The following is a 144,179-nucleotide window of genomic DNA, read 5'->3' on the forward strand; positions in this document are numbered from 1 at the left end:
AATCAAAGGAGCCCTAGTGAAGAGAGTCTGGTCCATATATTATCTTTTATTTCTGTCATCAAAATATTTTCTTAGTATATCTCATTACCCTTTTATCAAAAGTTATGTATTGCTCATCATTCTTTCTATGAATGTTAAGAATCATGTTAATAACTGTGTCAATACTTTGTCCTGTAGTAGGAATATAAAATTATTTACACATACACTTATATGAACTGTCACTATGCAAGTGTGCACATATAACACATTTATTCCCAAAGAGTACTTCCCATAGTAAGTTTTCAAAAACAGAAAGTAAACATAAGTATTCTGTGGAACTATATTCAAGGATTGACAGGCTTGGGGGAGAAACACTTTATATACTACATAATATACATATATTCAGGACAAAAGCAAACATTATAAAAAGTATAAAAATAGACAAAAAGATACAAACACAATATATTTTGGTCAGAATTTCAGATATGTTTTTTTTTCTTCTCTCTCCCCTTTACTTCAAAAGTTATAAATACTTTGGAAGCAGCATGTATTGTTGCACTTTTGATTTTTTGTTGTACAGTTAACGAACCTGAGAGTCTGGATGACTGGTGATCATCTATTTGGCCTTCCCATTCTTTCATTTCTTCTTCTTTGATTAATAAAGGTTTTCCTAGAGTTTGGCCAACAAGATTACAGACTTCTTGAGCTTTGCGCCATGCATTTTCTACAGCAACGACACAGGCTTGCCGTCTTAGGAATTAAATGCAGAGATTATTAATACGACAGTCAACAAACCGCAGCACTGAATAGTTTTGTTTAATTGGCTGATAATTAATTTAAAGATGTGCTTAACTTACCGAAGATTCTCAATAGAACCTGGAGTATGATAGAACTGGGGTTGGCTGATGACAACAGAGCTATCTAGCTTTTCAACAAGAAAGTTACAAATATTTTGCATTTTTCCGAATTCAGTAAATGTAATGCAGACCTATAAATGAAATGACAATTGAAATTATTTTCATGTCTGATGCTTTATTTCAAATCTTTCTCTGAATGTGAGTTAAAAAAAGTAAAGCCAGGTTACAATGAGGTCATTTTATAGTATGTAACAGATATGAAAGACCTACTTGGTACTTATAACTAAATTTTGTTATTAAATTTATTTTTGCTTATTAATTTTGTAATTTATCTAATGTTGACTTGAACATTTAAAACTTCATTTTAAATCAGTCAGAGACTTTTTATGAGAACTGGAGGGTTTCCCCTTCAACTTTATTATTCAGATAAATTCTAACCCTGATAAATGTTTCATGACTCTTTAGTCATCGATGCCATTAGTTAGCTTCCTGATTAGCGGTAATTACTTCATACTTCACTGCTGTCATTTGAGGTATGTTTCTTCTTCCAAAAGTTATTTTCAGATCTATATGCAGAAGTTCATCTATTTCACTATGTCCTCTGCCTTTAAATATGTGGAAGCAGCAAAGAGAAAAAGAGGGATGAGGTAACCTCCTGAGTCACCTTATACACTGAAGAACAGCTGCCTTTAATCATAAATGTTATCCAGGGAAGACTGATGTTCTATCTGGTTTCAATACTAAGTGAATAATGTCTTTTATAATCAGTTTGTCAATTTCTTTCTTTTTTTTTTTTTTAAAGCTGACTGGGATTTTGAGTGGGATTGCAATGACTCTAAATATAGATTAAGGAAGACCTGATACCTTAATGATACTGAGTCTTCCAAATCAGGAACAAGGTATGTTTCTTCATTTATTTAGGTCTTCTTTAATTTCTCTTAGCAATATTTTGTAGTTTTCAGCATACACGGTTAAAAGATCAGATTTATCCCTAGGTATTTTATATTTCTGATGTTTATTACCATTAGATTTTCTACATTGATGGTCATGCTGTCCATGAATAAAGACAGTTTACTTCTTACTTTCCAGTATGGATGCCTTTTATTTCTTTTTCATGCCTCAGTGCACTGGCTAGAACTTCAAGTACAATGTGGGATAGAAGTTGTGAGAGTAGATACGTTTGTCTTGTTCCTGATCTTAGGCACAAAGCAATCCGTGTTTCATCAATAAATATGATGGTAACTGTAGATTTTTCATAGGTTCCCTTCATCATTTTGAGGAAGTTTCCTACTATTTCTAGTTTGCTGAGAATTTTTATTAGGAATGGATGTTGGACTTTGTTAAATGTTTTTCTTCATCTACTGAGATCATCATATGTTTCTTTCTTGTTAATATGATAAACTAGATTGACCAGTTTTTGAATGTTGAACCAACCTTTTATTCCAGGGATGAACCATACTTGGTCATTATATATTATCCTTTTTATATATCACTGGATTTGATTTGCTAAAGTTTTGTTTATAATTTCTGCACATAAGTTTATGATGGACACTGGTCTGTAGTTTTCTTTGCTTGTAATGTCTCCCTGCCCTTCCCCCCTCCCCCACCGGTTTTGTTATCTTCTGGTTCCAAATAATGAGTTGGAAAGTATTCCAGCTTCTTCATTTTCTGGAAAAGTTTGTACAGAATTGGCATAAATTCTCCCTTAAATGTATGCACTTTTTAATTTCTCTTTTAACTTCTCCTTTGACCCATGGGTTATTGAGAAGTATGTTATTTAAATTTCAAATATTTCAGTTCTATCATTTTTGCCTTAAGTATTTTGAAGCTTTAATATTAAATGTATAAGTGTTTAAGACTGTTATATTCTTGATTGACCCATTTATCATTATAAAATCATCTTTATCTGGGTAATACTCTTTGCTTTGAAATCTACTCTGTCTGATATTATCATAGCCACTACAACTTTCTTTTGGTTATTGTTAGCATGGTATATCTTTATGCACCCCTTCGATTTTTTTTTTTTTTTTGCGGTACGCGGGCCTCTCACTGTTGTGGCCTCTCCCGTTGCGGAGCACAGGCTCTGGATGCGCAGGCCCAGCGGCCATGGCTCACGGGCCCAGCCGCTCCGCGGCATGTGGGATCTTCCCGGACCAGGGCACGACCCCGTGTCCCCTGCATTGGCAGGCAGACTCTCAACCACTGCGCCACCAGGGAAGCCCTGGTTTTTTTTAAAGGCAGGTTTATTAAGGCATAACTTATAGAGAGCAAAATACACTCCTTTCAGTATACGTTCTATGAATTTTGACAGATGCATTTACTCATGTAGCTACCATTATGATCAGTCCCATCAACTTCCTCAAATTCCCCTGTGCTCCCCACATCCCAGCCCCTGAAAGCCACTGATCTGTTTTTTTTAAATAGTTGCACTTAATTTTTTTAATTTAATTTTTTATTTTTTGGACAATTTAAAAGGTTACTTTCCATTTACAGTTACTACAAAATATTGGCTCTATTCCTTGTGTTGTAACTCTATGTCCTTGAGCCTATCTTATACCCAATAGTCTGTACCTTCCACTCTCCCACTCCTATATTGCCTCTGCCCCCCAACACTGCTAACCATTAGTTTGTTCTCTATATCTGTGAGTCTGCTTCTTTTTTGTTTTATTCACTAGCTTTTAATATTTTTTAGACTTCACATGTAAGTGATATACAGTATTTGTCTTTCTTTGTCTGACTTATTTCACTTAGCATAATGCCCTCCAAGTCCATCCATGTTGCTGCAAATGGCAAAATTTCATTCTTTTTTATGGCTCAGTAGTATTCCATTGTACACACACACACACACACACACACACACACACACACACACACACACAAACATATACACCATAGCTTCTTTATTCACTCATCTGTTGATGGACACTTAGGTTGCTTCCATATCTTGGCAGTTACAAATAATGCTGGATGAACACTGGGATGCATGTATCTTTTTGAATTAGTGTTTTTGTTTTTTCCAGATATATACCCAGGAGTGGAACTGCTAGGTCATATGGTAGTTTTATCATTTGCAAATATTTTCTCCCATTCAGTAGGTTGTCTTTTCATTTTGTCAATGGTTACCTTTGCTGTGCAAAAGCTTTTAAGTTTAATTTGGTCTCATTTGTTTATTTTTACCTTTATTTCCTTTACTTTAGGAGACGGATCAAAAAATATTGCTGTGATTTATGTCAAAGAGTTTTCTGCCTATGTTTTCCTCTAGGAGTTTTATGCTATCCAGTCCTACATTTAGGTCTTTAATCAATTTTGAGTTTATTTTTATACATGGTGTTAGAGAATGTTCTAATTTCATTCTTTTATAGGTAGCTGCCAGTTTTCCCAGCACCACTTATTGAAGAGACTGTCTTTTTTCCACTGTATATTTTTGCCTCCTTTGTTGTAGGTTAATTGACTATAAGTGCAGGATTTATTTCTGGGCTGTCTATCCTGTTTCATGGATGTGTCTGTTTTTGTGCCAGAGCCATACTATTTTGATTACTGTAGCTTTGTAGTATAGTCTGAAGTCAGGGAGCATGATTCCTCCAGCTCTGTTCCTCATTCTCAAGATTGTTTTGGCTATTAGGGATCTTCTGTGTTTCCATACAAATTTTAAAATTATTTGTTCTAGTTCTGTGAAAAACGCCACTGGTATCTTGATAGGGATTGCATTGAATCTGTAGATTGCCTTGGGTAGTACAGTCATTTTCACAATATTGATTCTTCCAATTCAAGAACATGGTATATCTTTCCATCTGTTTGTGTTGTCTTCAATTTGTTTCATCACTGTCGTATGGTTTTCAGAGTATAGGTGTTTTTCCTCCTTAGGTAGATTTATTCCTAGGTATTTTATTCTTTTTGATGAGATGGTAAATAGGACTGTTTCCTTAATTCCCCTTTCTGATATGTCATTGTTAGTGTATAGAAATGCAACAGATTTCTGTGTATTAATTTTGTATCCTGTAACTTTACTAAATTAATTGATGAACTCTAGTAGTTTTCTGATGGCATCTTTAGGATTTTCTATGTATAGTATCATGTCATCTGCAAACAGTGACAGTTTTACTTCCTCCTTTCCAACATGGATTCCTTTTATTTCTTTATCTTCTCTGATTGCTGTGGCTAGGGCTTCCAAAACTATGTTGAATAAAAGTGACAAGAGTGGACGTCCTTGTCTTACTCCTGATCTTAGAGGAAATGTTTTCAGCTTCTCACTGTTGAGAATGATGTTAGTGGTGGGTTTGTCATATATGGCCTTTATCATGTTGAGGTATGTTTCCTCTATGCCTGCTTTCTGGAGGGTTTTTAATATAAATGGATGTTGAATTTTATCAATAGCTTTTCCTGCACCTATTGAGATGATTATGTGGGTTTTATTCTCCAATTTGTTAATGTGGTGTGTCACATGGATTGATTTGCAGATATTGAAAAATCCTTGCATCCCTGGGATAAATTCCACTTGATCATGGTATATGATCTTTTTGATGTACTGTTGGATTCGGTTTGCTAATATTTTGTTGGGGATTTTTGAATTTATGTTAATTAGTGATATTGGCCTGTAATTTTCTTTTTTTGTGTGTGATATCTTTGTCTGGTTTTGGTATCAGAGTGATGCTAGCCTCACAGAATGAGTTCCGAAGTGTTCACTCCTCTGCAATTTTTTGGAATAGTTTCAGAGGACAGGTGTTAACTCTTCTCTAAATGTTTGGTAGAATTCACCTGTGAAGCCACCTGGTCCTGGACTTTTGTTTGTTGTGAGTTTTAAAATTACTGATTCAAGCCCGTTACTGTAATTGGTCTGTTTATATTTTCTATTTCTTCCTGGTTCAGTCTTAGGAGATTGTGCCTTTCTAAGAATTTGTCCATTTCTTCTAGGTTGTCCATTTTATTGGCATATAGTTGTTCACAGTAGTCTCTTATGATCCTTTGTATTTCTGTGGTATCAGTTGTAACTTCTTTTTCATTTCTGATTTTGATTTGGGCCCTCTCCTTTCTTTTCTTGATGAGTGTGGCTAAAGGTTTATCCATTTTGTTTATTTTTTCAAAGAATCAGCTTTTAGTTTCATTGATCTTTTCTATTGTTTTCTTCATTTCTATTTCATTTATTCCTGCTCTGATCTTTATGATTTCTTTCCTTCTACTAACTTTGGGTTTTGTTAGTTCTTTTACTTTAGATGTAAGGTTAGGTTGTTTACTTGAGAGTTTTCTTGTTTACTGAGGTAAGCTTGTATTGCTGTAAACTTCCCTCTTAGAACTGCTTTTGCTGTGTCCCATAAGTTTTGGATTGTCATGTTTTCATTTTCATTTGTCTCTAGGTATATTTTGACTTCCTCTTTGATTTCTTCGGTGATCCACTGCTTGTTTAGTAGCATACTGTTTAGCCTCCACGTTTGTGTTTTTTTGCAGTTTTTCTAAATAGTTGATTTCTAGTCATATACCATTGTGGTCAGAAAAGATGCCTGATACAATTTCAATTTTCTTAAATTTACTGAGACTTGTTTTGTGGCCTAGCATGTGATTTATCCTGGAGAATGTGCACATGGAACCATGTGCACTTGAAAAGAATGTGTATTTTGTTGCTTTCTACTGGAATGCTCGGTATATATCAATTACGTCCATTTAGACTAATGTGTTGGAGAAGATATAACAATTGTAAATATATATGCACTCAACATAGGAGTACCTATATATATAAGGCAAATACTAACAGACATAAAAGGAGAAATCAATGGTAACACAATAATTGTAGGGGACTTTAAAATCCCACTAACATCAATGGACAGATAATCTAGGCTGAAAATGAATAAGGAAACACAGGCCTTAAATAACACATTGATCTGTTTTTCTAAAACTTTATTTTTTTAGAGAAGTTTCAGGCACACAGCAAAATTGACAGGAAGGAACAGAGGTTTTCCATATATACCCTTCTACCCCCCACACACATAGTCCCCCCTCACCACAATCAACATTCCCCACCAGACTGGTACATTTGTTACAATATGTGTACCTACTGGGTTGACCAAAAAGTTCTTTCAGGTTTTTCCATAACACCTTTGGCCAACCCAATACACTGACACAGCATAATGACCAGAAGTCCATAGTTTACATAAGAGTTCATTCTTGGTGTTTTATATTCACTGGGTTTGTACAAATGTATGCTGCCATGCATCTATCATTATAGTTTCATACAGAATACTCTCACTGCCCTAAAATTCCTCTGTGCACCCCCTATTCATCCCACCCTCCCCCTAACTGCTGGCAACCATTGATCCTTTTACTGTCTCCATAGTTTTTCTTCTCCCAGAATGTCATATAGTTGGAGTCATACAGTTTGTAGCCTTTTCTGATTGTCTTAGTAATAGGCATTTAAGGTTCATACCTATTTTCATGGCTTGAGAGCTTATTTCTTTTTAGTGATGAATAATATTCCATTTTCTGGATGTACCAGTTTATGTATCCATTCGCCTAATGAAGGACATCTTTGTTGCTTCCAAATTTTGCGATTATGAATAAAGCTGCTATAAATATCCACGTGCACGTTTCTATGTGAGCATACATTTTCACCTCCTTTGGGTACATACTAAGGAGCATGATTGCTGCATCATGTGGTAGGAATATGTTTAGTTTTATAGGAAACTTTGTCTCCCAAAATGACTGCACCATTTTGCATTCCCACCAGGAATGAGTGAGAGCTCCTCTTGTTCCACAACCTCGTCAGCATTTGGTGTTGTCAGCATTCCAGATTTTGGCCATTCTAATAACTGTGCAGCGACACTTCATTTTTGTTTTAATTTGCATCTGCCTAATAACATATGATGTGTATCAGCTTTTCATATGCTTATTTACCATCTATATATCTTTTTTAGTGAGGCATCTGTTAAGGTCTTTGGTTTATTTTTAATTTTTTTTTTTCTTACTGTTGAGGTTAAGAGTTCTTTGTGTATTTTGGATAGCAGTCCTTTAAAATAAGTGTGTTTTGCAAATATTTTCTCTGGGTCTGTGACTTTTCTTATTATTCTCCTGACATTGTCTTTCACAGAGCAGAAGTTTTTAACTGTAATGAAGTCCAGCTTACCAATTATTTCTTTCATGGATCAATGCCTTTGGTGTTGTATCTACAAAGTCAGTGTGATACTCAAGGCCATCTAGGTTTTCTCATACGTTTATAGTTTTGTGTTTTACCTTTAGGTCTATGATACATTCTGAGTTAATTTTTTGAAGGGTGCAAGGTCTGTATCTAAATACTTTTTTTTTGTATGTGGATGTCTTGTTGTTCCAGCACCAATTGTTGAAAAGTTGATTGTGCCCCACTGTACTGCCTTTGCTTCTTTCTCAAAAATCAGTTGATTATACAGGAGTCTATTTCTTGGCTCTCTATTCTGTTCCATTGATCTGTTTGTCTGTTCTTCAAACACTACTACACTATCTTGATTTTTGAAGCCTTTTAGTAAGCCTTGAAGTCAGGGAATGTCATTTCTCCAACTTTGTTCTTCTCCTTCAATACTGTATTGGCTATTCTGGTTCTTTTGCATCTCCATATAAACTTGAATCATTTTTTTTTTCTATATCCCCAAAATAACTTACTGGGAGTTTGGTTGAGACTGCATCAAATCTATAGATCTAGTTCAGAAGAACTGACATCCTGACCATATTGAGTCTTTCTATCCATGAACATGGAATATCTCTCCATTTATTTGGCTCTTCTTTGATCTAATTCATCAGAGTGTCAAAGTTTTCCTCATATAAATCTTGTACATATATGTTGTTAGATATACACCCAAGTATTTCATGTTTTGGGGTGCTATGGAAAATTGTTTTTAATTTCAAATTCTACTTGTTTGTTGCTGGTATGTAGGAAATATTTTGTTGAATATTTTTGCCTCTATATTCATGAGAGATTGGTCTGTAGTTTTCTTATCTTGTAATGCATTTCCATAGGATTTGTGGTGATGTCTCCTTTTTCAGTTCTGATATTAGTAATGTGTTCCTTCTCTTTTTTTTCCCCCTTTAGTTTGGCCAGAAGCTTATCAATCTTATTGATATTTTCAGAGAACTAGCTTTTGGTTTCACTAATTTTCTCTATTGATTTCCTGTTTTCAATTTCACTGATTTCTGCTCTAATTCTTATTATTTTTCTTCTGCTTACTTTGGACTTAATTTGCTCTTCTTTTTCTAGTTTCCTAAGGTGGAAACATTATTTATTTTAGATTTTTCTTCTTTTTACTATATGCATTCAATGCTAAAATTTCTCTCTAAGCTGCTTTCACTGTATCTCACACATTTTGATAAACTGTATTTTCATTTTCATTTAGTTCTAAATATTTTAAAATTTCTCTTGAGATTTCTTCATTGACCCATGTTATTTAGAAGTGTGTTGTTTAATCTCCACGTATTTTGGGATTTTTCCAATTATGTTTCTGTTATTGATTTCTAGGTTAATGCCACTGTGGTCAGAGAGCAGACATTATATGATCTATCCTTTTAAATTTGTTAAGGTATAAGTTTTGGCCTAAAATGTATTTTTTGGCGGTGGTGGGGGGAAGTAAAGGTTTACTGCAGGGCCAAGCAATGAGAATGGGTGGATTGTGCTCAAAAGACCCAAACTCCAAATGTGTTCTATCTTGGTGAATGCTCCATGAGAGCTTGAGAAGAAGAATACTGTTTCTGGAGGAAGTAATTTATAGATGTCCATTCTATCCAGTGAATTCATGGTACTGTTAAGTTCAACTAGGCCCTTACTGATTTATGCCTGCTGAATCTGTCCCTTCTTGATAAAGGGAGTTGGAGACTCCAACTATGATAGTGGACTCATCTATTTCTCCTAGCAGTTCTATTAGTTTTTGCCTCATGTAGTTGGGGAATGCACGTTAAGGAGTTTTTTTTTTTTTTTTGGCTGTGCCACCACGCAGCATGTGGGATCTTAGTTCCCCAACCAGGGATCGAACCCATGCTCCCTGCACTGGAAGTGCAGAGTCTTAACCACAGGACTGCCAGAGAAGTCCCCAGGGATTGTTATGGCTCTGGGAAAATTGCCCCTGTATCATTACCTAATGCCCTTCTGTATCCCTGATAACTCCTTGTTATGAAGTCTGTTGTGTCTGAAATTACAATAGTGATTCTTGCTTTCTTTTGATTAGTGTTAGCATGATTAATTTTTCTCCATGGATTTACTTTTAATCTATATATGTCTTTATATTTAAAATGGCTTTCTCATAGATAACATATAGTTGGGTAGTGTTTTTTGATGCACTTTGACAATCTCTGTCTTTTAATTGCTGCGTTTAGACCACTGATGTTCAAAGCATTACTGATATAGTTGGATTAATATCCACCCTATTCTTTACTGTTTATTGGTTGCCCTTGTTCCTTTTTCTAAGTTCTGTCTTCTGCCTTTTGTGATTTAAAAAAATTTTTCATTTATTTATTTATTTTGGCTGTGTTGGGTCTTCGTTGCTGTGTGTGGGCTTTCTCTAGTTGCTGCAAGCGGGGACTACTCTTTGTTGCAGTGCACGGGCTTCTCGTTGCGGTGGCTTCTCTTGTTGCAGAGCACAGGCTCTAGGTGCACGGGTTTCAGTAATTATGGCACACGGGCTCAGTAGACGTGGCTCGTGGGCTCTAGAGCGCAGGCTCAGTAGCTGTGGCACACAGGCTTAGTTGCTCTGCGGCATGTGGGATCTTCCTGGATCAGGGCTCGAACCCATTTCCCCTGCACTGGCAAGTGGATTCTTAACCACTGTGCCACCAGGGAAGCCCTTGTGATTTTAACTGAGCATTTCATGGTTCCCTTTTTTCTCCTTTCTTAGCATATCAGTTATATATTTTTAAGCTTTTTTAGTGGTTTCTCTAAAGTATGCAATACATATTTACAGCTAATCCAAGTCCACTTTTAAATAACACTATACCACTTTATGGGTTGTGTGAGCACCTTACAATAACAAAATAATCCTAATTCCTCCATCCCATCTCTTGTATCATTACAGTCATTCATTTCACTTATATATCAGCATACACAAGTATATATATAAGAAACATGCATAAGCATACAAAATTGAATATATTGTTGCTATTACTTTAAACAAACTGGTATTCACTAGATTGATTAAGAATAAGAAAAATATCTATAACACAGGGAACTCTGCTCCATATTATGTAACAACCTAAATGGGAAAAGAATTTGAAAAAGAAGAGATACATGTATATGTATAACTGAATCACTTTGCTGTACACCTGAAACTAATGCAACATTGTTAATCAACTATAATATAAGTTAAGAAAAAGAATAAGAAAAATAAAAGTATTTTACCTTCACTTACTCCTTTTTTGATGTTCTTCTTTTCTTTACATAGATCCAGGTTTCTGATCTATATTATTTTCCTTCTTTCCAAAGAACTTCTTCTAACAGTTGTTGCAAGGCAGCCCTAATGGTAACAAATTCCCTCAATTTTTGGATTTCCCTGCTGGCCTAGTGGTTAGGAGTCCGGGCTTTCACTGCAGTGGCCTTGGTTCAATCCCTGGTTGGGAAAGATCCTGCAAATTGCATGGTGTGGCCAGAAAACAAAAACCAAAAACACCCCCACCCCCCGAAAAAACAGTCTTAGTCAAATTCCCTCAATTTTTGTCTGAGAAAGTCTTTATTTCTCCTTCAATTTTGAAGGATACTGTGTAGAGAACTCTAGGTTGGGTTTTTTTTTTCTCTCAACACTTTAAGTGTTTAAACTCCACTCTCTCTTTTCTTGTATGGTTTCAGAGGAAAAGTCAGATATAATTCTTGTTTTTCTTCCTCTATAGGTAAAGTGTTTTTACCTCTGGCTTCTTTCACGTTTTCTTCTTTATCTCTGATTTTTTGTAGTTTGAAAATAATATGCTCACCAGTAGGGGTCTTTCTGGGCATTTACTGGGGAAATTCTCTGTCATTATTGCTTCAAATATTTCTTCTGTTCCTTTCTCTCTTCTCTTTCTGGTACTCTCATTATGTGTATGTTATACCTTCTGTAGTTGTCCCATAGTCCTTGGATATTCTGGGGGTTTTTTTCCCCCCAGTTTTTGTTCTCTTTGCTTTTCAGTTTTTGAGCTTTCTATTGAGATACCTTCAAGCCTAGAGATTCTTTCCTCTACTGCATCCAGTCTACTAAAAAGCCCATCAGAAGCATTCTTCGTTTCTGTTACAGTGTTTTTGATCTCTAGTATTACTTTCTGGGTCTTAGGATTTCAATCTCTCTGCTTATGTTGCCCATCTGTTCTTGCATGGTGTCTACTTATCCATTAGAGCTCTTAGCACATTAATCATATTTGTTTTAAATTCTCAGTCTGATAGTTCCAACATCCCTACCGTCTCTAGTTCTCATGCTTGCACTGTCTCATCAAACTGCATTTTTTGCCTTTTGGTGTGCCTTGTAATTTTTTCCTTGATAACTGGACATGATATATTGAGTAAAAAGAACTGCTGTAAATAAGTCTTTAGTAACGTGGTGGTAAGATATAGGGAGAGGGAAAGTGTTCTACTGTTTTATGATTCTCAGTTTTTTAGTGAGCCAGTGCCTCCAGACTGAACTTCACAAGTATTTCTGAGTTGTTGTTGTTTTCTCCTCCTCTTTAGGTAGAAGAAGATGGCTAGAGTGGATTGGATTTCAGTATTTCCCTTCCCTCTGGTTAGTTAGGCTCTGATAATATACCAGCAGGTTAGGGTCTGCTTAACTAGTTTCTCCTGAGGACAGACTTTCTTAAGAACAGAGTACTCTGGCATATTTCAAAATGGTTCCTTTTCCTCTCCCTCTGCCAGACACACTAGGGAAGTTTTTTCCCATCTTCACAGTGAGAACCTAGTCGAGCACGTGGAGGTAAATCTCACAAAACTGTGGGTCCCCCTCTATGACTGGATCCTCTAGAGTTTTAATTCTCAGAGTTGTCCACACTGAGCCTCCAGGAATTTGTCAATTATAGTTCAGAGTTTCCTACCCGGGCACCGTTTCTGAAGGTGGTTTCTGTTGTCTCTGCTCTAGTAAGCTGTGACTCACTGTGTGTGCCTGTCTGTCTCTCCGGTTTGGGGGGTAGCAGTGTGCCCTGTATGCTCACCTCTCTTATGGATCCTAGAAGAGTTGTTGATTTTTCAGTTTTCTTTCAGCTTTTTACTTGTTAGGATGCAGTGGTGACTTCTAAGCTCCTAACACGTAGACTAAGAAACTGAAAGTCTGCCATTACTTTTAACCAGTTGGTGCCCTCATATTTAAAGTACATTTGTCCTATGTAGCCGCTTCCCACTAGCCATCCATTTTACATTTGGTAGTGCATATGTGTTAATGCTACTCTCTCACTTCATTGCTGCATAGCACAGGGAGATCAGCTCGGTGCTTTGTGACCACCTAGAGGGGTGGGATAGGGAGGGTGGGAGGGAGGGAGATGCAAGAGGGAAGAGATACGGGGATACATGTATATGTATAGCTGATTCACTGTGTTATACAGCAGAAACTAACACACCACTGTAAAGCAATTATACTCCAATAAAGATATAAAAAAATAAATTCTATTAATAAAAGAAAAAAAAAATAAAGTATGTTTGTTGCAAGCAGCTTACAGGTGAGGTGTTTTTATACAATCTGAAATATAAGACTTCTAATGGAGGTATTTAGAGTATTTATATTTAATGTGATTATTGATATGGTTATATTTAAACCTCTGATCTTGCTATACTATTTGTCTCATATTTTCTATTTTCCCCCTCCCCATTTTCTGCCTTTTTTTGGGGGGATTGAGTATATTTTTATTATTCTATTTGATATCCTTCATTGGCTTCTTTGCTATAACTCTTGTTGTTGTTGTTAATTTAGTGTCTGCTTTAGAGTTTATAGTATATACATGTTTATCACAATCTACCTTCAGGAGATATACCATTTCATATATAAGAAACCTACAATATTCTACTTCTATTTCTCCCTTCTTGACCTTCATGCTATTGCTGTTGTACGTTTTACTTTGACGTATGTTAGAATTCCTAAAGTTTGTCATTGTCATTTTTGTTCAAACAATTATCTTTTATATAGATGTAGAGATATAGAGATGATATAAGAAAAATATCATATCTACCTGTGTAGTTACCATTTTCAGTGCCCTTCATTCCTTTGTGTAGATTCCTATTCCTTTTTAGTACCATTTCATTCCACCTACCCCATTTCATTTAGCATTTCTTGTATTGCAAGTCTACAGGTAATGAATTCTTTCAGCTTTCTGAAAAAGTCTATAGTTGGCCTTCAATTTTGAGCAGAGTTTTTGCTGAACACAGGGTGATAATAACAAACTATAAGATAGGAGAAATATGATTTAAAAGCCCCAAGTGAGAAAGACACTGTTTTAGTTGTAATCATTGTTTATGACTGTAAGCTCAACAGAAGGGAACAATGGGGTGCAAGTGCCAAGGTGTTCAGGCGTATATGTGTTATTAGAAATGAACATTCCAGAATAGGGAAGATAATCATCTTTCTCTAATATGGAATCACAATTAGGACACGATAGTTGTAGATGCTTTAGGAGGAAATTGGTTAACAAAAGAGAGAGCTTGTCATCTAAGAAATGACCAAAGAAACTGGGGATCCTTACACTTGGAGGAGAAAAAAGTAGCATTAATATGATACTGAACCTCAAGTATATACTTCTAGGAAGAAATATTTGTTTTGTCCTTGGAGAGGTACGTAATTAAAATGGATAAGTACTAGTAAGTCAATTCTTGGTTTAATGTTAGAAAATTGTACATTGATTAGATGTCTGAAAATGGAATTGGCCTTTTATATTCATACCTATCTATGTATAAAATATTTCACAACAAAGATGAAGAGTTAAAAGAAAATTAGATGAGATAACGTATGGAAAACACCTGACACATGGAAACATGCAAGGAAAAGGAGGGGGGAAACTGGTTATACTATTTTTTCTATTTAATAGACTTTTATTGAATGCCTACTATATCCCAGGTTTTTAAAATCCCTCCAACACTGAAATTGTAACAGGAAAACAACATGAGAAGTGGAAAGAGTAGAGATATAAGAATTGCAAAGCCAAGGTTTTACTCCAACCCCAAATATACAAACACCCACCCACCCTTAAAGAACTCACTTAGATAATTTCTAACTTTCAATATCTTATATTCAAAATAAGCTGAAGCAGCAGGGTAGGCGGGAGGTTAGAAAAAGAATCTCTGAAGTGCCTTTCAGGATGAAAATTTCAGATATTATGTGAAAAGTAATGTTCTACCATCTAATCTTAGTCTGTATATTTAACTATCTGCGAGAATATTGGTATACATCAGATATTAGGTTTTGGTGTTCACTATAGCCATAGCCATAAAGCCACACATTGTTCTTTATGCACAGGTTGGCATACTTTATACCTCATGACCCTACCATCCTGGTCTCTGCTGATGCTGACTTAAGGGCAATCATGTATTAGACTACACTATATAAGAGTTCTGGCTACTGGGGAGCCCTATACAAAATATAATCAGATTCTCTCTTAAGAAATTCAAATACAAGACATTAAAAAGGTAAGTACAGCAAACGGACGAGGAGTAGAGTTTAGCCAAGTCCTCACTTAGCCATGTCTTACAACAAAATAAGCAGCTCTAAAGCACACTCTGTACGTGGCGGGTCAGTCCCTAGAATAAATCAGTCTGAAAAACTGGCCAGTTTTCCATGAAGCCTGGCTGAATGTTTGCTGGGACTGTTCCTTTTCCTCCTCGTGTACTTACTAGTGTACCCTCACAACAAACCCCATTAACTAAGATAACCAGAGTCCATCTATGTTCACTACAACCTGAAGTCCAAACAGGTAATAACTACTGGAGGATGCTAGAACAACTCCCAGTCTTTGACTTCCATAATATGGAATCTTACCAGACCACTCTTCATCCTGTTTTGAAAGGTATGTTTTGGTCCCCACTACTACAGAATAACATTTGCCAAATGGATCCCTAAAATATCATAAGATGGTTAAATTTTAAGTGAAGAAATTATAAATTTATTTAAGTATAGGGACAACAGCGTGTTATGGAAATTACTGTCTCAAGAGGTAAGAAGCCAGGATCCTAATTTCCATTCTAATTCTTATAATATGATCTTTGAAAAATCTGAGCCTAAGCTATCTAAGCCTAAGGTCACACCCTTAAAATTAGAAAAAATAATTTATTATCTGCCTGAAGGTTGGACTAGTTGATTTCTTGAGGTATTTTACACCTCTAATGGCAAAGATTCTCTGATTAGATAAACAATATTCCATTCTAATCTCATTCCTGTTTGTTTCCTGGGGCAAAGGAGGCAGCCTGACTGCCCCAAAGTACCCCAAGATGTTTGGAGCCAGGAAGAGAGAGCAGTCTTGTAACCTAGCCACAAGTACATATAACATACTCTGGTGTCATAAAATACTGATCATACAATCTTTAAAGATAAGTAAAAAGCTCGACAGTTTTAGGAACTAAATGTTTTCATTAATTGAGTGTACAAAAATATTTTGTTCTTTTTAATTTGTGCAAAGGTTGAGTAGTTTTTATTTTTAAATAAACCTGAACACAAAACAATAAAATTACATTGTGAAACAAAAGAATGTTGAAAAGTCTTTCAATCCTTTATTCTATGACTATTAATTTGCTATTTATTGGAGGAGAAGAAATTTTTCTTTTGTAGTGCTTCCTGCTCACTAGATGATAACATTACTAAAAATTTATTCATGTGGCAATTAAATGCTACCTTCCTCTGCTATTTTTATTCCACTTCAAAACAATTTCTCTTAAATCTCATTAAATTTATTTTAAAAGCTCACCCAGATATGTAACACCAAAAATGATTGAGAAAAATGATCTTTTATCAATACCATGAGAAGCATTTCTCATATACACTGAGTTTCAAGAATAAAATTAAATGCAAACTGTCTCCACAAGTTGTGCTGTTTCCAATTATTTAAGATAAGTACATACCTCTGCTTCCATGTGATAAGCATTTTCTACCCTTTGAAAATCCTTTGTCACAGTTACATTTTCTGACTGAAACAGAAAGTACAAGAGTATGATTACTAAATGTTTGGTTACTAAATGCAATTACTCTAAAACATAAAGCATAAACCTGAACTTATTAAAATCAGAATGACAAAATATGCAGAAAGAACTGGTTTGCCTGGTGTTTTAAAACTTTCCTAAAAGTAACATAAAATAAATTCAGAAACGTATACATATTTGCTGAAATTTCATCATAATTGTCACTACACTTGTAGTAATTTTTACATTAGCTAGTACAAAAAGTATGAACTTAGGGTGGTGTATACATATATATATGAAGAATTATTTGTACATAAAGCATTCTGAATGTTGTAGGAATGTTAGAGTTTTAAAAATGTTTAATTTACAAATAATACAAATTTACTGAACATATCGTACACAACTTTAGGCAAGTTACTCAACATTTTTGAGATTTAGTCTCCACATTTATAAAATTAGGTTACACTACATGTGAGGTAGGAGGTAGACTGGCCCCAGGCTGAGCAGCTGGAGTGTGTCAGACTGAGCAATTGGAGCTTGTCTCCCTACCACACTCTGGCCCCTGACGACATTTCAAGGAAAAAGGTAACAGCAGGAGCAGAGAGGAACTAAACTCTGCAGCAGTAAAAAGATAAGATGACCACGTCTTCATTCTTCAGGTCAAGGAGACCTCCTCAACTTCACATGTACAGAAAAGTTCCTAGGGGATCAAAAAGGGAGGGAGCGCTAACCCATAATATGTTCTGCCAGTCTCCTAGAGACCCTCACACTGGAATCCATCTTGGCCAAAAGATGCGCATGCGCATTAGTCAGGACCCTGAGTCAGATCGGATATGGGGAACAAGCAAGATGATTGGCCAGAGGAAAACAAAGACCTGGAAGATGGCCCCTACATAAGCAATTTAAACCACGCCTTTAGCGCTCTTTATTAGCGAAGATGCCCACACTCTTCTCTGAGTGTGCAGCTCTGCTTTGCTTCTGTCCTAAATAAACTGCTTTTCTTTGTGCTCTACCACACGTACTGTGCTTCTAATAAACTCTGTGTCTGCTTTACAACCTTGGTCTCTGTAAAATTCGTTTTTCAAAGAGGTCAAGAGCGAGGGCTCTGCTTCTAGCCACTAGCCCCTGGTGGTCTAGTGGTTAGGATTCCTCGTTTTCACCCAGGCAGCCCAGGTTCGATTCCCAGGCAAGGAACTAAGATCTTGCTTCAAGCTGCCATTCACTGCTGTTACCCCAAGATCACATGGGACTGTTTTGAGGATTTAATGAAAAGTTGTAAATAAAATGCTTGACACAGAAGGCACTCAGCAAACACACATGCTATACCATTATGATATAAATATTTCCTGAAATACTGGACCCAAGCCAGTCTGTTCTTAGAAAAGTAATATTAATGCTTTTTGATTCTCTGGGTAAGTATAGGTTATATAATTCTGGTTAAAAAGTTAAATTTCTTATTTACATTTCAAAAGGGTTTTAAAATTTAGTGAAATGAATTCTTGACCTACTCCCATCCTTGGGGATAGACAGAACTTATATTTTATAAATTTTTGCATCTTTTTTTTCCCACAATTGCATTGCTTTATTTGCTGACCCCTAATAAATTGAACAGGTTATGATATTTGCCACAATCATACAATGTTGGAACTTCAGGGATGGAGCTATGGCCAACTCTTGGGCCCCACTGGTCTTTAAATGCAGTTTGTTTCTTAGATCATGGGTCCTTTGTGGCATTGGAAAGGTCACTGCCAAGAGTGACACATAGGAATTATTCAGTGCATGTTGGCCAACCAATTTCCCCTTAGGTGGATTATTTTTTTGGCTTAATCATGTCAAATACATAAAATACATATCAAAAGTTACACAGAAAATACATTAAAAATAGATACACCCCTCAATATTATTGCCAATGGTTGTCATGAAGCTTTCCCTTATGTTTTCTTTTAGTAGTTTTATAGTTTCAGGTCTTACATTTAAGTCTCTAATCCATTTTGAGTTGATTTTTGTATATGGTATGAGATAAGGGTCCAGTTTCATTCTTCTACATGCGACTATTCACCATTGTGAACATTCGATAAAGAATCCACTGTTGAAGAGCCTATCCTTTTTTTTTTTTTAACATCTTTATTGGGGTATAATTGCTTTACAATGGTGTGCTAGTTTCTGCTTCATAACAAAGTTAATCAGTCATACATATACATACGTTCCCATATCTCTTCCCTCCTGCGTCTCCCTCCCTCCCACCCCTCCAGGCGGCCACAAAGCACGGAGCCAATATCCCTGTGCCATGCGGCTGCTTCCCACTAGCTATCTACCTTACATTTGTTAGTGTATATATGTCCATGACTCTCTCTCACCCTGTCACAGCTCACCCTTTCCCCAAATTTTTGTATCTTTAAAAATATATGCTAAATAAAGAATATTATGCCCAATAATGATTTAATTATAAGTTATTTGGTAAGGGATTTAGCTGCACCTGAATTTTAAGGTATACACTAATTTCAAGCCATTATATGACTTAGAAAATTCTAAAAAGCTTTAACCTGAAAATCTGAACTTAAGTTCTAATTACAGCTCTGATGTCTGTTACCATGAAAATATTCATTTTTTATGATGAACGTAATATTTACTCATTGTAGAAAAATTACAATATGGATATAGATAAAATAAACCAGTACTGTATACATTGTTTGAAGTTGAAAACATGAAACTTGAAACATAAAGCATTTCTGTCATTTAATATTCTCTTATGACATGTAAACATATCTTCTATTTTCTTGGATGTCTTTTTTTCATTTTTTTCCCCCACTTCACTTAATAAATACATATAAAACTTCTGATTAAAAAATTATTAGAGAAATAATTTTAGGAAAGGTAGCTGAAAAGAAAGTAGCTTTTACTGTTGCACTTAACAACGTTATTGCTTTTATAAAAATAATACATGCTAATTAATGAATATCTAATACTAGCGAAAAGAACAAAGTAATAAGTCTCTAAACCCAGTAGTATTAAAATTTCAGGGCTTCCCTGGTGGCGCAGTGGTTGAGAGTCTGCCTGCTGATGCAGGGGACACGGGCCCGTGGGCCATGGCCGCTGAGCCTGCGCGTCCGGAGCCTGTGCTCCGCAACGGGAGAGGCCACAACAGTGAGAGGCCCGCGTACCGAAAAAAAAAAAAAAAATTTCAGTAAACATTTTAAGTCATCTATCAATGCATATAAACATATCTATGTATAGTCTATCTATGTATAGACTTTTCCATAAATGAAATTATACTCTACATGCTGTTCTGTAACCTTTATTTTAGAAAAAATTAAAATCTACAGAAAAGTTGCTAAGATAGTATACAGTTCCATATAGCTCAGTTTCAGATTTCTCTGATGTTACCATCTTTTATTACCATGGTGCATCTGTCAGACTAAAAAACCATCATTGGTATATAACCATTAACTAAACTCCAAACTTTACTTGCATTTCACCAATTTTTCTATTAATGTTCTTTTACTATTTCAGAATCCAATCCGTGATACCACATTGCATTAATTCATCATGTCTCCTTAGTCTCCTGTAATCTAAGAGAATTTCTCAGTCTTCTCTTGTTTTCATAAACTTGAAGGTTTTGATCAGGTATTTTGCAGGATGTCCCTCAATTTGGGTTTGTTTGGTAGCTCTTCCTCATGGTCAGACCACGGTTATAGGCTTTAGGAACGAATATCACAGAGGTGAAGCGCCCTTCTCATTGCAACATATCAGGGGGGTACAGGATATCCATGTGACATTACTCACGATGTTAACCTTGATCACTTGGTTAAGGTAATGTCTGACAGGGTCCTTTACTGTAAAGTTACTATTTTTCCCTTTCCATGTTTTATTCATAGAAGGCAAGTCACTAAGTCCAGCCCATATTCACTCAATAAATACTACATTATTTATTTTGTTGCTCAAATTGTTCTAGCTTTGGCTATTGAGACTTCTTTCAGGTTGGACCTTATATCCCTTTGACATCCATCCATCCTTTTATTTTTTGAGCACTTCCTTACTTTCCGGTGCAAGATGCTATAGGCTCATGTTGTGGTTTCCCTGCCCAGCCCTAGAATCAGCCACTTCACTAAGAAGCTTACCATCTTTTCTTTGAGATTGCTATTTAGAACCAAGACCTGGGTGTTGAGACTGCTCATCACTACTCAAGTGTCATTCTCTGTAGGCCCTCTCAGTGGACAGAGTTTGATAATACATTTATGTGTACAAACTCACACATACACATATATCTACAATTGTTTCTGTATCTATCCATCTGCACATATTCCAAGCTAAACATGAGTTCACCTTGATGTTTCCAACTCTCATTAAGAACCACAGAGTTCATTCTAAACTTCCTTTCTTATCTGTAACTTCCCTCTACAATAGTGAGAAACCTGGCTCCCATCACCCACCAACCACTTACAATTTTTCAAGCCTACTATACATATAAAGCAGTTTCAGAACTGTTAACCAGCATCCCCTTGGAAAACAAATTTACTAACTGGAGGATAGTATTTACGTATCTTTCATATTTATCCTTAGTTTCTAGTAAAACACAATTTTCCAGACTGACTTAGGATACTCCTCTCACCTCCCACCCCCATGTTCAGTGCAGTTATTTCACTCATTTGTAATAGAGTTAGGTTCATCTGTCACAGTCTGGATTTTGTCCTGGAACTGATCTTTTTTCGATGTCTTTTTTTTTTTCAATTTGCATACATTCATGTTCACTCTTTGTGATTTACAGTTTTATGGGTTTTGACAAATGTATTCACCACCCTAGAACCACAAAGAATAGTTCTTTCCCTTGAAAAGTTCCTCTGTGCATCTCCTTTATAGTCAACAACTTTGCCATTCAACAACCCCTGCCCACTGATTTATGTCCCTATAGTTTTCCCTTTTCCAGAATGTCACATGAATGGATCATAAAATATAAACCTTTTGGATCTGGCTCCTTTCACTTATAATATCTAAGATTTGCCCATGTTCTTCTGTCAATCAATAGCCTGTACCTCTTTATTGCTGAAAAATTTTCCAATGCACGGATGTAACAGTTATCCATTCCCCTGTTGAAGACATCTTGGTCGCTTCCAAGTTCTAAAGTTTTAGTTTTAGCAATTGATGAATAAAGCCGCTATAAACTGCTTGCACAAATTTATATGTGAACATAAGTCTTTGATTCTCTTGTGGGTTAATGGTTCCCATGGTAGTCTAACTTTATAAGGAACTGTAAGACTCTTTCGAAGTGGCTGTACCATTTTGCAATCTCACCAGAAATGAATGAAAATTTCTGTTGTTCTACATCTTTGCCTGCATTTGCTATCATCAATGATATTGGATTTCAGTCATTCTAATAGGTGCATAGTGCCATCTCATTTTGGTTTTAATTTGCATTTCTTTAATGACAATGTGGAGGATCTTTTCATGTGTTTACTTGCCATCTGTATATATTCTATGGTGAAGTATATGTTCAGATATTTTGTGCTTTTTAATTGAGCTACTTGTTTTTTTATTATTGAATTGAGTTCTTTATATATTCTTGATGCAAGTCCTTTATCAGATATGTAATTTGCAAATTATTTTCTCCCAGGCTGTAGAATGTCTTTTTTAAGACTTTATTTTTTTGGCGCAGTTTTAGGTTCACAGCAAAATTAAGTGGAAAGTACAGAGATTTCGCATACGCCCCCTGCCCCCCACATGCACAGCCTCCCCCATTATCAGCATCCCCACTAGAGTGGCGCGTTGGTCACAACTGATGAACCTACACTGACACATCATGATCACCCAAAGTCCATAATTTACATTAGGGTTCACTCTTGGTGTTGTATATTCTGTGGGTTTGGACAAATGTATCATAATATGTATCCACCACTATTGTAGCAAACAGTATTTTCACCACCCTAAAAATTCTCTGTGCTCTGACTCTTTATTCCTCCCTCTCTCCCAAACCCTGATCTTTTTAATGTCTCTATAGTTTGCCTTTTGTAGACATGTCATATAGTTGAAACATTACCATATGTAGCCTTTTCAGATTGGCTTCTTTCACTCAGTAACATCCATTTACATTTCTCCCATGTCTTTTGATGGCTTGATACCTCATTGCACTTTGGCACTGAAAAATACTCCATTGTCAGTTTATTTATCCAGTCAGCTTCTGAAGGACATCTTTGTTGCTCCCAAGTTTTGGCAACTGGATTGTCTTTTCATTTTCTTAACAATTTCTTTCACAAAGCAAAAGTTTTTAATTTTGATAAAGTTCAATTTACATTTTTGTTTGTTTTTTCATGGATTGTGCTTTTGGTAATGTAACTAAAAAGTCATTTTCAAACCCAAGGTCACATAGATTTTCTCCTTTACTTTCTTCTTCTTTATGTTTTACATTTAGGCCTATGATCCATTTTGAACACATTTTTGTGTAAGATGTGAAGTACTTGTTGAGGTTCACTTTTTGCATATGGACATTCAACTGTTATGACACCATTTGTTGAAAAGACTCTCCTAACTCTACTGAATTGCATTTATACCCCTAGTGTTTTCCTTTCTGAGGAGGAAAAAATTCTTAGAAGCAATTTCGTTTAGTTTATCCCAGTGACTCTTAGAGCAAATGTGTGTAGTTTAAAAGCAATACATGTAAGATAGTTACCTTGCTTATAAATGTAGTAACATATTTAATAAACATTGAAATTCCAAATATTATAGGGAATGAGGAAATAAAAATTGCCTCTTGGCAATCAGACTGAGAAGTTCTAAGCAGAATATAAACAGTTTTCAACACGACACAGACAGAACCAAAGTTTCTAACAGAAACTAACTGAACTGCAACAGCAAAAGTGATTAACATTCTTTCTCTGCTTGATTGCTGCCTTTACAGAAGCCAACTCTATCCTAACTTTAATCCTCTGGGTTTCCTGTGAAAAAAATGAATAAAATAGCCAATCACCAAACTGCCCCTTCTTCACTGATCCTTCCTTAGAACCACTCACAGCACAAGTCCAAAAGCTATAAGAGGTCTCTCCTTACTCCCCCTTTCTGAAACACTCTTAAGGTCCTTTGAGATGCATTCTTGTTTGCTACATCATGCTAAATAAACCTAAATTTGTTTCGCTACAGATATATTCCTGATGTGTTTAGCTGGTGGGATCCCACACAAAGCATGAGATTTTTTTGTTTATCTACAGGGCAGTGGAACTCAACCGGAGGGTGCTTTTGCTCCCCACAGGACACTTGCTATGTCTGGAGATATGCTTGATTGTCACAATGGGTTGGGAGAGTACATGGCTGTGATGCAGTGATTAGACAAAGTGAACAAGTATCCTTGTTTACCAGGAACTGAGGAGATTCCTGAGACATGGGGCTTTCAGTTGTAAAACTGGGACAGTCCCAGGTAAACTGGGATAAGTTGGTCACCTTATAGGTAGTGGCCAGGAATGCAGCTAAAATATTCTACAGTGCACAGGACAGCCCCTCCCAACAAAGAATTATCTAGTCCAAGATGTTAATAATAGTGCCGACATTGGGAAATCCTGCCATACTGGTGATAAACTAAAAAATATTAAAATATACAAACCTAGTCCATTAAGTTTTCCCAAGTAAGCTACTGATATTTTATATTTAAATACAAAAGACAGAGTTTTAAAATACAAAATGGTCAATATAAGAATAACTATTTAAATCTATGAAAGAAGCAAGGTAACATTCTAAATAGCCATAAAAAACCGCATGTTATTGTAGGAATAAACTTAAAAAGGGTAAACAAAAGAAAACCATAAAAGTTTACAGAAAAAAGCTCAAATGGACTAGGAAAACTACTGTAAATTCAGCAATTCTCCTGAAATTAATATATAAACAATACAAAATATGAACAGATATTTTATTTATAGAATAAAATGTAGAATTTTCCATTGTCTGGATTTCCTGATAACATCCCCATGGTGTCGTTTAACATGTCCCTTGCAGGAAACCTTTTCAGTAGAAGAGTAATGAGGGGAGAACTTGCCCTACAAATGTTTTACAAAGATGTAATAATTTAATGTGGTACTAACACAACAAGGTGACCAAAAGAACTACAAAAATCTGAAATAAAGAATGTCTGAATACCACAAATATAATACCAGTAACATTTCAAAACAATAGGCACAACAAACAATATGGAATCCTCACGTCTACATTCTGCCCCTACTCTCTCTGAGCAGCAACTATGTGGTTCAAGGTAAGCCCTGACAGGTCTAAACCATTCAGGATTACACATCTAACTTGCCATAGAATTACGTTAAAAAATGGGCAGAAATCAAATCTAATCTAATTAGTGTATAGCATTTCTCTGGCCACAAAGACAAGTTGAGGTTGTCCACTTAGAGTGAACTACAGGAATTTTTATTTTTACGTGGTTGCAGGAAATAAGAACCATTGTCTTTCTCTTTATGGTACCGTATGTCATGAAAGGCTTGGGAGTGGGGCAGTCATTTTGGTATCATACAGAAAGCTGCAGGTAAAGCCAAGACAACTATATCAAAATAGAGCCTTGACCATTGCGTAAGTGAAAACCATAATACAACTTGACCGTAAGGTCAAAAAAGCAATAATTTTTATTTATTTATTTTTTTTAATAATTTTTATTTTTAAGGGCAGTTGAGTTACATTCTTGCACATGCAGTAAGGGAAAGACAGACTTCAATAAATGATTTCGGTAAGTACAGCAACTTACCCGTTTAGGAGAAAACAAAACCCTTTTCCTTATAACAAAATAAATTCCAAATGTAGTAAATATTTAATGTACTACAAAGGTCTCTAAAATTTCCAGGAAATATTAGTTAATGGTTTTATGGCCTCAGGCTTGGGAAGGACCCAATAAGCATTACACCAAAGTCAGAAAACATATTGAAAACATTAATGACTTTGACTAAATAAATCTTTAAAATTTTGAACGTTTAATACTGTAAACAAAGTTACATGGCAAATATGAAATTGGGAAAATGTTTGCACTATATGAGAGCTATTGATAATCTTAATTTTTAAAGTTCTCATAAATTAGTAAAGAAAAGATAAGAGAAAATCGGCAAAATATTATGAACTGGCAATTACATGAAAAAATTTTAACTTCAAATGTAAAAAAAACAAAGCATAAGAAATAACAACACTTTTTGGACTACTGAACTGGCAAAATTAAGAAGAAAATAATGCCTACTGTGCCAAGGATATATTTCTAGTGAAGAATGTATTTCTTCCTTGAGTGTAACTTTTCATAAGCCTTAAAAATATGCATAAGCCAGGAACTAATGTCAAAAGAACATAATGAATAACATGTACAAATACCTAACAAGGATATTCATTTTGTCACCATTTTTAATAATGAAAAACTGAAGCCAACTCATATGATATGTTCAGTCTCTTCCTACCACTCCCTATCTTTATTTGGGTGCACCCAGAAAGACTCTGAGACAAGGATTTGAGTACAAGCAGTTAATTTTTAAGATGATTCCAAGAAACACCACAGCGGAGCAGGAAGTGAAACAGAGAAGGAAAGAAAGCCGTTGAAGGGTGTGTTGTCAAGCAGTCACTACTGTGGGCAACTGAAACTTACTCCTGCAGAGAAACTCTGGGAGCTGGGGTAGAACACATGCCTTAGAGCTATCCTCCCCAAGGGTGAAGGAATCTGGAGTCTCTTTCCACTCACTACCCTCAGCTGTTAGTTGAAGGCTGCTGGAGCAGGGGGAGGGGCTGCTAATTTTCTGGTAGTGTTTTCGGGCCCACCTGTAGGTAGAGTGGCTTCCTGCAGCCAGGGAAAGCTGTCAGAGAATGCACAAGTGTTGGCAGATATAAGGCGGGCCTGCATGTGCACCAATGTGAAGAGCCAAGGGAAACAAATGTGGGGTATCGACAGCATCTGCTGCACCCTCTACCTGAAACTCAACCACCTGCTGCCAAGACAATAGAGCAGCAACATGCTATAGCGGTTAAAGAGCGTGGGCTCTGAGGTCAAAGTTCTTGACAGGAGTCTAAACTCTACCACTTCCTACCTGTGTGATCTTGGTCAAGCTACCTGCTAATAATCACTCTGGTCCCGAGAGTTCTCATCTGTAAAACAGCCACTGAGATACCAGTCTCATATAGCAGGAGTGAATATCAAATGAGGTAACATTTGTAGAAAGTCTAGCAACAGTAAGCAGTTTTTTATTATCAATAATATCCAGCCCCTCAGTATGGCACACAAGGCCTTCCTCCGTGCTCTGCCTACAGCTTTCTTCCTCAGTCTGATCTCGTAATTCCCCTGCATTTTCTCCAGGCACTCTTGTGTTCTAGCCATGCTGAACTGCATATAGTGCTTTGAACACATACACTTGCTGCATTCTAGGGTGGAACTGAAATGCTTTCCCTTCAGCCATTGTTTAAGACTTGATACGAGTGCCACTTCCACTATGAAATCTTTCTGGAATTCCTCAAGTAAAATGAACATTATTCCCTTTCTTACTCTGCTGTACTGTATCATGTACATACTTTCATCACAACACTACATATTAGTCTAGTCCTGTAATGGGACTCCTTCAGCACAGTGCCTAAGTTTTACTCATTCTCTATTTCTGGTGTCTAGCAACATGCCTGAGGCATCCATTACACATTTATCAAAAAATACAATTATGAATAGGCAAACATTGGAGCTTACAGCCTATGGGGGGAACATACAAACCAGAAAACAAAATAATTACATGTCGTGTTAAATGCTATTTAAAAATGAAGGGAATGTTTCTTCATTCATAGGGAATGTTTAATAAATGTTTTATGGTTGAATGGTAAATACTGCTTAGAACTTTAAAACAGTTTTCCATGAAAACAACACTAAAAATGAGGGTTATACCTTCACATGTGAAACTATATATCACCATAAAACTATATGATCTACACGATTGTTGAACTAATAGTTTATTCATTTAGTGCTTCATTCATTTTTTTCTTTTATTCATTTAAAAACCATTTTCTAAGTACACATTATGTGATGTGTATGAAACATAATCCATCAATACAGAGCAAACGAGACAAAATGGTCTGTGCTCTGGAGAGCTTCAGAATTTGGAGGGACAAGGAGAGCAACAATTATAATATAGAGTGATACGTTTTATTAAAGGTGGGGAATGGAGTGTGGTATGGCAGGGACTAGTGCTACGTTAGGAAAAAAGTGCTGAGGAGGTGAACTTGGGCTGGATTTTAAAGGAAAAAAATGGGAGTCAGTTAACGAGGGGAGAGAGATGACAGGAAATGACAGAAAGTTAGGCTCCATCTATTAAGCAAAAGAATTTGGAATATGAGGGGCCCTTTAAGCAGGGGAGTGATGTTTATAAACCCAGATTTTAAAGTTTAAAATGAATAAAGACTTTGTGAAGACACATTATAATTCATCCTGGAAAGTAATATAAATTAATTTTTGCATATCTACTGAACAAATTATTTACATGACTGCTTTCCTCCATCAGCAGAGATAACTGGGAGATTAATGACCTTTGTATGTCTTGTCTTGAGCACTAAGTCTAAATGTAATTATAAATTGGATGTAGTGATTTACTTGGTTTTACATATTAGAAGTTACAGCCATGTGAGCTCAGTGTACATTTTAAGTAAATAACTTAAGATTTAGTTACATTATTCAAACAGGCCTGTAGCACTGGCAGCAGCTTTTGTGAGAAAATAGTTTTCTATATATTAATTCACTTTATTCACATAATTTATAATTAGCATTAGAATTCTTCTAAACTGTAAAATCATTTAGAGACATCTTTTCAAAATGTCTTTTTAAATAACTCTGTGTTTATAGATGCAGTACAAGTGTATTTTCTCCTTAAAATAAAGACTTGCTTTTTCAGGGTGTGTCATTTCTAACAAAAGCACTTTTATGAACTCAATGTTCGGAGGGCATAAACCACAGCTCTGGCCTTTAGAGTCCTACTCCCTAAAATGAGTGAACTGAGACAATGACCCATGCTGTGCTTTCTCATTCTCTTTCATTCTAATTATCCAGAGCCTAGGCTAGTTGGAAGAAACATAGATTTTGGTTTCAGGAACACAGAAGTTCAAATACAGCCCTGGCTGAAGTTCAGAGCATTACTTAACTTCCTTAAATCTGCAAAGTGGGGATATTAAAACCTGCCTAACAGGGCTGTTGTGCTGATTAAATAAGGCTGGTTCATTTTTTTCTTCTTTTCTTAGAAGTAGGCTTAAAACAAGATTTATTTAGCTATGTGTCTCATGGACATCTCTGGTAAGTAGAAGTATTTCATATATGTGGCATCTACAATATACTGGCTTAATTTGCTTTTTAAGCTACAAAAGAAAAAATTTGGAGAGATTTTTTGAGTCTTTATGAAAAGAAAATGGGTGCAATTCTACACCCCCTCGCGGGCCCCACATTATTGTTTGCATAAAAATACTGAAGTATCACTTCATGCAAAGCTTTACCAGGGGGAAGACCTTCAAGATGACGGAAGAATAAGACGTGAAGATCACCTTCCTCCCCACAAATACATCAGAAATACACCTACATGTGGAACAACTCCTAAAGAACACCTACTGAATGATGGCAGAAGACCTCAGACTTCCCAAAAGGGTCTTGGTGCTCCGGTGGGGAGTCAGCCTATGTCTCTGAGGTGGAGAGCCGAGTTCAGGACACTGGTGCACCAGAGACCTCCCGGCTCCATGTAATATCAAAGGACAAAAACCCTCCTAGACATCTCCATCTCAATGCTAGGACCCAGCTCCACTCAACAACCAGCAAGCTACAGTGCTGGACACCCTATGCCAAACAACTAGCAAGACAGGAACACGACCCCACCCATTAACAGAGAAGCTGCCTAAAATCATAATAAGGTCACAGACACCCCAAAACACACCACTGGATGAAGTCCTGCCAACCAGAAAGACAAGATCCAGCCTCATCTACCAGAACACAGGCACCAGTGCCCTCCACGAGGAAGCCTACACAACGTACTGAACCAACCTTAGCCACTGGGAGCAGACACCAAAAACAATGGGAACTACGAACTTGAAGCCTGAGAAAAGGAGACTCCAAACACAGTAAGTTAAGTAAAATAAGAAGACAGAGAAACACACAGCAGATGAAGGAGCAAGATAAAAACCCACCACACCTAATAAATGAAGAGGAAATAGGCAGTCTACATGAAAAAGAATTCAGAGTAATGATAGTAAAGATGATCCAAAATCTTGTAAACAAAATGGAGAATACAAGAAGCATTTAACAAGGACCTAGAAGAACTAAAGAGCAAACAAACAATGATGAAAAACACAACGAAAGAAATTAAAAATTCTCTAGAAGGAATCAATAGCAGAATAATTGAGGCAGAAGAATGGATAAGTGACCTGGAAGATAAAAGAGTGGAAATAACTACTGCAGAGCAGAATAAAGAGAAAACAATGAAAAGAACTGAGGACAGTCTTAGAGACCTATGGGACAACATTAAACGCACCAATATTGGAATTACAGGGGTCCCAGAAAAAGAACAGAAAAAGGAAGGGACTAAAAATATTTGAAGAGATCATAGTTGAAAACTTCCCTAATATGGGAAAGGAAATAGTTAATCAAGTCCAGGAAGCACAGAGAGTCCCATACAGGATAAATCCAAGGAGAAACACACCAAGACACATATTAATCAAACTATCAAAAATTAAATACAAAGAAAAAATATTAAAAGCAGCACAGAAAAACAACAAATAACACACAAGGGAATCCCCATAAGGTTAACAGCTGATCTTTCAGCAGAAACTCTGCAAGCTAGATGGGAGTGGCAGGACATATTTAAAGTGATGAAAGGGAAAAACCTACAAGCAAAATTACTCTATCCAGCAAGGATCTCATTCAGATTCAATGGAGAAATTAAAACCTTTACAGACAAGCAAAAGCTAAGAGAATTCAACACTACCAAACCAGCTTTACAACAAATGCTAAAGGAACTTATCTAGACAGGAAACACAAGAGAGGGAAAAGACCTACAAAATCAAACCCAAAAACAATTAGGAAAATGGTAATAGGAACATACATATCGATAACTACCTTAAATGTAAAGGGATTAAATGCTCCAACCAAAATACATAGACTGACTGAATGGATACAAAAACAAGACCCGTATATACGCTGTCTACAAGAGACCCACTTCAGACCTAGGGACACATACAGAAAGTGAGAGGATGGAAAAAGATATTCCATGCAAATGGAAATCAAAAGAAAGCTAGAGTAGCAATTCTCATCTCAGACAAAATAGACTTTAAAATAAAGACTATTACCAGAGACAAAGAAGGACACTACATAATGATCAAGGGGATCAATCCAAGAAGATATAACAATTGTAAATATTTATGCACCCAACATAGGAGGACCTCAATACATAAGGCAAATGCTAACAGCCACAAAAGGGGAAATCGGCAGTAACACAGTCATAGTAGAGGACTTTAATACCCCACTTTCACCAATGGACAGATCATCCAAAATGAAAATAAATAAGGAAACACAAACTTTACATGATACATTAAACAAGATGGAATTAATTGATATTTATAGGACATTCCATTCAAAAACAACAGAATAAAACTTTTTCTCAAGTGCTCATGGAACATTCTCCAGGATAGATCATATCTTGGGTCACAAATCAAGCCTTGGTAAATTTAAGAAAATTGAAATCATATCAACTATCTTTTCCAACCACGATGCTATGAGACTAGATATCAATTACAGGAAAAAATCTGTAAAGAATACAAACACATGGAGGCTAAACAATACACTACTAAATAACCAAGAGATCACTGAAGAAATCAGAGAGGAAATCAAAAAATACCTAGAAACAAATGACAATGAAAACACGATGACCAAAAACCTATGGGATACAACAACAGCAGTTCTAAGAGGGAAGTTTATAGCAATACAATCCTACCTCAAGAAACAAGAAACATTTCAAATAAACAACATAACCTTACATCTACAGCAATTAGAGAGAGAAGAACAAAAAAAAACCCAGAGTTAGCAGAAGGAAAGAAATCATAAAGGTCATATCAGAAATAAATGAAAAAGAAATGATAGCAAAGATCAATAAAACTAAAAGCTGGTTCTTTGACAAGATAAAATTTATAAACCATTAGCCAGACTCATCAAGAAAAAAAGGGAGAAGACTCAAATCAACAGATTTAGAAATGAAAAAGAACTAACAACTGACATTGCAGAAATACAAAGGATCATGAGAGATTACTACAAGCAACTACATAACAATAAAATGGATAACTTGGAAGAAATGGACAAATTCTTAGAAAAGCACAACCTTCCAAGACTGAACCAGGAAGAAATACAAAATATAAACAGACCAATCACAAGCACTGAAATTGAAACTGTGATTAAAAATCTTCCAACAAACAAAAGCCCAGGACCAGATGGCTTCACAGGCAAATTCTTTCAAACATTTAGAGAAGAGCTAACACCTATCCTCAAACTCTTCCAAAATATAGCAGAGGGAGGAACACTCTCAAACTCACCCTATGAGACCACCATCATGCTGACACCAAAACCAGACAAAGATGTTACGAAGAAAGAAAACTACAGGCCAATATCACTAATGAACCCATATGCAAACATCCTCAACAAAATACTAGCAAACAGGATCCAACACCACACTAAAAGGATCATACACCATGATCACATTGGGTTTATCCTAGGAATGCAAGGATTCTTCAATATACACAAATCAATCATTCTCATAAACCATATTAACAAACTGAAGGAGAAAAACCATATGATCATCTCAATAGATGCAGAAAAAGCTTTCAACAAAATTCAACACCGATTTATTATAAGAACCCTCCAGAAAGTAAGCATAGAGGGAACTTACCTCAATATAATAAAGGCCATATATGACAAACCCACAGCCAACATCGTTCTCAATGGTGAAAAACAGAAACCATTTCCTCTAAGATCAGGAACAAGACAAGGTTGCCCACTCTCACCACTATTATTCAACATAGTTTTGGAAGTTTTAGCCACAGCAATCAGAGAAGAAAAAGAAATAAAAGGAATCCAAATCAGAAAAGAAAAAGTAAACTTGTCACTGTTTGCAGATGACATAGAGAATCCTAAAGATGCTACCAGGAAACTACTAGAGCTAATCAATGAATTTGGTAAAGTGGCAGGATACAAAATTAATGCACAGAAATCTCTTGCATTCCTATACACTAATGATGAAAAATCTGAAAGAGAAATTAAGGAAACACTCCCATTTACCACTGCAACAAAAAGAATAAAATACCTAGGAATAAACCTACCTAAGGAGACAAAAGACCTGTATGCAGAAAACTATGAGACACTGATGAAAGAAATTAAAGATGATACAAATAGATGGAGAGATATACCATGTTCTTGGATGGGAAGAATCAACATTGTGAAAATGACTATACTACCCACAGCAATCTACAGATTCAATGCAATCCCTATCAAACTACTAATGGCATTGTTCACAGAACTAGAACAAAAAATTTCACAATTTGTATGGAAACACAAAAGACCCTGAACAGCCAAAGCAATTTTGAGAAAGAAAAATGGAGCTGGAGGAATCAGGCTCCCTGACTTCAGACTCTACTACAAAGCTACAATAATCAAGAGAGTATGGTACTGGAACAAAAACAGAAATATAGATCAATGGAACAGGATAGAAAGCCCAGAGATAAACCCAGGCACATATGGTCACCTTATTTTTGACAAAGGAGGCAAGAATATACAATGGAGAAAAGAGAGCCTCTTCAATAAGTGGTGTTGGGAAAACTGGACAGCTACACATAAAAGAATGAAATTAGAACACGCCCTAACACCATACACAAAAATAAACTCAAAATGGATTAAAGACCTAAATGTAAGGCCAGACACCATCAAACTCTTAGAGGAAAACATAGGCAGAACACTCTATGACATAAATGACAGCAAGATCCTTTCCGACCCACCTCCTAGAAAAATTGAAATAAAAACAAAAATAAACAAATGGGACCTAATGAAACTCAAAAGCTTTTGAACAGCAAAGGAAACCATAAACAAGATGAAAATACAACCCTCAGAATGGGAGAAAATATTTGCAAATGAAGCAACTGACAAAGGATTAATCTCCAAAACATACAAGCAACTCATGCAGCTCAATATCAAAAAAAGAAACAACCCAATCCAAAAATGGGCAGAAGACCTAAATAGACATTTGTCCAAAGAAGATACACAGATTGCCAACAAACACATGAAAGAATGCTCAACATCATTAATCATGAGAGAAATGGAAATCAAAACTACAATGAGATATCATCTCACACCAGTCAGAATGGCCATCATCAAAAAATCTACAAACAATAAATGCTGCAGAGGGTGTGGAGAAAAGGGAACCCTCTTACACTGTTGGTGGGAATGTAAATTGATACAGCCACTATGGAGAACAGTATGGAGGTTCCTTAAAAAACTAAAAATAGAACTACCATATGACCCAGCAATCCCACTACTGGGCATATACCCTGAGAAAACCATAATTCAAAGAGTCATGTACCACAATGTTCATTGCAGCTCTATTTATTTACGATAGCCAGGACATGGAAGCAACCTAAGTGTCCATCGACAGATGAATAGATAAAGAAGATGTGGCACATATATACAATGGAATATTACTCAGCCATAAAATGAAACGAAATTGAGTTATTTGTACTGAGGTGGATGGACCTAAAGTCTGTCATACAGAGTGAAGTAAGTCAGAAAGAGAAAAACAAATACCGTATGCTAATACATATATATGGAATCTAAAAAAAAAAAAGGTTCTGAAGAACCTAGGGGCAGGACAGGAATAAAGACGCAGACGTAGAGAATGGACTTGAGGACACGGGGAGGGGGAAGGGTAAGCTGGGACGAAGTGACCGAGTGGCATGGACATATATACACTACTACCAAATGTAAAATAGATAGCTAGTGGGAAGCAGCTGCACAGCACAGGGAGATCAGCTAGGTGCTTTGTGACCCCCTAGAGGTGTGGGATAGGGAGGGTGGGAGGGTGCCGCAAGAGGGAGGAGATATGGGTATATATTTATATGTATAGCTGATTCACTTTGTTATAAAGCAGAAACTAACACACCATTGTAAAGCAATTATACTCCAATAAAGATGGTTAAAAAAAAAAAAAAAAGCTTTACCAGGTTGGGAGGAAGCCCTGTTTTTCACTTGCTAATTCCGTGGTGCAGAATAAAACAAATGATTTGGTGTCTAGCACACTACTTAGGCAAGCATTTACATTTAATATTTCATGTTTAACACTTCGTCATTTCAACGTTAAAAACAAAATTATTACAGCAAATATCGCCAAATAAAACCCCATTCAATTTGAATTCTTTTATTTTACAAGTCTCTGCAGCTGATAATTACTTTCATCAAGAAGGATGGGCCACACCTCCTAGAGAAATGGAAATAAAAACAAAAATAAACAAATGGGACCTAATGAAACTTCAAAGCTTTTGTACAGCAAAGGAAACCATAAACAAGACCAAAAGACAACCCTCAGAATGGGAGAAAATATTTGCAAATGAAGCAACTGACAAAGGATTAATCTCCAAATTTATAAGCAGCTCAGGCAGCTTAATAACAAAAAAACAAACAACCCAATCCAAAAATGGGCAGAAGACCTAAATAGACATTTCTCCAAAGAAGATATACAGACTGCCAACAAACACATGAAAGAATGCTTAACATCACTAATCATTAGAGAAATGCAAATCAAAACTACAATGAGATATCATCTCACACCAGTCAGAATGGCCATCATCAAAAAATCTACAAACAATAAATGCTGCAGAGGGTGTGGAGAAAAGGGAACCCTCTTACACTGTTGGTGGGAATGTAAATTGATACAGCCACTATGGAGAACAGTATGGAGGTTCCTTAAAAAACTAAAAATAGAACTACCATATGACCCAGCAATCCCACTACTGGGCATACACCCTGAGAAAACCATAATTCAAAAAGAGTCATGTACCAAAATGTTCATTGCAGCTCTATTTACAATAGCCCGGAGATGGAAACAACCTAAGTGTCCATCATCGGATGAATGGATAAAGAAGATGTGGCACATATATACAATGGAATATTACTCAGCCATAAAAAGAAACGAAATTGAGGTATGTGTAATGAGGTGGATAGGCCTAGCGTCTGTCATACAGAGTGAAGTAAGTCAGAAAGAGAGAGACAAATACCGTATGCTAACACATATATATTGAATTTACGAAAAAAAATGTCATGATGAACCTAGGGGTGAAACAGGAATAAAGACACAGACTTACTAGAGAATGGACTTGAGGATATGGGGAGGGGGAAGGGTAAACTGTGACATATATGCACTACCAAACGAAAGGTAGATAGCTAGTGGGAAGCAGCCGTATAGCACAGGGAGATCAGCTTGGTGCTTTGTGACCGCCTGGAGGGTGGGAGGGAGGGAGACGCAAACGGGTGGGAGGGAGGGAGACGTAAGAGGGAAGAGATATGGGAACATATGTATATATATAACAGATTAATTTTGTTGTGAAGCTGAAACTAACATACCATTGTAAAGCAATTATACTCCAATTAAAAAAAAAAAAAAAAGATGGGCCAAAGATTCACTCTGCCAGGTCCTCGTGCCTTCTAATGCCACCGATGACACAAAAGTGTCCCAGACGCTCCCCACCCCCCAACCCCCGCCGCCGGGTTTTCTTGGGCAGGCCAGAAGCTCCTCGCCCGCGGAGCTCTCACCTGCACGCCCTGCTGCTGGAGGGTCTGCGTGATGTAGTCCAGGCGGCGGCAAACGCTCTTCTTCGCCTCGGCTGCCGCCTCCTTGGTGCTGCTCATCTGCACGACCACCTGCGCCCGGTCGGGGGTCGCAGACACCTCCGCAGTGCCGCTTACATGCACCTCGCGGGTGGCAGTCTGGGTCTGCGCTGAGGAGATAGGGCGGCGGAGGCCGGGCTGCGTCTCTCCGCCCGAGAGCAGATAGTTCTCCCGGCCCCGGTCAGCCCAGGGAACCAGTTCCACGAATACCCGGGACTGAGGGGCCTGTTGCACCGACATAGTGAGGGCAGCTGGGTTTCCATAGCAACTCAGAGCCTACGGCGGCCGCAGCGGTCCAAGCGCGTCAGGGATTGCTCCTGCGCGGCGCAAAGAATGCCGGGATGAGGTTGGAGGTCCAGGAGCTCGTGGCGCGAGGTACTTGAATCCTTGCGGAGCGTCTTAAAGCGTCTCCTTTACAAGTTGTTGGCTGAGCGGGTCACTCTGGTTTTTAACTTGTTTACCTTACGCCTTTTATAAACCGTAGCGAGGTTTCTCTGCGGCCTTCCTCTCAGTGAGCTCCCATTTCCATGCGCTCCGTCGGCCTCGGCCGGCCACGTACCTTGCCTGCCTCGGAAGTTTCCTGATAGGCCCCGCGGCGCTTTTATCTTTCTCTGATGCCAGGGTGCGATTGTCACAGCTTTGTCTTTCCTTTTGTCTGACTTTACCATTTTACTTGGGCACACCTTTTTGGACCGCGCAGCACCTTGGATCGCCAGAGATTTGTGTTGGAATGAACAGCTCTTTACTAGTTTGATCTTGGAAGTTTATGATTCCTCGAATCTCAGTTTCATCGTCTATAAAGCCGTGTTGATAATACATTCACATTTGCAGTGTGGTTATAAAGTGTTTGCCATATGGAAAGCAGAAAATAATGGATAGTAGTAATAGCTAAAGCTTTGGCATGCTTTTCAAGTCGCTTGAATTTTCTCTAAAATTCCTGGAATGGTTCTGGCCTTGAATAAGGAGAGGCGAAACTTGTTAGACCCAAGCGGTCTACGAGGGATTCCAACTCGCCCAAGAACCGCCAAGAGTCGAGAGCCGTTGCAACACGCAAGAGGTTTATTAGGAGCCGATGCACCGGGGTTCCCTGAACCTCACGCAGGAGGCCGATGGGGAACCCCTAAAAGCGGAATCACATACTTTTTATAGGTTTATTTACTCATAGGGCGGGTATATTCTCACAATGATTGGGTAAATGTGGTGACTTTTGAATTCATTGGCTTAGGAACTTTTGTCCCACCTTCTGGCCGTTATAGTTGTTTGTTCATTGTGGCGGTTAGGGCGTATACCTGTTACGGGCAACTGGAAAATTACCCGCTGTCTGGCAAGTCCCCGTCAACTGAAAAACTCCAAGAATTGGTTTCGATAGGGAGAAGGAGTGGCGCACGTTAGGGAGAAGAATTGGTTTCGATAGGGAGAAGGAGTGGCGCACGATAGGGAGAAGAATTGGTTTACGGGAACAAGTGAGGGGGTGGAAAGTCCCTAAAGGCCCCACATTCCCCCCCTTTTTTTTTTTTTTGTAACTAATTTCAATCATGGAATTTCAGTTTCGTTTTGCGAGTTTTGGTATTGTTGCCTTAGCATTAAAACTTGTACCGTACTAATGCGTTCTCTAATAAAGGCTATCAGGCGATTCAGAATGCATGGTCCAAAAGTTAAAAGCAACAATAAAATAATGAGGGGCCCTAACAAGGTGGAAACTAAAGTAGTAAGCCAGGGAGATTTATCAAACCATGATTGAAACCATCCTTTTTGATTTTCCCTTTCCTGTTGTCTTTTGTCCAGGCGCTCCCTAAGTTTGTCCATAGTTTTAGTAATAGCCCCAGAATGATCAATATAAAAACAGCATTCTTCTTTTAGTGCAGCACATAGTCCGCCCTCCTTAAGGAACAGCAGATCTAATCCCCTCCTGTTTTGCATTACCACCTCTGAAAGCGAGGTGAGGGTTTCTTTTAACTGAGTTATGGAACTTTCTGATGCCCGGAGGTCAACATCTACAGCTTGCCTTAAGGCATCATAATAGTGGGGTTGTTGGATGAGGGCTGTTGTACCCGTTCCTACCCCGGCTGCCATTCCTAGTCCTAGGAGTACAGCCAGGGTGAGTGTTATGGGTTCCCTCTTAAACCTTCCTCTGCCCTCATATTCATCTAGAAAGGATGAATCTGAATGATAAATGAGTCTGAGGACCAGCTGAACTAACACACAAAAATCGGTTGAAGCTTTAAGGACCTCTAAAGAAATGCAGGGGGTCAATCCTGTGTTACATGCCCACCATCCATCCGGAGGAGGGAGGAGATACCCTGAGCCCTGTGGGAGGCTTAAATTGGCACAAAGATGTCGGTGGGACGAGGGGGGCGTTCCTACACATGTACCGTTTCCTAATACTGAGGCCAGGGTCAATTTACTATTTCCTTCTTGTTTCCATCGACATTGATCTGGAGTGTTAACATTATTATAATTAGAATTATATCCTATAGCATCATAATAAGGGGGAGGAGCAGCATAGCAAAGCCAACATGATTTGGTAGCCTCCGGGTTTGTGGCATTTAAAACCTCAAAAGCCGCCTGGACCAATGAGAGCATTCGGTCCCGGGGGGTCTTGGGCTTGATTGTTATTCCTTTTGGCTCAGAAGTTTGGTTTCTTATCTCTGGTAACGCTGTGGGAGGGGCCAAAGGTAGCGAAGAGTGCCCTATCTCAGGGTTGGGGCCTATAGGAACTGGAGTAGGGGTTTCAATTTTTAGTTTGATGGTCATTAGTAATCCATCATCATATCCTTCTTTATAAAACCTGATTCCCCATGAATGGCCATTTATCCAGTTTTTTATCTTTTTTTCCTGGTTCACTAAAAGAAATCTTAAGGGGATGGCACCATTTAGTACATTCAGGCCTATAAGTTAAGGGGTTGGTTGGGTGTGTATAATTGGCTGTCACCTTAATAAAGTCCCAGCCAGAGGTGGGCTTCCAATAGGTGTCTCCTGTGGTTTCACACCCCCAGCTTTTACAATAAAAATGTTCCTTTCCCCCACATTGATAATTTAGGGACCTATGGCGATGAAATCCCGGGCATACATAAAAGGTAGGGTTGCTAAGTTTCTGTCGCGTACCCGAGTTTTGGCAGCCGTATTGGCCGGTCCGACCGGGTATGGATGGGGCATTTTGACGATCATGGGAGTGTGCTGTGTCCCAATTGGGAGCTCCTATGGCTAATTTACAAACATCGGGGAAAAGGTCTGGCCACCAGGTCCAAGGAGCAGCAGTATGGCTAACAGACCATATTACATCTCCAGTTTGGGAAATTACCTGCCAGGTTAAATGCTGGGGCAGGTGAGGACTAAAATTACTCACAGTCAGTAGGGGTAACAAAGTTAAAGTTATAAATCTGATGATCGCAGAAGCTTGAGCTTGAGCGGGTTGCTGGTCTTTTGGGCTCGCCATTCCGATGTTGCAGATGCTGGTGCGGCCTTCGCGTGTGAAGCGTGGATCCACGCAGCGATGCCGTCTACCTTTATAGCCGTGGGGGTGGTGAGCAGGACGATGTATGGTCCTTTCCACCGAGGCTCTAGAGTCTGGGTTCGGTGCCGACGGACGTACACGGAATCTCCGACTTGGAAGGGATGAGCCTCTGCTGGTGTTCCTGGTCGGTAAGCCTCTGCCAGCTGGGACCACACCTCCTTTTGGACCAACTGGAGTCCCAACAGCCTAGCATATAAGTCAGTGTTATTCTGGCAGTCAGGACTTAATTTCTCCCTTAGCGTAAAAAGAGGAGGTGGGGCCCCGTATAGTATTTCAAATGGAGTAAGATAATAGCGGGAGGGGGTATTTCTAGCCCGGAACAGGGCTAAGGGAAGGAGCACCGTCCAATCTGTACCGCCAGTCTCTATGGACAATTTAGTTAGGGTCTCTTTTAGAGTTCTATTCATTCTCTCTACCTGTCCTGAACTCTGGGGTCTATAGGCACAATGTAATTTCCAATCAGTCCCCAGGTATTTGGCCACACCCTGACTTACCTGGGCGACGAAGGCGGGACCATTATCTGATCCTATTACCTTTGGTGCCCCGAACCGGGGGAAAATTTCTTCTAAGATCTTTTTGGCCACCACAGTAGCTGTCTCCTTCTTCGTCGGGAAAGCTTCTACCCATCCTGAGAAGGTATCTATAAAAACTAGAAGATACCTGTTACCGTACCTTCCAGGGCATATTTCAGTGAAGTCGACCTCCCAATAGGCTCCTGGGCGGTCTCCTCTGAGCCTTTTTCCGACCTCAAGTTTTCCTTTATGGGAGTTTACCTGTTGGCATGGAATGCACTCTCGTGCAATCTGCTCAGCTATTTTGGTTAATCCAGAGGTATCATAACCTGTCTTATGTAATAGGGATACCATCTTCTTGGTTCCCAAGTGTGTCCATCTGTGAATCTGTTGTAGCATGGATTTTGCTTGTTGAGGAGATAATGTTCCTTTAGTTATGGCTGGGGTAATTGTTCCCCTATCATTTGGTTTCCCAGGACTCTCATCTGATAGTTCTAGTATGATTTCCCGTAGAGCCACTTCTCGTGCCACCCTATCTGCCATGTTGTTGCCTCTTGTCACCGGGGTATTGTCCTTCTGGTGTCCGGGGCAATGAATGATGCTGACTTTAGTGGGGAGCATGAGGGCAGCTAGCAGTGCCACTATTTCTTCTTTGTTTTTAATTTCTTTGCCCGCCGAGGTGAGCAACCCTCTTTGTTGGTAAATGGCCCCATGGACATGGGCGGTAGCAAATGCGTACCTACTGTCCGTATAGATGTTTACCTTTTTGTTTTCTGCTAGTTCCAATGCTCTAGTCATGGCGATTAGTTCAGCCCGTTGGGCCGATGTCCCTTGCGGTAATGCGGCTGCCCAGATGACCTCTTTCCCGTCTACCACGGCAGCTCCCGCCCGACGCTTACCTTCCTCTAGGAAACTGCTTCCGTCAGTAAACCAGGTAACGTCGGCGTTGGGGAGGGGCTGATCCATCAAGTCTGGTCTGCTACGGTGTGCTGCAGCCAGTACTTCCTGACAATCATGGATGACGGTAGTGCTTTCCAGGTCAGGGTCGGGTAGCAAGGTGGCCGGGTTGAGTCCTGTGGCTGAGGTAAACTTAATACGATCTGAGTTTAACAGCAGGGCTTGGTAATGAGTCATCCTGGCATTTGTTAGCCATCTGTCGGGTGGCTGGCGAATTACACTTTCTAATGCATGGGGGGCTGTTATCGTTAGGTTCTGCCCCAAAGTCAGTTTGTCAGCATCTTTGACCAAAGCGGCCACCGCGGCGATTATTTTTAAACAGGCGGGCCATCCTGCTGCCACAGGATCCAATTTCTTTGATAGGTACGCAACCGGGCGATTCCAGGGGCCCAGTTTCTGAGTTAGTACTCCCTTTGCGATGCCTTTATTCTCGGCCACGTACAGATGAAAAGGCTTAGTAACATCTGGTAGCCCCAGAGCCGGGGCTGATAGTAGGGCTCGTTTAATTCGGTCAAAAGCCCGTTGTTCTTTATCACCCCAAGCAAAAGGGATGCCATTTTTGGTCAGGGGATATAAAGGGGCTGCTAATTCAGCAAACCCCGGAATCCATAGCCTACAAAATCCGGCCGTCCCCAAAAATTCCCTAACTTGTTTGGGACTCTTGGGGGCCGGTATCCGGGCAACAGTGTCTTTCCTGCTTTCCGAAAGCCATCTCTGTCCTCCTTTTAACAAGTACCCCAGGTAACTAACCTGTCGTTGACATATTTGTGCTTTCTTTGCTGAAGCCCGATATCCCAATGTTCCCAGTTCTGTTAACAGCCTCTCGGTTCCCTTGATGCAGTCCTCTTGGGTTTCAGCAGCTAAAAGAATATCATCGACATATTGAAGTAGAGTTACCTGGGGATTGGATTCTCTATAAGATGCCAAATCCTGGTGGAGAGCCTCATCAAAAATGGTGGGGGAGTTCTTGAATCCTTGTGGCAGGCGAGTCCATGTCAGCTGGCCTGACATCCCAGAGGCTGGATCCTTCCACTCGAAGGCAAAGTAAGGCTGACTGAGAGAAGAAAGTCTCAGGCAGAAGAAAGCATCTTTAAGATCCAAAACAGTGTACCAAGTGTGCTGAGGTGGAAGAGTACTTAAGAGATTGTAGGGGTTGGGTACCGTGGGGTGGAGGTCCATCACCCGCTTATTTACCTCTCGTAGGTCTTGTACCGGTCGGTAATTATTAGTTCCTGGCTTTTTAACTGGCAAAAGAGGGGTATTCCATGCAGATTGGCACCTTACCAGGATCCCTAATTCCAGTAACCTTTGTATTTGAGGACGGATGCCATCTCGGGCTTCTTTACTCATGGGGTATTGGCGGACCGTCACTGGGGTGGCGGTTGTTTTAAGTTCTACCACCACCGGGGGCCGATATTTTGCCATTCCCGTACCGGCAGTTTCTGCCCAAGCCTGTGGAAACCTAGTCATCCAATCCTGCATGTCAGCTTGTGGAGGCGAGGGTGTTTCATATATCCTGTGTTCATCTTCCAGTTTCATGGTCAAGATTTGGAGTAATCTCCCTTGGTTGTCAGCATTTATGGTGGGCCCTTCTGGTTGAAAGTGGATTTGGGCCCCCACCTTAGAGAGTAAGTCTCTACCTAGCAGAGGGTATGGGCACTCAGGTATGACCAAGAATGAGTGGGTTACTCGTCCCACCCCAAGATCTACTGTCCTTCGGGTGGTCCATGAGTACTGCTTATTTCCAGTGGCCCCCTGGACCCATGACCTTTTAGTTGAAAGGGGGCCCTTTGAATGAAGGAGGACTGAGTGCTGGGCTCCGGTGTCCACCAAGAACTGGACGGGTTCCCCCTCCACTTTAAGAGTTACCCTGGGCTCGGGGAGAGGGTCCGAGCCCTGACTTCCCTAATCTTCCTCTTCCAATGTTAAGATTTTATCTCTGGTTGGCCTTCCCCCGTTCCTTTTTTTAGGGCATTCTCTTGCCCAATGACCTTTTTCTTTACAGTAGGCACATTGGTCCTTGTCTAATGGCCGCCTTCTATCCGTTGTTCGCCCTTCCTGTCTATTTCTGTCTCTACTGTTTCCTCCTCTGACTACAGTGGCCAGTATCTTACTCAAATGTCTTTCTTGCCTCTTATCTCATCTTACCTCACGAGCCTCTTGTTCCTTCTGCTTTCTTTCTTCCCTTTCTTCCTCTGTCTCCCTCTTATTATATACCTTATCTGCCTCTTTTACTAAGTCCTGAAGGGAGAAACCTTGTAGGCCATCCAGCCTTTGTAACTTCTTTCTAATATCAGGGGCCGCCTGGTCAATAAAGGCCATTGCTATGGTGGCCTTATGTTCCTCAGAGGTTGGATCATAAGGAGTGAATCGTCTAAAAGCCTCCATTAAGCGTTCTAGGAACACGGTTGGCGATTCCTGGGGCCCCTGAGTTACCTCTCTTACCTTAGCCAAATTCGTGGGGCGCCTGGCCGCTCCATGGAGACCCGCCACCAGAGCCTGGCGATACATTTTCAGGTGCTCCTTACCTTCCAGGGTATTAAAGTCCCAATTCGGCCTGACGAGTGGAAAACCGGCATCAATCTCATTAGGCAACTGGGTAGGTTGTCCATTGGCGCCTAACACATTCTTTCTAGCCTCCAGGAGAACCCGTTGCCTCTCCTCAGTTGTGAGGAGAGTCTGGAGGAGCTGTTGACAATCATCCCAGGTGGGTTGGTGGGAGAAGACAAGAGACTCTATTAGAGCAGTAAGAGCCTGTGGGTTTTCAGAGAAAGTAGGGTTATGCATCTTCCAATTATAAAGATCTGCGGAGGAAAAGGGCCAGTATTGAAGGGGCCTATTCCCGTGGTTATCGGGGGGGCCATATTCTCTAAGGGGTAAAGCAGTAGAATCCGGGGAAACAGCCCTCCGGCTTCTGGTGCCTGCCGAGGGACCCCCCCTTTCCGCCATAACAGGTGGCCCTACTGGTGCGGAGGGTTGTGAAGCTGGGGGTCCTAGGGGCGACATGGGATTTAGGGCCGGAGGATAAGGAGGTGGGGAATCTAGAAGAAGCAAACCAGACTGCAGGTCAGGATATATCGCCTTTGGCGGGTCCGGGGCAGCAGATGACTTTTCCGTGTCTGGGGTTTTCTTCAGGGCCAATATCTCCGATTGTGCTGGAGCGTATGCAGACGTGCCTGTTGAGGAAACAAAGGGCCGGACCCACGGAGGCGGGGAGAGAACTAGATCTTCCCAGACCAAGATATATGGTATCTGGTCTGGGTGTCCGTGGGGTCCCGTGTTAAAGACCCTAGACTTGACTAGCCCAACCTTATCTAACAAAAAAGATCCTTCGGGTGACCACCCTGTCTGAAATGTAGGCCACTCAGAGGTACACAGCGTTTGCCATTTTCCTTTCCTTACTTCTACCGAAAGGTTGTGGGCCCTAGCCCTAACTTCGGTCCAGTGGCTTAGGGTAAGAGAAAGAGGAGTCGTCATAGTTTGTCCCATTGTCGTCCGTCAAAAGAAAGATAATAGTACAGAAAAACAATAAAATTTCAAAAGACACACATTGATATTGCCGCCGCGAACTTAAACCCGAAACCAACTCAAATTCAGATGGCAGCTTATATAACCTGCCAGAACCAGCCGCCGCGAACTTAAACCCGAAACCAACTCAAATTCAGATGGCAGCTTATATAACCTGCCAGAACCAGATGAAGGGGAGACAAAATTTGTTTCTCCTTCCAGATGGACCACCAGGGCGTCCCCCGGGGCCCGTGGACACCAGCTTTCGGCACGTCTGCCTAGCCAGGAGTCCAATACAGATTCCACAGCAAGCCGGTTCGCACGGCTTTTTCCTAATGGCGGCTAGCAACAAACAAACGACAAACAAACAGACAATTGGGCTCGAGCCTACCTGATACCTCCGACTCCCGATGTTCTTGTGACCCGGGGGCGAGTGGGGATCCCGGACGAGCCCCCAAATGTTTAGACCCAAGCGGTCTACGAGGGATTCCAACTCGCCCAAGAACCGCCAAGAGTCGAGAGCCGTTGCAACACGCAAGAGGTTTATTAGGAGCCGATGCACCGGGGTTCCCTGAACCTCACGCAGGAGGCCGATGGGGAACCCCTAAAAGCGGAATCACATACTTTTTATAGGTTTATTTACTCATAGGGCGGGTATATTCTCACAATGATTGGGTAAATGTGGTGACTTTTGAATTCATTGGCTTAGGAACTTTTGTCCCACCTTCTGGCCGTTATAGTTGTTTGTTCATTGTGGCGGTTAGGGCGTATACCTGTTACGGGCAACTGGAAAATTACCCGCTGTCTGGCAAGTCCCCGTCAACTGAAAAACTCCAAGAATTGGTTTCGATAGGGAGAAGAATTGGTTTCGATAGGGAGAAGGAGTGGCGCACGATAGGGAGAAGAATTGGTTTACGGGAACAAGTGAGGGGGTGGAAAGTCCCTAAAGGCCCCACAAACTCAAGCGGTAGCAAAGCACATACAACATGGACAGTACAGGGCCTGTACTACTTAGTTCTTGTCAATACCCTTTGCTTGGCACAACAACAGAATCCTTAACCCAGTTACCTGCATTAAGTAGGTTTTCTTCTTACCAATAAGTAATGATGTACAAAAATAGACCTCCTATACCATGAGGAAAAAGATTTTTTTTTTGGATAACTAATTTAAAAAAAAAGGACAACTCCTTTCTCTTGAAAGGAGCCTGAACAAGCCAACTGACAATCTTCAGGTGGTTTCCTCTCTATCATTTTTCTTTTATTTCTAATTAGTATAATTCAATTAAATCAGATGGTACCCCCCCCACCTTCATTTGGCTCATTACTGGGTGAGGTAGTTTTGTATATATTTATTTTGATGTTTATTATTAGCTAAAAACAATTATATGTTAGTATTTTAATTTAAAAACTTTCCCACCATAATTTTTTAAGTAATTTGGGTCACCCAAAATAATGTTTCTTGAATTTCGTAGAAAATTCTTTTTCTTTAATGATAAATGTGGAAAAATATAATCTCCAAAATGAACTATTGAATGAATGAATGTCATAAGTAAGAAGCAGTAGGAGTTTTAAGTGCATATAAATATTTAGGGTATGATAAAAGTAGGTTTTAAATAAATGGGAAAATGAGTAAGTGGTACAGGGATAATTGGTTGGCTATGTGAAAAAAGAATTGATCTGGATCTTACATCATGCACTAAAAATAAAATTCAGATGACAAAAAAATAGTAAGAGAACATGGGTGAATATATATATAATTCTGGGAATGAGAAGAACTTTCTAGGAATGATTTCAAATGCAGCAACTGTAAGAAAAGGTCTGAAAAATTTGACTACTCTGAAACAACTTCAGTATGTGAAACAAAACAAAAAGATGAGGGGGCAAATAAATTGGGGAAAATATTTGTGTAAAAAGCGAATAGTCAATGTTTAGTGAGCTCTTACCAGAATAAAATGGAAGAAAACTGCATAATGAACACAGAGGCAAACCGCTGGTTAGTCAGGGCTGCCATAATAAAATACCATGGAGTGGATGGCTTAACAGAAATTTGCTTTCTCTGGAGGCTAGAAATCCAAGATGAAGGTGTTGACAGGTTTAGTGTCTCCTGAGGCCTCTCTCCTTGGTTTGCAGACAGCCTTCTTACTGTGTCCTCACATGCCTTTCCTATGTGTGCAAGCATCCCTGCTGTTTCTTTGTCTTATAAGAATACCAGTTCTGTTGGATTAGAGCTCTACCCTAATGACTTTATTGAACCTTAATCTCCTCTTGAAAGACCCTGTCTCTAAATAATCATATTGGGGGTTAGCACCTCAACGTATGAATTTGGGTGGTGGTGGGGACACAATTCAGTCTAAAACACAAGCTAGTAATGCAGAAACACCAGTAGTCTATAACGAGAAAAAAAAATTTAGTAGTTAAAAAAATGCAGATTTTACAATAAATATCCTTTTTTTTGGACTGTCATTTTGGAAAATGACAAAGGAAGTAGGAATGGAGATGGAATAGATAAAAGATTAATTTTGAAAGAAGAATGGAATAGTTCATGGTGAAAGAACTATATAGTAAATAAAAGAGAAGGATAAACCAAAGCTGACTAAGGCTTCTAGTCAGGAGAACTGGGAAAATGAGAATGATAAGAGTATGTCCATTGTTCAGCTAACAGTGACCTAGTTCTCCTTTAGAGTCAATGCTGAGCCTCTAGCAATCATTTTTAATAACATGACTCTTGACTTTGTACTTTACACAATTTGATTAGATGCAGAATAGGCACTTGATTCCAGCTAGGCCAGTTAGAGGTTTTTTGTTTTTATTATTCATGGGAATCTATATTTACACCAAACTTAAAAAATTCAATCTCCCAGATGGTGGACCATGACACACACACACACACACACACATATAACTTTGAGAGATAATAGATTTGCCATTTTTCACATACCATTTCTAGTAGAGAAGCAGAAAATGTCAGTGTGTCAATGTATAGAGAAAAGGAAAGAAAAGAGAGAGGAAGTCACTCAGAGAGGAACAGAGATGAGATTAAGAATCCAAATGCAGTTCCAATTTATGTTTATAGAATTTTCCTTAGTCCTGTCTTCACTCCTGGAGTTCTATAAAATATTCCTGTATCCTTATTGTAAAATCTCACCTGCCTTTTTTTTAATGCATAAGTAGGTTGATTGAGTTTTATGTTATCTTAAAACTAAGCAGTTTGACTGATAACAGTGGATAATAGAGGAGGATTCAAAGAAGACTTATATAGCTTTCAGCCATAAGGAATTTATAGAGCACCACACAAAGTGGATCATTAGGTGCACAGTTCAAAGCTTCACTCTTGGAGAAAATTTTGCTTTTCACTGTCATTCAGTTGAATGATTGTCATGCAGCTATTTTGCATTTCCAACTAGAACCTGTTTATCTAGGCAGCCTACCCATAAACCTATCCATAAAACCACAGGCTTTTCCCTCTTCCTTTAGCATTTTATACAAGAAGCCCTATATAACCATTGGTATGAGCTGAGAATGGTGTTATAGTGCAACCTTGGTGAGTGGCATGGGAGTCTGAGTAACCTCTTCATTGAGCTTGCTTATGTCCTCTGGTCCTGGTCATCCTTCCTTTTGTTAATGTGATGTATCACATTGATTGGTTTGCAGATATTGAACCATCCTTGCATCCCTGAAATAAATCCCACCTGACAATGGTGTATGATCCTTTTTGTATATTGTTGAATTCAGCTTGCTAATATTTGTTGAGGATTTTTGCATCTATATTCATCAGAGACATTGGCCTGTAATTTTCTATTTTGTAGTGTCTTTGTTTTTGGTGTCAGGGTAATGGTAATTAATTAATAATAATTAATGATAATGTGACCTTGTAGAATGAAAATGGGAGTGTTGCCTCCTTTTCAATTTTTTGGACTAGTTTGAGAAAGATAGGTATTAGCTCTCCTTTTTATATTTGGTAGAATTCCCCTCTGAAGCTGTCTGGTCATGGAATTTGCTGAGAGTTGTGTTATTTATTTATTTATGTATTTATTTTATTACAAGTTCAGTTTCACTCCTAGTGATTGGTCTGTTCAGATTGTCTATTTCTTCCTGATTCAGCCTTGAGTGGTTGTATGTTTTTAGAAATTTATCCATTTCTTCTAGGTTGTCCAATTTTTTGGCGTATAACTGTTCATAGTATTCTCATGACTTTTTGGATCTCTGATATCAGTTATTTCTCCTCTTTCACTTCTCATTTTGTTTATTTGGATTCTCTCTCTTTTTTTCTCGATGAGCCTGGCTAAAACTTTATCAATTTTGTTTATCTTTTCAAAAACCATCTCTTGGTTTCATTGATATTTTCAATTTTTTTTGGTCTCTATTTTATTTCCTCTGTGAACTTTATTATTTCCTTCATTCTGCTGACTTTGGGCTTTGTTTGTTCTTCTTTTTCTAATTCCTTTAGATAGTAAGTTAGGTTGTTTATTTGAGATTTTTCTTGCTTACTGAGGTAGGCCTATATCACTGTAAACCTCCCTCTTAGAACTGCTTTTGCTGTATCTGATAGATTTTGGAAAATTGTGTTTCTATTTTCATTTATCTTCAGGTATTTTCTGATTTTCTTTTTCATTTATTCATTGACCAAATAGTTTTTTAGTAGCATGTTGTTTAGTCTCTACATGTTTGTGTTTTTCCCATTTTTCTTTCTATAATTGAGTTCTAGTTTCATATCACTGTGGTCAGAAAAGATGTTTGATATAATTGCTATCCTCTTAAATTTGTTGAGAATTGTCTTGTGGCCTAGCATGTGATCTATCCTGGAGAACATTCCATGTGCATTTGAAAAGAATGTGTATTCTGCTGTTTTTGGATGGAATATCCTGTAGATAGCTATTAAGTCCAGTTGGTCTAATATGTCATTTTTTAAAACATTTCTATTGGAGTATAATTGCTTTACAATGCTGTGTTTGTTTCTGCTTTATAACAAAGTGAATCAGCTATACATGTACATATATCCCCATATCTCCTCCCTCTTGTGTCTCCCTCCCATCCTCCCTATCCCATCCCTCCAGGTGGTTACAAAGCACCCAGCTGATCTCCCTGTGCTATGTGGCTGCTTCCCACTAGCTATCTATTTTATAACATGTCATTTAAGACCGATGTTTCCTTATTGATTTTATGTCTGGATGATCTGTCTGTTGACATAAGTGGGGTGTTAAAGTCCTCCACTATTATTGTGTTACTGTCAATTTCTCTCTTTATGTCTGCTAATATTTGCCTTATATATTTAGATGCTCCTATATTACGTGCGTATATGTTAACAAATGTTATATTCTCTTCTTGTATTGATCCCTTTATCATTATATATTTCCCTTCTTCATCTTTTGTTATAGACTTTGTTTTAACGTCTTTTTTGTCTGAGTATTGCTCCTGCTTCTTTCTTGTCATTTCCATGAAATATCGTTTTCAATTATATCACTTTTAGTCTGTGTGTGACTTTAGTTCTGAAGTGAGTCTCTTATAAGCAGTGTGTAAATGGGTCTTTTAAAAAAATTTATCCAATCAGCCACCCTATGTCTTTTGATTGGAGCATTTAGTCCATTGACATTTAAAGTGATTATTGATAGGTATATGTACTTATTGCCCTTTTGCTACTTATTTTCTAGTTGTTTCTGTAGTTCTTTACTGTTCTTTTCTTTAGGTTCTTGTGGTTTGATGATTTTCTTTAGTGCTATACTTGTGTCCCTTTCTGTCTTGTTTTTGTGTATCTATTGTAGGTTTTTGAGTTGTTGTGATTATCATGGGGTTCATATACGTTGACTTATAAATATGTCTACTTGTTTTAAACTAGTAGTCATTTTAGTTTAAACACATTCTGAAAGATCTACCATTTTTACTCCCTTCCCTCACATTTTTTGTTCTTGATATATTTTAACCTTCATGTTTATCCCTGTATTATTTGTTGTAGTTATAGTTGATTTTTACATTTTTTGTCTTTTAATACTAGCTTATTTATCTGATTCATCCTCAGCCTTTACTATATATTTGCCTTTGCTAGTGGGATTTTTCCTTTCCTATAGATATTTCTTGTTATAGCCTTTTCTTTTCCACTTAGAGTAGATCCTTTAACACTTCTTTTATGGTAGGTTCAATATTGATGAACTCTTAGTTTTTCCTTGTCTGAGAAGTTCTTTATCTCTACTTCAATTCTAAGTGATTATCTTGCTGGGTAGATTTTCCTAAGTTGGAGGTTTTCCCTGTTTAGCACTTTAAATATACCATGCCACTCTCTTCTGGCCTGCAAATTTTCTGCAGAAAAATAGCCTTATTGGGCTTCTCTTGTATATGACTCTGTTTTTCTCTTGCTGCCTTTCAAATTATCTCTTTATCTTTTGTCATTTTAATTATGATATGTCTTTGATGATGTCTGTTTGGGTTCATCTTGTTTGGGACCCTATGTGTTTCCTGTACCTCACTATCTGTTCTTCAGGTTCAGGAAGTTTTCAGCCATAATTTTATCAAATGCATTTTTGGCCCTTTATCGCTTCCCCTTTTGGGACCCCCTATAATGTGAATATTGGTACTGTGTTGTCCCAGAGGTCCCTTAGACTATTTTTAAAAATTTGTTTTTCTTTTTGCTGTTCTTATGGGTGATTTCCATTATTCTATCTTCCAGATCACTTATGAGTTCTTCTGTATCACCTAGTCTGCTGTTAATTCCTTTTCGTGTGTTTTTCATTTCCATTATTGTATTCAGTTCTGAATGGTTCTTTTTTATATTTTCTAGTTCCTTGTTAAAATTCTCATTGTGTTCATCTATTATTTTCCCTTATTCAGCTAGCATTCTTATTATTCATGCTTTGAACTCTTTATATGGTAAATTTTTCATTTCTGTTTCATTAATTGCTTTTTCAGGAGTTTGCTCTTGTTCTTTCAATTGAAAAATTTCTCTGTCTTCTCATTTTGCTTAACTTTCTCTGTCTCTGTGAAATTTTTTGAAACAGTTAACCTATTGTGGTCTCGAAGGAGTGTCCTTGTATGGGAATGTACCTGTACTGTCTGTATGTATCCAGTGGCTTTGTTGGAAGAGCTGGATCTGACATGAGCATGAGTCAGTCTTTCCCCAAGGTTTGCTGGAAGCTGTCACCTTGGTAGGAGGTAGGGCTGGAGATGAAGGGGCAGAGCCTCTTGTCCTGCTCATGCTTGGTGTCCCAGATATACTATTTTTATCTTTTGATGGATTTCTGCTGGACTGATTGTGTGTTTTGGAGTGTCTGACAGGACCCATCTTTAGATGGGCAATTCTGTACATCTTCAAAAAAAATCTGTTAGAAGAGAATGGAGTAGTATATTCTAAATGCAGAGGTAAAAATGAAATTGAACATGAAGTGTGTATTAGTTAAACTGTCCCTCAAGAATGAGGGAAAAATAGAGATTTTTTCAGACATACAAAAACTTAGGGAGTTTACCAGTTACAGTCTCTCACTAAAATATTATCATAGAATATGCCTCTGTAGTATTAGTAATTCCAGGGACTTCCCTGGTGGCGCAGTGGTTAAGAATCTGCCTGCCAGTGCAGGGGACACGGGTGTGAGCCCTGGTCTGGGAAGATACCACATGCTGTGGAGCAGCTAAGCCCATGCGCCACAACTGCTGAGCCTGCACTCTAGAGCCTGCAAGCCACAACTACTGAGCCCATGCACCATAACTACTGAAGCCCATGTGCCTAGAGCTTGTGCTCTGCAACAAGAGAAGCCACCATAATGAGAACTCCGAGCACCACAACAAAGAGTAGCCCCTGCCTGCCACAACTAGAGAAAGCCTGCATGCAGCAAAAAAGACCCAACACAGCCAATAAATAAATTAATTAATTAAAAAATTAGTAAGTCCAAAGGGAAGGCATGGCATAGAAGAAACAACAACACAGAAATTGATAACATATGTTGAGAAACTTAATTAATTACTTATTAAAAAGGATTTCTTATCTCTGTGTGAGTGCAACCACAGGATATAAAATTTTCAAAAAGGGAAAGGTGCTTAATAATGTCAAATGGTACAGATGGGAAAAAATTTGAGAATGGAGATAAGTCTATTGAATATAATATTTAGAAGATCATTAGTGACTTTCAAAGGATTGTTTCACTAGGAACTGAATGACAAGGGTTAAGGGATGAGTGAGTGACTAGAAAAAGGTAAATATTTGTTAATACTATCTTAAGTTAATACTGCCTTCTGGTTTGCTTTTTTAAGAAAAAATAATTGTATTCAGGCTTTCCAGAAATGAAGGGAGATAATATCCTATTTTATCTCACAAATACCCCCAGACACTTCAAATAGCTCTCCTTTTTGTCTTTTTTCATTATTTCCATGTTTGTTTTTTGCTTTATTAGAGGTTGCAGATGTTCATCTTCTGGTACCTGAAATGATATATATAGAACAGGATAGTGGGCATAGTGTGTGCTGTGTCCATGGAGATTACTGCCAGTCATATTTATTTACTTGTCTCCCCTGCCCAATTTACACAGAGTTCCCAAGTCTAATGATTATATCTTCACCTTGAAAGTTACAAATTAGAGCCACCCCAGGACCAAGCCCCACCCACCAGTAGGCTAGCACTAGCCCCAAGGTGCCCCTAGCCAAGCTGTGCCAGGACCGAAGCCTTCCCACCAGTGGGCCGGCAGCCACAGTACAAGGCAGGGTCTGGCAGCCAACTGGAATGTGGGACAGCCACCTACCAGCCTATTTGTAGTAGTTGGCCCTGCCACAATAAAAGGGCCCACACAGCCCACATAAAGGGCACCCCTAGAGCATGTAGCACTGGTGACCAGAGCAGAGTGTGCTGCTGGGATCCACAGGACATCTCCTATATAAGGCCACTTCTCCAAGATCAGGGAATGTAACTGACTCACCTAATACATAGAAATAAACACTGAGAATTAGGCGAAATGAGGAGACATTGGAATATGTTCCAAATGGAGAAACAAGACAAAACCTCAGAAAAAGAACTAAACAAAGTGGAAATAAGCAATCTACCCAATAAAGAGTTCAAGGTAGTGATCATAAAGTTGCTCACCGAACTTTGGAGAAGAATGGATAAAAATAGTGGGAATTTTACTGAAGAGTTAGAAAACAGAGCTGAAGAATACAATAACTGAAATAAAAAAATACATTGGAAGGAATCAAAAGTAGATTAGATGATATAATGGAATGGATCAGAGAACTGGATGACATAGTAGTGAAAATTACCCAAGCTGAAGAGAAAAAATTTCTAAAAAATGAGAACATTTTAAGAGACCTTTGTGACAATATGAAGCATACTAACATTTTCATTGTTGGGGTCTAAGAAAGAGATGAGAGAAAGAAAGGGGCAGAGAACTTATGTGAAGAAAAAATAGATGAAAACTTCCCTAACTTGATATAGGAAACAAACAAATTCATGTCCAGGAAGCACAGAGAGTCCCAAGCAAGATGAACCCAATGAGGGCCACACCATAGTACATTCTAATTAAAACAGCAAAAATTAAAGATAAAAGAGAATCTAAAAAGCAGCAGAGGAAAAGCACCTAGTTACATATAAGGGAACACCCATAAGAAAACCAGCTGATTTTTCAGCAGAAACTTTGCAGGTCAGGAGGTGGAGAACTCCAAAGGAGTTCTTCCAATCCAAATTGGAAAGGAAGAAGTAAAACTGTCACTGTTTGCAGTGATATTATTTGTAGAAAACTGTAAGTACATACCAAAAAAACTATTAGGAATAGTGAATGAATTAAGTAAAAGAGCTGGATACAAAATCAATATACAGAAATCTGTTGCATTTATATACACTAGTAATGAACTATCAGAAAGAGCAGTTAAGAAAACAATCTCACAATCGCATCAAAAAAGAATAAAATACCTAGGAATAAATTTAGCCGAGGAGGTGAAAGACCTGTACTTAGAAAATTGTAAGACATAAATAAAAGAACTTGAAGATGACACAAACAAATGGAAAGATACAATGTGCTCATGGATTGGAGCAATTAATATTTTTCAAATGTCCATACTACCCAAGGTAAGTTACAGATTCAATACAATCCCTATGTAAATACCAATGGCAGTTTTCATGGAACTAAAACAAATAATTTAAAAAATTGTATGGAATCAGAAAAGACCCCAAATAGGCAAAACAACCTTGAGAACAAGGAGCAAAGTTGGGTGTATCACACTCCTTTATTTCAAACTATACTACAAAGCTCTAATAATCAGTGGTACTGGCACAAAAACAGACACATATCTCAATGGCACAGAATAGAAAACCCAGAAGCAAACCCACATGTCTATGGTCAGTTAATCTATAACAAAGGAGGCAAGAATATACAGTGGGGAGAAGACAGCCTCTTCAGTAAATGGTGTTGGAAAAACTGGACAGCTACATGTAAAAGAATGAAACTGGACCACTTTCTTGCACCATATAAAAAAATAAACTCAAAGTGAGCAAGACTTAAATTTTAGACCTAAAACCATAAAACTCCTGGAAGAAAATGTAGGCAGCACCCTCTTTGATATCAGCCTTAGCAATATTTTTTTGGATGTGTCTCCTCAGGAAAGAGAAACAAAAGCAAAAATAAACAAATGGGACTACATCAAACTAAAAAGTTTTTCACAGCAAAGGAAACCATCAATAAAATATAAAGGCAGCCTATTGAATGAGAGAAGTTATTTGCAAATGATTTATCTGATAAGGAGTTAATATCCAACATATACAAATAACGCATGCAACTCAACATCAAAAGAAGAAACGATTTGATAAAAAAATTGGTAGAGGACCTGAATACTGAATAAACATTTTCCCAAATAAGACATACAGGTGGCGAACAGACACGTAAAAAAATGAGCAGCATCACTAATCATCAGGGAAATGCAAATAAAAACCACCATGAGATACTACCTCACACCTGTCAGAGTGGCTTTTATCCAAAAGACAACAAATAACAAGTTTTGATTATGATGTGGTCAATCATTAGAGATCTAACAGGGCACAGTGAGGTAGATGCTAAAAAGTCATCACAATTATCAAAGAAAAAAGATGTAAAAAATTTGATAAAGTAAGAGAGAGAAATACCATGGGAAAGAAAACACAGAATTTGGAAGCTAGAAGAAGCATAGTCTGATTTTACAGATGGACATACTAGAACAAACCAAAAAGTGTTTAAATTTACATACCCCAGATTATGGGGTGGAGGCAATCTAATGATCTTTCTACTGTGCCTTGCTACTTCCCAGCAATCAATGATTATCTGCGCTACATAGAGGCCTACTGCTATTGTAAAAGCTCTTTTTCAAAGCAAATGAACAAATAATCTGCTTCATCTCTAGCCTTTCTTGACTTCTATAACACTCTATTCTTCTTGTTTTACTTCCTTCTCTGGTCATTTTTATACTGTATACTTTACTGACTTCTTTTTCTGACTGACTCAGTCCTCAGCCTACTTCTGTCTAAGTTTGTAACTATTTTCATGTATTCAGTTTTCACTTTTACTGACTCAATTTTCTTATTTGTAAAATGAGAGAACCGGAGTAGCTTCTTTTTTACTTTTAAAAGCTGGGTCAATGACAATATAAAATGATGGATGTCATAAATTTTTATCTTAAAAGCCAGCATTGTCTGAACAGACACTTCACCGAAGAAGATGTACATATGGCAAGTAGGCATATGAAAAGGTGTTCAACATCATATGCCCTTAGGGAGTTGCAAATTAAACAACAATGAGATACCACTACATCCCAATTAGAATGGCCAAAATTCAGAACTCTGATAACAGCACCAAGGGTTGATGATCATGTGAAACAACAGGAGCTCTCATTCGTTGTTGATGGGAATGCAAAATGGTACAGCCACTTTGGAAGGCAGTTTGACAGTTACTTCTGAAACGAAACATTTTTTATCATATGATCCAGCAATTGTGCCCCTTGGTATTTACCCAAAGGAGTTAAAAACTTAGGTCCACACAAAAACCTGCACATGGATGTTTATAGCAGCTTTATACATAATTGCCAAAAGTTAGAAGCAAGCAAGATGTCCTTCAGTACGTGACTGGAAAAATAAACTCTGGTACATCCAGATAATGGAGCACTATTCAGTGCTAAAATGAAATGAGCTACCAAACCATGAAAAGATACAGAGAAACCATATTACTAAGTGAAATAAACCAATCTGAAAAGCTACATACTGTTTGATCTCAACTATATGGCATTCTGGAAAAGGCAAAACTATGGAGACACTAAAAAGATCAGTGGTTGCCAGGGATTAGGAGGGAGGGAGGGATGAATAGGCAGAGCTCAGAGGATTTTTAGGGGAAACTATCCTGTATGATAAGATAATGGTAGATACATGTCATTATTCATTTTTCAAAACCCATAGAACGTATAAAACCAAAAGTGAACCCTAATGTAAACTATGAACTTTGAGTGATTGTGTTGTGTCAATGTAGGTTCATCAATCGCAATGAATCTACTACTGTGGTGCAGGACGTCGATAATGGGAAGGTTGTGTGTGTGTATGGGGACAGACTCTCTGTGGGAACCCTGTATGTTCTGCGTGATTTTGCTTTGGGCCTCAAACTGCTCTAGAAATACAGTTTATTAATTAAAATGAAAAACAGCGTTGTGTTGACAGTGTTTTAAAAGGCAAAGGTATTTAGGGTAAAGTGACATGTATTGTCAGGATATGAACTGGAAATTTATGTCCTCTGAAGCTTAGTTGCTTTATATTTAAATGAATTATATGTATAAATGTATGTACATATTTCAGAAAATATTAATAACCACTGGTACTAGAGTTCCACTTAGGGAACTGTCTTCATTTAGGAAAATGCCTTGATAAACTTCCATGACTGTGGAAGGTGAGGCCTTTTCAGTGAGGTGTAGAAGGAGAGTGCATTACAAAGAGAGAACTAAGCAGTTATGCGTAAAGAAGTGAACATAGATGTGGAGGAGGAATGCCAGGAAGAAAGACAAGGGAGGATGGAGTTAGAAAAAAGGCCATAAAACATAGGTAACAGGCTGAATCTGTGGGGAAAGAAAGAAAAATTCCTATGCCACTATGGTGGCATGGTAGCTGAGAACTTTAAAGGCCTTTTGACAATGTAACAGCTCATGGCATTGCAGTGTCTATGTGATTTGGGGGAAATCAAGGAAAGAAGCTCTGTACAGAACAAAGAGAAGCAATCATCTCTAAGAGTTGAGGTGTATGAAATCAGTAGTTCAGCAGAAGTAAGAGCTACGGTTGACCATAAGAAAGCAAGTACATGGGACTAAGGGCAATGGAATTTCTCATAGGAGCCTTTCTCAAAGAGAGGATGAGGTTCCAGTTGACAGATCAGATGACTGGATTCACAGGACGATTATGGGGATATTTGAAGGTGTGCAGCACACATGGTAGTAAAAATTTAAGTAAACACACAACTTCCAATGGTCTTCTATAGTCCTGCCTCACTTTTCAAGCTGAGACAGCCTTGGCTTTGAGGATTATCTCTGAGTAAGGTAGTAGGGAAGCTCCGACGGAATAAAACTCTTACCCGGTACCTAACAGAGCATGGCAGAAAATTGCCTATCTGAAAATGCCATTCACCCAGATACAGAAAAAGGTCTAACCCAAGTCATGTCCCCATAAGAATAGAATTAAGACATGTAATCTTTTCTTTTTCCAGATTTGTAGAAACATGGTAGAGTCACATGAAGCTTAGAAAGTATCATATTTTTGAGAACAGTGAAAGATTGTCCCAAGGAGGGTTAAGGTTAGATAAGTAACCTTCCGAGAATGGCAACAGAACTGAAAAAGGAAACAAATTATATTCTCTCAGAAACGTGTTCGTAAGGTTTAGTAGAGTCAGGAATACTGACTAACATGATATGGAAGTGCTCCTAAGATGCAATGAATACAGAAATAGAGAAAAAAAACATAGCAAATGACTAGCGCTATTGGCTCTTCCCTTTTTCACTATCATAGTTACCATCCTTTTAGATAACTTTCCTGTCTGTTTGCTTCTAGACTTTCTCACCCAAACCAATTGCATAATTCAATGGCCACTAAAAGAAATGTGTTCACTTGCATCAGTAATTTAGAGCCCAGCCTGATCTTTCATATCAAATTCAAGTTTCAAGTCTTTGAACCTCCATGTTTCTTATTTGTAGTTCTAGTAGTTTTTGCTTATCTAATCTTTTGATGTGTCTTGATTTCTATCTCATTTATAGCCAAATTAGCTTAATGATTTCCCTATATATCTTTCTATATACAGAAATATATAAAAATTGTTATACAGAGATAACAATTTTATCTACCCTTCATAGCCAGCTCACTAGGCATCTGCCTATGAAGAAAATACTCTGCTTTCATCTTAATCACTTCGTGTTCTGTCCTTACCATTTGCTTAATCATCCCACTGAGGTCAGTATACTGAGGTGGTGACAGTTCCTGTGAGTTCTGCAGTGTTACTTAGAAAGAGCATGGGCTTTTGGGTCCTACAGACCTGTGGTTGAATGTTGTTTTCTAGATCTGTGACCTTAGGGAATTTATTTGAATGTTTCAGAGACTCAGTGTCCTTATCTGTAAAATAGAGATAGTAATATGTACCTGCTGCAGAGACTGCTAATGTTTCCCTTTTATTCTTGGGCACAATAAATATTTTTAGCCTCTCTTGCAGACTGGTGTGTCCAGACCTGAATTCTGGCAATGGATTGAAATGGAAAGAAAAAGCACCACTTCCTGCTTGGCTTATAAAAATCCCCCAAGTGCGCTCTTCTCTTATTTTCTCCATCTGCTGGCTTACTGGGGAGGACTCCAGAGACCTATGAGAAACAAGAACTTTAAGACAGAAGGAGCCTGGAACAGAGCCTGCTGCCACTCCTTTGCCACCCCATCAGATGTAAGCAAGAGATAACATTTATTTTGGTAAGTCACTGAAACTTGGAGGATGTTTGTTTCAGCAGTTAGCCCACCCCAACTAATACACCTTTAGGATTATTATAAAGATTACACGAGGAATCTTTATAAAGTATCTGACGTAAATTAAGTGTTCAGTAAGTGACAGTTATTGTCACCATCATCCTTGACACGTATAAGCATGTGAGTGTTCAGGCACTGCAGGTACCAGGATTCCCCCAAATGATCAGACCGACAGGATCTGAGTTGGCAGGACTGACTTCTTGCTGCTACTCTTACAGTTAGACCCATTGGTATTTCTCAGATTCCTTGGAATTATAAATGATTAATTCATTTAGTTATAGATTTTTAAATTCAGTTATAGTTGACATATAACATTATATTAGTTTCAGATATACAATGTAAATGATTCGATATTTGCACTTATTGAAACACTCACCACGATACATCTAATCAACATCCAGCTATAGATTTTGACATCACATATTTAATCCTTTTGTTGGCCTGTTCATTTTATTCTCTGTCATTGTACCATGTGATACCCCTAACTTAAGTCACATGTTTTATACTGTGATTGTATACCATTTAGGATCCAGGGGAGAGAGACTAGACTAGTGCTGTTCAGTAGAAATGCAATGCAAGCCACAAACATAATTTAAAATTTTCTAGTATTGATAGTTACATTAGAAAAGTTTAATAAAACCCAGGTGAAATTAATTTTAATAATTCATTATCTAACCTAGTATATCCAAAACATTAAAATTTCAACATGTAATCAGTATTCTTTGCATTCTTCTTTTCATGCTGATTCTTTGAAAACAGTGTGTATTTTACACCAACAGCCTGTTTTGATTTAGACTAGACTGATTCCAAGTGTTCAATAGCCACATTTGCATAATGGCTGCCATGTTAGACAGCTCGGGAATGGGCAAATGAAAAGACCTATCACCACTTCTGAAAAAAAATCTTCAAAGTCATGTGCTACATTTTCTTTGTAGAGAGAGGATAGCATTATTCTTATTGTTCTGGGAGACTAGACGTAGGAGGGCAAACATTCAGATCATCAGGTTCAGGAGATGGACATTTTACTTATAGGTGTCATTTATCTGGAGATACAAGTCAGGAACCTTCTTTGTAGCTCTATCTTCTGTGGTACTTTGTACATAGAAGGCTCTTACTGAGAGTCTTCAATGGGATGATCAATGTTCATACAATTATGTATTCAACATTCATAAATTTATAATAAAAATATTTATAACTTTTACAGGAAAACTAACATTTTGAGCTTGTGTGCTAAGGGAAGCCATGCAAGATCCTGGTATATGGTAACCCCCAATGTCTAAGTTAGCGATAAAATGTTTATTTTTCTTAAGGAAAAACTAATTACTCCTGGCCTCAGTTTTCAAAGGAAATTTAACATTTTTGTATAAAACATAGACTTCAGAAATCCATTACTGTATATTGAAATGCACATCTATCCTTGTTTAATGAAAGCATAGGAATTAGTCACTTTCCAGTGTATAAAAAAAGAGTTTAGTTCAAAGACATTGGATTTACCAAATAAACAGTATTTGAATAGAATAGTTACTTTAAAGATGACAGGCAGTCACTCCAAGGAAGGAAATAATATGTTGCAAGTTTGAAAGAAAATGGTTTACATAAGGTGTTATTTCATGAAAAGGAAATAATGTCTTTGATATTCAAAGCACCAAAAAAGAATTTAACACACTGTGCTAGAGAAACCAGAGATAACATTTGATGGTTAGAAAAGATACGGTTTTAAGAAAAAAATGTTACCTTGTTTTCCTCTTCCATCACAGAAGGGAGATTAGATATATGAGTTAGATATTAGATATATGGGGGAGTTAGGGGGAAAGTAACATATACAAATCAGATGGTATAAGGAAAAATTAATAGAGCTAAATGCAGATTGTTAAATGATAATGGAAAGTGGTCATTTTTAAAAGAAGATTTATTTTATTCTTTCTTTATTTAATTAATTTATTTTTGGCTGTGTTAAGTCTTAGTCACGGCACGTGGGATCTTTCGTTGTGGTGCACGGGCTTCTTTCTAGTTGTGGCATGCAGGTTTTCTCTCTAGTTGCGGCATGTAGACTCCAGGGTGCACGCGGCTTAGCTGCCCCACGGCATGTGGGATATTAGTTCCCTGACCACAGATCAAACCCGCGTCCCTTGCATTGTAAGGTGGATTCTTTACCACTGGACCACCAGGGAAGTCCCAGAGGTCATGTTTAACATAACTATATATTTTTAAAACTATAGTCATTATGTTGTATAATATATCCCCAGTACTTGTTTATCTTATAAACACACTGTATATTAAAATTAGAGTGCACTGTCGGTGGCAATGTAACTTGGTACAGCCATTATGCAAGTTTCTCAAAAAATTAAAAATAGAACTACCATTTGATACAGCAATCATACTTCTCCACTGTCATTTCCAGCTACTCCTTACCCACCACACTACAGAGAACTGAAGACTAGGCTTGCTCTTAATGCAAAAGTCATGGCTTCACAGTCATAAACTTGGAATAGAGGACTAGCTCAGCTGTTTTACTTCCGGTAGGAGACAGAGGGGCTTTAGATGAACTCTCCAAAAGCAAAGCCATAGGTTTGGGGAGATGTTCTCTGTCCTTCAACTTGCATGTAGCTATCAATTTAGTAGTTGACTCATTAGGTGACCTTAGAATACATTTTGCAATGTTTTATTCTTGGAAAATTTATCAAGAAGTTACATTTATTAATTTTTTAAGGTCAGATGATCCTGACCTTAAAAAAATTTGCTGATTACAATTATTACAGCCTTGCTTTATATCATTGGATTGTTTACTTTCAAAATTGATTCTCTCTCTCTCTTTCTTTCTCTCTACTTTTGAAGGGGCCAGGAAAAGAAAGTTTTGGGTAAGAAAGTTTTAAACAAGTTTTTTGTTACGTGAACTTAGGCCTTAAGCACTGTAGTTATAGTGCCTGATGGGTAAAATTGCCTTGCCTTTAAGGAAGATTCATAATAGTTAAAAAAAAAATTAACCCTTATAAGAAAATTTCAGCATAAATTGTTTGAACCAATGAAAAATTCAGTTCTTTAATTCGTCTTTTTGTATCTTACTTCACTGGCTTTAACTTAAGAAGAATAAAGATATGTAGAAAATGAAGCAATATGATTTCTCAGAAAGATATTGATAGTTTCTTTTACTTTCATTATCAAAATAAGTACTTTTCTTAAGTAGGATGAAAATACTGATTCAACTCTGTAAAACTTCAATCACTACTTTGGGTGACTAGTACCCTGGATTTGCTGTGGGTCTCTTGGAAGTTTGAGCTATAATGGCCCCTTGACACAAGGAGCAGCAGACTGTACAAGTCTCCTGACAGACAAAGTAGGGAGAGCAGTGAAAAACTTTGATTTCTAGAGAGAAGACAGCAATGGAACTGTTCCTTGACTTCCGTGGTTGTTTGCCACAACTCTTCAAAAGTTTACAGTCAGAACATTTATTCATAAAGCATGAAATATACAGTCGTGCCTTTTACTTCTAATTGTGGATACCTAAATTATGCATTTTTGGCCTATTATGGCTAATCTGGAAAATAATAGTTTCATTATATAGTATCATCTACAGACTCCTTGGACTGTTCTAGAATTATATGACATGAATGCTAAATTTTTATGACATTTAAGTATGGATGCTCCCCGTGGTATTTAAAGCTAATAATAATAATCCCCTAAATTCACATTTTAATGAAGCAAAAAAAAGGAAAACTGATTAGGTTCAAGTGCATAAAGTTCATGCTGCAGGAAATGTTGTTTACTAAATTCTTCCGTTTACTAAAAAATTAAAAATGGCTCTTTTAAGGAGCCATTTCTGCACTGAGTATGGAAAGGCATAGACACTATATTAAAATTTAGGATAATGCATATGTTTAAGTTTTGTTGTCTCCAAAACACTTTGGTATTGACTGGTTCGTGTATGAAAAACATGAGTTTCTATGCCATCATGCTGACTAGAAACTTCTTCAGATTGTCCAGTGGCTTGAGAGAACTTGAAGTAACATTTTAAGCAGTAGCTCCCCAAAATGTACATTACTTAGTAAGTTTTGTACTTAAATATTACTGTTTTTCACATGATTTTAATAGGTATGTTTTAAAAGACTTGCTCCCCCTTATTCCCTGTCCTCGGTTGTATTATTTTTCCCAGCTATTCACGGCCTTTCCTGCAGGAGAATTGTACTTCCCAGCCCCAGGCTTGGCCATGTGCTTTTCTTCGTGAGCATGAATGATAGATACATATTGGCTAGGCAGAAACATTACTTGCCATCAGTCATTCTACTGTTGTTCTTTTCCCTCTGTCACAAGAAGTGTGCATCATGGATAGGGGTTGTTCCTTCAGCTTGGATCCTGGAAAGATGTGTGGGACAGAATCACAGCCAATCTGCAGTCAGTTTATGATGTGATGTGGGCCAGAGATAAACCTTCATTCTTGTAAACAACAAGATTTGAGGGTTGCTTTTTAACCACAGCAGAAACTAGCAAAAGCTGACTTCTCAGACTGTAGTTATAGCCCTTGTTGAAAGAAAAAAAAGGGGGAGGCTAGGAGGTTATATAACTCAACTCTGTTCCACCAACCTCCACTTCAGCCTACAATTGCTTGGGTCCAATCCACCTTTTTTTTTTTTTCTTGAGAATTTGAACAAAGAGACATAGACTGTTGTGTTCAGTTACGGTGTACTTGAGTTGAAAGGTCTTGTAGAGCAAGGGTTAGAGTTGGCTCCACAAGCTGAAGTTCTGAGGCAGCAGAACGTATTAGTGGAAGCTAATGCAGATTATTATAACAGTTAACATTTACTGAGAGCTCACTTTGGGCCAAACGTTACTTCAAGCACATTCTATCTCTTTTGATCCTCATATCCATGCTATGAGCAGAGCCATGTTGAAACTTACAATTGCAGTAAGCACTGAAAAGATTATGGTGCTTTGTCATCCCTCCCCTAATGCAAGCACACACCAAATGGAATTTCAAATAACTATTAGTTGTTAATATCACTACTTTGATAACCATTTTGACGCTTTTTCATATCCATTAAAAATGTTTTATCATTTCCTCTTGACAACCCTGCTTTACTGGTACAATGAGTACATCCTTATTCTGCCTATGGGGTAACATATCACTGCTTTGGAGGTAGGTACTAATTATTATTCCATTTTACAAATAAAAGAGTGAAAGCTTCAAGAGGTTAAAAGTTTGTCTATGGTCTTATAGATAGTAAGGGTTAGAACTGGGTTTAGAATTGAGGTTCAAACTCAGATTTATTAGGTATCAAAATCAGTGTACTTAGCCATAGCAGGAAAAAAAAAAAGAGATTAGTGGCTAGGCAGCTCCTGAGAGACAGCAAGAAGGATCTATGCTCTTGATTTTCCAGTTTCTCGTTCCCAAGCAGCCTGGCTCTACTTAATATACTGCCCTTATATGTAGATGGGGGTTAGGGGATGGGAGGGGGAAGGGAAGCCAAGAAAAGTGCCCTCATCCATTTGCTTTTAGTGTTACTCTCCATTAGAGGTATCCTTAAACAGTACTAAATTTTACTAGATTTTAGTGAAATGACTGTTCATTTTTTGCTAAAGCCCTCTTTCACATTAGGCCACAGACACGAGTGCAAACAGCTAGGCTGGGGCAGATTGAATGACAGCTACTCAGAATGTGTAAAAATTTGGCAAATAAGACTTTGTTACTTGATCAAACTTACTGTGCCTGGTTCTTCTACTTCTTAGAATAAGTCCTGTCTTCTGTTGTTCCTCAGTCCCTCATGTAAAAACTTGTGTCTTGTGTAGTGACTCAGTTTCCCAGATATGCCTGTACATTTCTGAGCCCAGATGGTAGTGGTAAGAGTGTTTATTCTCTAATCAGACTGCTATCAATAGCATCACCTGCTAGGCATGACCTTGGGTAAATTACTTTTCTAAGTCTCTGTTGAACAGTACCTACCACATTGGGCTATTGAGTGAGTGAATACATAGAAGTTTCTGGCACAGGCTGAGTGATGAAGGAATGTTGACTGCTTGGTTATTTATTGTCTACATACAGTGCCTAGTGTGCTTACCAGCTGATAATCCTTTGAAATTACTTTGAGGCCTAGAGTTTCCAATCCAATAGTTTAGAAAGCCCAGAATCTAAGTTCATCAAAATGGAGTAAGTCTTTAAGGTATTTGGGGTTTTCTCTTAAAAGGGAGTTGAAATATTGAAAGGATCTTCCAAAGTCAAGTCTCCCCTGAAGGCCCCTGTGTTGCTGCTCTCTCTGGTCAACATTATTCTGTTTCACTGCCAGGCATGGTGCAAAGGAGTTCCTTACACTAATTGTAGCTGGATTGATCCTGCTTAGGGATTCCCTATAGGGACTAAAATTCAAGACCTTCAGCTGTTTAATTATGATCTGATGTTTTAAGACTTGAAGTTTTGCTGTATCCTTCCCTTCTGCAATTTATGGGCTTTTGGTAATTGGTGGTGCAGTAGGGAGCCTCTCCCTGTAATCACAAGGCATGGACCAAGAATTCTCAGTTCTCTATCATCTGTAGGCACAGCGCCTCAGCTGTTAAGAAGCTTCAGCTAGGGGTATCTATAGCATGCAATCATATTGACTAGAGTTTAGACCAGTGATTTTCGAACTTCAGCATACATCAGAATCACCTGGAGGGCTTGTTAAAATGTAATTTTTGGTCTTTGTCCTCTGAATTTCTGATTCATTAGCTCTGGGGAGGGTCTGAAAATTTGCATTTCTAACAAGTTCTCTACGACATGATATTGCTGGTCCAGATACATAGAAATATTCCTATAATTGTTACGCTAAAAAGTGTTTAAAAATTTAAATTGTCTTCTCTTCATAGGGAGTTTGCCATTGAAGAATCTTTTTATAAACCAGTATCATATCAGATATGGATATATTTGACTGACAGACACAACTGTATAAAAGTTATTGAAAGGGACATACTGAATTTGCTCTCAAACCAAGGTATATAGTTACAGCATTCATTTGTATGCTGACTGCTTTTTATTTTGTAATTATAAAAGTTAAACAGAAACATATTTGGGTGATGTACAAAGATAAGAAAAATTGGATTTAATAATATGAAACAGATTTTTTTTAGTGATTGAAATTTTGTATTTAAAAGTATTTTTTCAACTTTACTGAAGTAAGATTGACAAATAAAAATTGTACTTATTTAGGTTGTACGAGTTTTTTTTTTTTTTTTGCGGTACGCGGGCCTCTCACTGTCGTGGCCTCTCCCGTTGCGGAGCACAGGCTCCAGACGCGCAGGCTCAGCGGCCATGGCTCACAGGCCCAGCGGCTCCACGGCATGTGGGATCTTCCCGGACTGGGGCACGAACCCGCATCCCCTGCATCGGCAGGCGGACTCCCAACCACTGCGCCACCAGGGAAGCCCATGTACAAGTTTTTTAAAGGTATACAAGGCAGTATAGTGAAGTGATGACCACAATCCAATTAATTAACATATCTATTATATCACACAGTTACCTGAAACAGATTCTCAAGAAGTATAATGCAGTTTTACTTTTGGGGGCTATATTTTTATAGAAATCAAAATAGGTTATGACCTAATTTGAAAGGCCTAAAATAACACTGCTGAAACTTACATTCTTTGCTGAACACTGATGAATGAGACTTAAACATATTTACTCCTAACAAGTCAATGTGCTCAAGAGGTATGTGAACTGATATTAATAACAAACATGTATTAACTGTTTATTATATGCCAGGCATTGTGCCAGATTCTTTCAATATATTAACTTTTCATTCTCACACAGTCGTTTAAGATAGATATTAATGTACTCATTTTAAAGGTGAGAGGACTGAGGCTCAGAAAGTTTGAGTGACTTGCTTTGGTCATATATCTAGGTATTATTTGAGGGAAATTCTCACTCTCAGGTTTTAGCTTCTAATCAGTGTTCGATATAGATTTTAGATCAGGGCAGAATTGAGAAGCTCTCTGCATTGTCACTTTTTCCTCCTTCAGAAAATACACTCTTACCCTTTAAGTACGCAGGTTCTTCCTGATTTCTAGTCATTTATCTCTATCAAGAGGTTTCATTTTTCATTTGTATGTGAGAACACTCACAATAATGTGTTCACTCTGGCCTTTTAATCTTCTGTTAATTAAAGGCTCTGTTTCCTATTGAAATTTTAGGCAGTATTGTGCAGGAGACTTGTTTTTTGAACAAAGTAAAATTCTTATCTCTGAAATCATGTAATTCCTGAGGTTATGTCTAAAAGCTGACCTGCTTATGTTATATTAGGATTCTTTGGAGTTTAGGAAAGAAACAGTGGGATTCTTGGTTCTGTTGCATTCTTTCTTCTAGCTGTACTCCTGAGGAGCTCTATGAAATTGGCCAGGTCACCTATCCTACTTACATCGCAGATTCCTCATCTACCTTTTATTCTCTGCCTTCGTATTTTGATACTTCTGTAGCATGATCTTCTCTCTGAACACGATATTTAAAAATCAAAAGTGCCAATGCTTTCAATCATCAGACTTATTTAAAAAGCAAAGAGACAGTGTTGAGGACTAGAGTTGCTTTTCATGCATCTTATGCATGCCTCTAACTTACTTTAGAGCCTAATTTATTGTGTTTATTTCTTATTGTAGGGAGGTAGTTTTTGTCAGAACTATTCTGTTCTGGTGTTTCCTTTTTTCTTCTCACCAAGCATTCTATGAACATTACTCTTGAAATGCTTGATCTGAGCTAAGTTGACAAGTGCATACTTTCTTTCCTGAAGCAAAAGCCCATTAACACTTCATAAGGTTTCAAACCATAAAATTCCCAATACTCCAAATATTCTCTCCAATTCAGATTGACAAGTTTCCCACTCCACCAAATGCTTGGTAAAAGTGCATGATCATCCGTGTCTTCAGAAAAGTATGACACAAAAAGTGCAAAGCAATACATATATACGTTTTATTTCCAGAGTAGCAAAAACCAAACCACAGGAAAATTGCATTATGTGTTTTTTCAGTAATCAATTTATTAATGAATTCCACGTTTATTGAGGGCCCACTATAGATGGGACACTGATGCTGCAAGACTCGGACCGTCTGTTATAACATTTGAATGTACACGATTTTTACCTTGACTTTCTTGGTAGCTATACAGATATTTTCATCAGGATAAAAAAGTGAAAAATGTATCAAAGTAGTTTGAGATAATATTCTCTCCTTGTATTGCAGTCTCCTTCTATACCTCACTCTAAAGACCTCACCTTCCACACTCACGGAAGTTTATCAAGGCATTTGCCTAAATGATGACAGTTTCTTAAGTGGAACTCTAGTACCAGTGGTTAATAATATTTTCTGAAATATATACACATATGTATACATACATTTCATTTAAAAAATAAAGCAACTGGGCTTCCCTGGTGGCGCAGTGGTTGAGAGTCCGCCTGCCGTTGCAGGGGACACGGGGTTCGTGCTCCGGTCCAGGAAGACCCCACATGCCGCGGAGCGGCTGGGCCCGTGAGCCATGGCCGCTGAGCCTGCGCGTCCGGAGCCTGTGATCCGCAACGGGAGAGGCCACAACAATGAGAGGCCCGCGAACCGCAAAAAAAAAATAAAATAAAGCAACTGGTAAAATCCTCTGTGTTCTGCCTATTCATCCCTCCCTCCCCCCAACCACTGATCTTTTAACCGCAGTAAAAATTATGGAGACACCATACTTTTGCCTTTTCCAGAATGTCGTATAGTTGATATCATACAGTATGTAGCCTATTCAGATTGGCTTCTTTCACATAGTAATACCCATTTAGATTTCTTTCATTTTTTTTTTTTTTGGCTCAATAGCTCACTTTAAATTAGTGCTGAATAATATTCCATTGTCTGGATATATCAGTTTATTTTTCCATTCACCTACTGAAGGATATCTTGGTTGCTTTCAAATTTTGACAGTTACAAAAAAGTTACTATAAACATCTGCATGCAGGTTTTAGTTTATATTTAAGTATTCAGCTCCTTGGGTAAATACCAAGAAGTGTGTTACTGGATTGTATGGTAAGAGTATGCATAGTTTTGTAAGAAACCATCTAACTGGCTTCCAAAGTGGCCGTGTATAATTTTGCATTTCTGTCAGTAAGGAATGAGAATTCCCTTTGCTCCACATTCTTGTCGGAGTTTGGGATTTTGGCCATTCTAGTAGGTGTGTAGTGACATTTAATTGTCATTTTAATTTGCATTTCCCTGATGACTTATGACATCGAGCATCTTTTCATATGCTTATTTGCCATCTGTGTAACTTTTCTGGTGAGTTCTCTGTTAAGGTCTTGGGGCCATTTTTTAAATTGAGCTGTTTATTTTCTTATTGTTGAGTTTTAAGAGTTCTTTGTATATTTTGGATAAGAGTCCTTATCAGATGCATCTTTTGCAAATATATTCTCTAGGCCTGTGACTCATGTCTTGCTGCCTTAGCATCGTCTTTAGCAGAGCAGAAGTTCTTAACTGTAATGAAGTCCAGCTTATCAATTGTGTTTTTCATGGATCATGCCTTTGGTGTTGTATCTGAAAAGTCATCTGCATACCCAAGGTCATCTAGGTTTTCTCTTGTGTCATCTTTTAAGAGTTTCATAGCTTTGAATTTTGCATATATGTCTGTTTTTGTGAAGGGTGTGAGGTCTGTGTCTAGATTAATTTTTTTTTTTTTTTTTTTTTTTTTTTTTTTTTTTTTTAATGCGTTACGCGGGCCTCTCACTGTTGTGGCCTCTCCCGTTGCGGAGGACAGGCTCCGGACGCGCAGGCTCAGCGGCCATGGCTCACGGGCCCAGCCGCTCCGCGGCATGTGGGATCCTCCCAGACCGGGGCACGAACCCGCGTCCCCTGCATCGGCAGGCGGACTCTCAACCACTGCGCCACCAGGGAAGCCCTAGATTAATTTTTTTGTATGCAGATGTTCAGTTGTTCTAGTACCATTTGTTGAAAAGACTAGTTACTATACTTTTGGCTTTACAGTCCCTGAAGCTTAAGTACCTTTGGGTTTTCAGTAAAAGTGGACATGGTAGCATGGATGGTAATAATAATGATGAAAATATCAATATAAATAATTAGAATAGTCAACATTAATATAAATGGTAGGAATAATTATAATGATATTAATATCTAATGTTATTATAATAGCTAATGTTAATGGTATTAATAATTAGACCTATGTATTAATAATAAAATAGCTGCTATCAATAGCCCTTACCATATGCTAGGCAATGTTCTGTGCATTAAACGTGCATTCAGTCATATGGCTTAAAAGCAAAATGCAAGGGAAGCCAGATGGAGAGTTCTTGAGAAGCATACTGAGAAGTTATAAGGCATATTTTTTACCTTTTAAATAAAGCACTGATGATGAGCACTTGTGAATTTTTGAAAATGAAAGGTTTACTTTTAAACTTTTATTTTTATATATATATTTTTTGCGGTACGCGGGCCTCTCACTGCTGTGGCCTCTCACGTTGCGGAGCACAGGCTCCAGACGCACAGGCTCAGCGGCCACGGCTCACGGGCCCAGCCACTCCGCGGCATGTGGGATCCTCCCGGACCTGGGCATAAACCCGCATCCCCTGCATCGGCAGGCGGATTCTCAACCACTGCGCCACCAGGGAAGCCCTAAACTTTTATTTTTATACTTGAGTTCTATAGGTATAGCTTTGGTATCAACTAAATGTCATCGCATATGGCAGTACAACTAGGTTGTTATCACATTTGTTTCCCTTTTGTCAATAATATATCAAGAAAATAGAGAGAATATAGGACATTTGTCAGTAAATTGTATTTGCCTTTCACTGACTGATTTACTGAAAGCTTAGCTTAGGAAAATATTAAGTATTTTAATTTAGATTTCACTTGGGGGCTTGAAGAAGTATCACTCTCCAAAATCAAAGTTATTGCATCAAGTCCTTTTCTTAGATTAAGTTGTCTACTATACAAAAAGTGAGTTGTAATGTATTCTTATTAAAACTACTTCTTCTATCACAATGTTATATTGTTTTTATAACGTTTAATTGTTAAAATATACATTGTATTAGAAAGGTGAATTTATAGTAGAATAAATTTGTTTCTATTTTTTCCCTGATTTTTCTTTTTTCAGGTGAATCTTCTCTCTTATGTCTTTACTGATAATCACTGTTGTGGTTCTTATGCTTTATTGGTAATTGACCACCTGTTCATGTCTGCATGTTGGAGATATGCTTGTTTAGCTACCTAAGTGTAAGACTGAGTTAGGCACTCAGGAGTCCAGTGGTAAATCATGTGAGTCATTTACAGTTTGGTGTGAATGTGCTTATCATATCCTTCTCTCAAAGAAGGTTTTTATAAGGGAAAGAGGAAGAAGATCCTGGATATCTTTAAAGGGTAAATAGAAGACAGCAGTGGAAGTGGTGGCTAGAGTTGAAGCCAGAATTAATCTTTGTGATTTTGTTTAGCACTCACTGTACTAGAATGTTAATTTTGGATGAGTCTGCCATTAAACCATTAGGTAACAGTGATTCACAAATTCTGAATTTTCAGAAAGAGTATTTTAAAACATAGTTTTGATTATTTTGAATTCTGCTCAGTGTCTCTGCATAGCTTAATCTGCATCTGCTATTTTGATAATTTTGGATAATCCATTGCCTCTCTGATTATTTAGATATTTAACTCTGGTTTATGTCTAATAACATCGTAACTAGGATTCTTATTCATACTATTATTTTTTCTGCTTTCAAACATTCTTTACTGTAGATTTTTCTTCAGAAATTTTAGAAAGTACTTTTCAGGTAAAAGACTGAATTCTTTTGTTTTAACTTTTTATTTTGGAAAATTTAAGACATGTACAAAAGTAGATAGAATATCATAGAGTATATCCATGTACCATCACCTAGTTTCAACAGTTACCAGCTCATGCCAATGTTATTTTGTTTCTACCCTCACCAACTTCCTCTGTTATATTATTCTGAGGCAAAAGCTAGATATGTTATAGTTTCATCGACACATATTTCGCTAATAGTGGCCAAGTAGTTTTTAAAATCATGATGAAGTCCTGATTTAAACATATTTGATGTCTTTTAGTCCACTACAGTAAGTATCTTATTGAGACTTAAATTATTCTATATTTGGTAGGTGCCTCTCTTTGGGTTTTCAAGCTTTTTTGGTACATAGTCTCCCTTTTCAGAGTCGTTGATCATTTCCTTGCTATCTGTTATGACAAAATGTATAGACTCATCTTATACATTTCCTACTCCATACTTTTGGTCAATCTTTCCTTCACTGAGTTCTGGTTCTTTATAGTGAAGAATGGAATTTCAAGACAAGAATTTGGGTGCAAAGGGTGCTCATTGTTCCAAAAAAGACTTTCATTTCGATACTTATAAGCTTTACTTTTTGTATTCTCTGATTTATAGTATTTATTTTACATATTTTTATATAAATGAATTACTGTATTTCTTCTGTTATGTGAAGCCATGATGTATACTATGAACTACCCAGTTAATGGCAGGGTTTTTGGAAAAGAAAATCACCTAAAAATATTAAATGTCTGTAGAATAAATATCCATTTAAAATATTCATGCTTCTTTTTTCAGTATCCCAATGAAAATTTGAGTTAAGGGAGTCTTCACATTTATACTCTAAAGATTCTTCTCAATTAATTTTTCCTATTAGCAGTTATGCATAGCTTTGTGGTGTCACATTGTTCTTCATAACTTCTGTTCATGATCTTGCCATCTTTTTATCTTGCCTCCTTACCAGCACTCAGAATTTTGAAGAACTGGTTTGAGGCTCGGAGCTAGGCAAGTCTATCTGTTTGAATAGTAGGGAGGAGACATGGGAGGTAGAGGCAGAGATGCTAATAGAATCTAGGTCTGCTGATCTGCTGGTCTGGTGTCTGAGCCACATCAGGGAGGACTCTTTGCACCTCCTTCTCTTTGCCGTATCCTGTCCAGTGCTAAATGAGGTGTAGAGGCAAGTAAACACTAAAATGTAAATAGATGATGAAGTAGTTGGCATGGGATGGAAGTCCAAACAGTGCCACTCTCCAGCTGTGTGATTGGGTAAGTTAGTCTCTCCAAGTCTTAGATTGCACTCTTTACCCCATTACTCTGTAATATTTTCTTTAGAGCACTTCTACTACATGAAATCATCTTTTTGAAAAAGTATCTGAGGTTTATCTTCTGTTTATAAAATTCCACGAGAGCAGGAATCTTTTCCTCTACTGACTCCTCCGTGCTTTGAACAGTCCCTGGCACAAAGTGGGTGCTCAATAAACATTTGATGAATTATTGCTGAGTTTTTGAGAAGGTAAAATAAAATAATGAATGTAAAAAGTTTGGCACTATGACTACCACCCAGTGAGTGCTTGATAAATATTAAAAAAAGACTCTGGAGGACATATAGATACTTCCATTCTGATTCATCATCATAGCTCTATAAATCTAGCTTATGACAACATAAAATAGTTAATAAATACTTTTAGTAAATGAATGGAAAGATGAAATAAATGAATACTGTTGTTGCTATTGGAGCTGATTTATGGAATAAGCAAATGATATTTAGAAATATAGAAAGATGTCCCAGTATTGATCCAAGCATCGGGTATTTTTCCTTTCTAAATATGATCAGTAGGTCATTATAAATAATAGGAGGAATCCCTTTATAGTGGACATATTTCTCCCTTTATAATAGTAATTTTCCATATAAATATTTCAGAATTGAAAAAAATTATAGTCTGAATTGTGTAACTTATGCTTGTTTACTATTTATACTTGTTGATTTTTCCTTATGGATTACATTATTTAATGGATAAAGGACAACAAACTCCTTTTGCCTTAGCATATTTTCCCATTTTGATATATCAAGGGAAAAAAAGACCAAATAAAACAAGCCTCTGTGGCTCAAGTTAGCTATAAATGAAGTCCCTCTCATTCTCCTTATAGAAAATGCTCTAGTAGATCTAGAATCTCTGTGTCAAAGTATGGCCAATACTTATGGCTGTGAATGGAAGAGGGGTCAGGTGGTTCCCTCACTTTATTCAGTTGTTAGGCGACCTAGTTGCTCAGAGAAGCCCGAAGCCTGCTTGTGGAGACAAGATTTCATTGGTGGAAGACAGGATTGTTAGAATCCTTACTCCTAGTTGAGTTAAGATGGAGAGGGGAAAGAATTTACATTGAAAAACCATGCTTCAACCTAGTTGTCCTGTGGTACTTGAAGATTGCCCCGCCACTATAGCCTGAATAGAGAAGATTGATGACACTGATAAAAATTAAAATAAAAAACTTAGGTACATCATAAGACACCATAAACAAAGTGAAAAGAGAAGCCACAGACTGGAAGAAGATATATGCAATGTATACAATAAACAAGTGAGTAGTATTTAGCCTAAGTAAAGAATTCTTACAAATTAATAAGAACAAGATAAACAACCTTAATTAAAAAGTGGGCAAAGAATATGAATAGGCTATGATGGAAGAGAAAATCTGAATGGCTAATAAACATATGAAAACATGCTCCATCTCACTATTAATCAAGGAGTGGCCAACTAAAACGATAGAGAAACACATTCATACTATTATATTGACAAAAATCATAGTGTCTGACAATATCCAGTGTTGGTAAGGATGTGGGGTGGAGCAATTAAGTCTCTTGCAGATTACTTTGAGGATTATGGACTGGTAAACTGTGTTGGAGAGAAACTTGGCAATAGGTAGCGAAGTGTAGACGTGCATGCCCTTCAAGCCTGCAATTCCACTTCTAGGTATAAAACACCCTAAAGCAGTGCTTCTGAAACTTTAGGAGAGAAACAAATCACCTGGGGATGTTGCTAAAATGCAGGTTAGGATTCATCACACGGAGCCTAAGATTCTCCATTTCTAAAGAGTTGCCTGCTGGTCCTTGGACAACACTTTGAGTCAAAAGACTCCAGAGCAGTGCTGTTCAATAGTCCAAATTTATGAGATGATGAGAATGTTCTCTGTGCTGTCCAATAACTACTGAGCACTTGAAATATGGTTAGAGTGGGTGAGGAACCACATCTTTTATTTATATGAATTTAAGTAAGTTTAAATAGCCACCTATGGCTAGTGACTACCATACTGAACAGGGTAGCCTAGAGGATATCCTGAGAACTTGTTAGCAATGTAGACTATCAGACCCAATCTCAGACCTGCTGAATCAGAACCTGCATTTTAACAAGATCCTCAAGTGATTTATGTGCACATAGAAATTTGAGAAGCACTGTCTGGAGAAATTGCTATTCCAGAGTCATGTGTGAGACTATGCATTTCAATATGTTAGTAGTGTTATAGTGGACAAACTGTGGTACTATTTAACTACTGTGCGGCAGTTAAAATGAATTACTATGTGGATGAACATGGATAAACCTTGTAGTAATACAATATTGAATAAAAAAGCTATCTTTATGTGAGAAAATACATATATTACGATACTATTTTTATAAAACTTTAACATAAAAGAAACCAAGCTATATATTGTTTAGAGATTTATACATACATGGTTAAATTATAAAAACATTCTTGGAAATGATAAGCACCAATTTTAGGACAGTTCCATTCATTTAGAAAGGGTTGGTAAGAGTGGGAAAGGTAATGGGAGAGGAAGAATGCTGAAGACTTCACTGTATTTTACTGAAGCTACATAATGGGTACACAAGTGTTTGTTATTCTTTATACCTTGTTGTTTACCTGAAATATATATTTTATATCTCCACCCATAATGGTTAAATTTTAATTTTGCACTGTTGATCCACTCTAAATTTGGTGATTCTGAGGGTCATCAGAAAGTTGAGAAAACTTTTTGTGAAAGTTCAGTCACTAAAGTTCTCTTCCTAATTTTTCAGGCTAAAAAATAAATCTTATTGGCAAACAGATTTAGGGTTTCCATATGACCCGAATTTGGATGAATGCCTTAAAAATTGCTTATATAGTTGATTCCAAGGCTTTTTACTTTGAGGTTGGTAACAACACCCAAAGAACAACAGATGTATTAATTCTGGAAACACTTTTTTTTTTTTAACTGCTGATTCTTCCTAGCACAGAAGTACCAGGAGCTTAATAGCTCCACTGCTTGATTTTATTAGCTATTTGTACTCACAGCCCTTGAAGAGTAAGGGCACCAGAGCGAATTTTTGCTTTATTTGCTTTCAATATTTCGGCAATCAGCCCCTCAGACAATTTCTTGGTGCCCTAGCTACTATAAATTGTCATCTTTGTATTCTGGAGTTTCAAAAATTGTCATTTATGTTATTCCCTTTGGAGTTGACTCTTGGTTTGGAACACAGTTCTCTGTTTCGGATGCATTCAATCTGAATATATTGTTTTCTTGATATCATCTATCATTATGCTTTTTAATACTTTCTCTGTATTAGAATCATCTGGTGATTTTTTTTTTTTTTAAAGCATGGGGTCAAGTTTTAAAGATTCTGCTTTAATTGATCTGGTACTTTAATAAAAGGCTCATGAGGAGATTCAAATTTGTAGCCAGGTAGAGAGGCACCAGTTTCTTGTATGTATTTTCTTCTTTGTTGCACAATATTTATTAACTTTCCATCTCTGAATTCCAATATCTGTGTCCCTTAGCACCATGAATAGGATGGCATCAAAGTAGAATTTCCTCAGCCTAGTCCTCTGAATTCAGTGCTCTGAATAATTCAGGCCAACCTTGCAAAACATAGAATTAGAGGAATGACTTGGTTTGTTTAGTAAGTAACCCTGTTAGCTCTAGGAAACTAAGGGAGCCTTATGTGGCGTTAGGCCTAATTTGGTTTAAATTGACTAGGTCATTAAAATTGATTTAACAGTAATTTGTATAGTCACTTTTATCCTAGGAAACCAGGCTGAAAACTGATCTGTGTATGTATTCCTGTATGTGTCATTGTCTTAGCAAGAAATGTTATATATCACTATGACTAAACTTTGTTTAGTTTTTATGTGGTCTATTGCTATTTGTGGAAGAGTTATTTTATTTATGTTCCCTTGTGACTTTGTTGATCAATTTTTATAGTTTACTATTTAATGAAGAACATGGTCATTGTTCAGAATCTATTCCTATATGTTCAGTGTCTTACTTCTCTCTATAAAAAGAATTATTTAAAAACTTGGAAGGTGAGTGTGTGGGACAGTTGTTATTATTTTCCTTTTCTTTTTTTTCCCCTGAAATGATTAGTACAATGTGGTCTTTTCTCTTTTAGACTTTTTCTTTTGAAAATTTTTATTCTGAAGGGCGAAGCTGCGGCTCCTACCTTCTCTACCATCCATACCTCTTGCTAAAGAAGTTAAGTAACCGTTAAGGTAACCATCAAGTGATTGAACAGTTAGGATCTTAATAATTATCACTTAGATGTTGAAGAACTGATTGAATATATTAACATTTCTAGATTTTGTATTAAGATAATTAATACTCTAACAAAAATTATTGACGCAGAACCTAATTTGTGGAAGGACTTTTTCCTTATAGAATAAAAGACCTAGAGGGACTTGCACGTTTTCTCCACCCTCATTTTTCCAGCAACTGACGATCCAAACTATATTAGTTAGCATTTCAGTTTTTACTTTTTGATATTATTTTATTTTAAAAGGTAGTACTGACTTAGACAATCCAGCAAAATACAGAGAAGAAAATGAAAATCACCCATCATCCCATCAGGGGTTACTCTTAATAGACGTCTAGAAATGGAAGTTAGTTCCTGACCTGATTTCAGGGGTTATTATCTTGAAAGTCATAGATTCTACTTTTTGAGTATCATTCCTGTTCCAATTTTGATCTTTTTTCCTCACTGAGAACAATAACTTAATTTCCTCTTAAAACCTTAAATAGTTTGAAAGAAGAATTTAAACATGACACTCGTGTATGTCCTATGCGAAATGAAGCATATCCATTCAATCTTTGCTCCTAATATGGATATTCCCCATCTACTGGGCAAATCTGTACATCTTTTGGATCTTTCCAGTTTCTCTAAAACACATTTAAATTTTTGATACAATGAAATTAGGACTGGACACAAGCCTGTGGATAGAGAAAGATGAGTCAGCAGTATTCTGATAATTTGTGTCCCTTCCCCAGCCCTACATATCTTTCAGAATTCAGTTGAAAATTCACCTTGTTGAGGATGCTTTCCTTAGCTGATGCCCTTATGGGGTCTACTACACCCATCTTTGTGAGGATGTTTTGGAGAACTGCAGGGATAGGGAGTGTGTCTGCAATTTTCCATTGTACGACCTCTGCTCTTTATACCTTAGCTCTCTAAAATTCAGTTGGTTTTATATTGATTTGTTCTTGTAAATGACTCTGTGTCCTTTAGCCCTTTCATTTTTTTTTCTCTGAAGGACATGTAAGCTCACTTTAGGGCCATGGGAGGAAAAGGGCAAGTCAAGTGTTCTGTTTCTTTAATATTTTTTCTTGTTCCCCTTTCTTAACTCCCCAGGAGCTAGTGTGGATTATGTTTTTGGTGCTTATTTATTAAAGTTGAAAGAGTCTGACAAAGACCAGCCTGCTCTATTAACAGTGGCTCCCTGGGCATGATTTCTCCCATTTGTTGTGCCACTCATGGCATTTCTTTGTGTGTTTTTCCCTTATTTGCCAGCAACTTCATCTTTTGCAGAAATTATCTTCTGTGTGCTCTGGGTTTTGGAAGTGTTCCTTTGAAGAGGTTTTACGGATGCCAGTTACAGTGTACTACAAGGTTTACCCATTCTAGACCATTCCCATTAGTTATCTACTTGGGATTTTTACTCTGGGTGGGTTGTGTGAGAACTCAGGCTCTACATCTGCATGCAACACAGGCCAGGTGCTCTGATTTCTTACAAAAGATTCTGGTTTGGCCTGGGCCTGGGATACACTGCCCATATCTGTGTGGGTCTTTACATTGCTGGGAGATGTTCTCCTGGCCAGGCCTCTTCTTGCCTGTGCATTGGGTCTGCCATCTCCACTTCTGCCTTCTGGGTATATTCATTCTAGTTACTTCTGTGAAGTGCTCATAAGCATTAATATTGGTTCTCTGTCTATGGCACTTGAAGATTTCCCTTACTTGCTTCAAGTATTTATTTTCTTCTCTAACATTTTACCTAGTATTATTATGTGTTTGGAGAGGGAAGCTTCCACTTTCAGCTTAACCTACCATGTGAACTTAAAGTCTTAATTATAGATCAATGTTAATCTCATTCCTTATGGTAGATATTGTTTGTTTCTTCCCACTACAGATTTCTCCCTTGTATCTTGCTAATTTTGTTCACAGTGACTGTGCTGAACTAAAAACTCTTCTCCAGCTTCCCTTGCAGCTAGAAATGGCCATGAGACTAATAATGAGAATATGGAGAATAGATGTATCTAGCACTTTCTTTTTTTACTTTGTTCCAATCTTGGCGCTATTTTATTGTTTGGAACTATAGCAACGATTTTGTGATCATGATGTGACAAGCATGAGGATGAAGGTCAGTGTACCAAGGATGGTGAAATGGAAATCTAGAAAGAACTTTAGGAAGTGATGACATTGTTGAGAAATAGAATCAAAGGCAATATATCCTGCTTGTGTAGACAAACTTTTAATTGTTTAAGCCATGGTTAATCGGCATTTTTATTGTTACTTGTGGATAAACACACTTCTACTTGTTATATTTCTCTGATAGTTGGGATATTGGCATTAGATAGTCAAATGAGAGCGGGGAGACTCTCCTACTGACAACTTTCTAAATTGCTCTGCGTTATATGGTCTTCTGAATAGTAATTGACTAGTGATGTAATAAAAAAGAATTGTCAGGATTGATAGAAAAAATACAAATTTGCCTACTTGCATTGTTATTTTTATATTAAAATGCTGGCATATGTTTGTAATTACACATTAAATTAAAATTCTTCTATATAAAATTGGCAGCTTATTACTTGGCTGGTTTCAGGATAAACTTGTTAAAGTCTTTTGACTTCTGTTGCTTTAAAGGGTAGAACTGTGCTTTGTTTCTGCTTTATTTATACAATTTAATTTCCATCTTTTGCATTACTCATGCATTTGAATAATATATAATGCTACATAGCATTTCAATTTACAATAAACTATATATGAGATAAGAAATATGACCAGAATAGAAAGTTTAAGAAATTAATAGGAAAGGAATTATAAATAATTTGCTAAATGACCAAACTTAAAAAAATCCTGCTGTAAATAAATGGGAAATGGAAAAATAGATATTTAATTTTTATGTGGAAAATGTGGTTGATATACAACTTCCAGAAAGTGCTTTTATTTTTCCTTAATGCATATTCCTCCTTTTGTGCAGTGACAAGACATTACATAAGATGGCAGTAGGAGATTATAAATGTTCCCACTCAGAGAGACACAAATCAGCCAGTGAAGTATAATAAACACAATTATATAATAGCTATTTTGGATTGCCAATTTTCTCACAATTATTATTTTCCTTGGCTGTTCATCCTCCTTTTTAATGGAACGTTATTAAAGGAATCGTATACTGTGTTATATTTTCGTTCACTTTTCTCTGCCTAACTCTCTAAAAATTAAAATTTTGCTGAATTTTGTGGAGCTGTGATTTACTAGAGTAAATCAGGATTTCTTAGAATATTTTAGCATCTTAAAAATATGAGTATTTTATTGCCCACTGTAAACCCCACTAAAAGGGTATATTTCCAGAGATTAACCATTTCCTTTTTGTTTTTTTCCCAAGGGTTACTGGATTGGATTATTTTTTAGAGTATACCATTATTTTAAATCTTAGAAAATTAATATGAGATGAGCTAGGTTTTCCAGGGTGTAGTTAGGTATGAGATTGACAGTAGGCTTGATGTCCTTTGCAGCTTTCCAAAAGGATGAACAAATTGCTTTGTGCCGCTCTGCATCTGAGAAGCCCACATGTGAAGATGACCCATAATGATTGTGTACTGATAAATGGTGAAGAAAAGTTGGAGGGAAATTTTCTAATATTAAATTTGCACTTATCTTTTCTGAAACAACTTCAGTATCCCTAACATCAATCCGTAAGCACCAGGGCATCGTCTGAACATGGACAACACTGCACATTTGTCGACAAGCCAAGTTGGGAATGGAAACATTGTATCTATCTATGTAGAATCTTTATGTGGATTTGTTGTCATCCGTGGAGAACTGAGATCCACAATCCAATGAATAAATTACCATGGGAGAAACACTTCATAGGTGACAAATGTGATCTTGTTCAACTCTTACTTTTTGATTAAGCAAACTGCCTTTCAATTCTCCGTATTAACTTTCTAGAATACTAAGGAGTATGGCATTTCTTCTAAAATAATAAACACTGAGGATTTGGGATTCGGTGGACTGGTGCATAGCTTTGTTTTACCACATCATGTACATTAAACCCAATAAAATGTGCAATTAAACATATGAATTTATAGGCATATTACAAACCTGATATATAGCTGGAATTTTTAAAATAGACTTTATTTTTCTTAGAGCCGTTTTAGGTTCACAGCAAAATGGAGCAGAAAGCACAGAGAATTCCCATTACCCCCTGGTCTCTCACACAGAACCTCCCCCACTATCAACATCCTGCACAACAGTGGTGTATTTGTTACGATTGATAAACCTATATTGGCTTGTCACAGTAACCCAAAGCCCATGGTTTACATTAGGATTCACTCTTTGTGTTGTATGGGCTTTTTGTTGTTGTTGTTCTACGGGTTTTGACAGAAGTATAATGTATAATAACATGTCGTTATGGTATCATACAAACTAGCTTCACTGCCCTCACTAGGCTCTTTGCTCCGCCTATTCATCCCGCCCACCTCCTTAACCCCTGTCTGCAAAGTTTTGCCTTTCCCAGAATGTCATAGACTTGGAGTCCTATAGTATGTAGCCTTTACAGATTGGCTTTTCTCACCTTAGTAATATGTATTTAAGTTTCCTCCATGTCTTTTCATGGCTTGATGGCTCATTTCTTTTTGGCACTGAATAATATTCCATTGTCTGGAGGTACTACAGTTTCTTTTCCATTCATCTACTGAAGGATATCTTTGTTGCTTCCAAGTTTTGGCAATTATGAATAAGGCTGCTCTAAACATCTGTGTGCAGGTTTTTGTATGGACATAAGTTTTAAACTCTTTTGAGTAAATGCCAAGGAGTGCTATTGCTGGGTCATATGTTAAGAGTATGTCTAGTTTTGGGAGAGATCACCAAACTGTCTTCCAAAGTGGCTGCACCATTTTGCATTCCCACCAGCAGTGAGTGAGAGTCCTTGTTGCTCCACATCCTACTCAGCATTTGGTGTCAGTGTTCTGGTGTTTTGTCATTCTAACAGTGGTCAGACTGAACTTTGAGACCTGCAAATTGGCAGTTATTAGAGCATGTCAGTAAATAACTATAACAAGCCATAATTTAAGATGAAATTGTAGGGTATGATTGCTATTATTATTTTAAATTTGAATTTTGTAGTTTTATGTTCATTGCTTTCTGACCATTTAAACTTTATTATTAACCAATTAAAAAGTATAATAGAGTTTATTTCTATTCATTACATGTTTATTATTTCAAGTGTATGTATTAACATTTTTTGATCTTTTCTTTCCCTAGTTACTTAATACTTCTTTAAATATTTCATAGTGTTACAACAAAAATTTATTTTTAATTCAATAGTATTATATTAACATTTTACCAGATTTTGTTAAAGAGTTAGCAATAAAATATTCTTGAATAGGGGTTTAAAAATATTTTTTAAAGAAACTGCATTATTATTCTGCTTGTGGTCCTAGTTTCACAATATTTATATTCAGACCCCTGTCTTTTTCTATTCGACATACCCACAATGTACCAATACTTACCTGTGCAGCCTCAATGAGCCACATGGCTCCACTCACAGTTCCCCAGCAAGCTTCCCAGTGAGTATCGTACAGTATCATTTATAGTTCTTTCCTGGGCGGCTTCTCATAGTGGAGAAATCTATCAATATTGCCTGTTACTTCAGTCTTAAACTATTTCCACAAATTCTGAAGGAAATCACTGATATTGGACAGTTTCAGCAAACTAATTATGCTTTGCAATTTCTCATATAACTGTGGAAAAATCTAAAAACTCAGTTTTTGAAGTTTTTTGAAGTCTGAAACTCAAACTCAGCCAGTGCTGTCAACCCTGAAAACATGTGAAATGATTAATGTGTTTCCACAGAGTTTGCCTGGGAAGTAACACTAGGATGCCCCATCTGAAAACGGCAATGATAAGTTGGTGGTTTGGGGAAATGGCCCAGTGGGTGTTAAATGCGAGGTCCTTGATGTGGATCTGAGGTGCAGAAAATTCCTCAGGCTTTTGGAACTACAAGGAATTGGAGATACTCCTGCTTCCTCAGTCTTCTACTAAGGATATTTCACCTTCTTTATGAGAGAAACCCAGCTTAGGGAGCCATTTCATTGAGATCACAGGAGTCCTTTCTTGGGATTTTGATCCTTAGTGGACAGTTTTCTCTTTAGCTTCTGTTTACTTTGCTATACCTACCTCAGTGGGGACACTAATTTGAGTTTTGCCAAAGGAAAAACCAGTGTAATCAAAAGACTTTGATTCAATTCAACTGTCGTATTTGGGTACTTGGCCTTCAAGGAGGAAGAGGTGTTTTCAGGCACAGGAAACAGCCTAAGGAAAAATTTGGAGACTTGAAAGAATATTCTATGTTTGATCAATGGAAAATAGTCTGGTTTGTCAATAATACTGGGGCTAGGGCCTTGGAAGGAGGCCAGTAAAAGGAAAGATGGACTCCTAGATCTCAAAAACAGAAGTGTCTTTCAAGTAAAAGGCACCTCCAACTCAAAGACCTTCTCAGCTGTGTACACTTCTGCTCTTCTTTTTCTTCACAATTTCTTCCTGTCAGTTCTATGCAGTTGGTAACTGAATTACTGTGGTAACTCTGGCCTCGAGGGACAGTCTTGACACGGGCCAGAGTCCTGTGAATCATGCCTACACCTGCCTTTCTGTTCCTGTTGCTGTATCTTTCTTTTACTCTTTTACTTGAGACTCTCTTGACTGAATTCCGCTTTGCTCCTCAGATACTTTGATTTCTTCTGGCTTGGCTCCTAATGCCCTTCTGTTTGCTCACTAATGTCTGATTGTGTATACTAGATGGACTTTCTTTCCCTGGCTCTCAGCCCTGTCTGGACCAGATTCTGTCTCCACTCTACCTGTACCCCCCCCCCCCCCCGCCCCCGGTGCTCTAGCCATAATTCTCTCAGGCAGAACTAATTCCTCACATAACTTGCTATTGACTTCAACTCCCCATTTCCTGTCTTAGAGTATAATTTCTCCCTCTCCTTCTCTTTCTTAATTTTTCTTTCTCCCCATTTTCTCTCAGTAAGTTTCTCTATGGCAAGACCTAATTTATCTTCATACTTTACAGGACTGCATATAAAAATATTCAGTAAGTGTTCATAGAGTTGAGTTCTATTTAACAGTTGAAATTTTAATTTCCTGTTCTATACTGTAAATTAAATTACCACATTGCTTTTTTCTCCTCAGGTTAATTAAGATATTATTAACAAATAAAAATTGTATATATTTAAGGTGTGCAACTAGATGTTTTGATATATGTATGCATTGTTAAATGATCACCATAATCAAGCTAATTAGCCTATCTTTCACTTCATATAGTTACCTTTTTCTTTTGGTGATAACACTTCAGGTCTATCCTCTTAGTAACTTTTAGGTATACAATGCAGTATTGTTAACTATAGTCACATTGCTGTACATTAGATCTCCAGAACTTATTAATCTTGCATAACTAAAACTTTGTGCCTTTGAGACATCTTCCTATTTTCCCACCCCCCAGCCTCTGGAAACCACTATTCTGCTCTCTACATCTATAAGTTTGACTATTTTAGATTCCACATATAAATGAGATCATAAAGTATTTGTCATTCTACATCTGGCTTATTTCACTGAGCAGAATGTCCTCCAGGTTCATCCATACTGTTGCAAATGGCAGGATTTCATTCTTTTTTAAGGCTGAGTAATATTCCATATTGTATGTATATATCACATTTTCTTTTTTTTCTTTCCCAGTCTTACTGAGGTATAATTGATATATAACACTGTATTATTTTTAAAGTATACAACATAATGATTACCACAATAAGTTTGGTTAACATTCATCACCTCTTGAAGTTATAATTTTTTTTGTTTGTTTTTGTTTTTGTTTTTTGCGGTACGTGGGCCTCTCACTGTTGTGGCCTCTCCCGTTGCGGAGCACAGGCTCCGGACATGCAGGCTCAGCAGCCATGGCTCACGGGCCCAGCCGCTCTGTGGCATGTGGGATCTTCCTGGACTGGGGCACGAACCCGTGTTCCCTGCATCGGCAAGCGGACTCTCAACCACTGTGCCACCAGGGAAGTCCCAATTTTTTTTTCTTGTGATGAGCGCTTTTAAGATGTACTCTCAGCAACTTCCAAATACACAATACATTATTGTTAACTATGGCCACCATGCTGTACATTACATCCCCAGAACTTAATTATCTTATAACTGGAAGTTTGTGCCTTTTGATCATCTTCACCCATTTCTCCCACACACCACCCCAATTCTTCTGGCAACTACCAATCTGTTTTATGTTTCTGTGAGTTCATTTTTTTTTATAGATAGATTCCACATGTAAGTGAGATCATACAGTTTTTGCTTTCTCTGTCTGACTTATTTAACTTAGCATAATGTCCTTAAGATCCATCCATGTTGTTGCAAATGGCAGGATTTCCTTCTGTTTCATGACTTACTAATATTCCATTAGGTATATAACATCTTCTTTATCCACTCATACATGAATAGACACTTATGTTGTTTCTGTGTCTTGGCTATTGTATATAATGCTGCAGTGAACATGGGGATGCACATAGCTCTTATAGCTTGTCTTTTGGATGATAGCCATTCTAATAGGAGTGAGGTGGTATCTCATTGTAGTTTTGATTTGTATTTCCCTTATGATTAGTGATGTTAACACCTTTTCAAGAACCTGTTGACTATTAATATGCCTTCTTTGGAAGATTGTTCAGTTTTTCTGCCTGTTCTTAAATGAAATTGTTTGATCTTTTGCTATTGAGTTATATCCATTCTTTATATTTTGTATACTACCCCCTTATCAGATATATAATTTACAAATATTTTCTCCCAGGTTGCTTTTTCATTTTGTTGATAGTTTCTTTTGCTATGCAGAAGATTTTAAGTTTGATGTAGCCCCGCTCATTTATTTCTTGCTTTTGTTGCCTTTGCTTTTGGTGTCAAATCCAAAAATCATTGCCAAGTCCTACCTATGCCAAGGAGCTTACCCCTTGTGTTTTCTCCTAGAAGTTTTATGATTTCAAATCTTATATTCAAGTCTTTAATTCAGTTTGAGTTGATTTTTGTGTTTGGTGTAAGAGAGTGGTACAGTTTCATTCTTTTGCATGTGGCTGTCCAGTTTTTCCAACACGATTTATTGAAGAGACTATCCTTTGCACGTTGTATATTCTTGGCTCCTTTGTCATAAATTAATTGACCATATATATGTCAAGTATGTTTATTTCCAGGCTCAATATTCTATTCCATTGAGCTATGTGTCTATTTTTATGCCAATACCATGCTGTTTTGATTACCATAGCTTGAAAATATAGTTGAAATTAGGAAGTGTGATGCCTTCAGTTTTGTTTTTCTTTCTCCAGATTGCTTTTGTTATTCTGAGTCTTCTGTGGTTTCATAAAAATTTTAAGATTGTTTTTTCTATTTCTGTGAAAAATGCCATTGGAATTTTGATAGGAATTGATTTGAATCTGTAGACTGTAAAATGAACATTTTAACAATATTAATTCTTCCAATCTTGTTAATCTCTTGCTGTGTGCTAATATGCATGGCTTGGCCCAACACACTGTAGTGATACCACTAAATTATCCTGGTAGCCATCTGAACTGGTACCTAGATCCTTGAAAAAGCCCTTTTTCAGCCTCCTAGTTTCAGCTAGTCATGCTCAAAATGCCATTTTTATGTTTCATTATGAACATTTGTCTCATTGCTTTGCAGTAATTTGCATACATGGCCACCACTGGACTTCTGAGGCAGGAGTCACAAACAGCCTGTCCATCTTTGGCCATCAATAACTCTTAGTTATCTGAAGTGTCAGACCTGCTGATTTTTTATTATCTGGGAAAGCTGATAGCTCCTGCATGTCCCCCAGGATCAGTTTTTGATGCCCAGAGAATATGAACCAATATGAACATTTACATAAGCTACACTTGATAAAGTGATTCTTTTGGGAATCCTAGGCATGGTATTTTATTAGCCACGTGTAAATGGTATCTAACTTGTTTATTTTAATCACCTTATTTCTGCTCTTCTTTTATGATTTTGAAAAGGAAGGAATAGATCTCTATGTGAAATTATAAATATGTTTTCTTCTTGGCTTAAATTAAACAAATGCAATAGGAATTTTCTACTAATAAACTGTGACCACCTTTGAGTTCTCAAGTAACATAAATGTGACACAAGAATTCTCTAGAACAGAGGGCTTCAAACTTTGTTGACTGCATACACATATCTGTAAAAATAGTTGAGCATATATCCCAAATATAAATTTCTTAAAATATTAATGTTTTAATTTAATTTAATGGTACTTATATAGAATTTACTATGTTGAATGCACTGTTAGAGTTTCACAAATTTTAACTAATTTTTCTTCATAACAATCCTGTGAAATTGGTGCTATTATTATTACCATTTCACATATAAAGAAGTTGAGGCAAAGAGAGATTAAATAAATTGTCCATGTTAAAACAGTAGTAAGTAGCAGAGCTTGGCAGTCTGGTTCCACGTTCATGCTGTTAATCAATCCATTAACCTGCCTTTATAATAAATAAAAAATAACTATAATGAATAATGCTATTATCTTTCATACATTAAAAAACAAAATAAAAATTTAAAAGAATAAGGCAAAGGGGAATGAAAATGTTTAAAAATGTCAGGTTAATTGTAAGAGCTGTATGTTATCAATGACTAAATATCATAAGAAAGAATATATACACAAAAACATTTGTAATTGAATGATTGTGGATATAATTTAAATTGTTGATTGTTAATTTCAAATTTTTTGACCAACTCTTTATCTGATCTAATTATGTCATCTTTGTTTTTAACCTCATTATATGGCCAATGAAGAACTTATACCAGGAGTAGAACTTTCCATGATGCCATTTCCTTGTTCACTTACATCTTTGTATCACTAGTATTATCTTTAACATGTAGTGCCTTTGTGGGAATATTTTAAGGTAATTTGTCCTTCTTGTGAAGGTTAGTTTAGATAAAACTCAACAATATAATCTGCAAATCCTCCAAACTGGTCCCTTGTAAACCATTCTAGGGTGTGCATACTGAAATCAGAGAATAAATGCATGAGGGCACCACCATTTAGCCCTCTGTGCCTGGATCCTTCACACTCCCTTCAGGACATTTTGCTGACGGTATGAGATTTGAGGCCTCTGGCCCTACTTACTGAACAAGGATGCAGTGATAATCCATACATTAAATATAGACTCATTTTAGTTTTTATTTTTAGAAAAAATAGAAATGGAAATTCTAATATTTTTCTGTACATATCCCCCAAAGGATTGTCTTGTGCTTTTCCTGGGGGTATGCACATCCTCCTCTTGGTTAGAAAACCCTTTAATGCAGATAAAGAGGTTACCTAAATGTAAGGACTCAAATGTGAAGTCATCTGAATATAAGGACTCAACTATGAAGATACTATTATGGCTCAGAGAGGCAAAGGAGGGCTTGCAAACATGAAGTACAGTAGAGCTGCAGCAGAAGTCTGGCCTACAAATAAAGATACATATTGTTAACCTACTAAAAAGTGAGAAAAGTTTAAGTTGCCCTAGCTCTTTCTGGTAAAAAAATCTTTTTTTTCTTCCTCCCTCCCTCTCTCTCTCCTTTGTTTGTTTCCTTCCTTTCTCTCTTTCTCTCTCTTCCTTCCTTCCTTCCTTCTCTTCTTTCTTTCTCTTTCTTTCTTTCTTTCTTTCCTCCCTCACTCTCTCCCTCCCTCCCTCCTTCTTTTCTTCCTTGTCTGTCATTTCCTTCATGGTTATGTTTATTCTTCAATTCATATCTTTTGGTTGAGCTCTACAGGCACATTGTGAAGTTAACAAAATTGGACACACCCCATTGCTTCTCTCTTTACATTACTGGGCTGGGATCCTTCACTTACTTCCATGCACTAATGAGTCATGAAATATTAACTTCTGCTCATATAATGCAGGGAGGCCATTGGGGATTTGTCTGAACAATTGAGAGAGGAATGGAGTGCTTGTCTTACAAATTAGTTCGCTGAAATACATGAGATTTTTCTTCAGGAAAAAAAACCCAAAACCCAACAGTCAAAAAAGTTGTATGACAAGAAATAATTGCACAGTTTAAACAAATAACTTTTAGATAAGTATGATATTATTTAGTCACTATTTAGATAGAGGAGATACCATGTTTTAAAAAATAATAAAATGCTAATTTCTCTGTAAATTGCATGATCTCTATAGTTTTTCTCTTTCTCACCAATCTGAGCAAAGAAATTTCTCCCTAACAGTTTGATGTTTTTCACTTTCCTAACTGAAGACTTTATTCTGCCTTTTTGTAGTTCAAGAAATTTATCTCAGAGCAATGAATAAGTCTGTCATTATCCAAATGTAAGCATATTTGCATCTGTTTGGATAAATCAAAACTGAAAGTATCACAGGGAAACTGAAAATTCTCTTTTGTTTGTTTAAATTTAAATATGGGTAGATAAAATATAATTTCAAAAGGACACTTCCTTAAATCTGAAGTGTTATTACATCCTCTATAGTGCAAAGATATTTTTGATAGATGTTGACCAATGCAGAATGAGTGGCACAATTGAATAAAGTCACAAGTTATACTGTTTTTGTAATGTATTCATCATCCATTTTCACTAAGAGCAAATGGCACAAATATTCCTTGAAAATACAGAGTTTGACTGCTTGATTCATACTCACATGTTTTTCAAAATAATTCATGCATGTGAAAAATCAAATAGTATAATGAACTGTTGTCCTCTGCCTGCCCCCTCAAATCCCCAGTCTACTTTTTCAGAGTCAAACATTTTTATTTTTCTTTCAGCTGTTTCTTCTGGCATTTTCCTCCATATTATCTGTTGATTTCCCATCAAGCTAAGGCTCTTAGAATTGGTGTCTTAATTTTTTTCCCCATGCTTTATTTTCCGGCCCAATACCCTTCTTTTTTTTTACATCTTTATTGGAGTATAATTGCTTTACAATATTGTGTTAGTTTCTGCTGTATAACAAAGTGAATCAGCTATATGTATACATATATCTCCATATCCCCTCCCTCTTGCGTCTCCCTCCCGCCGTCCCCATCCCACCCCTCTAAGAGGTCACAAAGCATGGAGCTGATCTCCCTGTGCTACACAGCTGCTTCCCACTAGCTATCTATTTTACATTTAGTAGTGTATATATGACAATTCTCCTCTCTCACTTCATCCCAACTTCCCCTTCCCCCACCACAGTGTCCTCAAGTCCATTCTCTACATCTGCATCTTTATTCCTTTCCTGCCCCTAGGTTCATCAGAACCTTTTTTTTGTGTTCCATCTATATGTGTTAGCATACAGTATTTGTTTTTCTCTTTCTGACTTACTTCACTCTGTATGACAGACTCTAGGTCCATCCACCTCACTACAGATAACTCAGTTTCATTTCTTTTTATGGCTGAGTAATATTCCATTGTATATATGTGCCACATCTTCTTTATCCATTCATCTGTCAAAGGACACTTAAGTTGCTTAGATGTCCTGGCTATTGTACATAGTGCTGCAGTGCACATTGTGGTACCTGTCTCTTTTTGAATGATGGTTTTCTCAGGGTGTATGCCCAGTGGTGGGATTGCTGGGTCATATGGTAGTTCTATTTTTAGTTTTGTAAGGAACATACGTAGTGTCCTCCATAGTGGCTGTATCAATTTACATTCCCACCAACAGTGCAAGAGGGTTCCCTTTTCTCCACACCCTCTCAAGCATGTATTGTTTGTAGATTTTCTGATGATGGCCATTCTGACTGGTGTGAGGTGATACCTCATTGTGATTTTGATTTACATTTCTCTAATGATTAGTGATGTTAAGCATCCTTTCATGTGTTTGGTGGCAATCTGTATATATTCTTTGCAGAAATGTCTATTTAGGTCTTCTGCCCATTTTTGGATTGGGTTGTTTGTTTTTTTGATATTGAGCTGCATGAGCTGCTTGTATACTTTGGAGATTAATCCTTTGTCAGTTGCTTCATTTGCAAATATTTTCTCCCATTCTGAGGGCTTTTTGTCTTGTTTATGGTTTCCTTTGCTGTGCAAAACCTTTTAAATTTCATTAGGTCCCATTTGTTTATTTTTGTTTTTATTTCCATTACTCTAGGGGGTGGGTCAAAAAGGATCTTGCTGTGATTAATGACATAGCATGTTCTTCATATGTTTTCCTCTAAGAGTTTTATAGTGTCTGGCCTTATATTTAGATCTTTAATCCATTTTGAGTTTATTTTTGTGTATGGTATTAAGAAGTGTTCTAATTTCATTCTTTGACATGTAGCTGTCCAGTTTTCCCAGCACCACTTATTGAAGAGGCTGTCTTTTCTCCATTGTATATTCCTGCCTCCTTTGTCAAAGACAAGGTGACCAAATGTGCATGGGTTTATTTCTGGGCTTTCTATCCTGTTCCATTGATCTATATTTCTGGTTTTGTGCCAGTACCATACTGTCTTGATTACTGTAGCTTTCTAGTGTGGTGTGAAGTCAGGGAGCCTGATTCCTTCAGCTCTATTTTTCTTTCTCAAGATTGCTTTGGCTATTCAGAGTCTTTTTGGTTTCCACACAAACTGTGAAAAAATTTTTCTCTAGTTCTGTGAAAAATGCCATTGGTATTTTGATAGGGATTGCATTGAATCTGTAGACTGCTTTGGGTAGTATAGTCATTTTCACAATGTTGATTCTTCCAATCCAAGAACATGGTATATCTCTCGATCTGTTTGTATCCTTTTTGATTTCTTTCATCAGTGTCTTATAGTTTTCTGCATACAGGTCTTTTGTCTCCTTATGTAGGTTTATTCCTAGGTATTTTATTCCTTTTGTTGCAATGGTAAATGGGAGTGTTTCTTTTATTTCTCTTTCAGATTTTTCATCATTAGTGTATAGGAATACAAGAGATATCTGTGCATTAATTTTGTATCCTGCTTCTTTAACAAATTTGTTGATTAGCTTTAGTAGTTTTCTGGTAGCATCTTTATGATTCTCTATGTATAGTATCGTGTCATCTGCAAACAGTGACAGTTTTACTTCTTCTTTTCTGGTTTGAATTCCTTTTATTTCTTTTTTTTTCTCTGCTTACCATGGCTAAAACTTCCAAAACTATGTTGAATAACAGTGGTGAGAGTGGGCACCCTTGTCTTATTCCTGATCTTAGAGGAAATGGTTTCAATTTTCACTGTTAAGAATGATGTTGGCTGTGGGTTTGTCATATATGGCCTTTATTAACTCAAGGTAGGTACCCTCTATGCCCATTGTCTGGAGAGTTTTTATCATAAATGGGTGTTGAATTTTGTCGAAAGCTTTTTCTGCATCTATTGAGATGATCATATGGTTTTTCTCCTTCAATTTGTTAACATGCTGTATCACATTGATTGATTTGCATGTATTAAAGAATCCTTGCATTCCTGGGATAAACCCCACTTGAACATGTGTGTATGATCCTTTTAATGTGGTGGTGGATTCTGTTTGCTTGTATTTTGTTGAGGATTTTTGCCTCTATGCTCATCAGTGATATTGGCCTGTAGTTTTCTTTCTTTGCGACATCTTTGTCTGGTTTTGGTATCAGGGTGATGGTGGCCTCGTAGAATGAGTTTGGGAGTGTTCCTCCCTCTGCTATATTTTGGAAGAGTTTGAGAAGGGTAGGTGTTAGCTCTTCTCTAAATGTTTGATAGAATTCACCTGTGAAGCCATCTGGTCCTGGCCTTTTGTTTGTTGGAAGATTTTTAATCACAGTTTCAATTTCAGTGCTTGTGATTGGTCTGTTCATATTTTCTATTTCTTTCTGGTTCAGTCTCAGAAGTTTGTGCTTTTCTAAGAATTTGTCCATTTCTTCCAGGTTGTGCATTTTATTGGCATATAGTTGCTTGTAGTAATCTCTCATGATCCTTTGTATTTCTTCAGTGTCAGTTGTAACTTCTCCTTTTTCATTTCTAATTCTACTGATTTCAGTCTTCTCCCTTTTTTTCTTGATGAGTCTGGCTAATGGTTTGTCAATTTTGTTTATCTTGTCAAAGAAACAGCTTTTAGTTTTATTGATATTTGCTATCATGTCCTTCATTTCTTTTTCATTTATTTCTGATCTGATCTTTATGATTTCTTTCATACTGCTAACTTTGGGGTTTTTTTTGTTTTTCTTTCTCTAATAGCTTTAGGTGTAAAGTTAGGTTGTTTATTTGAGATGTTTCTTGTTTCTTGAGGTAGGATTGTATTGCTATATACTTCCCTCTTAGAACTGCTTTTGTTGCATCCCAAAGGTTTTGGGTTGTCGTGTTTTCATTGTCATTTGTTTTTAGGTATTGTTTGATTTCCTCTTTGATTTCTTCAGTGATCTCTTGGTTATTTAGTAGAGTATTGTTTAGCCTCCATGTGTTTGTATTTTTACAAATTTCCTCCTGTAATTGATATCTAGTCTCATAGCATTGTGGTCAGAAAAGATAGTTGATACGATTTCAATTTTCTTGAATTTACCAAGGCTTGATTTGTGACCCAATATATGATCTATCCTGGAGAATGTTCCATGAGTGTTTGAGAAAAAATTTTATTCTGTTGTTTTTGGATGGATTGTCCTATAAATATCAATTAAGTCCATCTTGTTTAATGTATCATGTAAAGCTTGTATTTCCTTATTTATTTTTATTTTGGATGATCTGTCCATTGTTGAAAGTGGGGTGTTAAAGTCCCCTACTATGATTCTGTTAAGCCAGTTTCCCCTTTGTGGCTTTTAACATTTGCATTATATATCGAGGTGCTCCTATGTCGGGTGCATAAATATTTACAATTGGTATATCTTCTTCTTGGACTGATCCCTTGATCATTATGTATTGTCCTTCTTTGTCTCTTGTAATAGTTTTTATTTTAAAGTCTATTTTGTCTGAGAGGAGAATTGCTACTCTAGCTTTCTTCTGATTTCCTTTTGCATGGAATATCTTTTTCCATCCGCTCACTTTCAGTCTGTATGTGTCCCTAGGTCTGAAGTGGGTCTCTTGCAGACAGCATATATTCAGGTCTGTTTTTTGTATCCATTCAGCCAGTCTATGTCTTTTGGTTGGAGCATTTAATCCCTTTACATTTAAGATAGTTATCCATATGTATGTTCCTATTACCATTTTCTTAATTGTTTTGGGATTTTATTTTGTATGTCTTTTCCTTCTCTTGTGTTTCCTGCCTAGAGAAGTTCCTTTAGCATTTGTTGTAAAGCTGGTTTGGTGGTGCTGAATTCTCTTAGCTTTTGCTTTCTGTAAAGGTTTTAATTTCTCTGTCGAATCTGAATGAGATCCTTACTGTGTAGAGTAATCGTGCTTGTAGATTTTTCCCTTTCATCACTTTAAATATGTCCTGCCACTGCCTTCTGGCTTGCAGAGTTTCTGCTGAAAGATCAGCTGTTAACCTTATGAGGAGTCCCTTTTATGTTATTTGTTGTTTTTCCCTTGCTGCTTGTAATATCTTTTCTTTGTATTTAATTTTTGGTAGTTTGATTAATATATGTCTTGTCATGTTTCTCCTTGGATTTATCCTGTATGGGACTCTCTGTGCTTCTGGGACTTGATTGACTATTTCTTTTTCCATATTAGGGAAGTTTTCAGCTATAATCTCTTCAAGTATTTTCTCAGTCCGTTTCTTTTTCTCTTCTTCTTCTGGGATCCTTATAATTCAAATGTTGGTGCGTTTAACGTTGTCCCAGAGGTCTCTGAGAGTGTCCTCAATTCTTTTCATTCTTTTTTCTTTATTCTGCTCTGTGATAGTTATTTCCACTATTTTATCTTCGAGGTCAGTTATCCATTCTTCTGCCTCAGTTATTCTTCTATTGATTCCTTCTAGAGAACTTTTAATTTCATTTATTGTGTTGGTCATCATTGTTTGTTTGCCCTTTAGTGCTTCTAGGTCATTGTTAAACATTTCTTGTATGTTCTCAATTCTATTTCCAAGATTTTGGATCATCTTTACTATCATTACTCTGAATTCTTTTTCAGGTAGACTGCCTATTTCCTCTTCATTTGTTTGGCCTGGTAGGTTTTGCCTTGCTTCTTCATCTGCTGTGTGTTTCTCTGTCTTTTCATTTTGCTTAACTTACTGTGTGTGGGGTCTCCTTTTCGCAGGCTGCAGTTTTCTAGTTTCTGTTGTTTTTGGTGTCTGCCCCCAGTTGCTAAGGTTGGCTCAGTGGGTTGTGTAGGCTTCCTGGTGGAGGGCACTGGTGCCTGTGTTCTGGTGGATGAGGTGGGATCTTGCCTTTCTGGTGGGCAGGACCACATCTGGTGGTGTGTTTTGGGGTTTCTGTGACCTTATCATGAATTTAGGCTTCCTCTCTGCTAATGGGTGGGGTTGTGTTCCTATCTTGCTAGTTGTGTAGCATAGGGTGTCCAGCACTTTAGCTCACTGGTCGTTGAGTGGAGCTGGATCCTAGTGTTGAGATGGAGATCTCTGGGTGAGCTTTTGCCTTTTGATATTACATGGAGTCGGGAGGTCTCTGGTATACCAATGTCCTGAACTCGCTTCTCCCACCTCAGAGGCAGAGGTCTGACACCTGGCTGGAGCACCAAGACCCTGTTAGCCACACATCTCAGAAGAAGAGGGAGAAAAAAAGAAAGAAAAAATAAAATGAAATGAAAGAAAGTTATTAAAATAAAAAATTATTTAAAATGAAAAAAAGAAAGGAAGAAAGAAGAGAGTGACCAAACCAAAAAACAAATCCACCAAGGATATCAGGTGCTAAAAACTATACTAAAAATACAAAAAAACCAAAAGAAACGGACAGACAGAACCCTAGGACAAAATGGTAAATGCAAAGCTATACAGACAAAATCACAGAAAGAAGCATACACACACACTCACAAAAAGAGAAAAAGCAAAAAAATATATATGTCTATTTAGAAAAAAAGAAGGAAGAGAGCAATCAAATCAGTAAACAAATCTACCAATGATAATAAACTCTAAATACTAGACTAGGATAAACATAAAATGGGAAACAAATTAGATGTAGAAAGCAAACCCCAAGTGTACTGTTGCTCCCAAAGTCCGCTGCCTAAATTTTGGGATGATTCGTTGTCTATTCAGGTATTCCACAGATGCAGGTACATCAAGTTGGTTGTGGAGCTTTAATCCGCTGCTCCTGAGGCTGCTGGGAGAGATTTCCCTTTCTCTTCTTTGTTCACACAGTTCCCGGGGCTCAGCTTTGGATTTGGCCCCGCCTCTGCGTGTAGGTCACCTGAGGGCGTCTGTTCTTTGCTCAGACAGGAGGGGGTTAAAGTAGCAGCTGATTAGGGGGCTGTGGCTCACTCAGGCCGGAGGGAGGTAGGGTTACGGAATGCGGGGCGAGCCTGTAGCAGCAGAGGCCAGTGTGACGTTGCAACAGCCTGAGGTGCACCGAGTGTTCTCCCGGGGAAGTTGTCCCTGGATCACGGGACCCTAGTAGTGGCGGGCTGCACAGGTTCCCAGGAGGGGAGGTGTGGATAGTGACCTGTACTTGCACACAGGCTTCTTGGTGGTTGTAGCAGCAGCCTTAGCGTCTCATGCCTCTCTGTTGTCTGCACTGATATCTGCAGCTTGCACCCATCTCTGGACCTCATTGGGCGGTGCTCTGAATCCCCTCTCCTCATGCACCCCAAATAATGGTCTCTTGTCTCTCAGGCGGGTCCAGACTTTTTCCCGGACTCCCTGCTGGCTAGCTGTGGCGCACGAGCCTCCTTTAGGCCGTGTTCATGCAGCCAACCCTTCTGGCTTGCAGTGTCCTGGGACCCCTCTCCCTGTGGTCTGACCTCCGAAGCCCGAGTCTCAGCCTCCAGCCCCTGCCCGCCCCGGCGGGTGAGCAGACGAGCCTTTCGGGCTGGTGAGTGCCGGTCGGCACCGATCCTCTGTGCGGGAATCTCTCCGCTTTGCCTTCCGCACCCCTGTTGCTGTGCTCTCCTCCGCGGCTCCGAAGCTTCTCCCCCGCCCACCTCCCATCTCCGACAGTGAAGGGGCTTCCTAGTGTGTGGAAACATTTCCTCCTTCACAACTCCCTCCCAGAGGTGCAGGTCCCATCCCTATTCTTTTGTCTCTTTTTTCTTTTGCCCTACCCAGGTACATGGGGAGTTCCTTGCCTTTTGGGAAGTCTGAGGTCTTTTACCAGCATTCAGTAGGTGTTCTGTAGGAGTTGTTCCACGTGTAGATGTATTTCTGATGTATTTGTGGAAAGGAAGGTGATTGCATCTTACTCTTCCGCCATCTTGAAGGTCTCTCAGGACAACTTTTAAAATTTAGTGCATATCCAAAATTTCACTTTCCCCTCACATTTGAGTAACACTTTTGCTGGATATTCTATTTTAAGTTAAAGTAATTTTTCCTCAACATTTTGAATGCATTGCATTTCATTTTAAATACAGGTGTTCTGTATGTGACCAGATTTTTACTCTGGAAGATTTTAGATTCTTCTTTTTATCTCTGGCACTCTAAAACGTCATCAAGATGTGCCATAAATAGGTCTTTTCTCCTTTATGTATTGAGTAATCAGTGGGACATTGTAAACTCATGTCCTCTGTAAACTCATGTCCTCAAGTCCTTGTATATTTCCTTATATAATTCTCTTTTGATGAATTTCTCCTCTCCAGTTGTTTCTGTTCCACCTTTCTGTAACTCCTATCATTCAGATGTTAGACCCGATGGATTAATCCTGTAGGTCCCTTTTCTCAAATATTTCCCAACTCTTTGTCTAATCATTTTTATATTCTGAGAGATTTTGTTTACCGTGTCTTCTAGATTTTTAATTGGATTTTTTTATGACTCCTATATTTTAATTTCCAAGTGCCCTTTCTTATTTTTGGGTCATTCCCTTTCTTGGTGGTTTTTGTTTTTATGGATGGAATAATTTATCTTTCTGCTAATATTAATAATAAAATTTTCTACCTGATTCCAGATTTCCTTCTTTCTGTATGTTTTGGTCTCTCTCTTTCAGAGTGAAGGCTTTTCTCAGATGTTAAGTGATCCCTTGCTGTCTGTTCATATTTAAGAGTGCAGCAGTAAGGAACTGATAAGAAATGGCATGTGAGTCAGTGGGGCTGAGTGGTGCTTTAGGCTTTTCATGAGGGGATCCTTAAATGTAAGTCTTTTCTTGTGGTTGATTGGTTTCTCCAGAGAAAGATCCTCCAGTCTGGTACTTGGGAAATACTTGGTTGCTTGCTCTGGAGATGGATAGAAGATGACTCGGTGGGGTGGGGGTAGGGCATGTCACATCTTTGCCCTCTATTGCATTTAAGTTCCCCAAGTCTACAGCCTTTTCCCAGAGAATTAACCTCTGCTGTCCTGCCTAGTGTAGAGGTGTGGTGGCAGTGGGACTGTTCTGTTTGCCTGGTTAAGAAAGATGTTGGAAGGAACCGGTATATAGACTTAACCAGTATTTGTATTCAGCTTGTGTATTATATCTACCTTCTGATATTTCTGAAGTATCAAGTATGGTGCCTCCAATTCTTTGGTGTCTCAGGGGTTCTACAGATGAATTCACTCGCTCAGCTCTCATCAGCTGCCATCTCTGCAGAGACTTTGGATTGGGTCTTCTTTTTCCCTGTTAGATCAATTACCATTCTCCATGTGCTTTCCACCTGCAATATATTTGTTAAAATATCTCATCTACTGATGCATCTCCTGCTGTTCTTGTCCTTGTGCTGTTTTCCCTTTTTATTCCTTTGCTGTCTTTTTGGAGGTATCTCAGGAGACAGAGAAGAGTACTGCATGTGGTCATTCCATTCTGTTTAATTAGACTTTGACCCTTTTCAAAGGCTCTGAACTTTCCCCCCTCACTGTTACTGTACTTGTTAGAGCCAAAGTTAGTGCCATTTTTTAAGTTCTAAGTTCTCCCTCAGTGGTCTCACTCAGAAAGTTCATTATCCTATTTTTAAATTCCCTCAGGGTTTATTACTGTACCCGCAGTGCAATCTTAGGCTCTTCGAAGACAAGAATACAGTTTCCAATTATGCAAGATAAGAGCTCCCTAACTGGTGTGCTGGGACATACTGGTATACTACAGATGAATATGGATGTAAGGCGTCTATCCTCTCAGTCCTTGGGAAGCCAGGCTGTTTCTGGGCCTGTGGCCTCATGCATTCCATTTATTGCTATTTGTCATACAAACAGTACCATTTTCTATGTGAGGTATGGGCTGAAAAACGTTGGGAGCACTGCTATAAAGAAATCTAGTTGGTCTTTTCATTTTAGGATTTGACATTTTGGACTATTCAATCCATCTTTACAGACTATGAGGTTTATTCTTTGGTTAATGCATTAATAGAAGTGAAAAGACAAAGTATTCATAAAAAATGTATATATTTAAGTGGATATTTTGGAGTGCATAACTAGATGAATTTAGCATTGATTTACTCTATAATCTTCTGTTTATTAGTATTGGAAATTCACTACAGATAAAGGACATATTTTAAGGAATCATGCTATGTCTTTTTTTTTTTTTTTTTTTTTTTGCGGTACGCGGGCCTCTCACTGTTGTGGCCTCTCCTCTCCCGTTGTGGAGCACAGGCTCTGGACGTGCAGGCTCAGCAGCCATGGCTCACGGGCCCAGCTGCTCCGCGGCATGTGGGATCTTCCTGGACCTGGACACGAGCCCGTGTCCCCTGCATCGGCAGGCGGACTCTCAAGCGCTGCACCACCAGGGAAGCCCACACGCTATGTCTTAAATCCTAAAGCTGGAAGTCTTCCAGCCTGTATAGACTGGATCCAGGAACTGGAAAGTAGGGGAAAGAGACTGCCTTTGGTTCTTCTAGCCCAGTCTTCTGCCTCTGCTGTTCTTTCTATATATACCCTAACTTTTCTGTCTTCCATAGTCCTAGTTCAAGTGCCCAGTGGGGACTGGTAATCATCAACCATCTTTCAATGTGAAATTCAATCTCCCAGGAGAGAAACTGACTGGCCCGGCTTAAGTGGGTTTCCAAACAATGGCAGTAGTTTCTCTGCGGAAAGTGATCAACCCAAAGTCAAAGAGTATGAACATGGCTGGGTGGTTTACCCCTTTCCACAGGAAAAGAGAGGTTCTCATAGTGGACATAAGGATCAGGCAAACGCTCCAAACATGGCCACTACAAGCATGAAAGCAATTTTTTGCTTTATGACGTGTAGGGTGTTGTATCACCACAAATTTCTCACCACAGTTGCCTCTGGATTTGAATTTATTCATTATTTTCATAGTATCAGAACTGGAAAATATATATATATATTTTTTTTTTTTGCGGTATGCGGGCCTCTCACTGCTGTGGCCTCTCCCGTTGCGGAGCACAGGCTCCGGACGCACAGACTCAGCGGCCATGACTCACGGGCCCAGCCGCCCCGCGGCATGTGGGATCCTCCCGGACCGGGGCACGAACCCGCGTCCCCTGCATCGGCAGGCGGACTCCCAACCACTGCGCCACCAGGGAAGCCCCGGAAAATATATTTTTGAAAAAAAAGATTTTTTGAGAGGAGAACATATTAAAGCCATTGTTGCAGAATGTGGGTGATCAGTCTGTGTGAAACAGTTTCTGGTTAAATTGTAGTGTGGCTGTATACAAGGAAACTGCTTATCTGTATGTGGCTTGTACAGGGTCTGAAAACAGTGGGCTGGATAGATTGGAAAGTGGTGAGATGAGAGGCAGGGGAGCCTTAAATTGCAATCACCCATAACAAAAATAATGAAGTACAGGAATAAGCCAGAGAAGTGGGGAATGGAGGATGGGGGACTAAAATGATGGTATTAAAGAGGCAACTTGGTAGGAGATAGTGTTTATTGGTTTGGGCAGTAAAGAAAATGTAGAAAGAAGAGGCCATGTTTTTGACTTGGGCAAGTGAGTGGATGGTGGTGTCATTTGTTGAGATATAGAAAGTAGGAGGGGAGGAGGTAGGTTTTGGGGGAACAGTGAATTTAGTTTTAGACATTTTCAGTTGTAGATTCCTGAAGAGAATCTAGGTTCCAACTGTGTAGTTAGGAATATATATTTATAGCTCAGGAAAAAATTTTTCTACCAGAAACAGAATTAGAATAAGTTATATGTATTTTTATTTCTAAGAATATTTGGAATACCCTATTTTCTAAGTGTCCTTTATTTAAAAATTGGTTAGCTATAGATTTAAGCAATGACATGTTGTCAATAGCATTATTATTTTCACAAAACTTTTATTGATGTATAGCATATACTCAGAAAATTTTCAGTGGATTTTCAAAAATTTATACATCCATGTAACCAGAACTCAGATCGAGACAGAACATTGTCACTACCCTGCCCCCCAGAAGATCATGCCTCCCCCTTCCAGACATGATATCTCCCTAAAGAGTAACCACCATTCAAGATTAGTTTGGTCTGTTTTGAATTTTAATAAATAGAATCATATAGTATGTGCCCTCTCATGTCTGGTTTCTTTTGTCCAACCTGATGTTTTTGAGAGTCAGCCATGTTGTTGCATGTAGCTGAAGTTGTTCATTCTCATGGCTATAAAATATTCCAGATAAAGTTGTGACTATACCCATTTTATTTATCCATTCTACAGGTGATAGACAATTGGATGAAGCAGCATTACTTTTAGGGAGGTAGGTTTTAGGGAGATAGGGAGATAAGTTGAAGCTACCATACTAACATTTTTGAGTGAAAAATGGTAAATGGTGGGCTCTGAGTGTCTTTGGAGTCACTGGAGAAGGGGACTGGACTTCTGCAAGTATGGAGGGTGATAGGTCAACCAGGACATGAAAGAAAAGCTGACTGAGAAGGATTTAAAACCCGGCAACACTCTTGTTACTGTAGTTTACATTTCTGAAATCAATGCCAAGGGGTAAAAAGTCTATCAATAGATTTTCTCTGTCTCGAAACAGTAAATAAGCGAACCACAAATAAAAAAGTGTGAAGAGGCTCTGTTGTTCTCTTGTCATTTGGGACTCAATTTTCCCCATGACTGGATAAAAATGAATTCATTTTGAAAAATAATTTTAAAAAATCCATCTGCTAGGTCTGGTGATAGACATCAGGAGGCCTAAGACAATGATAGTTTGGAATTAAAATAACTTTGGATGTCTCTTTACTATTGGTCATAAAATCATTAAAGACCTGAAGGGATCACTTAAGCACTTCAATTTTACTACATTGCATTTTGTGGGGGATATTATAAGCTATAACTGTAATTGTGGATTGGGAAGTTGCAAAGGACTTGAATATCCCTCACACATGTAAAGATGTAAAGCACTAAAGTCAACTTCTCTGGAGATACCTCCCAGAAAAAACCCCAAACCCTAGAAAGGATATGCCCATCTTTGTCAATCATGTCTCCTACAGGTATCCGTTGCTCTGTTTACTGGTTGATGCCATGAATTGATTCAGGTCTGCCTGAGTTCTTGAAACATTCCTTTCCAAGGCAAGATGTGTAGCCACAGTTCCAGTTTACCATCTGCTTGGACCTGGAAGGAGAGTCTTGTGTTCTGATGAAAACGTTTTCACTGCCCCAGCGATGATCATGGTTACCTCTGTAGATTTTGAGTCCAACGTTCCCAGCCATCTGTGTCTTTCTTCCCTCTTGGCATAGTGTTTGTGGGGCTAGGTAACAGTCTAGTTCAACATTACAGTAGCAGCTTCGCCTGAGAATCTGGTAGTCTGTCTGGTTCTTTCCCAGTATACACAATGGCCAGCATCATGCTGAGAGTGGACACATTGCCTGGATCCCTGAAGCTACTAGAGGGCGGGGACTGGAGTGAATGAGGGAGGTACTTGCTTCACATGCCAAATCTAAAGAGGCATCAAAAAGTTCAGATATCAAGAGAAACAGTATTTTAATGCAATATTGGAATGATCAAAATTAAAATTTTAAATATCCATAATGAACAAAATTTTAAATAATGACAGATCATTATTACTGATTTTTATCTTTTGCCTTAGGCTCCAGTTGACCTTGATGGGGTACTGTTCAATGGTGTGAATTTCCCTTCCGTGAGGTTCCATCTGTCAGACTGAACTCTGCCTGCTTGGAGGTAAGAAATGTCCTAAATATCCCTTTTGGGGGATTAATTTCTTTTATTTTTGTTTACTTAATTTTATTAATGTAGAGTTGACATACAATATTATGTTAATTTCAGGTGTATAACATATTGATCTGACATTTAAATACATTGTGAAATGATCACAAGTCTAGTAAATCTGTCCCCATGCAAGGTTATTACAATATTATTGACCATTTTTCGTATGCTGTATATTATATCCCTGTGACTTATTTATTTATTGTATTAATTGGAAGTTTGTAGCTCTTAATGCCTTTCACCTATTTCACCTAACCCCCACCCCTCTGGCAACCATCAGTTATTCTTTGTATCTGTGAGTCTGTTTCTGTTTTATTTAGTTTTGTTTGTTTTGTTTTTTAGATTCCATATATACATGAAATCATACTATACTTTCTCTGACTTACTTCACTTGACATAATACCCTCTAGATCCTGCCATGTTGTCACAAGCGGCAAGATTTCATTCTATTTTATGGCTGAATAACATTCCATTGTATATATATGCCGCATCTTCTTTATCCATTCTTCTATTGATGGTTGCTCCCGTATCTTGGCTATTTTAAATAATGCTGCAATGAACACAGGGATGCATATATCTTTTCAAATAAGTGTTTTTATTTTCTTCAGCTAAATACCCAGAAGTGGAATTGCTGGATTATATGGTAATTCTATTTTAATTTTTTGAGAACCCTCCATACTGTTTTTCATAGTGGGTGCTGCAGTTTACAGTATCACCAACAGTACCTGAGGGTTTAGGGGTGCTGAACTCTTTTAGCTCTTTCTTTTCTGTCAAACTCTTTACCTCTCCTTCAGTACTGAATGGTAACCTTGCCAGATAGAGTATTCTTTGTTGTAACTTTTTTCCTTTCAGCACTTGGAATATATAGTGCCACTTCCTACCGGCCTGCTAAGTTTCTGCTGAAAAGGCAACTGATAGTATTATGGGAGTTCCCTTGTACATAACTAGTTGCTTTTCTCTTGCTGCGTTTAAGATTCTCTCTGTTTAAATTTTGACATTTTAATTATAATGTGTTTTGTTGTGGATTTCTTTGAGTTCATCTTGTTTGATACTCACTGTGCTTCCTGGACACAGATGTCTGTTTCTTTCCCCAGGTTAGGGAAGTTTTCAGCTATTATTTCTTCACTTAAGTTCTCTGCCTTTTTCTCTCTCTCTTCTCCTTTTGGTACCCCTACAATCAAATATTAGTATGCTTGATTTTGTCTTACAGGTTTCTTAAACTATCATCATTTATTTTTACATCTTTATTGGAGTATAATTGCTTTACAATGGTGTGTTAGTTTCTGCTTTATAACAAAGTGAATCAGTTATACATATACATATGTTCCCATATCTCTTCCCTCTTGCGTTTCCCTCCCTCCCACTAAACTATCATCATTTAAAAAGATTCTTTCTTCTGTTCGACTTGGGTGATTTTTGGTACTCTGTCATCTGGATTGTTGGTCCATTCTTCTGTATCATCGAATCCACTGCTGATACTCTCTAGTATATTTGTCATTTCAGTTATTGTATTCTTCAGCTCTGACTGGTTCTTCTTTATATTTTCTAACTCTTGGAGTTCTAACTGTGCTCATCCATTCTTCTGAGTTCGGTGAGCATCTTTTTTTTTTTTGGTGAGCATCTTTATAATCATTACCTTGAACTCTTTATCAGGATTTTCTTATCTTCATTTTATTTGGCTCTTTTTCTAAGGTTTTGTCTTGTCCCTACATTTGAAGCATATTCCTCTGTCTCCTCATTTTTCCTAATTCTCTGTGTTTATTTCCATGTATTAGGTAAGTCCTTTATGTCTCCTGATCTCGGAGAAGTGGCCCTGTGTAGCAGAGGTTCTGTGCAGCCCAGCAGCACGCTTCCCTCTGACCATCAGAGCTGGAAGCTCCCGGGGTGTCCTCCACATGGGCTGTGTGTGCCCTTCTGTTGTGGTTAGACCAAGCACTGAGAGCACACTGGTAGGTGGGACTGGCCCCCGGCCCACCTGACTGTAGGCCCCCGCCTCGTGTGGTTGCTGCAGGTATTGTGGTGGGTGAGCGAGGACCCCTGGCATCACTGGCTGTGAGGCCCAGCTGTGTGTGACTCCTGCGGGGCTGCTGGTGGGCAGGTCAGGCCCTCAGCACAGCTGGTTGCGAGACCTGGCCGCTTGCCACTGCTGCGGGTGCTCTGCTGGGTGAGGCAGGCTCCCCACACGGCTGTGTGTGAGGCCTGGTTGTGTGTGACTGATGCAGGTGTGCTGTTCGGTGGAGCAAGTCCCTGGCACTAATAGGCTAGAGGGAGGAATCCAAAATGGTGCCTTCCAGTGCTGGTGTCAGCATGGTAGAACAAGATCACAAGACCAGCTGCCACCAGCTTCTCAGTCCCCAGGGGGAGTCCCAGCTGCCTCCTGCCTCTCCAGGAGGCTCTCCAGGATTAGCAAGTGGGGCTGACCCTGGCGCCTTTCAAACTGCTCCTTCTGCATTGGCACTCAGAGTGTGTGAGATTTTGTGTGCACCCTTTAAGAGCAGAGTCTCAGCTTCCTACAGCTCTCTGGGTCTCCCTAATGTAAGCTCAGCTGGTTTTCAAAGTCAGGTATTTTGGAGCTTGAATTCTTGGTACAGGCTTGGGAAGCCCAGCGTGGGGCTCAGATCCCTCACTCCCCAGGGAAGACCTCTGCAGTTGTGATATCCCTCCCCCTTGTGGGTCAACAACCCAGGGGTGTGGGTCCTGACTAGACCCTGTCTCCGCCCCTCCTACCCATCTCATTGTGGCTTCTTCTTTATATCTTTAGTTGTAGAAATCTTTTCTTCTAGTCTTCAAGTTGTTCGCAGAAATGGTTGCCCTGTAAGTAGTTGTAATTTTGGCGTGTCTGTGGGAAGAAGTGAGCTCAGGGTCTCTCTAACTCTGCCATCTTTAGGGATTAATTTCTGATTCAACAAATACTAGTTGAGCATCTAATATGTGCAAAGCATGATGCTACGTTATGTAAAGAGCTAAGAAAAATCTGTAAGTCATGATTCTTGCCTGTAATTGCTTATAATCTAGCAGAAGAGATATGTATTATAGACAGGACCCAAAGTCTTACACACCATGTGAAAAGTACAGAAGCAATGCTATAGTTCAGACGGTGGAGAGTACACTTTGAGCTGGGACAATCAGGGAAAGCTTTTTAGAAAAGGTATCATTTCTAGGGACTATGTAGATATGGTGAAATTTGGACATACAAAGCTAAGGGCAGCAGATATTTCTGTGGAGAAAAATACAGCTATGGGAATACTTAAGGTATACTCAGAAGTGGTGAGAAGCTCAGTTGGTTGGAGTTGTGGGCTTGGAAAAGGAGATGAAGCTCAGGAGGTGAAATGACACAGTTATCTGGGACTTTGACTGGCTTTAGCTTTTAGAATCCCACACGCACATTTTTGAAGGCTGGCATTACTTCCTGATACGACATGTCTTAGTCTGTTTGGGCTGCTATAGACTGGGTGGTTTATAAACAAAAATGTCTTTCTCACTATTCTGGAGGCTGGGTGTCCCAAAGCATGTTCTGGTGAGGACTCTCTTCTGATTTGCAGACTGCTGACTTCTCGTCGCATCCTCACGTCAAGGAAAGAGGCGTGAGCTAACTCTCTGGGTTCTTCTTTTAAGGACAATAATCCCACTTATGAGGGCTCCACCCTAATGACCTAATTATGTCCCAAAGGCCCCACCTCCAAATACATTTTGGATTAGATTTCAAGGTATGAATCTGGAGGGGGGGGAACACAAACATTCAGTCCATAATGGGACACTTTGTTCTTTAAGATTTTAAGACTAAATATCACAGCTACCAACAAGACAAATGGTAGATACAAATGAGTGTTATAAAGATCAATTAAATCATGTGTTATATCAATGTCTCAATGGTTCAAATAGCTATTAGAAGTAAAAGCAGTGCTAAACAAGATGATAGAAATGAAGAATTAGCCCAAAGTCCCTTTGGGGTCTCTGGCAGTCCCTAGCTGATGTGGAGATCAAAGACGTGGATGCACAGCAATATAAGCCCCATAATGTCTCAGCGTAAAAACCAGGATTCCCTGTTCTGTTCTTTATTTGCACTTTGATGCCATTAGCCATACAGATATATCTTTGTTTAAATGCTGGCTAATAGGTTCTGACTAAAGCTAGGGACTGTAAGCCTCTAATTAGCAATCTTAGTGAAAAAGCATTTTCTGGTATAATGCTTATTTGCTCAAAGGCTTCATTTTTTAAAAATAAATTTATTTATTTTATTTATATTTATTTTTGGCTATGTGGTGTCTTCGTTGCTATGCACGGGCTTTCTCTAGTTGCGGTGAGTGGGGGCTACTCTTCGTTGTGGTGTGTGGGCTTCTCATTGTGGTGTCTTCTCTTGTTGCGGAGCACAGGCTCTAGACGCGTGGGCTTCAGTAGTTGTGGCACGTGGGCTCAGTAGTTGTGGCGCACAGGCTTACTTGCTCCTTGGCATGTGGGATCTTCCTGGACCAGGGCTTGAACCCGTGTCCCATGCATTGGCAGGCGGATTCTTAACCACTGCTCCACCAGGGAAACCCTCAAATGCTTCATTTTTAAGCAGTACAGCAATTAGAATCTCCTGTGATAAAACTGAAGTCTGAGCATATTCTTTAAAACGATTGAAAATAAATCCAGATCCAGTTTTAGGAAAGGAAACTGGTCGTCAGATTTAAATCTGTGCCGTATCTTGTGACTCTCCTGTTGTTTTTCCTGTAACCATAAAAAATGCCTTTCTATATATTATTCCCCAAAACCTCTTGTAACTCTCAGACTCCCAAAATATAACACTATCATCTGGGTAGGGCTTTTTATCAATATTTAAGCTCTACTCATTAATTTATGTAAAACAGTGTTCAACCTTGTGTTGGTATCCCAGCTGTAGCTTTTAAACATATATGTATAAAAATCTTTTTATTTGAAAGAAGCATTGTCAGACTCTGCTGGCTTCTCAATCCCTTGGTTAAGAATTTATAAAATCATTGCTTCTAGCAAGATTTTTTTTTTTTTGTCTTAAATTTAGTGTGTTTTTGTGTCTGGATATTCGGCTCTGGATATTCCACATGCCAACACTCCTTAAGAAGAAAACAGAAGGAGAGCAGTGAATGTGCGCTGCAAACAGGGCAGCGGGCGGTGTGGGTCTGCCCCCAGCCCCATGCAGGAGCCAACAGGAGCTTTCTCCCTGGGTTATGAGTTCCTCAGTGTGAGTCAACTCTCCTGAGTGCCCTTAGGGACAGACTAGTTACATGAAAGGGGATTTCACACAGAAATCACTTGTAGTCCAGTAAACAGAGAAACTCAGCGATGGAAGCATTATTTTCCTTTCTCAGCTAGCTATTCAGAAGATAACTTCACAGTTAGGAAGGAAACTTTATTATCAGCTTAAACAAAGTCATCCTTTTCTATTCTATTCTCTTACACATTCTTCATTTCCCACTACCTCTGAAGAAAGGGAACACCACAGAATATATGAGGAAATAATTTTTTATATTGATAATCTCATTCCAAATATGGAAAAGAAAAATTGGACATGAAAACAACACTGCCCATCCTAATGTACCTACAAGGCCCCATTGGCATGTGGCTAGACCCTTAGGCCCCGGGCTGGGGAGTAGGAGAACTGTGAATATTTCTCTTTTGTCAGATGGTTTAATGGTGAGCTTTGTCTGTAGGGGGTGCAGGAGGGGCGCAGGAGGAGAAAGTGTGCCCCTCCTGCCGGGCTTCTGTGGGGCAAAAGGCTTCTCCAGCACCTTGTTTCTGCAGTGTGGGTGGTTCTCCCGGCCTGGTTCTGAAAGTATGGACGGCGTCTGCAGCATGCAGCTTCTCCAGACAATCCCACAGCACCAGTGGCTCCTGCAGTACCCGTTGCCAGGCTCCTGTAGTATGTGGCTTCTCTGGTGTCTGGCGCTGACCGTGCACCACTTCTTTGGCACTTGGCTTTTGTAATACCTGTTGATCAGCAGCACCCAGTGGCCAGCAACTTCCCCTGAGTACTCTTTGGGTGTCTTCTCAGTGTAATGCCACCAGCAAGACACCTCTCCCATTGAATGGCTTCTCCTGGCGCTCTCTTTGGAAGCTTTGTGATGAGTTTGAAGGCACAGCACCTCCCTGTGGATAGTCTTCCCAGAGGGTGGATTTTCAGCAGGTTCTGCTTACTGTTACTTCTCAGTGACTTCAGCATCCCATGAGCCATGCTCGCGTTATGTCTTTTCCAACGAGGTCTGGATTTTAGTTCTGGTGCAGGATAGGGAGGGTGCCTCTTCCTACCTCAGCCCTAAGGGTAGGGCCTGCTCTTTATAACTGCTATTCCTGTTTTCTTTAGAGTTATCTTTACTTCTTACTTGCCGATTCCTTATTACCTCAATCTTCTGTTATATTCATAATTCCCTGTATGAAACTTTCTGTGATCAAATTGTTGCATGGATTCTGTCTCTTGATGGACTCTGATGCATTTACTAAGATAAATCTTGGCGGTGATCATTTTGTGTTATTTTTTCCAGAGACATAATGTACTTTTTTGGTTTGTAGATTCAAGTCTTATTTTATTTCTGCAAAGCTTTTTTGAATGATACTTTAATATTTTCCTATTCCCTTTATTTCCATTCTCTCAGGAATATCAATTATATGTATGTTGAATTTCCTTTGCCTTCCATAGCTCTCGTTTTTCCTCTGATCTTTAATCATTTTCACTTAAGTTTTTTAAAACATGTATTCTTTCAATCCTGCTGTCTATGTGCCTGCACTTTCTTCATGACTCCTGTGGTCTTAATTTTTGGAAGGGCTTTATTTTTTCTTTCACTTTTTTTTGTGTTTTTGCAAACTTATCTTTCACTAATTTTGCTGTTTCACTGTACCTTCCTTGATCTTGCATCCTTCTGTTTTGAAGCTCTACTTTATACAGGCATTTGTTTACTAAGTGTTTTATATCTATGGCTTATATTTGGTTACATTTTTCATCTATTCACTGGCAACATTAATATGAATATTCTTTATCTGTCATATGTTTTTCATGCTTCTTTCCTCTATTTTTCTATTATATATTTATATGAATCTCATGCTGATTCTCATTTAATTTTTACACACCTTTAGATGAATTGAATTTTCCCCAGACCAGGACGTTCTACTTAATTTCCTTATAAAAGAACTTTGACTGTGACAGGGCGAGAGAGAGGCATGGACATATACACACTAAAAAACGTAAGGTAGATAGCTAGCGGGAAGCAGCCGCATGGCACAGGGATATCGGCTCGGTGCTTTGTGACCGCCTGGAGGGGTGGGATAGGGAGGGAGGGAGGGAGGGAGACGCAAGAGGGAGGTGATATGGGAACATATGTATATGTATAACTGATTCACTTTGTTATAAAGCAGAAACTAACACACCATTGTAAAGCAATTATACCCCAATAAAGATGTTAAAAAAAAAAAGAAGTTTGAGTGTATATGCCTTCTATAAACCTTTATTTTACTTCAGCCAACAGAGCCAAGTAACTTCAGATATGCGCATGATATAGAGTATATGTCTTCTACCCTGCCTTGTCATGCGGCTGCTTTGTATGAGTATGTGATTCCTCAGTCATCACTCTCTGTTGCTCTTCTCTGGGTGTGCCACTAACTTTGAACTACTAAGATTTTTCAACTGTCTGAAATTTACAGACATAAAAGTACTTTCTTGAAAGCTTCCCACATTCCAATTTACCTTGTGCTGAACTTAGCAGCCATTTCTCATACTGGAGATGGAGATGGAGTTTGCATTCTTGTAATGACTTCCATTGGTAAACAGGTCTGTCTTTATGCTGATATTTTAATACTAAAGATTTAATGGGATTTATAAACTAAGAACTTTCTGAAGACAACCAAAGTTTGTTGTCTTATATTTAGTCTCTGGAATAAGTAAAAATATTAATTTGAGCTAATTAAGATGCATTAATTTTAAAAATACAAATATTATTCAGTTGTGTTATCATCTTTCAGTTCATTCTAGATAGATGTGACCCGAGGAACAGTCTCTGTTCTGATCTGTTGTCCACATGTTACTGAACCGAACCTGGGTCCACTTGCCCTCAGGCAGTAAAGCCAATCTACTGAACTGGGTTGTGGTGAAGGAAAGTACAGCATTTATTGTAAGGCACCAGACAAGGAGTCCGGGACAGTTAGTGCTAAAAAAGCCCAAATTCCCCTATAGGTTTCAGCAAAGTATTTTTATTTATTTAATTTTTATTGGAGTGTAGTTGCTTTACAATGTTGCGTTAGTTTCTGCTGTGTGGCAAAGTGAATCAGCTATACATATACATATATCACCTCTATTTTGGGTTTCCTTTCTATTTAGGTCACCACAGAGCACTGAGTAGAGTTCCCTGTGCTATACAGCAGGTTCTCATTAGTTATCTATTTTATACATAGTAGTCTATATGTGTCAGTCCCAATCTCCCAATTCATCCCAGCTCCTACCTTCCCCCTTGGTACCCATATGTTTGTTCTCTACATCTGTGTCTCTATTTCTTCTTTGCAAATAAGTTTATCTGTATCATTTTTCTAGATTACACATATAAGCGATATTATATGATATCTGATTTTCTCTTTCTGATTTACTTCACTCTTATGACAGTCTCTAGGTCCATCCATGTCTCTGCAAATGGCACAATTTCATTCCTTTTCATGGCTGAGTAATATTCCATTGTATATATGTACCACATCTTCTTTATCCATTCTTCTGTTGATGGACAGTTTGGTTGCTTCCATGTCCTGGCTATTGTAAATAGTGCTGCAATGAATGCTGGAGAGGGTGTGGAGAAAAGGGAACCCTTTTACACTGTTGGTGAGAATATAAATTGATACGGCCACTATGGTAAAGAGCATGGATGTTCCTTAAAAAGCTAAAGATAAAGCAAAGCATGTTTAAAGGCCAGGTGAAGTGCGGGAGTTGCAGGGTATGTGGTCAGCTCATGCACAATTCTCTGATTGGTTGATGGTGAGGTAACAGGGCGGTGTCACATTATCAATCCTTAGGCTCCAGTAGGTCTGGGGGCTGTGAGCTCATGGTCATCAAGTAGTTAACAGTGGGTGTTTTAGCACCTGTAAAAAAACTCAGGAAATGTGTATTGGATACTGTTATCTGGATACTTCAGAGAGACGCTAAAGCAGAGTATATGGGCAAGGCGTTTGTCCCGGGAAGGCCCTACAGGGTCCTGCTTGGTTACACACATCTTGTGTTGTCTCAGTTATTCTGATATCCCCTGGGTATCCCATAAAAGTTTGCTCTGTGATGCTTGCACTGGGTTTTTGTTTTCTCATTTTAGATCCCTTACTGTTTGCACTCATCCCTTAGACTATGATTCTGTCAGTGATCAAAATTCATGCTAAAAAAAGGCTTTGCTTCTTTTTGATATGGTCTGAGAATTTCAGGCAGTCAAATTCCCTGTTAGTGTAGAAATAGATTTTACAGCTTGCTTGGCCCTTCAGTTTTCTCTGTAGCCCAAGATTTATTGTAATAGAGAACCAACCTGACTCCATATTGGATCTATTCCTTTAGCTGTAACCTTTGTGCTCTGTTGCCTGTGCTCAGTCATGCTGGCTCTGTACCTTCTGTAAAAGAACGTTGACTATAACCTGAAATATACATAATAGCACTTTCTCAAGGCTCTGCCTCCCAGGCTTGACCTTTAATGGTATAACACTTATAACAGAGAATAGCATGTGTCTTGTTGGAGGTTTATAGGGGCATCATGACCAGACATAGTGGGCAGCTGCAAGAACAAAGAATTACCACATACCTTCTTGGCTGGCATGAAGAAGTTTGTAATAATCAGTCACACCCCCTCCCCTTTTAGTATAAAAGAAGCCTGAATTCTAACTCGGGGAAGATGGTTCTTTGTGACAGTAGTCCACCATCTTCTTGGTCTGCTGGCTTTCTGAATAAAGTTGCTATTTCTTCCCCAGCACCTCTTCTTTTGATTTATTGGCCTGTCGTGTGGCGAGCAGTATAAGCTTGGACTTGGTAACATTATCTTTGTCTTGATCCTTCCTTCTCTCACTAGTGACTGCATTTTCTGTGTTCTACCACAATCTGCATTGTCTGCTACAATTGGGCCCTGCAGGGGCTGCATCGATGGGAAGATTATTTAAACCCCTCTTGGTGGAAATAGTCACTTCCTGTTTGTTATGTGAATTAAGTACGTGATCCCTCAACTTGCAGCAAGAAGATACACCCCTAACATCGTTGACCTCTTCTGATTATCTAAGAGAAACTCAGGAAAGAGTGGAGGAGATCTTACTACTTAACTGTTTCCTGCTCAATATTATATAGATTATATTGTCTTTGCCAGGTATCAGTTTTACTTTCACAATCATTCTGATGATAGTTCCTACTACAAAGGTATGACTCTAGAAGTTGGAATTTCAGACTCTTCAGCAGGTTAGCGGTAGAAATATTTTGAGAAGAATGGGAGTTTGTGTGTCATTTTATTATACAGGCAGGTAGTCAGCCACATCCATTTGTAAGTAGGAGGAACCAAAGTCCAAGGGTTGGATTTTTCTCCCTTATATTGATGGGATGTGAATGGACTGTGGGGGAATGTTACATAAGAGAGGGAAGTAAAACAAGTACAAGGAGAAGCTATGGAAAAAAACCCAGTGAGCATATTTGTTGTTGCCTACCAGCAATAATGACACTTCTAGGAAATTCCCTTCCTTGGGCTTTATAGCCCCGGGAAGAGTGACAAAAATATTACACCAAGAGGTATAGGCATACCTCATTTTATTGTGCTTTGCTTTATTGCACTTCGCAGACACTGCGTTTCTTAAAATGGAAGGTATGTGGCAACCCTTCATTGAGCAACTCCATTGGCACATTTTTCCAACAGCACTTGCTCACTTCGTGTCTCTGTGTCACATTTTGGTGATTATCGCAATGTTTCAAACTTTTTCATTATTATTTTATTTGTTATGGCCCTCTGTGATCAGTGACCTTTGATGTTACTATTGTAATTGTTTTGGGGTGCCATGAACCATGCCATATAAGATGACGAACTTAATAGATAAATGTGTGTGTTCTGACTGCTCCATTGACCAGCTGTTCCCCCATATCTCTCTCTCTTCTTGGGCCTCTCTGTTCCCTGAGACACACAATATTGAAGTTAGGCCAATTTATAAACCTATAATGGCCTCTAAGTGTTCACGTGAAAAGAGGAGTTTCACAACTCTCACTTTAAATCAAAAGCTAGAAGTGATTAAGCCTAGTGAGGAGGACATGTTGAAAGCCAGCATAGGCTGAAATCTAGGCCTCTTGTCCCAAAGAGTTAGCCAAGCTGTGAATGCAAAGGAGAAGTTCTTAAGGGAAATTAAAAGCGCTACTCCAGTGAACACATGAATGATAAGAAAGTGAAATAGCGATATTGCTGATATGGAGGAAGTTTTAATGGTCTAGATGGAAGATCAAACCAGCCACAACATTTCCTTAAGCCAAAACCTAATCCAGAGCAAGGCCATAACTCTCTTCAATTCTGTGAAGGCTGAGAGAGGTGAAGAAGCTGCAGAAGAAAAGTTTGAAGCTAACAGAGGTTGGTTCATGAGGTTTAAAGAAAGAAGCTATCTCCTTAACATAAAAGTGCAAGGTGACACAGCAAGTGCTAATGTAGAAGCTGCAGCAAGTTATCCAGAATATCTAGCTAAGATAATTCATGAATGTGGCTACACTAAACAACATTTTCAATGCAGATGAAACAGTCTTCTACTGGAAGAAGATGTCATATAGAATTTTCATAGCTATAGAGGAGAAGTAAATGTCTGGCTTCAAAGCATCAAAGGACAGGCTCTTTTGTTAGGGTCAAATGAAGCTGATGACTAAGTTGAAGCCAATGCTCTTTTTTCTTTTTCTGTTTTCTTAAAAAATTTTTTAATTGTTGAAGTATAGTTGATTTACAATGTTTCAGGTGTACAACGAAGTGATTCATTTATACATATATACATCCATTCTTTTTCCGATTATTTTCCATTATAGGTTATTATAAGATATCAAGTATAGTTCCTTGTGCTATATGGTAGAACCTTGTTGTTAATCTATTTTATATATAGTAGTCTGTATCTATTAATACCAAATTCTAAATTTATCCCACCCCCTCCCTTTCCCCTTTGGTATCCATAAGTTTGTTTTCTATGTCTGTGGGTCTGTTTCTCTTTTGTAAATAAGTTCATTTGTATCATCTTTTTTTTTAGATTCCACATATAAGTGATATCATATGATATTTGTCTTTCTCTGTTTGACTTACTTCACTTAGTTTGATAATCTCTAGGTCCATCTATGTTGCTGCAAATGGCATTATTTCATTCTTTTTTATGGCTGAGTAATATTCCATTGTGTATATACATATACCACATCTTCTTTATCCATTTATCTGTCGATGGACATTTAGGTTGCTTCCATGTCTTGGCTATTGTAAATAGTGCTACTATGAACATTAGGGTGTATGTATCTTTTTGAGTTAGAGTTTTCTCTGGATATATGTCCAGGAGTGGGATTACTGGATCATACGGTAACTCTATTTTTAGTTTTTTAAGGAACCTCCATACTCTTCTCCATAATGGCTGCACCAACTGACATTCCTTCCAGTAGAGTAGGAGAGTTCCCTTTTCTCCACACCCTCTCCAGCATTTATTTGTAGACTTTTTGATGATGGCCATTCTGATTGGCATGGAGTGATATACCTCATTGTAGTTTTGACTTGCATTTCTCTAATAATTAGTGATGTCGAGCATCTTTTCATGTGCCTGTTGACCATATAGATGTCTCCTTTGGAAAAATGTCTGTTTAGGTCTTCTGCCTTTTTTTTTTTTTTTTTTTTTTTTTTTTTTGCGGTACGTGGGCCTCTCACTGCTGTGGCCTCTCCCGTTGCGGAGCACAGGCTCCGGACACGCAGGCTCAGCAGCCATGGCTCACGGGCCCAGCCGCTCCACGGCATGTGGGATCCTCCTGGACCGGGGCACGAACCTGTGTTCCCCTGCATCGGCAGGCGGACTCCCAACCACTGCGCCACCAGGGAAACTCCTTCTGCCCTTTTTTGATTGCATTGTTTGTTTTTTTGATATTGAGCTGTATGAGCTGTTTGTATATTTTGGAAATTAATCCCTTTTTGGTCACATCTTTTGCAAATATTTTCTCCTGTTCGGTATGCTGTCTTTTCGTTTTGTTTATGGTTTCCTTTGCTGTGCAAATGCTATTAAGTTTAATTAGTTGTTAAGGGCTAATGCAGCTGGTGACCTTAAGTTGAAGCCAGTGCTCATCTACCATTCCACAAATCCTAGGGTCCTTAAGAATTATGCTAAATCTACTCTACGTGTGCTCTATAAGTGGAACAACAAAGCCTGGATGATAGTACATCTGCTTGCAACATAGTTTACTGGATACTTTAAGCCTGATGTTGAGACCTGCTGCTCAGAAAAAAATATTCCTTTCAAAATATTACTGCTCATTGAAAATGCGCCTGTTTACCCAAGAACCCTGAAGGAGATGTACAATGAGATCCATGTTGTTTTCCTACCTACTAATAGCCCATGCGTCAGGGTGTAATTCTGACTTTCAAGCCTTGTCATTTAAGAAATACATTTTTTGATGCTATAGCTGTCATAGATAGTGATTCCTCTGATGGATCCAGGCAAAGTAAGTTGAAAACTTTCCGGAAAGTATTCACCATTCTGCATGCCATTAAGACTATTCATGATTCACGGGAAGAGCTCAAAATACCAACTTTAAAAGGCATTTGAAAGAAGCTGATTTCAACCCTCATGGATGACTTTGAGAGTTTAAGCCTTCAGTGGAGGAAGTAGCTGCAGATGTGGTGGAAACAGCAAGAGAACTACTATTAAAAGTGGAGCCTGAGGATGTGACTGAATTTCTGCAGTCTCATGATAAAACTTGAATGGTTGAGGAGCTGCTTCTTATGGGTGAACAAAGAAAGTGGTCTCTTGAGACACAATCTGTTCCTGGTGAAGATGCTGTGAAGATTGTTGAAATGACAAAAAAGGATTTAGAATATTATATAAACTTAGTTAATAAAGCAGTGGCAGTGTTTGAGAGAATTGACTCCGATTTTGAAAGAAGTTCTACTGTGGGTAAAATGCTATAAAAAAGCATTGCATGCTACAGAGAAATTGTTCTCGAAAGAAAGAGTCCATCGATGTGGCAAATGCTGCAGCCATTCCACTTCGGTGACCACCACCATGCTTCGTCAGCAGCCATCCATCAAGGCAAGACCCTCCACCACAAAAAAGATTACCACTCACTGAAGGTTCAGATGATGCTTCACATTTTTTAGCAATAAAGTATTTTTAAATTAAGGTATGTACATTTTTTTTAGACATAATGCCATTGCACACTCAATAGACTCATGTGGTGTAAACATAACTTTTACATGCACTGGGAAACCAAAAAATTTATGTGACTCACTTTATTACGGTGGTCTGGAACCAAATGTGCAATATCTCTGAGGTGTGCCTGTAATTTTAAAAGGCTATTTTAGAATGAGGTCATTTTTACGTGTTCTTTTAGATACCTAACACACAATGTAGGTCTAATAAATAGTACATAATTACCTCTAGGGAAAAATTGCTTTTTAGATATTCGTTTTCTCTGCCACAGAACAGAATGTGAAACTAAAGCAAGAAAGACAAGGATTTATACAGCAGTCCCAGCTGTACACTTAACATGGTGCTGGAGTATTATGATAAATATCTTCTGTTTTGCGGGAGATCAAAACAGTCCTATCAGAGATCATTTTCAGACTTTTAGCAATATTCTATTTCAGCTCTTTTTTTAAGAGTGTACGTGTTGTTATATAGATGATTATGGAGAAGCAGAAAAAATGAGGTTTAAAATCCCAGAGGATTAGACTTTGGTAGCTTATTAAATCAATAGCACCCGGAAGACTGTACATAAAATGATTTCCGTACGTAAAACCTGTTGTTTTGTACAAGATGGAACACATCTGGTGAGGAGCAGACCTACCTGTTACCTCTGGATGGACGTAGCTACCTAATGTGTGGGGCCTTGTGCAAAACAAAAACGCAGAGCCCTTTGGAAGAGTTAGAGCAGAGCATGACACCAGGTCTGCAGGGCTCTGTGTGACTGAATAGGTCTCATGCCCATGAAGCCAGCCCTTCCTCTGGCTGTGCTTGCCCAGGGTGCCAGGGAAGTGTTCTAATCCTCCAAGTGTTACTCATCTTTCTCCCTGTTTCACTAATGATGCCCATCAGTCTATCTTGTGCACTTATATCCTCTCCCTGGTAAGATACCATTGCCCCTAAGGTATCAGTCACTATAATCTCCATGGGTATGAGTTTTGTAGATGCTTACAGTTGAGAGCAGGTTTTATATATGGTAAGATGGAGAGAAACTAGGAGTGGGAGAGAGAGGAAGGGTGGGAGGCCACAAGAGGCTGCCCGGGCATGGCATGAGGATCTTGAGTACATGTGGAAGGAGGTACCCTGTTGAGGGGGATCCCTGAAATGGCCTAGTAGGAATGGAGTGAAGAAAAAATGTTTTTATATTCACTGTTTTACATGGATTTTATGTTAGGTCCTTTGCAGATTGAGAAGGTGAGTTTGGGTGTCTGTATGCATATGCTAGGTGGTTGTAAACTGCAGGGATTAAAGATGAAAGGAAATCCTCCTTTAGCTACAGATTCTGGGTTCTTCTTTTATGCCTCAACAGAACCTATAGCAGTTTGCTCCCTCTCATGCCTAGCAACTCCAAAGATGGTTCCTGGGAAAAGCTTGCACCCTGCCTTCCGATACCCCTACTCATTACTTCAAAGCAGATGTTGGATGTTTTTAATGTGGGAAAACAGGGAATGACCTCAAATTTTGTAGTGAAGCATCAGTTATCCATATATCTGTGGGATGTACAAATCATGTTGATCTTTTCTGTTAACATATAGAAAGGCAGGATATCAGTTACCTGTTATCACTATAATGCTATATAACAAGCAACCCAAAACACCCCAGTATTTTGCAACAATAAGCATTTATTTAATGCACGAATCCATGATTTCCCTGGCCTGGGCTGGGCTTCGCAGGGCTTGCTCATGTGTCTGTTGCAAGCTACGCAGGGCAATTAGGCAGCTCTGCTGTGTTTGGTTAGTCTTGCCCCCGTGACGGGGCGTTGGCAGACTGCTGGTTGGTATGGATATTCTTATCCCAGTGGCTAACTTGGCTTGATTCCATGTGTCTACTGTCCTCTAGTAGACTAACCTGGATATTTTTTCATGGCAATGGCAGAGGACAAGAGGTGGGCAGAGTCATAAAAGTACTTTTTCACGCTTATGCCTGTGTCACGTCTGTTAACATCCCATTGGCTCAAGCAAGTTGCAAGGCCAGCCTAGATTCAAATGGTAAGGAAATTCATTCTTCCTTTTTAGGGAGCAAAACTGTAAAGGCACATGGCAAACGATGTGGATAAAGAGAGTGAAGAATTGAAATCATTTATACAATCAATTTATCACAGTTGCTAATTTGGGCACTTAGCTGTTAAACTAATAGTCTATCAAAAGTCTTGCCAAGACTATTAATATTTAGAGTAAAAGGACATGCTGAGTTTTTTTTTTTCTTTGTATTTTTTAAGGTTTACCTTCGAATCAAGTTGGGTCACTCAGAAATATTATACCTGTACACCAGTTTTAAATACATTGTCTCTTAGGCCCAACCCACCATTCTGTGCCCTGCTTTGTGAAACTGTGGTTGAACCCTATAAACATTTCTCCTTTGACAGCTGCCTTGATGCTAATCTGTCAATACAGGATGCTGGAAGGACCCTATTGAAGTGATGGTGACAAAAAGACCCTCCCTTTCCAGGCTCCAGTACTCAATCCATTGTATTCATCATGGAACTCAGTGGGTCAGCCTGTAGATGGCCCGTGGGACTGGCCTCAGGGGCCCTCATGGACTGGCTCCTGCCTCCCACCTAATGGCTGTTTCTGTGGCAACTCTGGCCACATCCTCAGGTATCTACCTCCTTACCTGGCTGGGACATTTGTACGGACCAGATCCTCTGGCAGGTTTCCTCCCCCGTGATGTGGTAGCTCTACCCTCTTCAAAGTCCTTAGTTCTTCATTGCCTCCTTGCTTGCATCTCCTCAGCCTAGTGGTTTCTTTTCTGCAAGCGCTATATCTGAATCCCTTAAACCAGAGGTTGGCAAACTCTGATCAGTGAACAAAATAAGGGGATGTCTACTTATCAAATTAGTTAAAAATTCAGAGTTAGGATAATAGCTAATTATGGGAAAGCTGTGGGGAGGCAAGTACTCTAATGCAAGGCTGTCACGAGTGTGCTGACTTTGGGAGGTCAGTATGAAATACATTATATGTAATTATATATGCAATATGTAATGAAGCCCTTACAATGTGCATATACTCCTTAGCTCAGAAATTCATAAAATAATGAGGATGTTTGAAGACTTACATACAGGTCTGTTTATTGTGGTTCTACCAAAACTGGGAAAGCTTTAAATATCCAACAGTTGGGACTGGCTGAATAAATCGTAGCATATCCATGCATTAGACTACTTATGCTCATGTTTGAGAATTATATTTATTAACATGGAAAAATAGTCATAATGTGTTTTAATTCTTGTGCTTGTAACAAAATATATTTTACAATATTTACAAAGCTGGGATTGGAGAGATTTTGCTGTCTTCCTCCATTTCTTTGTGAGTTTTTCAGGTTTAAATATTTTTTAAGCTCCCTGTTATCCAGTATTAAGTGATGTCAATCCCTCTATCAGTAGGTCACCCAGTGAAACCCTACCTTTTCTTATTGTTAAGAAGGCTTTTCATCTTCTCCAACTCAATATGTGGTCTTTATTTAATATTTGTTTATATCCATTGTACTGGTCCTGCTCATGGGGTAGAATCCCACGTATCTCCTTGGCATTGAGTTATCATTAAAGCCTGGCTTTGGTGTTTTGGGAAAGATGCTAAACATCAATGGATACCAAGAGCTCACAAGAAGATAGAGGTGATGGTCAAACACAAACATCTTCAAATTGGGGATGAAGTTTCCTGACTTCTTTAATTTCTCCTGATAAAGATCCCACCCCTGTTATATAATATAAAATGCAGAGTTATGGGGGTGGAGGTGGTATGGACAAGACTTGGGAAGATTGGGAAATATTATTCTGTGGGAGGTGGTTTCTTGAGATACATGTATGTCATGGTCAAAAACCACATCCCTTGAGATTGGCTGGTGGTGTCACTGTCTGCCTTCTGAGGCCCCTTTAGCATCTCCTAGTCTTCCTCACCTCAGCCACTACAGAAGCCACACCTACTAAGGGAGAGAGATCCAGTGTGGGTGATGGTGTATACTATCTAAAGAAGGCCAAAGAGGCCTCTTTAAGCGATAGAATTATGGATTTTTTTCCTTTGTGTTTTAAAATTTTTCTACCATAAATGGGTAGTGTTTGTGTAAGTGTTAATAGTAATAAAAGTAATAAAAAGGTATTTGGGGTTAAAAAAAAGCCTCCATTCAAAGGAATATATCTGAGGAAGAATTTCATGCCTTCCGAATTGCCTGTCTTCCTTCCAAAAATCACAGTGCTTAACTGACTACCTTTCCCATCTATGGACAAGGACAGAGTTTATGAGTATGAAAGGCAGAACAGTATGCAGTCCTGAAAAATCTTGTTTATCCTTGAACTGTCAGGGACACAGTAATGCTCAATTCTAGGGGTCACTACTCACATGTCTTTCACGTGAGCAACGCCCCATTGGGAAATGTAGAGCTGCTGTGCTCTCCCGTATATTAATTTACTTCTAAATTATTTATTTAATCTGTCGAGAATAAGAAGAAGCCCTAGGGGACATTCTAGATTGCTTCATAGTTTAATGGGTTAAAACAGTTTCTCTAAGAGCTATATTAACTTTGACAATTGACTAACTGTCCAAATAGAACAATTTAGTTCTCTAAACCATTTTTCAATTCTTGAAGAAGGTCAGGGTCATTTATTTGATTTCTTACAAACTGGGACTCCTGGTATTAAGTTAGGGGAGGCTCATTAAAATAAATTGATATAGAATTGTTTAAAGTTTTTGATATGTGTGGTTGGCTCTAGTGTCTTCTAGGTATTGGATTAAATATTTTAAATTGAAAATTTTGGTTTTAGTCTGTAGGGTATATAGTGGACATATCTTTGGACAAAGCAAGATTAATTAAAATACTGTTGTTATATTTTTTCAATTCTAATCCTTGGAGTTTTGAGAGTTAAAATGTGTATGACTTCCTTATCAGAAAGCCACAACTTGTTACAAGTCTGAGTCTCACTGCTTCTAATTTCTTTGGGTCTCATGTTGACATTAATCTGCTCACACAGAGAGAAGGCTGGCTGGCACTGTGGAAGGAACCCTGGCATGGAGCCCTAAGATTCCTGTTTTATTATCTGTAAAATGAGAACAATGATATCTCTTTCTCTGACCCTCATTCTTTTACTTCCCTCTTTCCCTTTTAAGGTCCCTTGTGACTACACTGGGTCCAACTGGATGGGTAATCCAGGATAATCTTTCTATTTTTACATCAGGTAATTAGTAACTTTACTTCCCTCTGCAATCTTAATTCCCTTTTGCCATGTAAACGGACATATTCACAGGTTCTGGGGATTAAGGTGGACACTTCGGGAGTGCATTATTCTGCCTACTGCATTCAAACTGCTTTATCTACCGATCTGAGGTTCTAGAATCATGTGAAGAGGCAACAGCTTCACAGAGACAGTCTCCCATAATTTTGTGAGGTCAATCAAATTCATATAATAAAATCTTTCTCTCTTTCTCCCTCTGTCTACACAGACAAACACACGTACACGCACATACGGATACACATCTCCTAGGGGCTCTGTTTCTTAGATTAAGCCCTGATTGATGTAGAACCCTTTATATATTCTTAATACCAGTCCTTAGTCAGATATATTTTGGAAACATTTTTTCCCCCCAGTCCGATTGTCTTTCCATTTTCATAATGATGTCTTTAGATAACAACAGTTTTTTTTTATCTCGGTGAAGTAAAATTTATTGGCCAGTGATTTTTTTGGTCTGGTCTAGGAAATCTTTGTATCAAAGTCATGAAGATATTATCCTACCTTTTTTCAACATGGTATAAGCTACTGGTCAAAGTTTTTTTTGAAATGGATTTTCAGTTGTTCCAATACCATTTATTAAAATGACCTTTCTTTCTTCATTAGATTGCTTTAGTATCTTTGTTTGTTTGGGCTTTTTTGGTTTGTCTGTTTTGGCTGTGCCATGTGGCATGAGGGATCTTAGTTCCCCGACCAGGGATTGAAACTGTGCCTCCTGCAGTGCAAGCGTGGAGCCTTAACCACTGGGCCACCAGGGAAGTCCTGCTTTAGTGTCTTTGTTGGAATTAATTGACTATATCCACATGGGTTTATGGCTGAACTCTATTCTGTTCCATTGATTTGCTTGTTTACCCTTAGGTCAAGATCACACTGTAATGACTACTATAACTCTATAGTAAACCTTGAAATCTGGGAGTGTAAATCTCATAACTTTTTTTTTTAGAAACTGTTTTGGCTATTCTAGATTCTTTGAATTTACATATGAATTTCAGAACGAGTTTGTTAATTTCTTTAAAAAAATCCTCCTGGGATTTTGATTGGACCTGAATTTGATATGCAGATTAATTTAGGGAAGTATTCGTGTCTTACTAATGTTGCTATGCTATAAACATATAAACATGTATCTCCATTTATTTGGGGTTTTTCTTAAATATTCTCAGGAAATGGTTTTTAGTTTTCAGTGTAGAACTTTCACACATCTGTTATTAAATTTATTCTTAAGTATTTTAAAGCTACTGTCAATAGTGTTTTAAAATATTTTCTAATTGTTTGTTGCTAGTACATATAAATGCAATTTATTGTTGTATACTGACCTTGAATCCAACAATCTTGTTAAATTCATTTGTTCTAATTTTTGAAAATAGATTCCTGGATAAAATCCAAAACACTGACAACACCAAATACTGGCAAGGATATGGAGCAACAGAAAAACTCATTCATTGCTGGTGAGAATGCAAAATGTACAGCCTCTTTGGAAGACAGTTTGGCAGTTCTTTACAAAGCTAAATATAGGCCTACCATATGATCCAGCAATTGTGCTTCTAAGTGTTTACCCTCAAGCCTGCACATGCATGTTTACAGTAGCTTTCTTTAGAACTGCCAAAAACTGAAAGCAACCAAAATAGACTCCAACAGATTAATGGATGAACGAACTGTGGTACATCCATACAATGAAATATTATTTAGCAATACAAAGAAATGAGCTATCACCCATGAAAAGACATATAGGAAATGTAAATTCATATTGCTAAGTGAAAGAAGTCAATCTGAATAGGCTGTGTTTTCTGTGATTATGACTATGTGACATTATGGAAAAAGCCAAGCTATGGAGACAGTAGAAAGATCAGTGGTTGCCGGGGGTCTGTGAGAGGAAAGGGACATGTGCCATGCAGGCCTCAGCAACGTGATGGCAGCAGGTGGCCGGGGGAAGGGGTGAGGGTGGAATGGTGGCCATGAGGTGGAGGGAGGTGGCTCATTAACCTCTGACCGGAAGTAATAGAGTCTCACGCCTCGTGGTGTATAGCTGTTGCAGCTTAATTTTGAACTATAGAGGCTGTGGTTTTAGCAGTGTGTTTGGGCCAAGTGGAGCCTTGTCAGATGACAGCAAGCCCCAGAAGGTTTAGGAAGTAGGTGCAGCTGATGCAAAGGAGGAGGTTTTTCCCCTTTCAGTATATAGGGCTTTTAGATATTAAGGCCTAGAAAAATTATGTGATGCTTGTTCTGTAAAAGTCTACAGGTCAGGACTTAAAACTACAACTAAGTTTCACTAGTGGCTTAGAGCACTGATATGTGTATTTCTAGCAGCCTGAGGTAGGTGGAGAAGAGAGGTGACTTCAAATCTGTTCCTCTTTATGTTGTTTTCAAGTCATTCTGGGCCAAGGGAGGATCATGCAGAGAGACTGACTGTGTTGTGTGTGCCTTGTTGACAGTCTTGTAGGGGATATTCTTCCTGTCACATGGCCTCAGTCGACTCTGGGTTTGTTAGTTACATAAGCCCTGATCATTACTTTAGAATTTAACACAAATTGTAGCTTCATCCATAAGTGTGGGATTAAGTAATAAAGAAATAAGTAACATCAGCGTTTCTGGTTCTTAAGAAGATGATGAATGAGCCAGGGTGGTTGGCTCCCTCCCCCAGATCAACCTTGGAGAAACTACAAAATCAAGAAGTAAAAATGAATTCAAGGAACTAAAAACAATGAAACCCCATGGAGAAATCCTTGTGAGACTGAAGTCTCTGTTCACTTACTAAGTATATAGAAGGTAGATGGCTGCAGCCCAGGGTGGAGGGTGTTAGTAAAAGGATTTGTTGGAGGAACACAGTGGATAAGATAAACAATAGAAATCTGTGGAGGGTGATTATACAGCCTAAACAAATGGGGGGAGATAGATTCCATAGGCCTACCTGGTTTCATACCCTGAGGCAGAGGCTATAGCTCTGGACTCAAGGCTCCTGGTCACAAGAGTGTAGTAAACACAGGGCTCAAAGGGGAAACGGAAATGAAGAGGTTTTGAATGTACAAGAAAGTTACCTCAGATAAGACCCGGTGACTAAGGCTGACACCACTGTAAATTTCTAAATTTTGCAAGAACACAGTAATATCTCAAATGCCAGTTCTCTGAGAGACAGGTGGATTTTCTCTCCAGGTATAGTAAACATAATGTCATTATTATTATGAGAATTAAATGCAAAGATGCAACTAAAGTGCTTAGCCCAGCGCTAGGAAAACAGGGCTCAACAAATATTAGCTGTCACTTAAAATTATTTTCAAGTTTAATCTGGGGGGTAGCGTACTCCGTGAGTGGTCAACTGAACTCACTTGATAAAACCGCTATTTTGCCAGTGTTTTTCTTCAATATGACTCTCAAAAGAAAAAGTCTTATTATAAGGCAAGAAGAAATATGATACCTATGAAAATGATATATTCTTGTAGAAAAATCTATGAACCTACAAGCAGAAGTACCCAGGAAATCCTTTTGGGATTTGGACATAAATGATACTGTTGGAGAGTAGCAGAGACTGCTTGGGCAAATGAACGTGTGTGATGTATTCTTGAAATAGATCACAGAAATTGCACAGAGGCAAGAGATAATGAAGGCAGATCTTTTCCTTATCTGGACATCTATTAGTTGGCTTATTTAGTTAAAATCAGGCACTACTTTGACAATTCATTTTTGAAGGTATAAAAGTGATAAAGTGAATTGCTTTGCTGGGCCTAATTCTGGCCAACAAGGAGCTATTGGCTGGTAAAATGGAAGTGATTGAAACCTTAGGATAAAGCAGCTTTTTATTATGACAATTTAAAAAACTACAGAAAAGTGAGTGATTAAACAAACATCCATGTACTTACCACCTGGATTTAATAATTATTCCCATATTGCCTAGGGATCAGTTCCTTCTCTGGGTTTCTGATACTGCCAAATGCCAATATGGAAAACATTAAGTTAGGAATAATAGTTTGATAAGTCAAAAATAAAGGACTGGAGCTATTTATCAGGATAGTACCTCTTCTTGATATTATGCTACACCTAGTATTCATTTTGCAATTCTTTTGCCCATTATGAGTGAATTCCTTTCTGAGTTTTTCATGAGTAATCTTCATGTCTATAATTTCCCCCTTTGAAAAAAGTGGGTGGTCATTCATTCTCAGTGGGATGCACTATTTTTCAATATAGGGAAAAGATCATTTCAGTGAAATACTTTGGATCTGAGAATTCCATACAGAGAAAAGTGAAGCAATCGATGGTTTGACTTTTATTGATATGGAAAGTAATGATTCTGAGAAATATCTGTCTATATACAGTGCAATGGTAGGGTGACTTCTACTTCAAAATAATCTTGAATTTGTAAATAAAATAGTATTTCACCTTTATATGATACTATTCCTTCCAAGAGCTCAAAATTTTTTCAAATTTATTTCTCCATTTATTTTCATCATAGCTCTGTGATGTAGATAAGAAGGGATAGATATAACTTAATGATTAATATTCTAAAGGGAAAATATATTTTGGGGATATTTTATTTGAAAGTCAAGAGAATATATCTTATTGTTTCTTACCAAGAATTGTAAAGACCATAAAATATATTGAAACATATAAATATATGTTTATAGTGTAGGTATCCCTTTTTTTCTTGAAAATTTATATATTGATGCTTGTAACCCATAGGGTAGAAAAATGAAACACATAAAAATACTGTATGCTTTGTTTAATGACTGTAGATGATATATGTCACTGTACCTCTGAAAGCCAAGCATTTGTCTACCATAAATCCTGGAAGCATAAAACCAGCTTAAATATATGCCTTGGTAAGAGTAGTAGAGAGGGAAGAATGTTAGCAGGCTTGAGGGAGTCCTGTTAGATACTAACAAGAAAGATCATTAAAGCTGTTTCAGACAATACTCTCAATAGTTTCTGACAATTCGAACCCTGTGCATGTAATTCTCATTGAAATGTGTTTGAAATCATATCTTTCACTGAAGGATATACACTAAAGTATTATTAGGTGTAATCTATTCTTATAGGGATTATAGGTAATTTTATTTCCCTATTTATATTTTCTAGTTATTTATTCCTTATTTTTTTACAATAACATTAAGAAAGAAGAAATACGTTATTTTTAAAGTTTTTCAGTACAATTTATTCTTCCTACATTTTCATTTACATTTATTAAGTATCTTAGAAATATTACACTCAAAGTAATAGAGCTCCAGAGAGAGGCCATTAACTAAGAGGGGAACAGTCTTAGTGTGCCAACTTCCTAGTTAGCCTGCTCGCCTCCCCACTACACATATTTGCCTTCTGGTGGTTATTACTACGTAATTATCTTCAAGATGTGGCTGAAACTTGAATCTATATCTGGCATCAGGCCAAGTCTGTGAATCCATGAATATAGGCCACCAAATGCATTTAGGGTACAGCCTGCTGAAGGTTCTTTCTTGACAGTCAATGATGATGAATGTGCAAAGACTGGCTATTCTCTTGGGAGAAGAAAATATACTCCACCTTAAGTGACAGCTACAGTTTTCTAACAGAAAAAATAATCAGCAAAGGGAGAGAGGATCAATGATAAGGATAGGGAAAATACTCTGAGAATAGAGTAAGTACAATATATACATAATAGAATAGATAGTGAGGCTGCTCCTGAGTCCAAACTCTTATTTTTAAAAGTCTGATAAAAATTTACTCAATTACATTTTATACAGTAATATTTAGTGAGCTTTGTCCAAAAAGGCTATGTTTTAAGTTTGTTTGTAAAAATAACAAAAGCTTTATCACTCAGTCTCTGGTCAATAAGAAAGGAAGAAAACCTGGCTAGAAATAACAATAAATAATTTCACACAAAAGACCAGGTGATATAAGAATAGTATATTAATTAATATATTTTCTTTGTATTTACAATAAATCAATTTGTTAATACTGTGATAGAGAAAATAATCAGTCCACATTATGTAGTAGAAACAGGCTTTGAGGCTGATCAGACCTCTCACAATAAAAACATACAAGGATTCTTCCACAGCTAAAGTACTTTTCAACATGACAGTGTTGGATGAAGGTAAAACTGACAGAGTACTTTACTTTATGTCCTAGAATCAAGGAATCGAGGATATTACCAACCATTAAGCAAGCAGCAAAAAGCTGTTTAGTTTTTCCAGGACTATTTAAATATAGTAGTTACCATATGAGAATTTAATTTTACTTTGAGATATAAAAAGTAAAAACCCTAAATAGCGAAACTGCACTAATCAAAAGCAGCCCCAAACAAAAAAGCCATCAACAGAAATGAAACAAGGCATTCTTACATATCATGCATAAAAAGGATAATTACATAATACATGCTTTAATGACCAGACTAATAATAAATGAGGTAAATTTTACAGTCATTGGAACAAATAAACTATATTCAACCACTTAAGTGTTGTACCGACACTGCTTTTGTTTCAAAATATAAAGGAATCTAATTAACATCTAAAAACTGCATACTTTGAATGTTTGCTTTTTTAATCCCCTTTTGAAATAGTAAAGGGGTACTGTGTAACAAAATATTATCTGAATATAAATTAGCAACACCGATATGATACAATTATCATGTAATTGCCATTCTGTATATGCACAGTGGAAATATTTTGAAAGCTAGGAAACAGATGAAAACAGACTGGTCAGAATTTTAAATTTCAGACTAATCCATGATAATCTAGAACAGAAGAAGACAAAAATAAAATTCACTAAATAGATATAACTTGATATCTTTTCCAAATTCAGTAGTCCACTAAGATGCAACTTCTAAACAAGTCTATTACCTCAAAGGTAAAAAGGAAGAAAATGTAAATCTCTTTTGAGCTTTAGTTTTCAAGTTTATGCTCTGAAAGAAGGCCAACAACAGTCAGAACAGCAATATTGTATCTTTGCTTTTGAATTTTGTATTTGTTCTATTTTAGTTATAGTGTGGAATAGAGAGAAAAATATTAAATTATCAAGTAAAGGGTAAGTATTTCTGGCCAGTTCATGAAATATATTGGGCTAATCAGTTGGGTCAAGAATTTCCTATTATGCTGCTACATTTATTATCTATGGCCTTGGAATAGTAATTTAGGAGATGTCTATCATAACTACGGACGGCACTTTTCATGGTATACCAATTTCCATTTTTACTTTCTTCTCTCCTTTGCCACTTAAATGCATTATTTTAACCACCTGATAGGAAATTTTATTTTACAAATTCCTGTTTCGTTTACTGAAGAAGTGATTTTAACGCATAAATCTGCCAATCCTGAGAGATGATAATGATGATGATGATGGGAAAACTAAAACCCAGAGGATTATTCACTCAAATTTCTGCTTCAGTTTTTTTTGGAAGATTGCTGGCAGAATAGAAAGAAGAGCCAAAATCATTAGAACAAATACTGAGTTCCAGGAAACAGCTTCCCCTGCTGTTGTAAGCTGGTACAGTGTTCCTGCCTTAATTGCTACGAAAGAGGGAGATGCAACACCTCGAAAAGTGCCAGTAAAAAGAACTTTCAATGGCACGTTTATCACAGGAGACATGAATAAACCAATTAGGCAGAAATGGGGTTATTCTCAAAAATATAATGTAGTTAATGAGATGTTCTCTGTGACGTTCAACCCACTGTGACCATTTTACTGCTTTCTCAGTTAGGTATTTATATACAACCGGCCTCCCGACTAAAGAGGAGAGCATATAGCAGAGTGAGGCACCGAGTCCAGAACACAAACAAACAAGAAATAAGGCTAGTGGAAAGGGATAAAGAAACCCTGAGAGTATATTGAGAGATACGGAGCCCGGAATAGCAAATACTCGCAAGAAAATATATGGAGCAAAATAAGCTTTTTAGAGAAAACGCACATACAAAAAAGTAGAGAACAATCAAGTGCTAAACTGTCTCACTGAGAGTGCAGAGAATGGAGAGATCAGGTTGGAGCAGCCTGAGATTTTATGAAAGAGATGAGATTTGAGCTTGGCTTTGAACGAAGTGTGATTAAGGAGCCTTGAAAGTCAAGACATAGAGGAGCTGATTTTATTCATCATCAGTCTTGACTGGGAAAATTATGGGGGAAATTCTGTCTTAGAATGAGTTTGAATATTCTCCGTTGAATAGGGGGCAAGACTTGGGGAAGAGTAGTAGAGGAGACTGGTTGTCCCTGATTTCTAGTCTCTCTCTCTCTATAGCAGGAGAACCCTGGGATTTTTTTTAGCTGGGCACATGGCCATCCATTTCCCAGCTTTCTTTCCACTGAACCATGGCCACGTCATTATGTTCCAGCCTGGAAGTTGTGAGGGAAAATGATTTGTGATACTTCTAAAGACATGTCCTTAAGGGAAGGGGCTGTACTGTTTATCCCTCCTTCTTCTATCCTGCTGCTGCCCTATGGGAGAGGGAAACTATCTTCTATCTTTTTAAAGGTATGTTAGCTCAGGTTTGTATTTCATGCAGCTGAACCTATACCCTAACTAATAAAATTTGGTATGTGAAAGTAGAGTACTGTATGTAACAGAAACTTAACTAGGTGCATTTATTTGATAGTTTCAAGGATACAGACATTGCAGAATGTAAAAGGGGGTCACATTTTTTATGCTGTGGCAAAACAGTGGCAAATGTACCTCTGACACTTGGATGGGTAGATTTTGGGCCAAGTGAGCCAGTAACTCCAGCAGAAATGGTGGGGAAAAAAATAAATGTCTGTTGGCTGCTTCTGACCTCTTTTAAAAGGCCTGGCAACAAAGAGGAGAGCTCAGGCTAGAACTAGCTGGTTTGCAAGTAGAAATGGAGGGAAATACAACTTTGATGAAGGACTTGGTGCCTGAGGCAATCTCAGATGACTGGGGTTCTGGTGATTTGGGGCCTCACAGGGCTGAAGAAGTAAACTGATTCTGTAATACAAATTCAAGCAATTATAGAACTGTCAGTTTTAGCAGGAGATAGGAATAGGGCCACAAACATTTTCAAGCACCCTTGTTAGACTATGGGAACCAGTCTGGCTGTGAAGATGAGATTAAGGGTGTTGCCTTGTCCCCACGTCTCAGCTGGCTTCCAGTAGCTGCCACTGCTCTAGGCAGGGTACAGAGGTTGTAAGTGAAATGTCAGTCCTCAAGTCTTGAAGCAATTTTTTGATGAAATCTTTGGCTGAGTTCATCCCTTGAAAACTAAAAGACTAGAATCCTAGTAAGTTTTTGCGGGAATGTTATTACCAAATGATCCACATGTCAGGGCTGCAAAAGCCTGTGATTTTTTTTTAACCTCTAAAGCAACTTGCAAATCTTCAAACCTGCATTGGTGGGAAGTAGGTTGTGAAAGCTATGTAGCCTCACTTCAGAAGTGTCTAAGGAGGATAACGGACAAGAAAGAAACCCCTGGAAGGCCAAACCAGAGGCCTGTGAGAAAAATGGACAAGCAGACAGAAGAACTGAGGCCTTCTAGATTGGCTAATGGAGACACTTATGAGCTCTGGGAATTTGTACAATATAGGCTCACTTTTTTTTTTTTTTCAAATTTAAGATTCATTTTTTAAAGTATACATATCATATAAAAGTTTTATCTCATGAAAATATGCCCCATATTAAATATTTTTTTTTTTTTTTTTTTTTTTTTTTTTTTGCGGTACGCGGGCCTCTCACTGTTGTGGCCTTTCCCGTTGTGGAGCACAGGCTCCGGACGCGCAGGCTCAGCGGCCATGGCTCACGGGCCCAGCCGCTCCGCGGCATGTGGGATCCTCCCACACCGGGGCACGAACCCGTGTCCCCTGCATCGGCAGGCGGACTCTCAACCACTGCGCCACCAGGGAAGCCCTAAATAATTTTTAAGATACATAATTACTTATGGGTAATGTTTTCAATCTAGTTTATCCATTATCATAGTCCCTGAACCTGCCTTGTTTCCTCTCCTAAGGCTCAGTGCAGAATATAACTTCCCCCATTATGAGGGGCAAGAAATCAAGGATACTAGGAAGACCAGTCTCAGTTATCACTGATGATGCCAAGAGGCACTTAACACCATGACCATGTTATTTAAACGTAAATTAGAAGATAAGCTATATGAGTGAACTTCATGAAGTTTTTCATGTAAAGTGTATTTTATGTCATCAAAGATATTTGATAATTGGGTAGCTTTTATTGTGATTATCCTGTACCTCCCCTACCACTGAGTATATTGGGTAAGACAACTGCTTTTTTTTGTTTTTTTGGTAAATAACTAGACCACATCTGGACCTGATATAAAGGAGGGCGTGTCACTGAAAAACAAACAAACAAACAAACAACAAAACCTGGATTTTGAGCTGATGCAGTAATTGGACACAGCCTTGCGGTGGTGTCCTTTGAGGTCTAGGTGAGTGTGTTCTTCCAATATAGGAAGAAGTATACTATGCCAGTCAGGTCTCCTTTGAAGAGAGTTTCTCAAGCAAGAGGTGCAGTCAACAGCAGCACCTTCGAGATCCACCAAACTCTTGGAGCAGAGGACACGCTCTCCCTCACTCTCTGGGTGACTCTAGCCAGTGACTGAGCATGGTGGGGTTCTAGGTGTGGCCATTGCTGCTCAACATGAAACTCATGCAAAGGGCAATGTTTGCTTTGTAACTTCCTGTGGGGCTGGCTAAGAGTGTTTTGAGTGGTACCATAGTCTGGGCTCTTCCTATCCAAGCCTCCTTCTTTTTTCCTTTCCTTTCACAGGCATCAGACCTACACTGAGCACTGAAAGCTTTTTGTGCCTACTCCTACACCCTCTCCCCTTTGTCTTTCACAGGCTTCTCCACCCAAAACATCTCTTGCCCTTCTAACTCTGCCTTGACCACTGTTTCCCGGAGGGCCAGAGCCAACACAGGCGCACATGCATGTTCGTTTACTGTAGAGTCAAGTAACAGCCAGTATTACATGTCCTTGTCTGTGGGATACAAGTTATTACCACTCTGCCACTCAATGGAGAATGTTCTTCGTATCACGTTAAATAGATTTTCCTTTTTGCACTTCAAGTGCCTTTGTTTTATCCTCAAGTTTTTCCAAACTCCCATCCATATTATTTATTCTATATATTCTCAAAATTTCCCTGAGTCTTTCCATCCCAACCCTCTGTCTCCTGGCTCCCGTCTCTACGAGGACTCTCTAGGACAGCTAGAGTGTGGCCATTACTTTGCTTCACTGCTCTCTTGAGTTGGGAATGACTATTTTGGGGTGGGGGGGCATGGCCTTCTTTCTTTGTTTTGATGGTATACTTTCCTATTTTCTTAAAATACATTTTCATGCCTAAGGAAGATTGCATTTAAGTTAAACTTCCGGGTCCTCGCATGTTTGAAAACGTCTTTACTCTGACCTCATTATGTTGGCTTTAGAAGTCTGGGGTAAAAATCATTTTCCCTGGGAATTTTGAAGGCCTTCCTCTATTGCCTTTCCACATCCTGTGTTCTGATGAGGTGGCTAATATCTTTGATTTTCACTCCCTTGTCTTTTCTCCTGGGTAGCTTTTTGGATCATTTCTTTATACTCAGAGCTATGACATTTTACCAGGACGTGTCTAATCCTGGGTGCAGAATGAGTCCTTTTGGTCTAAAGACTGACTTAATCTTCAAGGAAATTATCAATTAGTGCTTCTGTGACAATTTTTCCCTCAATTTTGTTTTCTCTTTCTGGAATTCTTACTTGGATGTAAAATGTCTTGAAATAATCTTTCGAATCTCTCTTCTTTTCTTCCATGTTTCAGTCTCCTTGTATTGGAATCAGGGAGAGTTCTTTAGATTTATTGTCTAACTTTTCTATTGAATTTTTATTTGGCAATCAAATTTTAATTTCCAGAAGTTTTCTTGTTATCTGATACTGTCTTGTACATACTGTCTTGTAGTTATTTATGAATGCAGTATCTTTTTAAAAAGTTAATATTTTCGGGGGAAATACATTATACATTCAAGAGTATTATTATGTACTTTAAATATATAACAAAATGAATCCCCATGTACCTATCACTCCAGGTAAGAAAGGAAACAGCAGCACTATAGAAGCCCCTGTGTTCTCTTCTTTAATCACATTCCCTTCCTTCCAGAGGTAGTTCCTGCACTGAAGGTTGTGTTAATCATTCCTTTTCTTTTGAAAATAGTTTTATCATCTATGTATGTATTCCTAAACATTGATTATTTAGCTTTGCCTGTTTTTTAACTTTATAAACGGATTTCCACTGCATGTTTTTCTTTATGAATTGTTTCTCTTGATTTTGGGATTGCTTATTTACCAACAACTTCCATTCTCTGTTCTTTGCAGTTGACAGTTTATATCTTTTAAAGAAAGCATTATTATCATTTTAATGAAACTTCAGCAGGGGAAGGAGGTAAATGTGTACGCTTAGTCTGTCATATTAAACTAGAAGCCTAGAGGAGATTTCTTTTTAATAGCATGTGAATCATGCTATTTTATTAATTCATACTTGTTCTTATTGGCATGTTAGCATATATACGTTTATCATATGTGATATATATGAAAGTAACAGTTTAAAAATATTTTATCATTAAAAGATGTGAAGTAAATGCTCTGAAGGAGGTAGTGGGATGTAACAGGCCTTGGGATCAATCAAACCAGAGTTAAAATCCCTATTCCACCACCTTTTAGTTGAGAGATATTGGGCAAACCACTTAGCTTCTAAAACTCCCAATTTCTCCTTTTGTAAATGGGGATAAAAATACCTACTTGGAGATTGGGATTGACATGTATACACTACTATGTATAAAATAGATAACTAATGAGAACCTACTGTATAGCACAGGAAACTCTACTCAGTCCTCTGTGGTCACCTAAATGGGAAGGAAATCTTATAAAAGAGGGGCTATATGTATACGTATAACTGATTCACTTTGCTGTACAGCAGAAACTAACACAACATTGTAAAGCAACTATATTTCAATAAAAATTAAAAAAAAATACCTACCCCAAAGTGTTGTTTGATAATTAGATGAGGTAGCGTACGTGAAGGATTTAACCTAGTGCTCAACATAAAGTAAATACTCAGTAAACAAAGTTCCTGTTCTTCCCTCTCATTAACGAAAAGTGAAGCTTTTCTGTCCTAAGAAATCTCGTAAGCAGGGCTAGTTTTGTGTCCTGTGCAGTCATACCGGGCTCTGTGCTCGGAAGGACCCACGTTTGGTTTAATGCTCTACTGTCCCTGTCTTGAAATTATTAATAATTTTATCTTTGAGCTTATGTTATGTAAGTGAAGCCTGGGGCGATGGAGCATGTATATGAGCAGAAGAGGTAAATTTAATATGTTGTCCACCTTTTCTTACCACTCCATTCACATAAACTGCTCACAATGCTCTCTGAGCACAGAATTCCAGCAAATGCATGATGCATGGGAGTTTAGTGAGACTCAAACAAACATAAGGTAAGTTTTATGTCTATGACTAAGTTGGGGTGACGACAGCCCTGAGAACACACTTTTTTTTTTTTTTAATTTTTTGGCTGCGTTGGGTCTTTGTTACGGCATGTGGGATCTTTTTGTTGTGGCACGTGGGCTCTTCGTTGTGGCACGTGGGCTTCTCTCTAGTTGTGGCGTGTGAGTTTTCTCTCTCTAGTTGTGGCATGCAGACTCCAGAGTGGGTGGGCTCTGTTCTTTGCCGCACGCAGGCTCTCTAGTTGAGGCACACGGGCTCAGTAGTTGTGGTGCGCGGGCTTAGTTGCCCTGCGGCATGTGGGATCTCAGTTCCCCCACCAGGGATTGAACCTCTGTCCCCTGCATTGGAAGGCAGATTCTTTACCACTGGACCACCAGGGAAGTCCTGATAACACACCTTTTTTGAACTAGAATTTGTTTTGAATGCCAAAGGAAGGTAATGGTTGGGAATTCCCTGGTGGTTCAGTGGCTAGGACTCTGTGCTTCCACTGCAGGGGGCTGGGTTTGATCCCTGGTTGGGGAACCAAGATCCCGCAAGCCACGTGGTGTGGCCAAAATAAATAAATAAATAAATAAATAAAAGGCAATGGCATTCTAAGAAATAGAAATGTCTGTGGAAACCTCTATTGGCTGGCCCTCTGCTAGCTAAGTCCTTATGCTAGAAGTGATAATATAGAAATGGACAGTTATTTTTCTTTCAGTCCTTCTTTACTTACTAGTAAATCAAATGTAGAGAGTGTTGGTAGAATGTGCTGGTACCAAGAAGTGAAATAGAAACAGTTGAGTTAGTTTTGTTCAGCGTTTCTACGTCTCTGCTAGAATGAAGTACATATGCATGTATGAGCTATGAAACATGAATTATGTAATTTCAATGATTCTGCAACCAGTTAAGTCCTCTTGTGTTTAAAAACTGTTATTGCATAATAAAAATATGAAGATTAAAACTCATAATAATTAAAAAAATAAAATTTAAATAATAATTCAATTTATTAATTTATAATGATAATTTAAAATTTTAATTTTTGTTAACTTAGATGACATTAAGTAGCAAATAAAAAACACTGTAACTAGTCAAAAGGAAGACTATGGAAGAAAGGAAAAAGCTTTACATTTTAGTAACTTCAACAGCAATTTTATCCCCAGTATTTTGAAAAAGGAACTTGTGCTTTCATTTTACACTAGGCCTTACAAATTTTGTCGTCAGCTCTGCTCACAAGAACACTTACTGACTTTCAAAGCCTGCTCTTTTTTAAAATTTTTATTTATTTTTAATTTTTTGGCTGCATCAGGTCTTTGTGGCATGGGGGATCTTTCGCTGCGGTGTGCGGACTTCTCTCTAGTTGTGGGGTGCGGATTTTTCTCTCTCTAGTTGTGGTGCACAGGCTGCAGGGTGCGTGGGCTCTGTAGTTGTGGCGCGCAGGTTCCAGAGCGCATGGGCTCTGTAATTTGCAGCACGTGGGCTCTCTAGCTGAGGCACAAGGGCTCAGTAATGGTGGTGCGTGGGCTTAGTTGCCCCGTGGCATGTGGGATCTTAGTTCCCTGACTAGGGATTGAACCTGCGTCCCCTGCGTTGGAAGGCGGATTCTTTACCACTGGGCCACCAGGGAAGTCCCTTAAAGCCTGTTCTTTATCAGCACAATCTGGAAAATGATAGCTAGTAGGTTGGGTTTGCAGTTTTCTTTTATGGCAGATGGAGACAATATCATAGGGCACAATCTACTCTTGCTTTAAGTAATTAGCTGTTTTTGCTGAATTGGTGAGTCCAGAGCCAAATAAGCCTGCTTAAATGGGAAAAGTGGAAAAGGGAAGAGACAGTAAATCTTTCATTGGGCTTCAGTGGTTTTAGGAGAAGAAATTAAAAAACAAGATTGTGTGGAGGAGGTGCCAAACGTGAATGCTTTGGGGGCTATTTGACTCCCTTATGAAAAGGTTGTGTGTGAATGTGCTTAGAAGGATCTAGAATCCAGCATCACTCCAGGCTTCTGCCACTGTCCTGCTAGGCTGATAGATACTTGGTGGCTGGAGACAAGAAGGGAGAAACAAAATTGAATTGAATGGCTGAGTTGTTTTTCTTTTTCTTTTTCCTTTAAATTCATGAGAAAGAATTCATATGAAGTTCATCATCTAATTAAAGACCAAGGAGTAACTGATGACCTTAGTGTGTCAAATTAAATCTATTTTTGTATTTTTAAAAATAGAGTTTGTTATATTTAAAATAATTTTTACAGATAAGATGCTGTAAAAGAGGAGAGCGGCCAAGATAAAAGCCACTGATAGGAGAAAGACAAGAAAGATTAAGGATCCTGTAAGCAAGGCTGAAGGGAAGTTTCAGGGAAGAGTTTCAGGGAGGTTTTTCTTGTGATTACTTATTTCTCAAGAGACCATAAGGGTGATGGATGGTTTTAGAACTTGAGCCATGATGCCTGATTGTGTGATATTTGTTTCCCTTTAGAAAGACATTCAAATGTCACAGCAGTCTGTGTCGTTTGACTAACTTAAAATGGGTAGCTGCCATTAGGTGGCAGTGTTTGCATGTTTGTGCAGTCGAGTTGTTTCCAAGAATGTTATGTTAAGCATCCAAAGAAAAGGATTAAGAAGTCAAAGAAAACCAGTTTTGTTTAAAATACACACATACACAAGCACCTACAAACACTTTTTTATTCAGACATCAGTGCTTTGGGTATGGTTGGCATATAGATAAATCCAGAGTCTACAGGAAACATTAAAAGACAAGATCTAAATATAAAGCAAGCAAGAAAGTAAAATACTGCCTTTTTTAGATGCTGCCACTTCCTTTTAATTTTTTCTTCTTATTGACAATTGCCATTTATTACAGTGTTAATATTGCTGGCCTATTCTTAGCCTTCACTTAAGAGTATTGAGTCCTTGTAGGGTCTTCGCTCTATGAAACTCTGGAGGCACTTTCTTGCTAGTCTGATTGTTTTAATAACTTGTATGGTGTAAGTCAGCAAGAAACAAGGTGCTTCAGAGCTAAAGGCTTCAGGCTGCTTAATTTTTTTTTCTAATATCTTATTATTTTAAAATATTTATTTTTTGCTGCATTGGGTCTTCGTTGCTGCGTGGCTTATTCTAGTTGCGGTGAGCAGGGGGCTACTCTTCATTGTGGTATGGGGGCTTCTCACTGTGGTAGCTTCTCTTGTTGCGGAGCATGAGCTCTAGGTGTGCGGGCTTCAGTAGTTGTGGCTTGTGGGCTCTAGAGTACAGGCTCAGTCGTTGTGGCGCACGGGCTTAGTTGCTCCATAGCATATGGGCTCTTCCTGGACCAGGGCTTGAACCCATGTCCCCTGCATTGGCAGGTGGATTCTTAACCACTGTGTCACCAGGGAAGCCCTAATCGTTGAAATAATAACTTATCTTCCTATATCTCTTTTAAAAAATCTCTTTAATTATGGAAGTAGTCTTTCTTTTTACTTATTTTCCACAGATAAAAACTGAAACTTCAAAAAAGAAAGATGGGCAAGTTTTGTACATCTTTTGAATTGGCAGTTGTATAAGATAAAAGAAAGGTAACTCACTGTGAACACATTTTGGCTCCTGACGATCATCACTTTCTTTTCCCTGAAAGCTCATGGATAGTCTTTTTTTTATTACTTGACGATAGTAGTAATAACAATAATAACAAACACAATTTATGGTGCTTACTATGTGTCAGGCAGTAGGGGCTTTACACGTAGGAATCCATATAATCCTTGCAACTACCCTATAAAGAATTTACTAGTGTTCTCATTTTACACCCAAATAAAATGAACCACAGAGATGTTAAGAAATATGCAGAGGCCACACATCTAGTACGTGGTGGGTGCAGGGTTAGAACTCAAGTTGTCTGGTACCACTGTGCTGTGGTAGTTGCTTTCTCAACTTTTAGCTATAATTTTATAATTTATATATCAATTTATATTGATAAATTTTTTAAATAAAATGAAGTGTTATTGTCATATGATGTTATTACATTTGATTTTAGTCTTTGTGTTCTGGTTATAGTGCATTTTTGAAGGTTAGAATAAGAGTAAAAATATTTTGTTTAAAAATTTGTGAAGATATGGAGAATTTATTACATGCTACCTAGGTTCTGAGAGAAATTAAGGTCTCCTTATTGGCTGCTATACTAGAAATGAATTGGTAAGTACTGCTATCGTGGTGCTGAATTTGACTGCGTTAAAGTGCCAGGCAGGAAGATTTTGCCTGTTGCATCTCTATAGAGTAGGTGTTTATATAAGTTTGTGTAATTGATACCAGTCAGCAATAGGAGAGTCTGAAGACAGCTCTTACAGACATATTAGAACCCAACAATACTTTTGAGAGAAGATTGCCTGTCGGCAACCTGCCAAAAATGCAGAATAATACAGGAATCAAGAATGGAAAAGGTGGAACATCTTAATAAATATCTGTTGATTTGATGTTATTTGGTTATAAGTTATTTAAAGATTATCATTCTTGTGCCACTTCGGTTATCTCTTCCTGTGCCCTTCTTCTCATAATTAGCCAGTCTCCTCTGCTTCCTTCATGCATTTGTGCAAACTGTATTTATGCATGTTAGTGGTGCATTCTTAGGAAGAGAAGATAGTGAGATGGTACTGAATAAATGGCCTTTTAGTTGCAGTTACATAGCATATGTAGTCAAACATAAATAATCAGAAATCTCCAAATCATGGCAGTGTTTTATTTATTATATTATCAGATCCATAGGAAATTCTCCAGTATGGTTAGCAAATGAATTTTGCAGCTAATTAACAATTAAATTATTAAGCAAATTTTCCCAGCAACCAAAAGTGCAAGTAAAAAAGATCCTTTTTTTTTTTTTTTTTTTTTAGATGTTGGGGGTAGGAGTTTAGTAATTTATTTATTTATTTTTGCTGTGTTGGGTCTTTGTTTCTGCATGAGGGCTTTCTCTAGTTGTGGCAAGTGGGGGCCACTCTTCATCGCGGTGCGTGGGCCTCTCACTATTGTGGCCTCTCTTGTTGCGGAGCACAGGCTCCAGACGCGCAGGCTCAGTAGTTGTGGCTCACGGGCCCAGTCGCTCCGCGGCATGTGGGATCCTCCCAGACCAGGGCTCGAACCCGTGTCCCCCGCATTAGCAGGCAGATTCTCAACCACTGCGCCACCAGGGAAGCCCCAAGATCCATTTTTATCTATCAATTTGGCAATAAAAATGAATTTTATTCAGTGATAGACAGTGTAGGGAAATGGGCATTCTCATATTCTCTTGGAAGGAAGTCAACTGATAATTTTTCTAGAAGGCAATTTAGCTATATATATATGTATCAAAAACCTTTAGCTATTTGTACTCTTTGACACAGCAATCCCACTTATAGGAATTTATATTTAGACAATTCATAAATGTATATAAAGATAATTATCTAAATACTGTTCATAACAATCCCAAATTGAGAAACAACCTACTATCTAATAATGATAATTTATTAAATTCTGATAACTGTCTAAAACAAAAATATGCAGGAGAAAAATATTCAATGACATAGAAAGATGTTTTATATCTTTTAATAATACATTTTGTATATTTTAACTATATGTCTATATATTATTAGATATAAATATAAAAGATAATATATCTTTTAACAATATATTTTAAGTTAGAAGGTTACAAAACTGTGTATATACTATAATCATATTTTGGGGAAAAAAATACTGTGGAGTAAAAACAACAGAAGAATATATATCAAATGTCTAGCAGGATTTATCTCTGGTGGTAAGCTTACAGGTGATTTTATTTTCTTCTTTATGCTTTTTTAACTTTCAAAGTTCTACATAAACCTATATTATATTTGTATATGTGAAATATATTAACAGTTATATATTTTCCCAGAAAAAAGTAAACTAACACTTCATTGTTACTCTAAAAACTAGGTAATCAATTATTGTATCAACATACCTTGAAAGAGTCCTTTTACAAATAAATAGGCCAACTTCCTCTTCCAGATAAGAAAGTAGAATATATCAGACCTACTTCCACATTGAGACCAACTAGAAATGCTGGATAAATCCCAAACATTTTGGGGGGAAATGTTTGTTTGAAGATATTGGAGAGCTACAAAGCAACAAGGCTTGATGCCAGTATTTCCAAAAGAAATACAAATGCATTGAGATTAGTCCAGTATTCTGCAATGCTTGTCCTTTGAGTGATTTACTAATTTGGAAGCAGCAGTTGAGAGGTTGAGAGACTGAGCAAAAATTATGATTGAAAGACTAAAAATCTAAGTAGAACTTTCAGTTATTTCTATTCACTGGGGAGAAAAAAATTCAAATTTAATGCCCATTAAAGAGCAAGAGCCTTGATAAATCATGAAGGATTTTATTTGGGAATCCTGAAGGACTATATTCTAAGAATAATGGCAAACTGGAAAAGAAACCATCATAATGACTGAAACTGCTTTGAAATATTGATAGATCAATCATGATTGAATTAAGGTAATCAGCCTCTATTCTTTCTGACAGAAGCATAAGTAAATACTCTGTGGAAGCAGATAACATCTAAAGCCTCAGTTTATTCCTCCAATGTTCCTTCAAAATGCTTGTATTGAATAAAAAACCTTACTAAGCATACCAAAGATCAGGCTCAAAAAATGAAAAACCAAGAGAAAAAATAGATAAAAACAAATAAACCGTTAGGCAATCCAGGTACTGGATGAATCAGACATGGACTTAAAAATGACTGTGATTAATATTTTCA

General features: G+C 38.0%; 2 protein-coding genes and 1 long non-coding RNA gene across 3 annotated transcripts; 1 reads left to right on the forward strand and 2 right to left on the reverse strand.

The window, feature by feature from the left end:
* Positions 1-230: 230 nt before the first annotated feature.
* IRAK1BP1 (interleukin 1 receptor associated kinase 1 binding protein 1) lies at positions 231-37,064 on the reverse strand. The gene is made up of 4 exons (XM_032651208.1): positions 36,680-37,064; positions 16,828-16,893; positions 837-967; positions 231-729 (listed from the first exon to the last, which is right to left on the reverse strand). The coding sequence occupies exons 1-4, from the start codon at positions 36,992-36,994 to the stop codon at positions 459-461; spliced, it is 783 nt and encodes a 260-aa protein (XP_032507099.1). The 5' UTR covers positions 36,995-37,064; the 3' UTR covers positions 231-458.
* A 21-nt stretch (positions 37,065-37,085) lies between these two features.
* LOC116763463 lies at positions 37,086-109,995 on the forward strand. The gene is made up of 3 exons (XR_004352531.1): positions 37,086-37,129; positions 59,907-60,154; positions 104,349-109,995. It is a non-coding gene; the product is annotated as an uncharacterized LOC116763463 (long non-coding RNA).
* Positions 109,996-131,411: 21,416 nt separating this feature from the next.
* On the reverse strand, positions 131,412-135,789 carry LOC116763328 (transmembrane protein 41B-like). The gene is given in 3 exon segments (XM_032650883.1): positions 131,412-131,631; positions 131,633-131,935; positions 135,728-135,789. Coding segments are annotated over 3 exon segments (585 nt in total).
* Positions 135,790-144,179: the final 8,390 nt, after the last annotated feature.

Source organism: Phocoena sinus, chromosome 12 (assembly GCF_008692025.1).
Source record: "Phocoena sinus isolate mPhoSin1 chromosome 12, mPhoSin1.pri, whole genome shotgun sequence".
In the NCBI taxonomy this organism is placed as follows: domain Eukaryota; kingdom Metazoa; phylum Chordata; class Mammalia; order Artiodactyla; family Phocoenidae; genus Phocoena; species Phocoena sinus.

Excerpts from the sequence above, each read along its gene's own strand:
- IRAK1BP1 (XM_032651208.1), bottom strand. The coding sequence starts at position 36,994 with ATGTCGGTGCAACAGGCCCCTCAGTCCCGGGTATTCGTGGAACTGGTT. Across the intron at positions 968-16,827 it reads CTTATCACATGGAAGCAGAG|GTCTGCATTACATTTACTGA; the intron begins GTATGTACTTAT and ends TTTCATTTATAG. Across the intron at positions 730-836 it reads GGTTCTATTGAGAATCTTCG|ACGGCAAGCCTGTGTCGTTG; the intron begins GTAAGTTAAGCA and ends TTAATTCCTAAG.